The sequence below is a fragment of the Symsagittifera roscoffensis genome, chromosome 9 (assembly GCF_963678635.1).
Source record: "Symsagittifera roscoffensis chromosome 9, txSymRosc1.1, whole genome shotgun sequence".
NCBI lineage: Eukaryota > Metazoa > Xenacoelomorpha > Acoela > Convolutidae > Symsagittifera > Symsagittifera roscoffensis.
The window spans coordinates 53,834,114-53,978,292 of NC_087070.1; the positions used below are offsets into that span (position 1 = coordinate 53,834,114).

Genomic DNA, 144,179 nt, shown 5'->3' on the forward strand with positions numbered 1-144,179 from the left:
GATAACTCAACTAATGGAAACATTGATTGGAACGAAATGTAATTAAAATTTTGAACCTTTGAAAAAAAAGATTTCGTGAATATGGTCGGAACCTTATGTGCTACTGCACAGCAACCTGCTATCCTTGTTTTCCTTTCCTTCTGTTTGGTTAACTGCGTCATTAAATTTTTCAAAATAGTTTGATGTGAAAAAATGTATTTTGAATTTATCTTAATTTTTTTTCAGAAGACCTTGTGAGAACTATCAGTTAAATTGAAGTTAAAAAAAAATAATTTTTTTCTTGCGCAATTAAAATTCTATGTTTTTTGGTGGTTGTGTCAAACAAACCTTGAAGAAATGTATTGTTTTTCAAAAATTTCAAAAACCAGCAATTAAATTAAAGTAATTATGTTTTTGATCAATTTAAACGACATCAAGCTTAATTGAATATTATCAATCATAGGAGCGTCTTAACTAAAATAATAATTGACCATAGCAATTTTTGTGGCAGTAGTTATCCTGTATTTAATTTTGCTAGAATTTTTAACCGGCGTCATATTCCTATGACAATATTTAAACCTAAAAACAGAAAACTTGTCAGGAATCCGCAGTTTATCAAGGGGATCTTTTTACCGAATACAAGCACTCGTCAATTGCCCTTTACTGAATAAAAGCGCTTGAGGATTTCGTCCACAGTTTTGCAACTTATTTTTCAATTCGACTATAAAAGTTTCGGTGAGTTCCAGGTCTTGGTTTTTTCTAGACAAAGATCTGAATTTTAGCGCTGCTTCGCGTTTCTTTACAAGGGAATTGGTTTTGCAACGATGTTTTTGGTTAAGCTTTCTTTGTGTTCAAGATTCCTCGTCATTTTGCCTTTTCTCATGCAGATTCTCGATTAAAAACTCTGCTATTATAGATTCCTGCGTCACGTTTCTGGAACGTACCTCTTTTTTCACGGATTTCGATAATGAAAAATCTAAGAGTCCTTCAATGTTAGCCAGTACTTATTAGCAAGAACCCCGGGAAGCTTTTTTGAATCGTCAGAACCCACGGTAAACGACTTTAATGATGCAACCGTAGCTGAATAAATCCTGTATTTTATGTTAGTCATTTTTATTATAGTTTTCTAGGCGCATTCTGTGTATGGTTCTGTGCAGCATAATTCTAAAATTAAAAAGTTATGAGCTATCAAAAAACTTGGTTCGAAAAGTCTGTGTTGCTCATTGTTGTTTTTTATCATCTTTGAAGCGAAAGCTAACAAAAATTTGTTTAAAATTTTTTTCCGACCAGCAGGGCATGGAAACTGAACACTAAATTTTTTGACATGAAATTGCACTCACAGATCAGTCAAATGGCGGAAGAATGGTAGATGGAAAATGCTTGCCAATCAAAACTCAATTTGATGAATATGCAGTGCGTATATGGCGTGGATAAATCTTAAAACCAGTCTTCCGAATTGACTTTTCGCCAGTTATCTTCTTGGTTTATGTTGAACAGAAGTTTTTCAAGCTAGTTTTCGATAATTCAAAGCAAAAAAATAAGGGTAATATCATAAGAACCTAATTTTTGTCAAATTATTTTGTTTTGAATTATCAAAAAAAGGTTTGGCAACATGCTGTACAGTATGTGCTTGAAGATATTTTGCGAAAAGTCAAGCCGGGGTTCAAACTGATTTTTGACTACCCTTGAGATAAGCAAGGTTATTGCAATCGGGTACTAGACTTTTTCCAGTAAATAACTTTGCTTACTGGACTCATGTTGTACCTTGGTTCATAACGAATTCAATTTTTTCAATTTTTTTCTTTCTCCTGTCCACTTAGCCTGGAGGCAACGAACACGCCTGGGAAGCCAAATGTCCTGGGATCGAATCTGACCAGAACCTTTTTTTTTTAAACTAGAAAACATTTACGGCTCCAAAATTATTTGTCTGCTACTGTTTTGTCGACTTTTTTTGCCAGATCTAAGAATCGTTTGTTTTTGGTGCAAAAAAATTTCAGCGTAGTTTATCAATGTCTCAGCATTTCAAAAATTTAGCCGGATGGAAACTTGTTTTTTACATTGGTTGTAATTTTACCAACTCGGTTTGTTAAAATTTCATTTTTTTTCCATTTTTTATCTTCTTTTTTCAATTTAGTCGGTTTCGGCTTATTTCATATCTACTTAGTGGCCCCTTGTTGCACCATTTGATGACCGAGAAAAGTTTTTTTTTGTGTTCTGAGGAGAAAGGGGACTCATATTTTTTTTGTTAAAAAATTTTTTGAAATTTTTTTGGCATGAAGAGCTTCTGCTGAAGTTTTTTTCTCTTTTGATATCAAATTTTGCATTCTATGGTCTTGGCAGGTTTTTTTTCAAAACTATCTTCATTCATTTTGATAGATTGGTTGTATGAATAGTTGTAAAACATCGATCTTACTTTTTTGCTGATGATTTTTTGGATTTCGATTTAGCTCTCGCTTTTTTCCCGAATTATGTATACCACCTTCGTTCAGTACTTATATGGTTTTAGTGGATAGTGTTTGGGCAGTAACTGTGTATTTTACAAAAAAATGTCTGACGAACATTTTTGGTTGAATTTCAGCTATTTTGTTTCTTAGAAGTTTCCGATTTTATATGAGATCGTTAACATTTTGTCCCGAGATCGTTAAAATTTCAACTCCGCTTGGACCTAAAAATCATTTTTATTTTTTTTTGTTTTTTGTTGTTTCCTCTACGCTAACAACTTCGTAGTCCTCTTTAATAGTTCTTGGTGCCTTGATGTTTTAATCCTATACTTGTTGTGTGGAAGGTAATGCAAAGCTCAGCTTCGCTTTTGTGTTTAACTTCAAGCCATACACTGCAGATTCATCAAATTGAGATTCACTACAAAACAGTTTCAATCTACTAAGGCTTTTGATAATAAACAAGATTTTGTTATGTTGAATAAAAACATTATTAAAAGAAAACTCGTTCAAGGAAACATCTTGAAGAAAACATTATTAAAATAAAAATTAGTTTGATTATCAATGTTTGAATCAACATATTCTTCATGAGCAAAAAACTTTTATTTTTATTGTATCGACTAGATTGAATAAGGCAATTTTTATGTTTACTCAAAAATTTTTATGTTTGCTCACGAACAGTATGTTTACTCAAAAATAGATCAGAAAAAAATTATCTCTGAATGATCATTCCCTCACCTCAAAAAAGTTTTGTTCACGTTGTTTATTAGTCAATAACTCATTGCTTCTGAATTGATTTATTTCAACAGTTTTTTTTTTGTGAAAGCAAAAAATTTCCTGTCCCCAATTTTTCGAATTAAAGCATTTTCAGCTTGTTTTATTATCTGTGGGTTTGATATCTTTTTCTTGATATTGATTTTTTTGTGCTCTGTTATTCATATGGATGTGATAGGAAAGATAGAGAATTATTTTCATTTTAAGAATCCACAAATCTTCGTACGACATTTGTATCAGCTTTACTCCTTGTTTTTACTACGTGCCACACTTTTTAATGTTACTTACAAATGAGGTCGTGTTTGTTTAAAAACAGTGTAGTGCTTACTTGAGGGGGGAAATTGTGAAAGTTTTTTATTAAGTAAATGTTTGATGAGATTTTTTTCTTCACTTTATTATTGTTCCGACTTTCGATACGAAAGTGACGGAATATTTGTGATCGGGGTGGGTTTTTTTTCTTCAGACAAATTTCGACTTTTTAACTAGCCATTTTTGACGGAATTTTTTTATATCATTCGAAAGGTGTTGTTGTCCTGAGCTTAAATTTGAAAAGATTATTTACCTGTGATCATTTTTGGTAAAGTTATGGGGGTTTAAAGATTGCCATTTTGGTCAATTTGGGGAATTAACGCGCGATATATTTCGCGCTATTAACGCGTAAGCGGAGAGTTAATCCGTCTTAGAAATCGTTCCAAATTGGTTAAAAGAAGCTTGTTTGCCATAATTGGTTTGTTACAAGGAGCGAAATCTATCCTTTTTGTACTTTATATGGCGTGTGGGGTGATGATTTTCATAAAAAATTTTAAATTTTAGAAAATTTTTTTTTTTCATTTTGTTTTATTTCATTGAATTTTTTAATGTTATTACTGCTCCTTAAACCTTAAAGGGCAGTCGGAACATTCAGGGCTTCACCCTGGTACGAGCAGTTTTGTTTCAATTTCAACTCGATTTAGTTTTCAGCTAATGTTTTCAATATTATTTATAGGTTTTCAAACGTTGAAACTTGTCGTCTAAAATTTATGCAAGATTTGTTTGAATGTATTGTTTTAGTTTTATTGAACGGTTTATCTGACTAATACTTTGAAACATGGTTCCACAAACAAAAGACTTTCAACATGAAGGCTGATTCTTATCTTTTTGATTTGGTTTGGCTAAAGGCAGTGCTGGCGTAAATGACTTGAGCAAAACGAACAAAAAAATATGTGTTAAGTTTCCATTTTACTTCGTGTTGTTCAAAACATTTTTTTTTCAGATTGAGTTGGTATGAGACAAAAGTCGTGGAAAAAAAATTTATTCAGAATCTTCACAGAAATATTTCTGTGCAACTTGTTTTTGCAAAACTCAGCCCCAAAAACTTATTATGTTAAGGTGTCATCTTTGGCTCATAGCAGCCAATCAAAAACAACATCAACATCCACGGGTCAACTGATGAGCAAGATGGAACAAAGTGAAACGCTTCTATAGCCTAAAAACGTTTGAGGTCATAATCTTCTCAGTTTGCTGAGTTTGTAGTTCCACTAATTGATTCGGGAACTGCAGGATCGAATTGTAAAATCTAATAATAATTAGACTGTTCGTAACAGGGAAAGTACTGAAAGCTCTGACTAAGCTTCGATCATTTGTATTTTTTCAATCGAATTTCTTTCAAAATTTCATCCTCAAGTACGAAAGATGAATTTCGCGTCTAACAACACATTTTCCGAATAAATAAGCCTGCCACACTTAAAATGAATTTGCGTTAAGCGTTGGAAAAAAAATTCATATGAGCTTTTTATCCCAATTTGCTATATTTAATAACCTTCAAACTACCCTTGTTGAACAAAAAATGTTTATTGAAAGTTATAATTTTTGAATTTGGGGTTCGGATTATTAATATCTTTCTGCAAAGTACTCTCAAAAATCGCCTTTTAAAAATTTGATACTTCATTGAGAGAAAAAGAATTGCTTGCTCGTGTCTGGGCAAGGTTCTGAAGACTGCGTCGTGCTTTTTAGCTTAGATAAGCGCTCCAAAAACATCAATGAAAAGTCAACACAGTGGGTATTGGAACCTGATCTAAACTACATTTTATGATTGGATAATTTAGATATTTTACCAATGTAAAGTATTTAATATTAACCAATCATGATCCATCTAACTAACAACCCACTTATTTGTAAGTGCTGAAGTTACTTGTAATTTCAGCACCAGAGAGATTTGAATTTAACTTAGAAATTAGTTGGACTCTCCCGAGCACTTCAGCAGCCGCAATAAACCAGTATACCCTAGATCTATTGAGCCTAGCAGAGACTAGTTAAACAACCTGAGACTAGATAGTATAAGAGTAAGATTAGGATCGGTATTAGACTAAGAAGTTGCACGAATCTATCCGGCCGAAAATAAGATAGCGTGACGAGCAGACGGTGTACCCTATCCGAAATTACTCTATGAGTTAACCAACTCGGTCCTAACTCATCTGGTGCGACCATAAGTCTCGAACAAGACCTTAATAGATTAGAATTAACAAAAATAGATTAGAAATTAGACAAAAACATTTAAAAAATGTTATACGACAATAATTTAATCGAAATGTCTCTACGACTCAATAGATCAGAGCCAATATTCCGAACCATAGCAGAACTACCCGGAATTGGAAGAAGACCTCGAACCAGAGACGACATACGACAAAGTAGAAACTTGCCATATAGCTATATGATAGTTAGGCAAAAACCAGAACAAACTTTTATATTTAGAATATTACTGGCAATGAATTTAGATTTTCATTTGCAAACATAAACCTTGAAGTTAATCTTCAAAATCATTTCAGGCGCTAAACAAAATTATTAATATACAATAACGATTGATAAAAAGATCTAAGATCGTTTTCCTAAAACTCTGCAGTAATATACAAAACATGTTTGAAAAATATTTATTGAAAAAAAAAAAATAAAAATTAGTAGCATGACAATAAATGGTTAGTAATCATAAATCATCCTGTTGTTCCAGCTCCATCACCTAAAACATAACAGCAATTATAAACCAACTAACATCATCAAAACACTAAATCTTTCCTTTACACACATTTAAAATTTTATTAAAACTTAAATTCACTTAATTTTAAAACCAGATCATCAAGGCTTATCCTTGGATCTTAAATCATTTTCTACTTAATTAAATTTCAAATTTGATCATCAAGGCTTATCCTTGGATCAAACAGAACAACTTTGTTCTCCCCCACCCACTTAATTAGTGTCTAACGACCTCAAACGTCGATTCACTACCCAACCCTTTCTAAAGACCCAAGACTAATAGAAATTTTTAAACAAAACTAATCATTCAAATTAAGATAAACAGTGAAGAACTTCGGTTATTCATCCTTCACTTGACCCCCCCTCTTACCAGACCCAGGATAAATCTTAGACTTAGTAAGTTTAAAATAGTATCTAACGAACTACTCGCGTTCTAATTATACCTGAACCTTGTGGATCGATTTACTATTCTCCAACCCTTGAACACAATCACTACCCCTAAGTAAGATTAAGTAAGTTAACACCTTAACTTATACTAGCCACGAGAAAGTAAAAAATCATTCTTCGGAATCGATATACTTTTCTCTCCAACCCTGAACAAATAGACCCAGGTTAAGCTAACCAAAAAATCGTAAGAACTAACAGTTTAGGAAAATAGAAATCATTTAACAACCTTTTGCATCCGTCATCCTAAACCTTATGTCATTTAAAAACCTAGGAAATAAACAAACAATCGTTTTACACAATTGTGAAATAGAAAACAAAAAATACGACCTTGTAATCACACCTCATACACAAACAGTTGGATACATTCGAACAAAACGACAAACACTAAAAAGAAAAATAATAACGAAACAAAGACAAATAACACGAAAAAGATTTTCAAAAAATCGAAACGCATTTTCAGAATCAGAAACCAACAGTTTAGACGAACTTTACAAACTAAAAGAATCAATAGATAAAAATTGCCCAATTCACGATCAATTATATTTCTCTGACTCAGAAACAACTTCAAATTCATCACAAAGAGGAAAAAGAAGAATAAAAAAGCAGTACAAACACAAACCAGTACATTTATACAATTGGAATCAACCAATTCGACACATTAATAATTATATATTAACAGTCATCGAACGAAAAAATGAGCTCAACGCACACCCCAGGTGAAGAAAGTCCAGATGATGATGAAATCTTTCCTTTTATAGTAGACGCAGATACTGATAGAGGACAACACATATTTTGTCAAAATTTACTCGTAAATTTATTTGAACCCGGAATCAGTCCATGTAAAACAGAGTTCCCCGATGTAAAAATCAAAAGACAAATCATAGATCACTATCTAAAAGATATATGCAACATAACACAACAGTATGGAATCTACTCCATAGAATTTACCTCACCAAACCATAATAATAGAAAATATACAATTCAAACAGACGATCTTGATTTAGAATTTTCAAAAGTTTTTTCAGAATATATAAAAAGCATCCAATATCATAACTCACAAAGAGCAAACTCCATATTCACCAATGAAGTTTTCGCAATAATATATAGTTATATTTCGATATTAGAAAACGAAATCCCAATAACAAATGTCTCACCGACAGAAACATCTAAACATTTAAGAGTACGACATGAAATCACACTACTCTCTAGTTATTTAAACATCATTAAAGAAAATTTCACGAAAGACGACGTTTCACAACATACAAAACACGATCTACAAAAAATTTTGGCATGGTTCATAATAGATTATTTCACACACAATATTGATTTAATTGCACAAGCAAGAAAAAATTTTAGACCCCAAAACTCGAACGATGATACCGCTATCACAGAACAATCAGATTATGTTTGGGACCCCGAATGGTCTCATCCAGCATTTATAAGCTTCCCACAATCAATCTCAAGTCAAGCAATAAGTACGATATCTTACATAAGAGATTATGTAAGAGTAATACCATTAACCATTGATGCAACACCATTAAACTATAATACATTTTTACCCGATACACAAAATAATAGTTTAAACTCTACAGTTATACACAATGAAAACCTCAATGGAACTAGGAATCTTACTCAACAAGATATCCAGACACCATCACACTTCATAAATGAAGAAATTGTACACACAACAACTACACAACAAAGTATTTCACCAATACGCCCAAATTTAACAACACCAAGAAATACAAATCCTTCACAAACACAAGTAACCTTACAATCAACCGTTAAACCTTCGGTTGCCCCTAAATATTCACATATGGATTACCAAACATACAGACCCATGACAATACCATCAAAAACACGCAAAACATTCACTAGAAACAACTTTGCAGACCATAATTATAATTATACACATCCATCAAAAACATATAATCAACCACAAAGAAATTTTAACCAATATACAAGATCTCGAAATTGGGATAACCCAATGGCCCAACCTAATTCAACAAATTTCCAAACAAATCCTCCACGGGATCACAGTGAAAATTACCCATTTTTTCAACAAAATAAAAATAAAAACAGACATCTTATCAAATGGATTATTTATCCTCAGATGATGATTTCTTACAACCAGATATATTTGCACAAAATACTCAAGAATATCGTAGACAAGGAATACAGAGAACACGTACAAATCATAGAAATTTTTCTCCACAACCAATAGATGCACAAAATCAACAACCAATTCAACAACAAAATCCAATTAATACACAATCTTTTCAACCAATTCAACAACAAAATCCAATGACTGCACACTCGTATCAACCATCACAAATGCAAAATGAAATACCACTCCCATATTATCTCCAACAACATGAAATAACAAGAAACCAACTTTCAAATTTTTCTCAAATGCCAAATGCAGCAGAATCATTACAAATGACAATGAATCCATACCTTATGGGTGGATCATCAATAACATCAAACAAACCTTTAATGGTTTTCACAGGAACAGACCCTGAATACTCTGTAGAAGATTATTTAAATGCAGTAACAGCAAACCTGATTTTAAATATTGGACCTGAACCAATTAATACGCCACTACATCAAAATTGGATACATCGACGCACAGCGTTAATACAAACAACCTTAGATGGCGCAGCCCAAAAATGGTTTTCAGTACTACCTCTAGAAATAAAATCAAACTGGAAAAGGTTTACACAGGAATTTTCAAAAATGTTTGACTCCGAAAGAAACAAACAACAACAAAGAGTTTTATGTAATGAAATTCGCAGATTACCAAACGAAACCATCAAGCAAATAGCAGTACGAATCGAAACACTAGTTCGAAAAGCATATTCATTAAATACACATGACTATAAAAACACAAAGATGACAGAAATCTTAATGATGACCTTAACACCACAATTAAGGAAAATAGCAATAAAAAAGAGAGCATCCCATCCTTCTTCAATTCGAGAACCCGATTTAGATTTTCGAAAACTAGTAGACAAATTAGAACAAGCAGAAATCACGATGAAACTAGAAGAAACGGAAAATCTGAAACTACAATACGTTAACAGAATTGAAACGACTCCCACTAATATTAATAATATACAGGAATCAGAGACAGACCTCGTTGAAAAAATCACTGAAATACTCAATATTTATGAAAAGAACCCAAACTTTAAAGGCAAACCATCTTTCAAAAAATGGTGTAATTATTGCCGACGATACGGACATAGTATTTCCGAATGTAGACAAAAACAGCAAGACAATCAAAATAAACCTCAAAAATATAAAGAACCAAATAAATCATTCTATCAATACATGAAAAAAGATCAAAATCTACCGAACAAAACAGTCCACAGCAACAACAGTTCAGGAAAACCACTCCCGAACAACACAAATTATACAAGAAATCAATCACCATATAACTCAAGTTATAGAGGAAGATCACCAGAACGAAGAAACACGAACAATTCATCACAAAATCACTACAATAGACCAAATAGTCGAAATAACTACTCCAGATCAAATTCAAATACACAACGATTTGTTTCTAGATCTAATTCCCAATCAAGAAATAACTACTATCCAAACAACCAATCACGAAATTCATCATACAATAGGAATAGAAACTACTCCTATAATCGAAATAGAAGTTATTCAAACAACCGAAACCAGAATTACCCGAACAGTCAATCAAGGAATAACTCATATAATAGATCGAACTATAACAGACCAAACAATAATTACCAAAACAGATCGCGAAATAATCCACAAAATCGACACTCAAGTTATAATAATCGTTATAGAAATTATTCCCAATCACCACACCGGAATAATAATAACTATAATAATTCTAATAATCGCCACAGAAGTAGTACACCTAAACATCAAAGACAAATCAATCAAGTACAGTCTAACCCAGAAACAACATCAGACCCTCCAGGTATTGATGACACAGTAACTGATACGTTACAACTCAATCAAATAAACTGTACATCATCAGATTCAGAAAGTGATACTGAAAACACTCTTTCTATCAATATGAGAAAAGTCGAAAATGACTATGAATCTGTCATATATGAACAACCCTTTCCATCACACATATATGAAAATCAATCAGAATTTCTTCAAAATTATTACACTACACCCATAAATTCCACACCAACGACGCAAGAAACAAACGAGATTAACACTACAGATCAAACCAATAAAAATACCAAAACAAAATGCTTGAATACAAACCATATTTATCAAAATATACAAAAAGAACAACCCAAAGAAAAAATTTGGACAATACCATTTCTCTTAGAAAGCCCAAGAAATAAAGAATTTCAACCACCAGACCTTGAAATAGATTTTTTAATTGATTCAGGAGCAGAATCAAACATAATAAACATCCCCACATGGAATGAAATAAAAACTTTACACCCAAAGCTAACACCTCTTGAAACCTCCAGTAAGTTAGCAACAGCACAAGGATCAACATTGATAAACTACGGAAAAATCCAATTATTTCTCCTCCCCACCAGAACAATGGAACAAAGCAAAATTTTAAATAAGCCATTTAAACAAATATTCCATATCACTGACATTAAATATAATATCATTGGAATACCATTTATTTCGAAGTATATACCAACAATTAACATACTAAATAGTAAAATATTAATCAAAGATAAATATACAAAAACAAAAGAAACATCCTTAACATTTTTTCAAAGATTAAATAAACAACCACCATTCTTTTCAAAATTCTACCCGATATTTAACCAACAAAGAAAACACCTAAAACCACTATCAGGAAATATCTATAATTTTTCAATCAAACAAGTTCACCAATATGATAAAGAACAAAACAAACAAAAATTTTATATGTCAGAATTTGAATTCAAACCTATTCACAAATTTTTCAAAATCACAATCTCATTCATAAAATATTTGAAAAATTCGAATTCCGATATCATTTCCTTACATGTCTATAACAACACACCTTACCAAGTAACATTACCTTTAGGACTTTTAGGATACTGTGAAACCAACGCTACAATATCACCAATACACGAAAAAGCCTATCGCGTAAATAATATACTCCAATTACTAGATATTTGCCAATCTACAATTCTTAATGAAGAATTATCTATAAATAATATAATAAGTAACGAAAACAGAAATACGGATTATTTCACAAAAACTCCATATTTCAAACCTACATTCAACATAAGTAACTACACAGAGGACCAACAGAAATTTTTAACAATGTTTAATTTCCAACATTCACAAATAACACAAGACGAATTCGAAAAGTTAGCCAAACAGCTAATTGAATATTCATCAGTTTATGCAACATCAAAATTCGACGTTGGAAAAATCAGTTCATCACTACATCTCCCGTTAAAACCAGACGCAGTTTTCAAAAAACAGAGAGCAAGTAAAGTACCAATTCACTTACATGATAAAGTGAACAGATTACTCGATATTTTAGAACAATACAACATTATATCACCAGTTAATAAAGAAAAACAACCAAAAGGCAACACATTTATCAACCCCGTTATCATTCTAGCTAAAGGAGAATCATTAAAAATCGTTCTCGACGCTAGATACCTCAATTCACTCATAGATGAATCAAAATGTAATTGGCCCATTGAACCAATACAAGTTATTTTAACAAAAATAAACGGCAAATACTTTACAACCGCCGATATGAATAGTGCATACAATCAAATGCCACTAGATGAACAATCACGACGTTTAACACAATTTGTTATCGGAAACCAACAATATGAATTCAACCGCTTATTCTATGGAATATCCATAGGACCAGCAGCATTTTCAGCTTTTATGAGCAAAATTTTTAGACCACTAATACTCAAGAAAAACGCAATCACCTATTTAGACGATGTTTTTATGCAATCACAAACAAAAGACGAGATGTTCAATGTTTTAGAAAAATATCACCAAATACTTCAGAACGAAAATCTGAAGGCCGCCCCCGATAAATCACACTTCTTTTTGACAAGAGTTAAATTCTTAGGACATAATATAGAAAGAAAAACAATCACTCCATTGAAATCACGCATTGACGCTATTCAAAAACTTCAACCACCAACAAATAAAAAGAAAATCCAAGAATTTCTTGGAATGTTAAACTTTTTAAGTAAATATGTTTATAAAATGCAATTATATCTACGACCATTTTATAACATCCTTAGACAACAAAATAATTTTGAATGGAACACAGAACATCAAACACGATTTGAAGAAATAAAGAAACTTTTAACTGAACAAATTTCAAACACAATTCCAGATTCAAATCAACCATTTTATGCAATGTGCGATGCTTCGAACTTTGGCATCGGTGCAGCACTATTACAATCACATAATGGTACAAATAAGATGAACCTCATATCAGCAAATTCTCGATTATTCACTCAAGCAGAGCTACGACTCTCCACTCTAATGAGAGAATGTACAGCCATAATATATACACTGACAGAATATGAATTTCTGATACTTGGATCAAAACATCCAACAGTTCTATTCACAGACCATAAACCAATCATCTTTCTCTTTACACAAAAATCTAACCCAAACCACCGAGTTTACAGATTTCAAATAATTCTAATGAAATTTCCAAACTTACATATAGTTTGGACTGCAGGAAAAAATCTTGCATTACCAGACACCTTAAGTCGAAATACACCACCTGAATTACTTACACGAAAAACAACAGTTGAAATACCCAAAAACATAAAATTCTACCTTGCAGAAAACGAAACATCACCCCGATTGGAATGCAAATATGCAGTAAAAACTGATATTGAACAATCACAAATAAATAGTTTACAACATTTCCCACTTTATTTAGATTGTCAAAATAATCATTATGAAGTTGATCTACTTGGAACATCAACTTTCAAACCAATCCCATATTCTCAATGGATAAAAAATAACACCCAACAAAAACGAACAAAACAACACCCACATAAAAAAGACCATTTTCCACTAATTGAAAAAGAAGATTTAACTGATAAAATAAATTTATCAGGACCACAAACAAATGATTCAAAATACACAATAAATCAAGTTTTTGACCTTCATGACCCACTTGACACAATACCCTTATCTAAATTAGAAATCGAAAACATTTTTCTCCCCCCAACAGAAATAATTACAATTTCAACACTGAAACAATATCAAAACCTTGACCCAGTAATTCGACAACTGAAATCATGGCACAAATATAAAACTAAACCTATCAAAGCAGATTCAACCATTCTAGGAAACAAAACACTCCTCCGATACTTTCGCAAATTTAACAACACAACAATTAACGAAAATACAGACCTTTTAGAGTATAACCTAAATGAATCTACAGTTCCATGTCTCCCTTTAAGTATGATTCTTATAGCTTTTAATATTTCACATACACAAAATATTAAAGGACACTCTGGATCAGAAAAAACATATTCAAATTTTATACAAAAACTTTATTTCCCAAATGCACCAATTTGGATAAAAGTACTATGCAATGACTGTATAGTATGTCAACTAAATAAACCTTACCCAAATCAAAAACAAATAGCACAAAAACAAGATTTTAAAGGACAAAGTTTGTACTTTAATCATCGTATCTCATTTGATACTAAAGGACCAATTTCACCCTCATCAGAAGGAAACTCCTACATTATGGTAATTGTTGACGCATTTACACATTATGTAGCACTTAACCCAGTACCACATTGTAACGCTTATTACGCTTACACAACACTCTATGAACACTGGATAGCAAAATTCGGACTACCAGAAATTTTAGTTACAGACAACGGTACAGAATTCATAAATAATGAAATTATCACACTATGTCATTTATATAACATTAAACACAAACCACGTACATCTCATGCACCTTGGACAAACGGCTTAGTCGAAGGTATGAACCGTTCATTACAAGAATATCTTAGATGTATCATCAACGGAAATGATACAAAATATACCGAATGGTCAGCAGATGTAAAATTATTTCCCTTAGCGTATAATTCACAAATTACGACAACTTTAGGAATGTCACCATACGAAATGGTTTTTAACCAAAAGCCACGCAAACCAATAATGTTTACAGCAAATTCTCATAAAAACGCACAAGGTTATTGTCAACCAAATAAAGACTCAATTTGTTATAACCTACCTTTACATACACACGATGAAGATCATTTTCATCACCCACAAATTCTTAAACTAGCCTCCGGTACACACACCGAATGGATTCTAAATAGAGATAAAAAACACAATGAAATTTATCAAAAAATAACAAAAAAGTTATTACAAAGACAAAACATTAATGAACAAATCAATTCACGTTTTACACCAGCCTCCGAATTAAAAATTGGAACATTTGTTTTAATACCTAATTTTAATACTCAAAAAGGAATTTCTAAAAAATTACAACCCCTTCGAAAAGGACCATACCAAATAATTGCAAAACCCACTGATGTCACATATAAAATTACCGACTCAAACAAAAAAGAAATCGTTCAACATCGAAACAACCTATTACCTTATTACCCAAAAGAATACGCACTCCGCGAATTAACTCAATTATATTCTTTCACAGGATTAAAAATCATTCAAAATGAACCACATCTGAAAAACACAGAACAAAATGATAACCCCACCGAAAATCAAAACACAAAACCAACCGCCACCAAAAACAATACACCAAACCATAAAGAATCTCCAAAACAAAGAAAAAATAGAAAAATGACCGAACAAATAATACCCCAAGAACAAATCGACAAATCAGAAAATAGAAAAACAACAAGACTCCGAAATCAACCACGTAAAAACTATAAAATATTCATCCCCCAATCTAAAATTTTAAAGAAAGTGGAATTTCAAAAGTAATTTTAACATTATACTTCACTATCTTGAAACCTTCGAAACATTTTTCATTTACATTTTTCAAAATAACATGCTGACAAGTACGTAATAATTCTAGTTCAAAATAAACCAATAGGATTCATCCAATCCGTCACTTTCTCTAACTCAAACTAAGACCAATTAGACGAATCATATAGAACTCCAGGCACATCTATAACTATAACTTTACGACCTCCAGGTCAAAAATAAGCAAACCACTCCAACTTGACAACTAAAATAAATATCACCATAATACCGTACCCCTCCCTTATCTAATAACCCAAAGATCAACAATATTTCCCCAACTCAGACCACGAATACCCCCAAAGCAAATTTGTTAACTTAGCCTAAAGTAACAAAATGAACATTTTAATTAGCCTAAAGTATAAAAATCTCACCATACCCCGGATCATTTGACAAACAAAAATAAAGAAAAAGACGACCTCCCAGTCACAATGAAAATTGCCCCCAACAATTTTTTACAAAACTCAACCCACTTGTCAAAAAACTAATAAATAATCCGACCACACTAGAAAATCGCCTCAAACAGCAAAAAATATTCGACCAAGAGATCATTTCTTAAATGCTCTTCTCTCAATCAGTTACTCAAATACTCATAAATCTTAAACATTTTTTTACAATACTTGAAACCTTTATAATATTTCTTTTTGATATACTTGAATCTTTTCTAATAATCCTAATCATTTTTTGTAACATTTTTTTAATTTTCTACACTATTCTCGAACTATTCCTCCAACTTTCCAAAACCCTTGATTATATCCACAGGTACGATTTATACAACTTGTCTAAATGATACGAACAATTTTCAGTAGAACCGATATTTTTTTATTGTTTGTAATTTTCATAACATTTTTATCATCCCTCATTTTGACCATCTGTAAATGTATAAAGAAAGCAATCCTCACATTTGCCCTAGCAACAGTCCTTCTAATTCTTTTTTTGGAAGAATATTATAATAAACACAAAATTTCTCACTAAAGTAATAATTCAAAAAACCATCAAAAATTGCTACCCAACAGTCACAGAATCAGTCTTCACCGACATCATCCCAAGATAACCAAACACCACCTTCAACTACTCAAAATCCTCAAACATCTACACGAATTTCTTTTCAAGACAATCCATACACTTTTGAAAAACGACATACTCGTTTATCAGAACCACTAGAACCAGTTCAACAACAAGCACCTTTAAGCGAACCAACATATAACCTATATCCAACACTACCACAAGAACTAAGTAGAATAAAAAATTCTAGTCAAAACCAAAATACAGTCGAAATAAATAGACAAATTATACATCCTCGACGAAACAGAAATTTTCAAACTCCCCGAGTTCATTTTGATATACCTCAATCCCCATCACAAAACACTCCAGAAAACCCCATTGGTATATTACCAGAAACCCCTACGCTTCTTTCACAACGTAGCACCTCAAGCCTACCATCAGATTACTTAGGTTCAACACCAACATCTGAGCAAATACGTGAAAATCCTTTCAACCCCACAAACCAAACATCACGATTCCCATATTGGACTACACATTCATTTACACAAGGTGAACCAAATTTAGTCAATGACCCCATAGATATTTCTACGGATATAACAACATCCTCATCACTACCAGAAACATTATCACTACCATCAACACCATCAATAAGCCAGTTTTCACCACCACCTTTTAACTTAAATTTTCCAAATAATCTCGACGCCAGATATCGAGAACAATCATCAATAAATATTCCTTTAAGACTAGATTGGAATACATTTACAGCACCTCCACCACTATTTGGACAACATCAAGAAAGTAACCGCCTTCATAACTGGGCACTTAATAGATTACAATATCGCCAAGATATTCACAACGATATCCGTGATCACAATATTCAAATACTCCAACAAAACAGTTTACAATTAAAGTTTGAAATCACAGTTAAGTTAAATAATATTACCCAACATCCCTACCCATTAAATCCACCTAACATAACAGCTCAATCACTACCACCACCGTTTATAACTACTGAAGTAATATACAAATACGACAGATATACCAAAAACACAATTGGCTACATTACATTTTATAATCCATACTCAGGATTATCATACACATGTATATTCTAAAATTATTAATTTTTCTCCAACTCCTTTTTCTAGTAATCTCAAATCAAAACATAAACCCTTCCCCTCGTACAGGACCACAAGATTTATTAGTAACACATTACGATTGTGAAGAAAATGAACAAAAAACACTACATAAATATGCAATAAATCAAGTATCACAATGTGAAACAGAACCACAAGCTATAGAAACCACAGATGTAATAGCAACACTCTATTCAAAAGCCCGAGCAACAACAGTTACAGGTTATAAATTCACAGCAACATTTTCCGAAAAGAAAGTACATTGTTCACAAGTCTCGAACGGAAACAAAAACCGACTTGACCATGAATCATTCTATCAAAGTAATATAGAACGTCTTTTACATCTCAATCCCGACGATTGTAAAAATGAATTACTTAGACTAAACATCACACGAAATAAAAACTCCCAAAGAAAGTTAGTTAATTTTCAAGTTTTTCCAGACTCTGTACATCAATCACAACTTGAAAGACACCAAGGACATATAAAACTAGACGAAAAATACCCGTATAACGGCGCACACGGACGATTAACCTATGACCTACACGATAAACATTGGATACCACACATTGGTATAAATAACCCATCAAACTGCAAAGCAGACACAAAAAATAAAGGATACCAAGAAATAATGTTTTTTGATTGGAAAATACAACTCGAAAAAATACAACTAACACGAGATTTATCAGATAATACAATGATCTATCAAGGAATCCGATTACCTTGTAAAAATGATCAAGGTTATTGCGACCCTACAACGAGAACACAAGCAACAATTGTTTGGTTCCCCGAAGATACATGTACAACATTTCAAGTAGCAAAAATACACGCTCGTATGATAAAATTTCACGAAAAATATTTTATACAATCAATTCCATATGAACAAGTCCATCCATCACGAAAACTAAGTTCTAATTTTAGAAACATAGACAATATAGAAAACAAATTGACACGTTTTCAAATATATCAAGAAACAGAACTTGCATGTAAATACAGGAATCCACTTCACAGAACACAATACTCTGAAATATTAGTTGAATACGAAAAAGGATTCGACATGACCACTGGAAAAATAAAAATCGACCCATATGCCACAGGTCATCCTTTAAACGAAGGAACATCCTATATACCAGTTAATTTTGAAAAAAGCAACGGACAACCTGGTGGACATCTAAAACCCCATGACACCAGAAGCACACGCTTACAAGAATTATCACTAATGAATACTACATATTTCGGTAATATCCACTATGATATTCATTTAGATATGAAACTAGATTATACAATTAGCCGAATTTTTCAAGAAATGTCACTCTCCGAATTAGAAACACTACACCACCTATGCGAATTAGAACGAACACAAATATTACAATCACTTGCACTAGCAGTATTAAAAATACCCTATGCAGGATACTTATTATCTGGAAATAGATCAAATTTTTTAGACTATGAAGGAAACATCTTATGGTTTTATACTTGTACTAAAAAAGTATCACCACTATACGTTTTTGAAGATAAACGATGTTATAAAAGAATCCCTATCTTTTATAAGAATAAAGTACATTTCGTGGATACACTTTCACGAAGAACCTATTTCTGGGATACCGCAGTCCCATGTGGATCAGAAAACAGCCACAATGTAGTACAACTAAACCCTGATGAAAATAAATATTATCTTCTCACTCCATATCCCACATTAATGCAATCACTCAAAAAATTTTCACCAGAAAGCATTCGCGCTATTGCTCGAAACCCAAATATAGACTTACAATTAATAGGAATCTATTCAAAATCAGATATTCAACATCACATTAGAACACAACAATTCCAAGAATTATTAACACAAATGGACACTATACAAAGACAATCAATAGACCAAAATTTACGCAAACTTGCAGAAACCGCAGGATTTGCCGATATCTACACGCAAGACTATAGCGGATATTTCAAAGACATTAAAGATTATATATATCTAAACGGTGAAAAATACCGTCCCCAAGATATATCACCAATTAACATTTTTAGCTTTGTTACACTCAAAAATGAGATCCTCGATTTTCTAGGATGGCCCTACTACATCTTAGAAAAATTGACTATTTTATACGCAATGTTTAACTTTATTGGATTTCTTTTCTCACTTTTAAAAGGAATCTACAACACATGTGCTATACACACACAAGTAAACAGACAAGCAAGCGTAGCACGCATACTCTTTGCAGGATTTTTTGGAATCTTTTCTACATCTATAAACAAAATTCTTTTAGACGCACAAATAAAAGAATATAACACAAAAATAGCAACACGACAAAATACATACGACGAAGAACATAACAATGTAGACATAACGCCAACGGCACCACAATTACCACCACTACCAAATAACCATCCACTATCCCTAGTCCCACGAAATTTTCGAAATTTAGCCATCACACATAATCCAAATTTTCGACTCACCACATCACAAAGTCCCATTCAACATATAATGACACACCAGTCACAAGATGATAATACTTATGAACAAATTATTGAACAACCCCATACCACCGCTTTTCAGTCTCAAAATAATCATTTTTTTAGCCCACGATGAGCCGCCAACTTGGATCACTACACCGATCAAATTCCCACCCAACCAATCTTACCTCCCCAATCCCAATAATACCACTTTTTGCTTTTCCGCCACCCGATTTTCCATCTAGTAATGTAACATCAGGCATGAATTCCGACACTAATTCACACATCTCAGTTTTATATTCCATCTCACAACTCAATAACCCGAATATTGAAACCCCCGATGAATTTGCCGACTCAGAACCATCCCCATCCAATAATTTTCATTACTCTTCTAACTTTTCTCAACCCCCTTTTCAACCCATATTATCCAATAACCCTGACCCAATCACCCCCACACCCTCTTATGCTTCCCAAGTTACCCCAACCTACTCCTCATACCATTCTGACCAATCATCTCATTCTCCAGACACCCCCCGAATCTCCCCAGAGCTAGATAATTTTATTACCCTTCAACAACAACCCTACCACCTTAATACCCCAACCATAAACCAAATCTCCTCCACAATAAATTCATCCAACCCCCCTACCCCTACACCCTCTTCAAATTATACTGAATCATTAGCACCATCATCCACATCAACTGAATCTTCACTCAACACTAATAGAGCTTACCGCACTTTTAAAAGAAAGTTCCCCAACCATCCTTTCCCAGCAAAACCAGGAACAGCCCGTGAATACATCAACCACCCCAAGCATACTAACACAAAAGAATTTTTAGCCATCACTTTACCCTCATTCCCACAATACACCTTAAATACCCCCCACGACACTAACGAAACACGCAACTTCGTAGATGAATACGTTTTAATGCCCACTCTCTCTTGGACCTCATATTATCATTTTACTAACCCTCTTTGCTTACCATTATCTAACACTCACATCGATATAGAACGAAATACGGACATGCTATATCGACTCACTACACCACTAACACCTAGACAATTTACTTACGTTGGATATAAAAAATCACTAAAAACACACACTGCACCTAGAGCTAACGAATATACACTCGAATACTATGATCACAACATCATCAGAGCTAACCAAGATCAATTCTTAGACGACGATCGCTTCGCTAATCCACAAATTACCGAGAAATTTTTCATCAAGACACCATATACATTCACACTAAACATCTTCGACCGAAAGTTTGATCACATTATTTCAGAAGCACTAACAGACACACAAGCATACGAAAGTTTTAAAGAACGCTTCCAAATATTTTCACTAACCTTTCATTTCCTTGCACCACACGAAAGAGATTTACACTGCTCACACGATATTATGTTGCGCACTAAACAAACCCACACATATAGTTATTATCGCTTCATCCAAAATCACTTTGACCTACACACACCCTCTAGACAACCACACCATCGTTTTCAATTCATTAATTCCAAATACACTTCACCATTTTTTCTAAATTTCACATATTGTATTAAAGACACTAACCTTCATGGTATTCTTCGAAATTATGACCCCATAACCCAAATGTACATCTTCTGTCCCATTACCAAGACCTTCAACGCCGAAGAATCCCGACCCTTCCTTATCCCGCACGAGTTTGTACAACCTATAGAAATCCCAATTTTAGAATTCATCCACAACACTAAATTCAATCACAAATTATATAATCTAATCCAAAACACACCTTATGAGTTTGCAGTTGGCACTGAAGAACTAACCACTATCAAGGCACTCCAATTGCTTTGGCCACTGCTTCAGACTAAAAATATCATCCGCATCTTAGCTAAACTACTAACAACTTCAGAACTAATTCACGACATCTTCCCCCACGGTTTTTTCCCCGACGACTAACAGGTAAGTATGAATTAAATGAATATTACTAACTAATTGAAATATTAAAAAAACTCACCATACTTTATCCATGTTTTCCTTAGATTTTTAGCCTTCATCCGACGATCACCTACAAAAACCACAAAAGACAAATAAAAATCGCAAATTTCATCAAACAAGATTTCAACAATTCTATTAATCTCTTACACTTATAAATTTATAAATTTAATACCAATGCAGTAAATTCATTTCTAAAATTTTCCCCACAAGCAGTAAATTTAATTATGATGAAAATTTGTAACTTAAAATTCCCCCATAACTAGCAGTAAATTTCCAAATTCTATGCAGTAAATTAATAAAATGCAATTGCAGTACTAACCTTTTGATATTTTCATTCATTCGCACAGAAATTCTATCCACACTCGCACAGCTCGCCCACGAAGAATTGTTTAAAATAATGAATTTCAGTTTCAAGTTTTCACACTCAACAACTCTAACATATAATAACATGTTTCAAACCTTCCTTTAACCCGGTTGGAAAGGAATCATATACTAAACAAAACTAACCAACGCAGCTTACTAAATACCACAAATCATAGAATAACAGCATGACTAAGAAAAGGAAATCAACGGTACCCAAACCGGATTAACCCAGTTTAAAACTGGATAATTTATTCTTTTGAAGACTATTATAAAGTCTAAGAAAGAAAAAATAAAACACAAAAAAGTCGAAAGACAAACCCATACCACAAACAATTTGATTTTTGAAAAAAGGACACAACCAACAAAACATAAGAAAAACCACAACAAACCCAACATAAAACGTTGTCACATAACAGGACCCCTCACAAAAAACCGCATGAAATCATACTCCCACTCCTGGCCTAACCCACCAGGAAGGACGTCCTGAGCATGCTCTATAGCCGGCCTAACCCACCGTGCTACATCCACGCTTTGTGACCACACCTCTATTTTTAATAAGAGCTACTCAAGTGTGAGTAACTCTTCAAAATAACCGAACTAAAACAAAAAGCTTTTGTGAAAACAACTAACTAAAATCATTATTAAAAAATATTAAACTAATAAAAGTTTTATAAAATGTAAATTACATTATGCAATACATAGATCAGAATACAACACCAAGGACGAACATCCAAAGACAAAACGACCCCACTACACTCGAGAGAGAATGACCAACCACAATCGATATGCCACTCACAATCACAACTCAAAGGATTTAGAGTACGACTTGACTTCGCAGAAAAGGACTTCATTGAACTAGACCAATGACCACCTCGATGTTCAAGTATACGTACAGATCCGAGTAACCAGGCATCCCCTCCACGCACAATCTCCACGCCATTCCCAAACTAGATCAGACACAAAAGAAGTTCTCCACGCAGAACAGAAAAACCTGACATAGCCAACCATTCTGAAATCAGATTTGAGTTTGTTGCAAAGACTTAGTCGTTGTCACTAGAAGACACAACGTCTTATGTCTCTAACTCCAGCTTCCTGGAACTTCTTTAACAAAAAGAAAACAGAAGAAATAAGATGTTCGCCAAACACCAACGTCCATCATCCATCCTTCGAATTGCAGAAGAACTATTCTAAAAAACTCTGTAAAACCCGGATGGGTGGAACCTGATCTAAACTACATTTTATGATTGGATAATTTAGATATTTTACCAATGTAAAGTATTTAATATTAACCAATCATGATCCATCTAACTAACAACCCACTTATTTGTAAGTGCTGAAGTTACTTGTAATTTCAGCACCAGAGAGATTTGAATTTAACTTAGAAATTAGTTGGACTCTCCCGAGCACTTCAGCAGCCGCAATAAACCAGTATACCCTAGATCTATTGAGCCTAGCAGAGACTAGTTAAACAACCTGAGACTAGATAGTATAAGAGTAAGATTAGGATCGGTATTAGACTAAGAAGTTGCACGAATCTATCCGGCCGAAAATAAGATAGCGTGACGAGCAGACGGTGTACCCTATCCGAAATTACTCTATGAGTTAACCAACTCGGTCCTAACTCAGTATGAGTTTCTAGGAGTTTGTTAACAATGAGCTGTTTCTTGAGTAAAGACTCAAAAAGTGCCCTTAAAAATCTTTTAAAATAATTTTAAAAATCATTTAATTTTTCGACGTTTATTTGTTAGCTTTTGGACATCTAAAATTTATCCATTTCTCTTAAAAAATGGTTTCAATCATTATTTTACAAAAAGGTCATTTTATCACTTTTATCATCTTCAATTCAATTTTTACCCAATGCTACATTTTCACAACTAAACTTCGTCCATTCTTAAGCGAATTGAAAACCAAATGAAAACGAACTAAAAAGAACAACCGGCATTTTAAAGCGCAGGGAGGCACTAACAGAAGCTCGAACTACTGGTTAAATACATCGTAATGAATGTCAGTAGCACAAGGAGGACGAAGTTTTTTGAATTTTTTTTCCAGAAATCAACAAGAAAAAATTCTCGTGGAACACATTTTCGTTTCAATACTTGTGCCAGGTTATCGATGTGAGTGTTTACAACCGTCAGTTGTATGGAAATTTCGCTTTGGTTCACTTTAATACCTTTCGTGTCATCCAAGCACAACAGAGCACCCGCATTGGCAAAAATAAGATTGCAATCGATTTTAATAGATTTTTATACAGATTTTCTACTAATTAAAAATCGATTGTGTGTAACCCAATTAGACACTAAAATGGATAATATAGGAATTTTATACAGTTCAGAAAAAATCGATTTTATAGTCTAGAAAATGGATTTTTTGAGGTATAAATTCTGTACAAAATCTGTATAAAATCTGTATAAAATCGATTATAATTCAACAAAACAAGTCACGTAACAAAAGTTTTTTTTGAATTCGAAATTTTTTCTATAAAAATTGAAACGAAATTACAATTGATTTTATAGGATATATAATCTGTATATAATGTGTATATGATCTGCAGAAAATCTGTATAAAATCTGTATATAATCTGTACCAAAAAATTAACTTAAAAATGGATTTTGGTAACTATCGAATCGATTAAACTAAGTACAAATTGCAATCGATTGTAATCGATTTGATAGTAAAACAAGACTGCTCGTATCAGGGCGAAGCCCTGAATGTTCCGACCGCCTTTTAAGGTTTTATGGAGCAGTAATAACATTAAAAAATTAAATGTAATTAATTATTAAATTTTTTTTTCTAAAATTTGAAATTTTTAAGAAAAGCATCCCCCCACACGCCATTTAAAGTACAAAAAGATAGATTTAGCTCCTTGTAACAAATCAATTATGGCAAATAAGCTTCTTTCAACCAATTTGGAACGATTTTAAGACGGATTAACTCTCCGCTTACGCGTTAATAGCGCGAGATTATCGCGCGTTAATTGTCCCTAATTGGCCAAAATGGCAATCTTTAAACCCCCATAACTTTACCAAAAATGATCACAGGTAAATAATCTTTTCAAATTTAAGCTCAGGACAACAATACCTTTCGAATGATATAAAAAAATTCCGTCAAAAATGGCTAGTTAAAAAGTCGAAATTTGTCTGAAGAAAAAAAAACCCACCCCGAGCACAAATATTCCGTTACTTTCGTATCGAAAGTCGGAACAAAAAAACATTATTTAGTGCATAAAATTAAACTAGCTGGCTGAACTGTAGATTTTACTTGCGATAAACGATTGCAATCTTAGTTTTGCCAAAGCGGGCAGGCCTTTCATGCAAGGAAAATTTTGGCTTTTGACCATAGCATAATCTGAAATAAAGTTTTCTGCCACCTGTACTCTCAATTTTTCTTTGAGTTGGAGTTGTCACAAATTCTCACAATATTCTTCAGTGAAACGAAAAAAGTTCACAGCATTTTTATCTATTTCAGCTTGGATTATGCCCATAAAAAACTTTTCTTTTAAAATTGAATTTCAAATACGAAGAAAAAATCATAATACTGCATGCCAACAAAATTTATTATGTTTTTGAAAACAAGTAACTTTACAAAAGATTCATTTGAAAAATTTGACTTCAGCATGGTGTGAGCGGAGTGTGCAAAGTGAGCAAATTGAGCGGAGTGAGCAAAACAAGCGAAATATAAACCGGCCAAAATTTGAAGAGTAAACTATAACAGTCAAAAGTTACGTCATGTACATTGAGTTTTGCCTTAGATTATTTAGTGCTCGATAACTAAAACGACAAACCATTAAAGCGATAAGACAACTAAAATCTAAGCTTGGACAATAAATTCATGAAGTCTTAACATTGGAAGTTTACGCAATTAAAGCCAGCTAAATTTTAAATGTCTTCCTAATTTTCCGAGAAAAGTTTTGTCCTAACAGCTGTCGCCTGATTTGCCGGACACTGCATTACAAATGTAACATAAATAATCGGTAACTGCTCACTTTTTTTGCTTGGTTTATCATTTAATTGGTTTATAATACGACTAATTAATTATTTTTTAAGAGTTCGGACCAAGTTAACATCCCCCAAATCCGAATTTTCAGCATATCACAAGCTGGCATTTTACACTCAGCGCTCAGCTCAGCACATTCAATCCAAAATAAACACTGGGGTGGAGGATCATAACTTGGTTTATCTGCTGGGTAGAATGTTAACTTGATCCAAAAATTCAAATCTAATTAAATTATAACCATATTTTGGAGGCAGAAAAAAAACCAATTTCATATAAGATGGATTATGGGAGGTGGATTGTTCAAACAGTTTTATCTATTTTGCCATTTCTGCAGGTTTTAAGCATCAGAATAAGCACCATATATATAGTTTGGTTTGTAGTCATACCACAGTCAGTTTAAAAAAACTAGCAAAATTTAATGATAAAGGACGCTGTGCAATGGTTAAAATTGTCAGCTGATTCGTAACTGTTACTTTTTTCTCAAAATAAATTTTCATATAGTCAGCGTTCAAGTCTTATTTACAATGATCACTAATTTTGTGACAAACTGTTTGTTTTTTATTGATATGTCGGTTTTAAAATAGTCCGGAAGAGAAAACAGTCAGAAGACACATCGGAATGACCACTGATAGGAAGTTCTGCAGCCTTGAAGCTCCGTCTATGTACATTTCGTTGAAAATCGTTTCTCCTGAAGCAAAAACTCCTAATGATGATTCTGCATGATAATTGGACAAAATCAGATTTCCATAACGAGTTTTCTAAACTACTTACTTACAGTTTTGATTATGATATATTGGTATTTTGTAAAATTACCTGTTAAGTAAGCCTACATAGTTCGCTGACTAACAATTCTTAAAGTCGGTTCTAGTGTCTAATTCAACTAAAACGTCTCAAGCTATAAATTCTTTGCTTTTGAGGTTTCTTGCTTTTTGAGGACGTTGATAGGGCTTTGACCCCCCGGGAATTCGTGATGCGGTACGAATAACCATCTCAACCGCAGTCCAATTTTTCAATATCGATGATATTATATATAATGTGATTACTCACGCATTAAGAATGGGTATGCTTCGCTCCTGGGTCCGAATCCGCCGTCACTGAAGGGCTGCACTATGATGTAATACCTCTGTCCAGGCAAGAGGTCTGTGAGGAACAACTCCTCGTCATTTTGGGATTCCCTGAACCAGTCCATGTAAGCACTCTCATTGTCTTTTTGTCCCACCTCCCAGTAGAACACCTGAACAGAGAAAACAAACAAGGGCGTCTAACGAATGTAACTAAATTAACAAAAAGTTTCAGTTACAGTGAAACTTTTTTCTGTTCAATGCAGGGGCGCATCTAAGATTTTCTCGAGGGGGGGGGGGGGGGGGGGGGGTTGGAATTTTAAAAAATTTTCAAAACTTTTATTGATCTTCTTTAAGGTCGACAAAATATATTTTTCGTTTTCGAGTGCTCCCAGAACACTATAAAGACTTTAAAAAAAAATCATAAAAAATGCCATTTTGGGTACTCTTTGGACGGTGTTCATCAAAAATCGCGTCGGTTTTTCCGGCGCACGCTTTTCAAATTTAGTATATATTGGTGGCGAATACGCCTCTGGAAAAATGTTGAGTTGTTCGATCGCAAATGGGTGCCATAAAATAGTACCAAAGGGGCCCTTTAAAACCGCCCCTGATTCAATGTCTAATAAACAGCAGAAAGTTCATAATTAGAGAGAAAACCTTATATGTGTAAAAAGTATTACTGGAGTAAAACGGAAGTGTCCTTCAAAATAAGTTTTCGATTCCTTGAAAAGACAAACAGCAGCTTCAATTAATTACTTCAATGGTGCAAGAAGGAACTTATTTGAAATAGGTGCGTTTTAGCTCTTTCAAGCTTGAAAGTTTGGTCTTTTTTTATCTTTGTCGTCTATTTGTCGAACCGATTCTTTTGCCACACTAGGAAATCAAATTTGCAAGGCAAATCAGCTGTCTTAGTTAGCCAAGAATGGTAATCTTGCAAGATATTCGATGTATAATCTGGTAAGATCTTGCGAGATACGCATCCTTGATCAACTAGGGTACTCTTCTTACCCTGTAGCCATCGAGCTGTGCCTCGCGATCGGACACCTCTATTGGAGACCACTGGACCCTCACTGAGTTTTCGCCATCGAATGAATAGACTCGTACGTCTTGTGGTTGCTGACTCGGCTCTGCCATGTATGTTTCACCGAACGTTTGCTTCGACGGAGGTCCCAAACCCCCCGCGTTCACAGCTCGCACTTTGAACTTGTAGTTCATCGCTGGTTCCAACTCGAACACATTCACTTCCTGCATTCGAGTCGAGTTTCCCGTCGAAAACTCGAATTCATAATTCAACACATCGAAATCTTCGTCGCTGTGCTTGAAGTATTCAACTTGGTAGCCGACAAATGTCGGTTCCTTCGAAGTATCGATTCCCTCAAAGGTGACCAACACCGAAGAACCAGAGGTTGGAGTAACTTTCACGTTTGTAACTACCTGGTTAGGAGCTGAAACAAAGAATTCGTTTTGCATGATAAGATTGAAATCTTGCCAAAAATGCCAGCCGAGCTGAGAAGCTACTGTTCAATTTGCAGTTAATTCTTGTTATATATTTTGCTGTCGTTAATTTTTAAAGAATATTTAGAAACCAATTATGTAATCCACAAATTAGCTTCTACTTACGCAACGGTACTTCTTTCACTTTCACGATGGGCGACTTCGGACCTTTGCCGACCTTATTTGCTATCTCAATCTGAACATCGAACTCCTGCAGATTGTTTCGACTCCCGATGGTACTGCCCCCCACAGTGAAAAAGTCAGTTCTAAGTTGGATTGTAATCTGGGTCTGGAAGGGGGACCTCATCGTCTGCACCTGGAAGTTGGAGTTCGATCCAGTCTCTCGATAGTACACGTTGCAGTAGCAGTTGTCTGCTCCAAACTGGTCCACGGGCACCGGCTAAACACAAAGTAGTCCATCTTATATATTTTGGTTCATCAGCTGATACAGGTTGTAATTCTAGTCAATTGACAATACCAATAGAATCCAAATATTTTTCAAGACTCCTGGTACAGGGTCCCGTTTACTTATTTGATACTTCCCCTCGCAGCTAAGAGTAAGTTCATTGCTTGAAAAATATATTTCTTATGACGGTTCCTCAAATGTTAGTTATAAAAATACTAGATAAAACATCTTCCCCTTTTAAATTAGATAAAACAGCTTAGCACTGTGAAAACCCTTAATTTTAATTGGCTGAAAACTCCGACTGAGAAACAAATTAGTATCCACTTCCCTTCCCTAGAAAGATTTGGGAGAAGGGGGTGTTAACTATGGTCGAAACACTATGTACACTTTGTGCTCACATCAAAGGCCACAGCTAACAGCCGTTTGCTCTCCGCCCTCAATGCATGCCCCCCTCGGATATTCTTCACTACCATCTTCGGTTGGGACTGGGGTATGACCAAATCTGCTGTGGGGGGACTGGGTGAACTTGCTCCGATCGCATTTACTGCGACTACTTTGAAACGCATGGTGTTGTAGCCGACAATGACATTTGACAAGTCTATTTTGGATGCTTCTGGTCTCGCTTCTAAACAAAAAATCAAGCGTTCGTGATAACATTTTCTGATTTTATTTTGGGCCGCTTTGACCAATATGGCCCCGAAAGCTCGCTCTCTGTGTGTTTCCGAATTTTTTTTCAAGTTTTAGCAACCTATTGATTTTGAAGTAGCAGGCTCCAAAAAATGAAACCAATAAGAAAAAATTCGAACTGACGGAATAAATTATAGAAAAAGTGTACCTACCAGCTATCCTAACAAATCCCTTTGGTGGCCAGAGCCCTAGAGCCCCTTCGATTGGAAAAAAGGGGTCCGGGAACTGGAATGTTTTTTCCATAGGCAACGGCTGCATCAGATCCGGGATGGGGTACAGGGGGAGCGTTTCGGCCATGATCAAGAACTTCTCAATCTTGAGCACTTTGTTGTCTCTCGGTCGACCCGGATGTCCCCACGTTAGCACCAGTGATTTCGTGTCCAATTGCACATTGAGCGGCTCAGGGGGTGTGTCTAAAACAATTGTAATCTGAAAGTCATCAAAAAGCGTGATTAAAAATTATAATTCACACACAAAGATGACCGCAAGACTAAAAAACTCATAGACAAAAATATCATTAGACGTTTGTGTCCCAAAACTGTATGCATGATAAACTCCGATTACTTTTCTCGTGTACCGGAATTGAAAAACGAGAAAAAAATGTTACAAATAAAAAGCCAACATTACTCAAGTATTAATTCGACCATGGAAGGAACTTTGTATTCAAGTTTTTTCGTTTTTTTTGTTCCGACAATTGAAAATGGGCAGAAACTTTGTATTCAGGTGTGTTTTGGTTTTTTCCTTGCAAAATCAGGTACCACAATTAAAGTCCTTTCAGTCGTAATTCGAATGACAATAAAAAATTTGAAACAATTTACTCGGTGTTGAGAAAATTTCGATTTGTGGTCTAAAATTGGGCGACTAAGGTGAGCGAGCAGGGTTGAAATAGCTTAGTTATGCTACATTTAAGTCGTGAAAACTTAGTTTTACTCAAGCAAAATACGTTTTTGGAGTTTGTTTGCGCCATTTTGGCAATCAAAACATTTCGAAAATGAATTTTATAAAAAACTTTTCACGGTTTTTTTTCGTTTTCCGATTCTTTTTTCTATAAAAATCATTTTACAATTAGCATATTTTACATTGAGTGATGTCTAAGCCTTAATTCTAGAAAAAAAATCTTTTTTGTTTTTTTAATCGGAACATTCTGCGCTACTTGCAGAGTAACCGGCTATCCTTGTTTTCTTTTTTTTTGTTTTCCTCGCAGAATCAAGAACCACAAATAATCATCGGAATGGGTCAAGTGATACCCGCACTCAGTAAAAAGAGAAAACAATCAATTATTTTAAAATTATAATCCTACTTTTAGCAAAATTATAATTAATTATAAGCGCCAATTTTAGACACTTAAACGATTTATATTCCATTATAATTATAGCATTTTTGGTGACATTCAAATAAAATATAATCAATTATAATTGATTTTAATTTTTCCGAAAATCTCTTATAATTTTTTATAATCTATCATAAAAGATTATAATCCCTTTTTCTATCAAAATATTATCTGACAAAAAAATCAATTATAATTGATTGTAATTTAGCTATTCTGCATGAAACAGATTAAAAATCAAATTTAATTTAAGTTTAAGCTTATAAGTACCAAACAACAGTTTTTTTCCGGTAACCATATTAAAAGCACACAAAACAAAACAAAAATAAAATGAAATGAAGCATTGAAGTTTGTTGAATAATCACGGATTATAATCCATTATAATTTATTATAATTCAATAAAATTTGAAATAAAAAATTCGAAAAACAAACGATTACAATCGAATATAATCGATTATAATGATTTTTATTGTTTCGAAAAATAGTAACATTATGATCCAATTTTAATCGATTATAATCAATTCACTTTTTTAAAAAATTTTGTAGAGACCGACAAAAAAACCCGAAATAATCTAGTACTTTCTGATTTTACCGAGTGCGGGTATATCAAAGTGAAGCCATTTTAGTCGCAATTCCAATGACATTAGACAAATTTCAAAAAAAATTCCAATGTTGAGAAAAATTAGTTTACAATTTTTAATTCATAGTTCAACTTTTAGCGAGTAAAGCGATCGAAGTAAAGCATTTTAGACTTGAAGGGCCTAAATTTACTGTAAAAAACCTGTTTTGGATGTTCAAATTAGTACTTATTTGGCCATAAAGGTTTTCTTAAAACTAAAAACATATTGTGCAACAATTTAAAAATAATTCTTGAAGTTTGTTTTTATTAGTTGTGTGTCATTCATTTTTTGAAGACAAAATTTGTCGATTATTTCTAACTCAAAACGTTTGTTTCTACGCGTTTGTAACTAAGCTTCTACGCGTTTGTATAGTTCTCGAATCACGCCACGCACTAAAAACGACATTGAAGAAAAGAACTAAAAATCCTTCTTTTAAGTTTTTTTTAATCGTCGAAATATCGTCGGAGCATTATGTGCTACTTGCACAGCACCCGGCTATCTTTGTTGATTAGTTGCTTTTAGAAACTTTCAAATTTTTGATTTAGCGGCTAAACTTGATCTGGGACGCCCATTGCAGTTCACAATTTATGGGTCAAAACTGTCAAGAGATACAAGGAATCTTCGGCAAAATAAAGTCTTTCTGTTGTATCGACTTCAATCTCAAATTGCAAAACTTGTGCAATCAGAGTCATCTTATGTCTTGTGACTAACCTATGACGGATACTTGGACCTCCTTGCATGTCTGTCCGTAAAGAGTGACGTAGCAGCACCTGTATGTTCCCTCCTGCCACTTCTGGGGTCTGTAAAGTCTCAGAGTCCCATTCTTCACCCCGTCCTTCACCTGGAAAATTAGACAGAAATCGAAGCCATGCGTGCCGCTCCAATAGATACTAAATTTGAAGAATTACGCGCCGAAAAAGAAACACATTTAATGGGAAAAGCCCACTAGAAAGGGCCTAAAAACAGCAACTTTGGCCTGTTTTTTTTATAAGATTCGCATGCGCGTGAAAAGTTCTAATGCAATAGAAAAAACTTTTCTGCTGTTAGAGATCTTAAAAATCATTTTTGCCGATATGAACTTTTTTTGGAAAATCCGCCCCACGATTTGAGAAAATCTTAAATCTGCCCCACCATTCGAGAAAATCTTAAACAAAAAAAAACTCGCTGTTTCGCGAAGAAGTTCGGTCACATTAGATTTACTTCAAGGACCCATGTATGTTTTAAGGACGCAACAATCATACTTTCTACGATTTATTTTACTGAAACGGAAAGGGTTCTCCTTTCTTCACTTTTATTGTCAAATAAACTTACCATTATGTAATGAAGAGCTTCCCTGTGCCGGAACTGGGACTGGATGTACCAGGGAATGTCTGTCTCGTAGTACCTCAAGATGGTATCATTCTCCGCCTTCAACTCCTGCTGGAACTGCTCGCTGCTCTTGTATGGGTTGTAGGGGTCCCATTTACGCAACTCAAGCCACTCCGCTTCGCTCTCTACACTTTGGACGACATTGGCGTCATTCCGGGTGAACTTACCCGGCCCCGACGAGGGGTAGAAAGGATTGCTATCACGGGAAGATGAAGGATAAAAGTAAGGAAACTTCTCGGTCATTGCGAATGTCATGTTGTTTTGGATTTGCATCGCAAAGTCGTCCGATCCGAAGATGGAATCCAGTCGTCTATAGTGTCTGGAAAGAATTATAAATTCGCCTTATAATATATTTATTTCTAAGTGACTCTAAAAAATTCAACATTTAACAGTATCCAGATTCTTATGCGCAAAAACCGAAAACAAACACATCCTATCATTTATGAAAGACATTCAGGAATCTCACCAAGTAAGAATTCTTACCAAGGAATCTCACCAAAAAATCAATAGAGACAAAACATTAGTTTTAACGTTTCGAAAGTAAAAAATTCTTAAATAAAACCTCAGAAAAAAAGACTTACTTCTCGATGGGAATGATGGATTCATTTCCACTGGGGCTGAGTTCGAGGCCATTGAGAAACCAGAGGAACATGCCCTCGTTCGGGTTCTCGGAGGCCAGCTCACACTTGAGGTCCAAACTTCGGTTGACTCGAGTGGTCAGTGGATTAGTGTCCATCTGCACGTCCACACGCGCTACACAAAACATGGGCGAAGATGAAACCCTAATTAATATGGGTTAGAATTGCTTTGCACTGCAATTAAACATGAAACTGATTGGCTGATCCAAATTAGAACCCTATTGGCATCTTTCCAAGTAAAACACTTAGAGATGTTAAACTTAGTCCTTAAATCAGATTAAATGTTTTTATGCATGCTTCAGACTATTTATGAGGTAAAGGACCAATATACAAACTGACCAGCTCATTGCATAAAAACGCCTTGCTTGGGGCGCTGATGCTCTTTTGTAACCTTTTTTTGCAAAAACTATGTTTTTCGCTTAAATTCACGACTTTAAATGAATTTTATTGTCAACAAGGATAGCCAGTTGCTGTACAAGTAGCGCAAAAAAAATGACCATACCAATTCAAAAAATTCTGCAATGACAAAAAAAGTTGGAAACGTCGAAAAAAGTTCTTTGAGATAGTCAAAACTGCCTCGCCAAATCGACCCGATATCAAATTTCGCTTCCACTCTTCGATGAAGAACAAGTTTGAATGTGAAATACACTTTCAACTGCCAGAAGTCAGGAGAATCTTTTCAAATTTCCCTTCCACTCTTCGAGGAAGAACAAGTTTGAATGTGAAATACACTTTCAACTGCCAGAAGTCAGGAGAATCTTTTCAAATTTCCCTTCCACTCTTCGAGGAAGAACAAGTTTGAATGTGAAATACACTTTCAACTGCCAGAAGTCAGGAGAATCTTTTCAAATTTCCCTTCCACTCTTCGAGGAAGAACAAGTTTGAATGTGAAATACACTTTCAACTGCCAGAAGTCAGGAGAATCTTTTCAAATTTCCCTTCCACTCTTCGAGGAAGAACAAGTTTGAATGTGAAATACACTTTCAACTGCCAGAAGTCAGGAGAATCTTTTCAAATTTCCCTTCCACTCTTCGAGGAAGAACAAGTTTGAATGTGAAATGCACTTTCAACTGCCAGAAGTCAGGAGAATTTTTTCAAATTCCCCTTCCACTCTTCGAGGAAGAACAAGTTTGAATGTGAAATACACTTTCAACTGCCAGAAGTCAGGAGAATCTTGTCAAAATTCCCTTCCACTCTTCGAGGAAGAACAAGTTTGAATGTGAAATACATTTTCAACTGCCAGAAGTCAGGAGAATCTTTTCAAATTTCCCTTCCACTGTTCGAGGAAGAACAAGTTTGAATGTGAAATACACTTTCAACTGCCAGAAGTCAGGAGAATCTTTTCAAAATTCCCTTCCACTCTTCGAGGAAGAACAAGTTTGAATGTGAAATACATTTTCAACTGCCAGAAGTCAGGAGAATTTTTTCAAATTCCCCTTCCACTCTTCGAGGAAGAACAAGTTTAAATGTGAAATACACTTTCAACTGCCAGAAGTCAGGAGAATCTTGTCAAAATTCCCTTCCACTCTTCGAGGAAGAACAAGTTTGAATGTGAAATACATTTTCAACTGCCAGAAGTCAGGAGAATCTTTTCAAATTTCCCTTCCACTGTTCGAGGAAGAACAAGTTTGAATGTGAAATACACTTTCAACTGCCAGAAGTCAGGAGAATCTTTTCAAAATTCCCTTCCACTCTTCGAGGAAGAACAAGTTTGAATGTGAAATACACTTTCAACTGCCAGAAGTCAGGAGAATCTTTTTAAATTTCCCTTCCACTCTTCGAGGAAGAACAAGTTTGAATGTGAAATACACTTTCAACTGCCAGAAGTCAGGAGAATCTTTTCAAATGTCCCTTCCACTCTTCGAGGAAGAACAAGTTTGAATGTGAAATACACTTTCAACTGCCAGAAGTCAGGAGAATCTTTTCAAAATTCCCTTCCACTCTTCGAGGAAGAACAAGTTTGAATGTGAAATACACTTTCAACTGCCAGAAGTCAGGAGAATCTTTTCAAATTTCCCTTCCACTCTTCGAGCAAGAACAAGTTTGAATGTGAAATACACTTTCAACTGCCAGAAGTCAGGAGAATCTTTTCAAAATTCCCTTCCACTCTTCGAGGAAGAACAAGTTTGAATGTGAAATACACTTTCAACTGCCAGAAGTAAGGAGAATCTTTTTAACTTTCCCTTCCACTCTTCGAGGAAGAACAAGTTTGAATGTGAAATACACTTTCAACTGCCAGAAGTCAGGAGAATCTTTTCAAATGTACCTTCCACTCTTCGAGGAAGAACAAGTTTGAATGTGAAATACACTTTCAACTGCCAGAAGTCAGGAGAATCTTTTCAAAATTCCCTTCCACTCTTCGAGGAAGAACAAGTTTGAATGTGAAATACAATTTCAACTGCCAGAAGTCAGGAGAATCTTTTCAAATTTCCCTTCCACTCTTCGAGGAAGAACAAGTTTGAATGTGAAATACACTTTCAACTGCCAGAAGTCAGGAGAATCTTTTCAAAATTCCCTTCCACTCTTCGAGGAAGAACAAGTTTGAATGTGAAATACACTTTCAACTGCCAGAAGTCAGGAGAATCTTTTTAAATTTCCCTTCCACTCTTCGAGGAAGAACAAGTTTGAATGTGAAATACACTTTCAACTGCCAGAAGTCAGGAGAATCTTTTCAAATGTCCCTTCCACTCTTCGAGGAAGAACAAGTTTGAATGTGAAATACACTTTCAACTGCCAGAAGTCAGGAGAATCTTTTCAAAATTCCCTTCCACTCTTCGAGGAAGAACAAGTTTGAATGTGAAATACACTTTCAACTGCCAGAAGTAAGGAGAATCTTTTTAACTTTCCCTTCCACTCTTCGAGGAAGAACAAGTTTGAATGTGAAATACACTTTCAACTGCCAGAAGTCAGGAGAATCTTTTCAAATGTCCCTTCCACTCTTCGAGGAAGAACAAGTTTGAATGTGAAATACACTTTCAACTGCCAGAAGTCAGGAGAATCTTTTCAAAATTCCCTTCCACTCTTCGAGGAAGAACAAGTTTGAATGTGAAATACAATTTCAACTGCCAGAAGTCAGGAGAATCTTTTCAAATTTCCCTTCCACTCTTCGAGGAAGAACAAGTTTGAATGTGAAATACACTTTCAACTGCCAGAAGTCAGGAGAATCTTTTCAAAATTCCCTTCCACTCTTCGAGGAAGAACAAGTTTGAATGTGAAATACACTTTCAACTGCCAGAAGTCAGGAGAATCTTTTTAAATTTCCCTTCCACTCTTCGAGGAAGAACAAGTTTGAATGTGAAATACACTTTCAACTGCCAGAAGTCAGGAGAATCTTTTCAAATGTCCCTTCCACTCTTCGAGGAAGAACAAGTTTGAATGTGAAATACACTTTCAACTGCCAGAAGTCAGGAGAATCTTTTCAAATTTCCCTTCCACTCTTCGAGGAAGAACAAGTTTGAATGTGAAATACACTTTCAACTGCCAGAAGTCAGGAGAATCTTTTCAAATGTCCCTTCCACTCTTCGAGGAAGAACAAGTTTGAATGTGAAATACACTTTCAACTGCCAGAAGTCAGGAGAATCTTTTCAAAATTCCCTTCCACTCTTCGAGGAAGAACAAGTTTGAATGTGAAATACACTTTCAACTGCCAGGAGTCAGGAGAATCTTTTCAAATTTCCCTTCCACTCTTCGAGCAAGAACAAGTTTGAATGTGAAATACACTTTCAACTGCCAGAAGTCAGGAGAATCTTTTCAAAATTCCCTTCCACTCTTCGAGGAAGAACAAGTTTGAATGTGAAATACACTTTCAACTGCCAGAAGTAAGGAGAATCTTTTTAACTTTCCCTTCCACTCTTCGAGGAAGAACAAGTTTGAATGTGAAATACACTTTCAACTGCCAGAAGTCAGGAGAATCTTTTCAAATGTCCCTTCCACTCTTCGAGGAAGAACAAGTTTGAATGTGAAATACACTTTCAACTGCCAGAAGTCAGGAGAATCTTTTCAAAATTCCCTTCCACTCTTCGAGGAAGAACAAGTTTGAATGTGAAATACAATTTCAACTGCCAGAAGTCAGGAGAATCTTTTCAAATTTCCCTTCCACTCTTCGAGGAAGAACAAGTTTGAATGTGAAATACACTTTCAACTGCCAGAAGTCAGGAGAATCTTTTCAAAATTCCCTTCCACTCTTCGAGGAAGAACAAGTTTGAATGTGAAATACACTTTCAACTGCCAGAAGTAAGGAGAATCTTTTTAACTTTCCCTTCCACTCTTCGAGGAAGAACAAGTTTGAATGTGAAATACACTTTCAACTGCCAGAAGTCAGGAGAATCTTTTCAAATGTCCCTTCCACTCTTCGAGGAAGAACAAGTTTGAATGTGAAATACACTTTCAACTGCCAGAAGTCAGGAGAATCTTTTCAAAATTCCCTTCCACTCTTCGAGGAAGAACAAGTTTGAATGTTCAATACAATTTCAACTGCCAGAAGTCAGGAGAATCTTTTCAAATTTCCCTTCCACTCTTCGAGGAAGAACAAGTTTGAATGTGAAATACACTTTCAACTGCCAGAAGTCAGGAGAATCTTTTCAAAATTCCCTTCCACTCTTCGAGGAAGAACAAGTTTGAATGTGAAATACACTTTCAACTGCCAGAAGTCAGGAGAATCTTTTTAAATTTCCCTTCCACTCTTCGAGGAAGAACAAGTTTGAATGTGAAATACACTTTCAACTGCCAGAAGTCAGGAGAATCTTTTCAAATGTCCCTTCCACTCTTCGAGGAAGAACAAGTTTGAATGTGAAATACACTTTCAACTGCCAGAAGTCAGGAGAATCTTTTCAAATTTCCCTTCCACTCTTCGAGCAAGAACAAGTTTGAATGTGAAATACACTTTCAACTGCCAGAAGTCAGGAGAATCTTTTCAAAATTCCCTTCCACTCTTCGAGGAAGAACAAGTTTGAATGTGAAATACACTTTCAACTGCCAGAAGTCAGGAGAATCTTTTCAAATTTCCCTTCCACTCTTCGAGCAAGAACAAGTTTGAATGTGAAATACACTTTCAACTGCCAGAAGTCAGGAGAATCTTTTCAAAATTCCCTTCCACTCTTCGAGGAAGAACAAGTTTGAATGTGAAATACACTTTCAACTGCCAGAAGTAAGGAGAATCTTTTTAACTTTCCCTTCCACTCTTCGAGGAAGAACAAGTTTGAATGTGAAATACACTTTCAACTGCCAGAAGTCAGGAGAATCTTTTCAAATGTCCCTTCCACTCTTCGAGGAAGAACAAGTTTGAATGTGAAATACACTTTCAACTGCCAGAAGTCAGGAGAATCTTTTCAAAATTCCCTTCCACTCTTCGAGGAAGAACAAGTTTGAATGTGAAATACAATTTCAACTGCCAGAAGTCAGGAGAATCTTTTCAAATTTCCCTTCCACTCTTCGAGGAAGAACAAGTTTGAATGTGAAATACACTTTCAACTGCCAGAAGTCAGGAGAATCTTTTCAAAATTCCCTTCCACTCTTCGAGGAAGAACAAGTTTGAATGTGAAATACACTTTCAACTGCCAGAAGTAAGGAGAATCTTTTTAACTTTCCCTTCCACTCTTCGAGGAAGAACAAGTTTGAATGTGAAATACACTTTCAACTGCCAGAAGTAAGGAGAATCTTTTTAACTTTCCCTTCCACTCTTCGAGGAAGAACAAGTTTGAATGTGAAATACACTTTCAACTGCCAGAAGTCAGGAGAATCTTTTCAAATGTCCCTTCCACTCTTCGAGGAAGAACAAGTTTGAATGTGAAATACACTTTCAACTGCCAGAAGTCAGGAGAATCTTTTCAAAATTCCCTTCCACTCTTCGAGGAAGAACAAGTTTGAATGTGAAATACAATTTCAACTGCCAGAAGTCAGGAGAATCTTTTCAAATTTCCCTTCCACTCTTCGAGGAAGAACAAGTTTGAATGTGAAATACACTTTCAACTGCCAGAAGTCAGGAGAATCTTTTCAAAATTCCCTTCCACTCTTCGAGGAAGAACAAGTTTGAATGTGAAATACACTTTCAACTGCCAGAAGTAAGGAGAATCTTTTTAACTTTCCCTTCCACTCTTCGAGGAAGAACAAGTTTGAATGTGAAATACACTTTCAACTGCCAGAAGTCAGGAGAATCTTTTCAAATGTCCCTTCCACTCTTCGAGGAAGAACAAGTTTGAATGTGAAATACACTTTCAACTGCCAGAAGTCAGGAGAATCTTTTCAAAATTCCCTTCCACTCTTCGAGGAAGAACAAGTTTGAATGTGAAATACAATTTCAACTGCCAGAAGTCAGGAGAATCTTTTCAAATTTCCCTTCCACTCTTCGAGGAAGAACAAGTTTGAATGTGAAATACACTTTCAACTGTCAGAAGTCAGGAGAATCTTTTCAAAATTCCCTTCCACTCTTCGAGGAAGAACAAGTTTGAATGTGAAATACACTTTCAACTGCCAGAAGTCAGGAGAATCTTTTTAAATTTCCCTTCCACTCTTCGAGGAAGAACAAGTTTGAATGTGAAATACACTTTCAACTGCCAGAAGTCAGGAGAATCTTTTCAAATGTCCCTTCCACTCTTCGAGGAAGAACAAGTTTGAATGTGAAATACACTTTCAACTGCCAGAAGTCAGGAGAATCTTTTCAAATTTCCCTTCCACTCTTCGAGGAAGAACAAGTTTGAATGTGAAATACACTTTCAACTGCCAGAAGTCAGGAGAATCTTTTCAAATGTCCCTTCCACTCTTCGAGGAAGAACAAGTTTGAATGTGAAATACACTTTCAACTGCCAGAAGTCAGGAGAATCTTTTCAAAATTCCCTTCCACTCTTCGAGCAAGAACAAGTTTGAATGTGAAATACACTTTCAACTGCCAGAAGTCAGGAGAATCTTTTCAAAATTCCCTTCCACTCTTCGAGGAAGAACAAGTTTGAATGTGAAATACACTTTCAACTGCCAGAAGTAAGGAGAATCTTTTTAACTTTCCCTTCCACTCTTCGAGGAAGAACAAGTTTGAATGTGAAATACACTTTCAACTGCCAGAAGTCAGGAGAATCTTTTCAAATGTCCCTTCCACTCTTCGAGGAAGAACAAGTTTGAATGTGAAATACACTTTCAACTGCCAGAAGTCAGGAGAATCTTTTCAAATTTCCCTTCCACTCTTCGAGGAAGAACAAGTTTGAATGTGAAATACACTTTCAACTGCCAGAAGTCAGGAGAATCTTTTCAAATGTCCCTTCCACTCTTCGAGGAAGAACAAGTTTGAATGTGAAATACACTTTCAACTGCCAGAAGTCAGGAGAATCTTTTCAAAATTCCCTTCCACTCTTCGAGCAAGAACAAGTTTGAATGTGAAATACACTTTCAACTGCCAGAAGTCAGGAGAATCTTTTCAAAATTCCCTTCCACTCTTCGAGGAAGAACAAGTTTGAATGTGAAATACAATTTCAACTGCCAGAAGTCAGGAGAATCTTTTCAAATTTCCCTTCCACTCTTCGAGGAAGAACAAGTTTGAGTGTGAAATACAATTTCAACTGCCAGAAGTCAGGAGAATCTTTTCAAATTTCCCTTCCACTCTTCGAGGAAGAACAAGTTTGAATGTGAAATACACTTTCAACTGCCAGAAGTCAGGAGAATCTTTTCAAAATTCCCTTCCACTCTTCGAGGAAGAACAAGTTTGAATGTGAAATACACTTTCAACTGCCAGAAGTCAGGAGAATCTTTTTAAATTTCCCTTCCACTCTTCGAGGAAGAACAAGTTTGAATGTGAAATACACTTTCAACTGCCAGAAGTCAGGAGAACAGAAGTCAGGAGAATCTTTTCAAATGTCCCTTCCACTCTTCGAGGAAGAACAAGTCTGAATGTGAAATACACTTTCAACTGCCAGAAGTCAGGAGAATCTTTTCAAATTTCCCTTCCACTCTTCGAGGAAGAACAAGTTTGAATGTGAAATACACTTTCAACTGCCAGAAGTCAGGAGAATCTTTTCAAATTTCCCTTCCACTCTTCGAGGAAGAACAAGTTTGAATGTGAAATACACTTTCAACTGCCAGAAGTCAGGAGAATCTTTTCAAATGTCCCTTCCACTCTTCGAGGAAGAACAAGTTTGAATGTGAAATACACTTTCAACTGCCAGAAGTCAGGAGAATCTTTTCAAAATTCCCTTCCACTCTTCGAGGAAGAACAAGTTTGAATGTGAAATACACTTTCAACTGCCAGAAGTCAGGAGAATCTTTTCAAATTTCCCTTCCACTCTTCGAGCAAGAACAAGTTTGAATGTGAAATACACTTTCAACTGCCAGAAGTCAGGAGAATCTTTTCAAAATTCCCTTCCACTCTTCGGGGAAGAACAAGTTTGAATGTGAAATACACTTTCAACTGCCAGAAGTAAGGAGAATCTTTTTAACTTTCCCTTCCACTCTTCGAGGAAGAACAAGTTTGAATGTGAAATACACTTTCAACTGCCAGAAGTCAGGAGAATCTTTTCAAATGTCCCTTCCACTCTTCGAGGAAGAACAAGTTTGAATGTGAAATACACTTTCAACTGCCAGAAGTCAGGAGAATCTTTTCAAAATTCCCTTCCACTCTTCGTGGAAGAACAAGTTTGAATGTGAAATACAATTTCAACTGCCAGAAGTCAGGAGAATCTTTTCAAATTTCCCTTCCACTCTTCGAGGAAGAACAAGTTTGAATGTGAAATACACTTTCAACTGCCAGAAGTCAGGAGAATCTTTTCAAAATTCCCTTCCACTCTTCGAGGAAGAACAAGTTTGAATGTGAAATACACTTTCAACTGCCAGAAGTCAGGAGAATCTTTTTAAATTTCCCTTCCACTCTTCGAGGAAGAACAAGTTTGAATGTGAAATACACTTTCAACTGCCAGAAGTCAGGAGAACAGAAGTCAGGAGAATCTTTTCAAATGTCCCTTCCACTCTTCGAGGAAGAACAAGTTTGAATGTGAAATACACTTTCAACTGCCAGAAGTCAGGAGAATCTTTTCAAATTTCCCTTCCACTCTTCGAGGAAGAACAAGTTTGAATGTGAAATACACTTTCAACTGCCAGAAGTCAGGAGAATCTTTTCAAATTTCCCTTCCACTCTTCGAGGAAGAACAAGTTTGAATGTGAAATACACTTTCAACTGCCAGAAGTCAGGAGAATCTTTTCAAATGTCCCTTCCACTCTTCGAGGAAGAACAAGTTTGAATGTGAAATACACTTTCAACTGCCAGAAGTCAGGAGAATCTTTTCAAAATTCCCTTCCACTCTTCGAGGAAGAACAAGTTTGAATGTGAAATACACTTTCAACTGCCAGAAGTCAGGAGAATCTTTTCAAATTTCCCTTCCACTCTTCGAGCAAGAACAAGTTTGAATGTGAAATACACTTTCAACTGCCAGAAGTCAGGAGAATCTTTTCAAAATTCCCTTCCACTCTTCGAGGAAGAACAAGTTTGAATGTGAAATACACTTTCAACTGCCAGAAGTAAGGAGAATCTTTTTAACTTTCCCTTCCACTCTTCGAGGAAGAACAAGTTTGAATGTGAAATACACTTTCAACTGCCAGAAGTCAGGAGAATCTTTTCAAATGTCCCTTCCACTCTTCGAGGAAGAACAAGTTTGAATGTGAAATACACTTTCAACTGCCAGAAGTCAGGAGAATCTTTTCAAAATTCCCTTCCACTCTTCGTGGAAGAACAAGTTTGAATGTGAAATACAATTTCAACTGCCAGAAGTCAGGAGAATCTTTTCAAATTTCCCTTCCACTCTTCGAGGAAGAACAAGTTTGAATGTGAAATACACTTTCAACTGCCAGAAGTCAGGAGAATCTTTTCAAAATTCCCTTCCACTCTTCGAGGAAGAACAAGTTTGAATGTGAAATACACTTTCAACTGCCAGAAGTAAGGAGAATCTTTTTAACTTTCCCTTCCACTCTTCGAGGAAGAACAAGTTTGAATGTGAAATACACTTTCAACTGCCAGAAGTCAGGAGAATCTTTTCAAATGTCCCTTCCACTCTTCGAGGAAGAACAAGTTTGAATGTGAAATACACTTTCAACTACCAGAAGTCAGGAGAATCTTTTCAAAATTCCCTTCCACTCTTCGAGGAAGAACAAGTTTGAATGTGAAATACACTTTCAACTGCCAGAAGTCAGGAGAATCTTTTCAAATTTCCCTTCCACTCTTCGAGCAAGAACAAGTTTGAATGTGAAATACACTTTCAACTGCCAGAAGTCAGGAGAATCTTTTCAAAATTCCCTTCCACTCTTCGAGGAAGAACAAGTTTGAATGTGAAATACACTTTCAACTGCCAGAAGTAAGGAGAATCTTTTTAACTTTCCCTTCCACTCTTCGAGGAAGAACAAGTTTGAATGTGAAATACACTTTCAACTGCCAGAAGTCAGGAGAATCTTTTCAAATGTCCCTTCCACTCTTCGAGGAAGAACAAGTTTGAATGTGAAATACACTTTCAACTGCCAGAAGTCAGGAGAATCTTTTCAAAATTCCCTTCCACTCTTCGAGGAAGAACAAGTTTGAATGTGAAATACAATTTCAACTGCCAGAAGTCAGGAGAATCTTTTCAAATTTCCCTTCCACTCTTCGAGGAAGAACAAGTTTGAATGTGAAATACACTTTCAACTGCCAGAAGTCAGGAGAATCTTTTCAAAATTCCCTTCCACTCTTCGAGGAAGAACAAGTTTGAATGTGAAATACACTTTCAACTGCCAGAAGTAAGGAGAATCTTTTTAACTTTCCCTTCCACTCTTCGAGGAAGAACAAGTTTGAATGTGAAATACACTTTCAACTGCCAGAAGTCAGGAGAATCTTTTCAAATGTCCCTTCCACTCTTCGAGGAAGAACAAGTTTGAATGTGAAATACACTTTCAACTGCCAGAAGTCAGGAGAATCTTTTCAAAATTCCCTTCCACTCTTCGAGGAAGAACAAGTTTGAATGTGAAATACAATTTCAACTGCCAGAAGTCAGGAGAATCTTTTCAAATTTCCCTTCCACTCTTCGAGGAAGAACAAGTTTGAATGTGAAATACACTTTCAACTGCCAGAAGTCAGGAGAATCTTTTCAAAATTCCCTTCCACTCTTCGAGGAAGAACAAGTTTGAATGTGAAATACACTTTCAACTGCCAGAAGTCAGGAGAATCTTTTTAAATTTCCCTTCCACTCTTCGAGGAAGAACAAGTTTGAATGTGAAATACACTTTCAACTGCCAGAAGTCAGGAGAATCTTTTCAAATGTCCCTTCCACTCTTCGAGGAAGAACAAGTTTGAATGTGAAATACACTTTCAACTGCCAGAAGTCAGGAGAATCTTTTCAAAATTCCCTTCCACTCTTCGAGGAAGAACAAGTTTGAATGTGAAATACACTTTCAACTGCCAGAAGTCAGGAGAATCTTTTTAAATTTCCCTTCCACTCTTCGAGGAAGAACAAGTTTGAATGTGAAATACACTTTCAACTGCCAGAAGTCAGGAGAATCTTTTCAAATGTCCCTTCCACTCTTCGAGGAAGAACAAGTTTGAATGTGAAACACACTTTCAACTGCCAGAAGTCAGGAGAATCTTTTCAAAATTCCCTTCCACTCTTCGAGGAAGAACAAGTTTGAATGTGAAATACACTTTCAACTGCCAGAAGTAAGGAGAATCTTTTTAACTTTCCCTTCCACTCTTCGAGGAAGAACAAGTTTGAATGTGAAATACACTTTCAACTGCCAGAAGTCAGGAGAATCTTTTCAAATGTCCCTTCCACTCTTCGAGGAAGAACAAGTTTGAATGTGAAATACACTTTCAACTGCCAGAAGTCAGGAGAATCTTTTCAAAATTCCCTTCCACTCTTCGAGGAAGAACAAGTTTGAATGTGAAATACAATTTCAACTGCCAGAAGTCAGGAGAATCTTTTCAAATTTCCCTTCCACTCTTCGAGGAAGAACAAGTTTGAATGTGAAATACACTTTCAACTACCAGAAGTCAGGAGAATCTTTTCAAAATTCCCTTCCACTCTTCGAGGAAGAACAAGTTTGAATGTGAAATACACTTTCAACTGCCAGAAGTCAGGAGAATCTTTTCAAATTTCCCTTCCACTCTTCGAGCAAGAACAAGTTTGAATGTGAAATACACTTTCAACTGCCAGAAGTCAGGAGAATCTTTTCAAAATTCCCTTCCACTCTTCGAGGAAGAACAAGTTTGAATGTGAAATACACTTTCAACTGCCAGAAGTCAGGAGAATCTTTTCAAATTTCCCTTCCACTCTTCGAGCAAGAACAAGTTTGAATGTGAAATACACTTTCAACTGCCAGAAGTCAGGAGAATCTTTTCAAAATTCCCTTCCACTCTTCGAGGAAGAACAAGTTTGAATGTGAAATACACTTTCAACTGCCAGAAGTCAGGAGAATCTTTTTAAATTTCCCTTCCACTCTTCGAGGAAGAACAAGTTTGAATGTGAAATACACTTTCAACTGCCAGAAGTCAGGAGAATCTTTTCAAATGTCCCTTCCACTCTTCGAGGAAGAACAAGTTTGAATGTGAAATACACTTTCAACTGCCAGAAGTCAGGAGAATCTTTTCAAATTTCCCTTCCACTCTTCGAGCAAGAACAAGTTTGAATGTGAAATACACTTTCAACTGCCAGAAGTCAGGAGAATCTTGTCAAAATTCCCTTCCACTCTTCGAGGAAGAACAAGTTTGAATGTGAAATACATTTTCAACTGCCAGAAGTCAGGAGAATCTTTTCAAATTTCCCTTCCACTGTTCGAGGAAGAACAAGTTTGAATGTGAAATACACTTTCAACTGCCAGAAGTCAGGAGAATCTTTTCAAAATTCCCTTCCACTCTTCGAGGAAGAACAAGTTTGAATGTGAAATACATTTTCAACTGCCAGAAGTCAGGAGAATTTTTTCAAATTCCCCTTCCACTCTTCGAGGAAGAACAAGTTTGAATGTGAAATACACTTTCAACTGCCAGAAGTCAGGAGAATCTTGTCAAAATTCCCTTCCACTCTTCGAGGAAGAACAAGTTTGAATGTGAAATACATTTTCAACTGCCAGAAGTCAGGAGAATCTTTTCAAATTTCCCTTCCACTGTTCGAGGGAGAACAAGTTTGAATGTGAAATACACTTTCAACTGCCAGAAGTCAGGAGAATCTTTTCAAAATTCCCTTGCACTCTTCGAGGAAGAACAAGTTTGAATGTGAAATACATTTTCAACTGCCAGAAGTCAGGAGAATTTTTTCAAATTCCCCTTCCACTCTTCGAGGAAGAACAAGTTTGAATGTGAAATACACTTTCAACTGCCAGAAGTCAGGAGAATCTTGTCAAAATTCCCTTCCACTCTTCGAGGAAGAACAAGTTTGAATGTGAAATACATTTTCAACTGCCAGAAGTCAGGAGAATCTTTTCAAATTTCCCTTCCACTGTTCGAGGAAGAACAAGTTTGAATGTGAAATACACTTTCAACTGCCAGAAGTCAGGAGAATCTTTTCAAAATTCCCTTCCACTCTTCGAGGAAGAACAAGTTTGAATGTGAAATACACTTTCAACTGCCAGAAGTCAGGAGAATCTTTTTAAATTTCCCTTCCACTCTTCGAGGAAGAACAAGTTTGAATGTGAAATACACTTTCAACTGCCAGAAGTCAGGAGAATCTTTTCAAATGTCCCTTCCACTCTTCGAGGAAGAACAAGTTTGAATGTGAAATACACTTTCAACTGCCAGAAGTCAGGAGAATCTTTTCAAATTTCCCTTCCACTCTTCGAGGAAGAACAAGTTTGAATGTGAAATACACTTTCAACTGCCAGAAGTCAGGAGAATCTTTTCAAATTTCCCTTCCACTCTTCGAGGAAGAACAAGTTTGAATGTGAAATACACTTTCAACTGCCAGAAGTCAGGAGAATCTTTTCAAATTTCCCTTCCACTCTTCGAGGAAGAACAAGTTTGAATGTGAAATACACTTTCAACTGCCAGAAGTCAGGAGAATCTTTTCAAATGTCCCTTCCACTCTTCGAGGAAGAACAAGTTTGAATGTGAAATACACTTTCAACTGCCAGAAGTCAGGAGAATCTTTTCAAAATTCCCTTCCACTCTTCGAGGAAGAACAAGTTTGAATGTGAAATACACTTTCAACTGCCAGAAGTCAGGAGAATCTTTTCAAAATTCCCTTCCACTCTTCGAGGAAGAACAAGTTTGAATGTGAAATACACTTTCAACTGCCAGAAGTCAGGAGAATCTTTTCAAATTTCCCTTCCACTCTTCGAGCAAGAACAAGTTTGAATGTGAAATACACTTTCAACTGCCAGAAGTCAGGAGAATCTTTTCAAAATTCCCTTCCACTCTTCGAGGAAGAACAAGTTTGAATGTGAAATACACTTTCAACTGCCAGAAGTAAGGAGAATCTTTTCAAAATTCCCTTCCACTCTTCGAGGAAGAACAAGATTGAATGTGAAATACACTTTCAACTGCCAGAAGTCAGGAGAATCTTTTTAAATTTCCCTTCCACTCTTCGAGGAAGAACAAGTTTGAATGTGAAATACACTTTCAACTGCCAGAAGTCAGGAGAATCTTTTCAAATGTCCCTTCCACTCTTCGAGGAAGAACAAGTTTGAATGTGAAATACACTTTCAACTGCCAGAAGTCAGGAGAATCTTTTCAAAATTCCCTTCCACTCTTCGAGGAAGAACAAGTTTGAATGTGAAATACACTTTCAACTGCCAGAAGTCAGGAGAATCTTTTCAAATTTCCCTTCCACTCTTCGAGCAAGAACAAGTTTGAATGTGAAATACACTTTCAACTGCCAGAAGTCAGGAGAATCTTTTCAAAATTTCCCTTCCACTCTTCGAGGAAGAACAAGTTTGAATGTGAAATACACTTTCAACTGCCAGAAGTAAGGAGAATCTTTTTAACTTTCCCTTCCACTCTTCGAGGAAGAACAAGTTTGAATGTGAAATACACTTTCAACTGCCAGAAGTCAGGAGAATCTTTTCAAAATTCCCTTCCACTCTTCGAGGAAGAACAAGTTTGAATGTGAAATACAATTTCAACTGCCAGAAGTCAGGAGAATCTTTTCAAATTTCCCTTCCACTCTTCGAGGAAGAACAAGTTTGAATGTGAAATACACTTTCAACTGCCAGAAGTCAGGAGAATCTTTTCAAATGTCCCTTCCACTCTTCGAGGAAGAACAAGTTTGAATGTGAAATACACTTTCAACTGCCAGAAGTCAGGAGAATCTTTTCAAAATTCCCTTCCACTCTTCGAGGAAGAACAAGTTTGAATGTGAAATACACTTTCAACTGCCAGAAGTCAGGAGAATCTTTTCAAATTTCCCTTCCACTCTTCGAGGAAGAACAAGTTTGAATGTGAAATACACTTTCAACTGCCAGAAGTCAGGAGAATCTTTTCAAATGTCCCTTCCACTCTTCGAGGAAGAACAAGTTTGAATGTGAAATACACTTTCAACTGCCAGAAGTCAGGAGAATCTTTTCAAAATTCCCTTCCACTCTTCGAGGAAGAACAAGTTTGAATGTGAAATACACTTTCAACTGCCAGAAGTCAGGAGAATCTTTTCAAATGTCCCTTCCACTCTTCGAGGAAGAACAAGTTTGAATGTGAAATACACTTTCAACTGCCAGAAGTCAGGAGAATCTTTTCAAATTTCCCTTCCACTCTTCGAGGAAGAACAAGTTTGAATGTGAAATACACTTTCAACTGCCAGAAGTCAGGAGAATCTTTTCAAATGTCCCTTCCACTCTTCGAGGAAGAACAAGTTTGAATGTGAAATACACTTTCAACTGCCAGAAGTCAGGAGAATCTTTTCAAAATTCCCTTCCACTCTTCGAGGAAGAACAAGTTTGAATGTGAAATACAATTTCAACTGCCAGAAGTCAGGAGAATCTTTTCAAATTTCCCTTCCACTCTTCGAGGAAGAACAAGTTTGAATGTGAAATACACTTTCAACTGCCAGAAGTCAGGAGAATCTTTTCAAATTTCCCTTCCACTCTTCGAGGAAGAACAAGTTTGAATGTGAAATACACTTTCAACTGCCAGAAGTCAGGAGAATCTTTTCAAATGTCCCTTCCACTCTTCGAGGAAGAACAAGTTTGAATGTGAAATACACTTTCAACTGCCAGAAGTCAGGAGAATCTTTTTAAATTTCCCTTCCACTCTTCGAGGAAGAACAAGTTTGAATGTGAAATACACTTTCAACTGCCAGAAGTCAGGAGAATCTTTTCAAATGTCCCTTCCACTCTTCGAGGAAGAACAAGTTTGAATGTGAAATACACTTTCAACTGCCAGAAGTCAGGAGAATCTTTTTAAATTTCCCTTCCACTCTTCGAGGAAGAACAAGTTTGAATGTGAAATACACTTTCAACTGCCAGAAGTCAGGAGAATCTTTTCAAATGTCCCTTCCACTCTTCGAGGAAGAACAAGTTTGAATGTGAAATACACTTTCAACTGCCAGAAGTCAGGAGAATCTTTTCAAAATTCCCTTGCACTCTTCGAGGAAGAACAAGTTTGAATGTGAAATACACTTTCAACTGCCAGAAGTAAGGAGAATCTTTTTAACTTTCCCTTCCACTCTTCGAGGAAGAACAAGTTTGAATGTGAAATACACTTTCAACTGCCAGAAGTCAGGAGAATCTTTTTAACTTTCCCTTCCACTCTTCGAGGAAGAACAAGTTTGAATGTGAAATACACTTTCAACTGCCAGAAGTCAGGAGAATTTTTTCAAATTCCCCTTCCACTCTTCGAGGAAGAACAAGTTTGAATGTGAAATACACTTTCAACTGCCAGAAGTCAGGAGAATCTTTTCAAAATTCCCTTCCACTCTTCGAGGAAGAACAAGTTTGAATGTGAAATACACTTTCAACTGCCAGAAGTAAGGAGAATCTTTTTAACTTTCCCTTCCAATCTTTGAGGAAGAACAAGTTTGAATGTGAAATACATTTTCAACTGCCAGAAGTCAGGAGAATTTTTTCAAATTCCCCTTCCACTCTTCGAGGAAGAACAAGTTTGAATGTGAAATACACTTTCAACTGCCAGAAGTCAGGAGAATCTTGTCAAAATTCCCTTCCACTCTTCGAGGAAGAACAAGTTTGAATGTGAAATACATTTTCAACTGCCAGAAGTCAGGAGAATCTTTTCAAATTTCCCTTCCACTGTTCGAGGAAGAACAAGTTTGAATGTGAAATACACTTTCAACTGCCAGAAGTCAGGAGAATCTTTTCAAAATTCCCTTCCACTCTTCGAGGAAGAACAAGTTTGAATGTGAAATACATTTTCAACTGCCAGAAGTCAGGAGAATTTTTTCAAATTCCCCTTCCACTCTTCGAGGAAGAACAAGTTTGAATGTGAAATACACTTTCAACTGCCAGAAGTCAGGAGAATCTTGTCAAAATTCCCTTCCACTCTTCGAGGAAGAACAAGTTTGAATGTGAAATACATTTTCAACTGCCAGAAGTCAGGAGAATCTTTTCAAATTTCCCTTCCACTGTTCGAGGAAGAACAAGTTTGAATGTGAAATACACTTTCAACTGCCAGAAGTCAGGAGAATCTTTTCAAAATTCCCTTCCACTCTTCGAGGAAGAACAAGTTTGAATGTGAAATACACTTTCAACTGCCAGAAGTCAGGAGAATCTTTTTAAATTTCCCTTCCACTCTTCGAGAAAGAACAAGTTTGAATGTGAAATACACTTTCAACTGCCAGAAGTCAGGAGAATCTTTTCAAATGTCCCTTCCACTCTTCGAGGAAGAACAAGTTTGAATGTGAAATACACTTTCAACTGCCAGAAGTCAGGAGAATCTTTTCAAATTTCCCTTCCACTCTTCGAGGAAGAACAAGTTTGAATGTGAAATACACTTTCAACTGCCAGAAGTCAGGAGAATCTTTTCAAATTTCCCTTCCACTCTTCGAGGAAGAACAAGTTTGAATGTGAAATACACTTTCAACTGCCAGAAGTCAGGAGAATCTTTTCAAATTTCCCTTCCACTCTTCGAGGAAGAACAAGTTTGAATGTGAAATACACTTTCAACTGCCAGAAGTCAGGAGAATCTTTTCAAATGTCCCTTCCACTCTTCGAGGAAGAACAAGTTTGAATGTGAAATACACTTTCAACTGCCAGAAGTCAGGAGAATCTTTTCAAAATTCCCTTCCACTCTTCGAGGAAGAACAAGTTTGAATGTGAAATACACTTTCAACTGCCAGAAGTCAGGAGAATCTTTTCAAAATTCCCTTCCACTCTTCGAGGAAGAACAAGTTTGAATGTGAAATACACTTTCAACTGCCAGAAGTCAGGAGAATCTTTTCAAATTTCCCTTCCACTCTTCGAGCAAGAACAAGTTTGAATGTGAAATACACTTTCAACTGCCAGAAGTCAGGAGAATCTTTTCAAATTTCCCTTCCACTCTTCGAGGAAGAACAAGTTTGAATGTGAAATACACTTTCAACTGCCAGAAGTCAGGAGAATCTTTTCAAATTTCCCTTCCACTCTTCGAGGAAGAACAAGTTTGAATGTGAAATACACTTTCAACTGCCAGAAGTCAGGAGAATTTTTTCAAATTCCCCTTCCACTGTTCTAGGAAGAACAAGTTTGAATGTGAAATACACTTTCAACTGCCAGAAGTCAGGAGAATCTTTTCAAAATTCCCTTCCACTCTTCGAGGAAGAACAAGTTTGAATGTGAAATACACTTTCAACTGCCAGAAGTCAGGAGAATCTTTTTAAATTTCCCTTCCACTCTTCGAGGAAGAACAAGTTTGAATGTGAAATACACTTTCAACTGCCAGAAGTCAGGAGAATCTTTTCAAATGTCCCTTCCACTCTTCGAGGAAGAACAAGTTTGAATGTGAAATACACTTTCAACTGCCAGAAGTCAGGAGAATCTTTTCAAATTTCCCTTCCACTCTTCGAGGAATAACAAGTTTGAATGTGAAATACACTTTCAACTGCCAGAAGTCAGGAGAATCTTTTCAAATTTCCCTTCCACTCTTCGAGGAAGAACAAGTTTGAATGTGAAATACACTTTCAACTGCCAGAAGTCAGGAGAATCTTTTCAAATTTCCCTTCCACTCTTCGAGGAAGAACAAGTTTGAATGTGAAATACACTTTCAACTGCCAGAAGTCAGGAGAATTTTTTCAAATTCCCCTTCCACTCTTCGAGGAAGAACAAGTTTGAATGTGAAATACACTTTCAACTGCCAGAAGTCAGGAGAATCTTGTCAAAATTCCCTTCCACTCTTCGAGGAAGAACAAGTTTGAATGTGAAATACATTTTCAACTGCCAGAAGTCAGGAGAATCTTTTCAAATTTCCCTTCCACTGTTCGAGGAAGAACAAGTTTGAATGTGAAATACACTTTCAACTGCCAGAAGTCAGGAGAATCTTTTCAAAATTCCCTTCCACTCTTCGAGGAAGAACAAGTTTGAATGTGAAATACATTTTCAACTGCCAGAAGTCAGGAGAATTTTTTCAAATTCCCCTTCCACTCTTCGAGGAAGAACAAGTTTGAATGTGAAATACACTTTAAACTGCAAGAAGTCAGGAGAATCTTGTCAAAATTCCCTTCCACTCTTCGAGGAAGAACAAGTTTGAATGTGAAATACACTTTCAACTGCCAGAAGTCAGGAGAACCTTTTTAAATTTCCCTTCCACTCTTCGAGGAAGAACAAGTTTGAATGTGAAATACACTTTCAACTGCCAGAAGTCAGGAGAATCTTTTCAAATGTCCCTTCCACTCTTCGAGGAAGAACAAGTTTGAATGTGAAATACACTTTCAACTGCCAGAAGTCAGGAGAATCTTTTTAAATTTCCCTTCCACTCTTCGAGGAAGAACAAGTTTGAATGTGAAATACACTTTCAACTGCCAGAAGTCAGGAGAATCTTTTCAAATGTCCCTTCCACTCTTCGAGGAAGAACAAGTTTGAATGTGAAATACACTTTCAACTGCCAGAAGTCAGGAGAATCTTTTCAAATTTCCCTTCCACTCTTCGAGGAAGAACAAGTTTGAATGTGAAATACACTTTCAACTGCCAGAAGTCAGGAGAATTTTTTCAAATTCCCCTTCCACTGTTCTAGGAAGAACAAGTTTGAATGTGAAATACACTTTCAACTGCCAGAAGTCAGGAGAATCTTTTCAAAATTCCCTTCCACTCTTCGAGGAAGAACAAGTTTGAATGTGAAATACACTTTCAACTGCCAGAAGTCAGGAGAATCTTTTTAAATTTCCCTTCCACTCTTCGAGGAAGAACAAGTTTGAATGTGAAATACACTTTCAACTGCCAGAAGTCAGGAGAATCTTTTCAAATGTCCCTTCCACTCTTCGAGGAAGAACAAGTTTGAATGTGAAATACACTTTCAACTGCCAGAAGTCAGGAGAATCTTTTCAAATTTCCCTTCCACTCTTCGAGGAAGAACAAGTTTGAATGTGAAATACACTTTCAACTGCCAGAAGTCAGGAGAATCTTTTCAAATTTCCCTTCCACTCTTCGAGGAAGAACAAGTTTGAATGTGAAATACACTTTCAACTGCCAGAAGTCAGGAGAATCTTTTCAAATTTCCCTTCCACTCTTCGAGGAAGAACAAGTTTGAATGTGAAATACACTTTCAACTGCCAGAAGTCAGGAGAATTTTTTCAAATTCCCCTTCCACTCTTCGAGGAAGAACAAGTTTGAATGTGAAATACACTTTCAACTGCCAGAAGTCAGGAGAATCTTGTCAAAATTCCCTTCCACTCTTCGAGGAAGAACAAGTTTGAATGTGAAATACATTTTCAACTGCCAGAAGTCAGGAGAATCTTTTCAAATTTCCCTTCCACTCTTCGAGGAAGAACAAGTTTGAATGTGAAATACACTTTAAACTGCCAGAAGTCAGGAGAATCTTGTCAAAATTCCCTTCCACTCTTCGAGGAAGAACAAGTTTGAATGTGAAATACTTTTTTCAACTGCCAGAAGTCAGGAGAACCTTTTTAAATTTCCCTTCCACTCTTCGAGGAAGAACAAGTTTGAATGTGAAATACACTTTCAACTGCCAGAAGTCAGGAGAATCTTTTCAAATGTCCCTTCCACTCTTCGAGGAAGAACAAGTTTGAATGTGAAATACACTTTCAACTGCCAGAAGTCAGGAGAATCTTTTTAAATTTCCCTTCCACTCTTCGAGGAAGAACAAGTTTGAATGTGAAATACACTTTCAACTGCCAGAAGTCAGGAGAATCTTTTCAAATGTCCCTTCCACTCTTCGAGGAAGAACAAGTTTGAATGTGAAATACACTTTCAACTGCCAGAAGTCAGGAGAATCTTTTCAAATTTCCCTTCCACTCTTCGAGGAAGAACAAGTTTGAATGTGAAATACACTTTCAACTGCCAGAAGTCAGGAGAATCTTTTCAAATGTCCCTTCCACTCTTCGAGGAAGAACAAGTTTGAATGTGAAATACACTTTCAACTGCCAGAAGTCAGGAGAATCTTTTCAAATTTCCCTTCCACTCTTCGAGGAAGAACAAGTTTGAATGTGAAATACACTTTCAACTGCCAGAAGTCAGGAGAATCTTTTCAAATTTCCCTTCCACTCTTCGAGGAAGAACAAGTTTGAATGTGAAATACACTTTCAACTGCCAGAAGTCAGGAGAATCTTTTCAAATTTCCCTTCCACTCTTCGAGGAAGAACAAGTTTGAATGTGAAATACACTTTCAACTGCCAGAAGTCAGGAGAATCTTTTCAAATTTCCCTTCCACTGTTCGAGGAAGAACAAGTTTGAATGTGAAATACACTTTCAACTGCCAGAAGTCAGGAGAATCTTTTCAAAATTCCCTTCCACTCTTCGAGGAAGAACAAGTTTGAATGTGAAATACACTTTCAACTGCCAGAAGTCAGGAGAATCTTTTTAAATTTCCCTTCCACTCTTCGAGGAAGAACAAGTTTGAATGTGAAATACACTTTCAACTGCCAGAAGTCAGGAGAATCTTTTCAAATGTCCCTTCCACTCTTCGAGGAAGAACAAGTTTGAATGTGAAATACACTTTCAACTGCCAGAAGTCAGGAGAATCTTTTCAAATTTCCCTTCCACTCTTCGAGGAAGAACAAGTTTGAATGTGAAATACACTTTCAACTGCCAGAAGTCAGGAGAATCTTTTCAAATTTCCCTTCCACTCTTCGAGGAAGAACAAGTTTGAATGTGAAATACACTTTCAACTGCCAGAAGTCAGGAGAATCTTTTCAAATTTCCCTTCCACTCTTCGAAGAAGAACAAGTTTGAATGTGAAATACAATTTCAACTGCCAGAAGTCAGGAGAATTTTTTCAAATTCCCCTTCCACTGTTCGAGGAAGAACAAGTTTGAATGTGAAATACACTTTCAACTGCCAGAAGTCAGGAGAATCTTTTCAAAATTCCCTTCCACTCTTCGAGGAAGAACAAGTTTGAATGTGAAATACACTTTCAACTGCCAGAAGTCAGGAGAATCTTTTTAAATTTCCCTTCCACTCTTCGAGGAAGAACAAGTTTGAATGTGAAATACACTTTCAACTGCCAGAAGTCAGGAGAATCTTTTCAAATGTCCCTTCCACTCTTCGAGGAAGAACAAGTTTGAATGTGAAATACACTTTCAACTGCCAGAAGTCAGGAGAATCTTTTCAAATTTCCCTTCCACTCTTCGAGGAAGAACAAGTTTGAATGTGAAATACACTTTCAACTGCCAGAAGTCAGGAGAATCTTTTCAAATTTCCCTTCCACTCTTCGAGGAAGAACAAGTTTGAATGTGAAATACACTTTCAACTGCCAGAAGTCAGGAGAATCTTTTCAAATTTCCCTTCCACTCTTCGAAGAAGAACAAGTTTGAATGTGAAATACACTTTCAACTGCCAGAAGTCAGGAGAATTTTTTCAAATTCCCCTTCCACTGTTCGAGGAAGAACAAGTTTGAATGTGAAATACACTTTCAACTGCCAGAAGTCAGGAGAATCTTTTCAAAATTCCCTTCCACTCTTCGAGGAAGAACAAGTTTGAATGTGAAATACACTTTCAACTGCCAGAAGTCAGGAGAATCTTTTTAAATTTCCCTTCCACTCTTCGAGGAAGAACAAGTTTGAATGTGAAATACACTTTCAACTGCCAGAAGTCAGGAGAATCTTTTCAAATGTCCCTTCCACTCTTCGAGGAAGAACAAGTTTGAATGTGAAATACACTTTCAACTGCCAGAAGTCAGGAGAATCTTTTCAAATTTCCCTTCCACTCTTCGAGGAAGAACAAGTTTGAATGTGAAATACACTTTCAACTGCCAGAAGTCAGGAGAATCTTTTCAAATTTCCCTTCCACTCTTCGAGGAAGAACAAGTTTGAATGTGAAATACACTTTCAACTGCCAGAAGTCAGGAGAATCTTTTCAAATTTCCCTTCCACTCTTCGAGGAAGAACAAGTTTGAATGTGAAATACACTTTCAACTGCCAGAAGTCAGGAGAATTTTTTCAAATTCCCCTTCCACTCTTCGAGGAAGAACAAGTTTGAATGTGAAATACACTTTCAACTGCCAGAAGTCAGGAGAATCTTGTCAAAATTCCCTTCCACTCTTCGAGGAAGAACAAGTTTGAATGTGAAATACATTTTCAACTGCCAGAAGTCAGGAGAATCTTTTCAAATTTCCCTTCCACTGTTCGAGGAAGAACAAGTTTGAATGTGAAATACACTTTCAACTGCCAGAAGTCAGGAGAATCTTTTCAAAATTCCCTTCCACTCTTCGAGGAAGAACAAGTTTGAATGTGAAATACATTTTCAACTGCCAGAAGTCAGGAGAATTTTTTCAAATTCCCCTTCCACTCTTCGAGGAAGAACAAGTTTGAATGTGAAATACACTTTCAACTGCCAGAAGTCAGGAGAATCTTGTCAAAATTCCCTTCCACTCTTCGAGGAAGAACAAGTTTGAATGTGAAATACATTTTCAACTGCCAGAAGTCAGGAGAATCTTTTCAAATTTCCCTTCCACTCTTCGAGCAAGAACAAGTTTGAATGTGAAATACACTTTCAACTGCCAGAAGTCAGGAGAATCTTTTCAAAATTCCCTTCCACTCTTCGAGGAAGAACAAGTTTGAATGTGAAATACACTTTCAACTGCCAGAAGTCAGGAGAATCTTTTTAAATTTCCCTTCCACTCTTCGAGGAAGAACAAGTTTGAATGTGAAATACACTTTCAACTGCCAGAAGTCAGGAGAATCTTTTCAAATGTCCCTTCCACTCTTCGAGGAAGAACAAGTTTGAATGTGAAATACACTTTCAACTGCCAGAAGTCAGGAGAATCTTTTCAAAATTCCCTTCCACTCTTCGAGGAAGAACAAGTTTGAATGTGAAATACACTTTCAACTGCCAGAAGTCAGGAGAATCTTTTCAAATTTCCCTTCCACTCTTCGAGCAAGAACAAGTTTGAATGTGAAATACACTTTCAACTGCCAGAAGTCAGGAGAATCTTTTCAAAATTCCCTTCCACTCTTCGAGGAAGAACAAGTTTGAATGTGAAATACACTTTCAACTGCCAGAAGTAAGGAGAATCTTTTTAACTTTCCCTTCCACTCTTCGAGGAAGAACAAGTTTGAATGTGAAATACACTTTCAACTGCCAGAAGTCAGGAGAATCTTTTCAAATGTCCCTTCCACTCTTCGAGGAAGAACAAGTTTGAATGTGAAATACACTTTCAACTGCCAGAAGTCAGGAGAATCTTTTCAAAATTCCCTTCCACTCTTCGAGGAAGAACAAGTTTGAATGTGAAATACAATTTCAACTGCCAGAAGTCAGGAGAATCTTTTCAAATTTCCCTTCCACTCTTCGAGGAACAACAAGTTTGAATGTGAAATACACTTTCAACTCCCAGAAGTCAGGAGAATATTTTCAAAATTCCCTTCCACTCTTCGAGGAAGAACAAGTTTGATTGTGAAATACACTTTCAACTGCCAGAAGTCAGGAGAATCTTTTTAAATTTCCCTTCCACTCTTCGAGGAAGAACAAGTTTGAATGTGAAATACACTTTCAACTGCCAGAAGTCAGGAGAATTTTTTCAAATTTCCCTTCCACTCTTCGAGGAAGAACAAGTTTGAATGTGAAATACACTTTCAACTGCCAGAAGTCAGGAGAATCTTTTCAAAATTCCCTTCCACTCTTCGAGGAAGAACAAGTTTGAATGTGAAATACACTTTCAACTGCCAGAAGTCAGGAGAATCTTTTCAAATTTCCCTTCCGCTCTTCGAGGAAGAACAAGTTTGAATGTGAAATACCTTTTCAACTGCCAGAGGTCAGGAGAATTTTTTCAAAATTCCCTTCCACTCTTCGAGGAAGAACAAGTTTTAATGTGAAATACACTTTCAACTGCCAGAAGTCGGAGAATCTTTTCAAATTTCCCTTCCACTCTTCGAGGAAGAACAAGTTTGAATGTGAAATACACTTTCAACTGCCAGAAGTCAGGAGAATCTTTTCAAATTTCCCTTCCACTCTTCGAGGAAGAACAAGTTTGAATGTGAAATACACTTTCAACTGCCAAAAGTCAGGAGAATCTTTTCAAAATTCCCTTCCACTCTTCGAGGAAGAACAAGTTTGAATGTGAAATACACTTTCAACTGCCATAAGTCAGGAGAATCTTTTCAAATTTCCCTTCCACTCTTCGAGGAAGAACAAGTTTGAATGTGAAATACAATTTCAACTGCCAGAAGTCAGGAGAATCTTTTCAAATTTCCCTTCCACTCTTCGAGGAAGAACAAGTTTGAATGTGAAATACACTTTCAACTGCCGGGAGTCAGGAGAATCTTTTCAAATTTCTCTTCCACTCTTCGAGGAAGAACAAGTTTGAATGTGAAATACACTTTCAACTGCCAGAAGTCAGGAGAATCTTTTCAAATTTCCCTTCCACTCTTCGAGGAAGAACAAGTTTGAATGTGAAATACACTTTCAACTGCCAGAAGTCAGGAGAATCTTTTCAAATTTCCCTTCCACTCTTCGAGGAAGAACAAGTTTGAATGTGAAATACACTTTCAACTGCCAGAAGTCTGGAGAATCTTTTCAAATTTCCCTTCCACTCTTCGAGGAAGAACAAGTTTGAATGTGAAATACACTTTCAACTGCCAGAATTCAGGAGAATCTTTTCAAATTTCCCTTCCACTCTTCGAGGAAGAACAAGTTTGAATGTGAAATACACTTTCAACTGCCAGAAGTCAGGAGAATCTTTTCAAATTTCCCTTCCACTCTTCGAGGAAGAACAAGTTTGAATGTGAAATACACTTTCAACTGCCAGAAGTCAGGAGAATCGTTTCAATTTTCCCTTCCACTCTTCGAGGAAGAACAAGTTTGAATGTGAAATACACTTTCAACTGCCAGAAGTCAGGAGAATCTTTTCAAAATTCCCTTCCACTCTTCGAGGAAGAACAAGTTTGAATGTGAAATACACTTTCAACTGCCAGAAGTCAGGAGAATCTTTTCAAATTTTCGTTTCTATCAACTGTGTTGTGTATTGCATCAGTTTTCACTCATAATTACTCGCAGTCAAATACAGTTTTTTCCCAAAAAATTGCGAGACGAATTCCATGATCTTAAGTAAAACAACTCTAAGTTGCTCGTTGAAAATGGGTAAAATATCATCGGTTTCCTGTTAAGCCCAGATGTTACAAATTAAAAAAGTTATAACAGTTATAAGTTATAACCTTCCATAAATCATTTTTTTTTCAAACTATGAAATAACTGCAAGTCTGTTCTATTGGATAAATAACCAATAATGAAAACGTGGACTGGAGATGATGATGATGATGAAAAAGTAGGACTCACGGATGACGGACACTTCGAAGTTCATGGCCTCACTGTTGCCCCCTCCTTGTGCCAGACACTTATAGTCTCCATTATCCTCCCCTGTCACCTATAGTCAATTTTTCACCGTCTACGAATTCATCAACTCATGATTTTTTTGCCGCTACATAAATGCCTGGGACACAAATGTCCTGACACGGGTATACATAATCAAATCAACGACAACTCTCTTGAAATCATCTAACCCCGCGACACGCAAGCCTTTAAAATGAGCGCTGTATGGCAATAGGGGGCCTTTTTTAGGGTTTTTTTTTGGGGGGGGGGGGGGCATTTTCTGCTTTCGGCTCAAAATTAAGTGCACTCATGTTTGAAGTTAAATTTTAAGATTTTCTTCCACGGTAATCACTTCGATTGAATCAGATTCGAGTTCAATGAGCCAATGTTCAAAAAAATATCCGTTCTGTTCTGGGCCTTATAACATGGCAATTCCAGCCCCCCTCCCCCTGCACACATGCACCCACCTGTTTGATATAGAGAGTACCATTCAGCCACATCTGGTACTTGGTGTTGTTCTGGATAGGGTTGGCCTCGAAGCTCCAGCTGAAAATGGGCCTGGGAATTGCAAAGGGTCTGCACTCAATCCTTCCATCATATCCCTCCTCGAACACCAGACTTCCGTCCACTCGCCACCCAAATTGAGACACAAAGATAGGCTCCACGTCTAAAGAGGCATCACCAGACAGGGTTTTAAGTTAACACTGTGTATTCACGAGGGACAGGGCGAGCAAACGAAATATTGGTTCTTTTCCACTTTCCTCCAATTTTGAACTTCGGGCGTTTTTAGGCACTTTTTGGAAAATTTCGACCAAATAATTGCGTTTTTTTTTGGCGCGCGAAATTAGTATATATTAGCACCGAAGGCGCTTTTAGAAAAATTTTAGGTCCCTCACCAAAATTGATATCTCAAATTAGACCAAAGGTGGGACCCTTTGGGTCGGCAGGGGGTCGAATCCCTGAGAGAGGGCGTCCCCGCCATAAAACCGCCCCTGCATGCAGGTCAAGGTTTTCAGCAACATATACCTAATTCCTCGATCAATTTCGTTTTTAGTAATTAAACTACCTTCACCTTCTATTTCTTGAAATAAGTGCCACAAGTTTTGTAATTTGACCGACAACCTACCAACTTGTTTTTGGTCAAACTACAAAACTATTTTCACTTTCTTCCATCTTGAAATGGTAACTTACCATCGACAGTGACTTGAGCGGTTGTGATTGCGTTGCCGTGTTCGTTGAACGCTTCACATTGGTACATGCCCGAATGTTCGTCCCGCAGGATCTCGAACTCGAGTGCATTCCCGTTCGGACTCAGACCCGACCCCTGTCTGATGGGCTGTCCGTTGAAGTACCACTGGTACGTGGGCGCTGGCTCTGCGCTTGCCTAAAATAACAAGGAAAAAAAAAGATTAACCTTCTGTTATGACATTTTTTAGTCATGAACGCAAGGATGGCCGGTTGCTGTGCAAGTAGCACATAATGTTCCGACCCAATTCTCAGAAAAAAAAAACGTTTTCTTTTTTCTTCAAATTAGTGTTTTTTCTTGTACGTCGTGTGATGATAGAAAAATACGAACGCGTAGAAATTTAATTAATTAAACACAAACGACTACAATTTTTTTAAAAATAAATAAACAAAAAAGTGAAAAAACACATTTTGCCAAACAAGTGAAAAAACACATTGAAGTGAAAAACCACATTTTACCAAACACATTTTTTCGCCAAAAAAGCGCTAAATTAAACATCTAAAACTAGTTTTATTAATAGAAAAATCAAATTTTTTATCCAAAAAGTCTGAAAAAAAAAACAGTTAAGTTCCACATAAATCGAAAAAAAATCGGTCAACAAAAACTTTTTTGATGTTTTGAAAATCGTCCAGCCCCATCCTCATTCGATAAAAACCTACATCCACCCCTGAGTGTGTATACAAAAATGTGATACTCGCCTCACAACTTAATGTGTGTTGCTCTCCCGCTCTCGCTTCCAGGTTCTGCAGTGGCTTCGTGATCCTAGGTCGCTCTAAACACAAACTCAATCGATTTAATTTTCCTTCTACGGCATGAAAAACAAACTTTTCCTCATCCTTCTTAATTTAATTAATTTATTTATCAAGCCCTGTTTTTGGCCGCTTGTTAGAAAAGCTTATTACAAAAACTGCGTTCTTTCAGAGCGCGCTTCAACCTCAAAATCGAGCAAAACTGAGTGTCATAAAATATAACTGAAGATGGTCTCTTTGTCGGTGAAAGAGTTGAGCTCAGACCAGCCACCCTAAATCCGCCCAGGTCTCTATCAGCAATGTTTTTTATACCTCGCAATGGTTTGTATACATCGAACCCCCCAGGAAGGCCTTTGTGTTCTCGCTAGAATTCTTAGCAAGAAAAAAACAAGGTCGTAACTAATGAGTTTTCTGGTGAGCGAAGAAAAGACAGTGTGTCAAAAAAGACGAAAACTGAAAGATTGAAACAAAGTTCACAAACAGTTACGGCGCCATTTTAAAGTTGACTTTTTAATGTTTTCATTTTGCGTATTTTATGACATTGAATTCTGCTTTTAAATACCGAAATTTATGGCAGTTCGTTATTCTTTGTTGACTTGTAATTTCCGATAATTAAGTTTAATTTACGTATGAATTGAAATGTTGTCAATCGGCCAGCTACCCGAAACCGATCTACCTCAGTACCGAAACGAGGCAGAAAAACTTTGATCTTCCACTTTAAGTCTTCCACTTTAAGTTTTACCTTTATAAAATCTTCCACCCCAGCTTATAATTTGAAAGGGGGTTGAGAAATTAGACGATAAGCAAATTAGACGGAAGTACTTAAAAGGAAATTAGACGGTTTTGCAAAACTGCAATTGTGAGAAAATAACTTTGTTTGCACCCAAATTGTGTTAGAAAAATAAAATGGTTTGTAGACAACAGTTCAATTTCGGTGGCCAAAAACTTTACAAGTCAATCATGCATAATTTATTCAATTCAAAACTCTCCTGTAATATTCAGATTTGACATTTTATGTTCATTTAAACTAATTGTTTTGATAGATATTGACATTTTATGTTCTTTTTGTATTTGTGAAACTTGACTCTTAAGAAAAAATTTTGTTGGCCCTTTCCTTTTCATAGCTTTTTCGTCTAAAATGCCAGATCTGTAAAAAATATATTCCGTCTAAATTCGTTTTTGTAGTATCCGTCTAATTTGCTCATCGTCTAATTTCCTAGGCCCCAATTTAAACTAAAAGGCTAAGCGCTGCGCATGAAATGTCCGATTCTTTTTGACAACCAATTCCAACTTAGACCCAAGTTAACAAACATCCCCCACTCCAAACTGCTTTGGGGGAGGGGATGTAAACTGGGGCGCTAGTCTATTTACCATAGACGTATAAGTTCATCTTGATAGAGGTCTCTCTCTCCCTGTTCCTCACAGAGCACTCGTACTCCCCGTTGTTGTCCAGAGTGGCTCCTATGATTTCCAACTTGGCACCCTGGAACCGGTAAAAGTAGTTGCCTGTCTCCGCATTTGGAACTGTCCAAGTGTACGTCAGCAGGTCGTAGCTGAACAAAAAACGGAAACAATGAGCAATGGTGAAAAGGATACGTCCCCGTCTCTAAGTCGAATGGTCCGTTGTACGAGGCCCATCTTGATTCGTGCCCGTTGATTGAGGGCGAGGCAACATTACCCAGACCCGAAAAATACCCAAAAGTTGCAAGCAGTTCTTAAGCAGTAGCATTAACTTTGCTAAGTTTCAACAGCAAACTAATGATAATTTTTGCATGTTTGTTGCTTCCTGTTAAGTTAAATAGTTGAAGTTATTTGTTTCGATGCTGCTCTATAGAATGATTTCAATCTGACCAACTGGCCAAAATCATAAACATTTTTATTCCGACCCTTGATAATGGGAAGGAACTTTGTATTCGGGTGTGTTCTGTTTTTTCTTATTTTCCACGCAAAATCAGGTGCCACAAATCAGGGGCGGATCTAGGATTTTTTCGAGGGGGGGGGGGGCGTCCGCCCCCCCCCCCCCCGCTCCCCCCCTAAATCCGCCCCTGCCACAAATAATCATCAGACTGGGTTGAGCGATATAGCATATCAAAACCCTTTCAGTCGTGATTCCAACGACATCAAAAAACTCCCCAAAAAAATCGCAGTCTCGAGAAAAAATCGGTTTGAAATTTTAGATTTTTCGTTTGACCGAATTAAGTGACGATAACTTGTTAGATTGCTCATTTGGGTTAAGAAATTTTAATTTTTCCTAACGGAAGTTAGTTTTGAAGGCTATATTCATACTTACCTGGCAAAAAAAGTTTTTGGAAAAAATACTAGGAATAATATTTGGATTAAAAAATATTGGTAAAAATAGAAAAAAAAATCGATTTTTTTTTCTTTTTTTTTGTTTGTTATTCTTTTTTTAAGACAACTGTTGTCGATCATGCCTAAATTACTATTTTTGCCTGTGTATATTTTTCTTATCACACCACGTACAAAAACTACACTAATTTAAAGAACTTAACAATTTGAATAACTTTATTTGTAGTTTTTATGAATATGGTCTGAACATTCTGTGCTACTTGCACAGCAACCGGCTGTTTTGGTTTTTGTATGGATAGGTAATCCAGCAAGTTTAAAATTGCATTGAGCTATACTTGTGCGAGCGCGCTAGCGCGTCATCGATGCGCCAAACTGCCAGATCACTTAATGCCAGATTGAACTGTCCGCATGATTTTATATACCACGCAGCTTGATATTTAAACCAAAAATTGATTTAAAACCAAATGACAAAACTGTTACTAAAAAAATGATCTAGTAGAAAAACCAGTTCATTCTCCTCCTAGTTGTATTGCTTAACTAAAGGTTAGTTGAGATCTGAACGCTTGCTTAGTTTATTAACCTTTAAATAAGCTCAATCTAATCAACTTGTTTTAATAATGTTTGAAAACTAGAGATAAAAGTTTTACTACTGTTTACGGCTCTTACCCTCCATCTGCAATACAACACATAGTGATGTTTCTCGATGCTCGAATACTATACTCCAAATTCTCGTTGGTCGGGAACTTGAACGAGAGATCGTTCATCGTCGGCAGATCCCGGCTCCTCCGGATTGTCACCGGCGGTCCGTAGACGAAGTCGTAGCTCCCTGTCTCCTGCTCATACTCTTTCTCGTTCCGCACGACACACTTGTATACTCGGTTCAAGTCGCTCGGGTTCGGCTTAATCATATAGAGGTTGCCGTTATTCTCGTCAATAATGAAGCGGTCGTTTTCCTCGATAAATTCCTGCTCGTCAAGCAGAGTTCCGTTCGGAAGAAGGCGTTGTCGTGTCCAAAAGAAATCCAGATCTAAAAATATTTAAAATTTTTTTTTACGGGTAGTTCTATTTTGGGAAGTTAACTAAATGAATTTACAAACCCCGCCAACAATTTTACTGCCTGGGAGAGCACCATTGGACCTAGAGGTCATTCAAAGGTGGTGCGTGAAATTTAAGTTGTATCTTTTTGATGCTCTGTATTTGATACAATGTTTGAACTTAGAATTATTTGATTCTTTAGAATTCATTATTACGTGGATTTCGCCTAAAACGCAAAAAGGAACATTTACCAATAAAAAATTAGAAAAAAATTTGGATCTTACAAAAATAAAAAAGAAAATATTTCTTAAGAGATCTTCGTTTTCCAGAAAATAGCAGTCTAAAAAGTTATGGTTGAATCTATCAGCTTGCTGGGAGGAAAGTTTTCTGATACTTTCCAGAAAATTAGGATTATCAGAAATAATTAATTGCTCGTCAAATTAATAATTAAGAGCTCGTCAAATTAATAGCTTGGAAGATCGCCATGAAACCTTTTGGTCTGTTTTCAGACATCTCTGGCTATTTAGAGGGCCTTTTTGTTCCAACTTGGTTTGAAATAGCTTCCACGAACAATTCAAACGGTTTCGTAATATGTCCAATCTAAACCAATTCATTCTTACTTTTGAAGAATTCGGGTCTGTTACAAGCAATCACTGCTACTCCATTTGAGGACACGACTTCGATTCTTGCGCCTCCTGTGAACTCATCGACGTCTAAAACAGAAAACAGCTTGGTGTTCGAAGTCTCGAGAACATTACTGAGTGAAAGCCTATTGACGAGGATTATGATTTCTATTTATTCATTGAGGACTTCTAATTACTAGTGCTCGATTTCTGTATGGATAGGTTTGATGCGTGTGTGCTGTTACTTCTTTCAACCTTATAACCAAGACACACCAGACTAGGAGTGGCCGTTTGCTGTGCAAATAGTAAACAAATCCAATCACAAACAAAAAAATGATTTGCTTAAAAATCTATTTTTGGGGTTTTCCAAGTTTTCAAAAATCCCAATAATTTTCTGGACTCACGTGCTGTGTATAGATTTCTGGTCCTGCTGATGCTGGTTCCGGCGATGTTGGTTGCAGAACAGTAGTAAGCACCGGCGTCCTCCTCCGTGGGGGTGTTGATCGACAGCAGACCCCCAGCTATAGCGATGTGCTTGTTCTCCGGGCTTGTGACCTGAATCTCCTGTCCGTCTTTGAACCAACTACACAACAAAAATTACCATAAAAAAGAACTACATGACGAAATTTTTTACGCCGCCCGAAATTTCAACACCGCATCATATACTAATTCTAGTTATATGAGTTGTTCTAACTGAGGTTTAGGAAAGCCTTTAATTTCAGTCATTCATACTGCAGCAATATCGTTTCAGGTTTCCAGATTTTGCTATTTTAAATAAGGGCGGAATAAGTAAAAAAGCTTTACAAAGTCTAAATTCGATCATACAACCTGTCCTATTTTCTAGACAAATACTCATCCGTTCAAAATTTGTTTTTGAAATTAATAAACAATAATTCAGCGATGTTTAAAATTACATTAAAAAGAGAGTAAAACTTTCCAACTCTCATCAATATACTATTTCCCGCTTATCGTTATAAGCCATAGTGTATCTCCCGGTCTGCGGGGGGGGGGGTTCATAGGGATTGGTACATATGTGTAGCCAAGTGGCGCTTCAAAATTAATCATTTGCTTACGTAAACCTCTCTTGAACACATTTTAGTTTGCTTAGTTTGCGAATCGTTTGGCTCTTTTAGGTGACTTTCTTCGCAGTTCTTGTTTTACGGTTCAAAGCTCGTGCAATTTCCGAAACAGTCTCTCCATTCCCCGGAAATACTGTGATCTTGTTTTTTCTTCGTTTGTCAAATCACAATTTGGCCCATTTTGATAATTCAAGCAACAAAAACAAGAGTAATGTAAAATAAACAGTAGTCCTAAAACGATGCGGCAGTTGGAAAACACGAGCTCAGCTGGTGAAATCCCATTTGTAGCACGGTTCATTTATACAAAAAAAAATCGGTCCCATTTGTACCAAAATTATTCAACTCGATTTCTGATTGCTCAAATTGTGATAGGACGAATCATAAAATTAGTTTTCTCCTGTTCAAATAGCAGAAAACTAAACAGCAGAATAGTGACCGCCGCAGTTCCACCAACGTGTTGCGAGCTTGCCAGCAGAGGGTAGGACTATATACGGAAATTAGATCCGGTTATCGCCGACAAAGAGCGACGCGCGTATAGCGCGCTCACCGGCGACCTTAAACCAAGAGCTTAAAATAGTCGGTTTAGTACTCTTTTGCCACCTGAATTCTTTTTGGTACTAACGCGATTGATTTTTTATTTTGGTACAAAAGGGACTGATTTTTCTATTTGGTACTTGTGAATACCCATCTCTCAGCTTCGGCTATGCACGAACAAATAAGTAAAAAAAAATCAGCGGAAATTTTTTATATAAAAAAATTCACCAGAAGCTCAGCTTCAAGATGGATTTTGCCCTTAGCAACATTTGTCTTGAAGAATGGAGCGGAGAAAAAAGGCGGCGACAAAAATAAAAATTTTTTAAAACTTTTTAACTATGCGAAACTTGTAGAATTATGCGACAACCAGTGGTTCAATTGCTCAAAACAAGTTCGGCCAAAAAATGCAGCGGAGCACTTGTTTGCTTCTTGTAAATGATACTTTAGAAGTTAAAACCCATTCTATGTCCTCCATTATGACTTGAGCCTGTTTGAATAAGTCGTCGAATTATATTATGGCGAAAGTGATGACACGATTAAATTGATATTTTTTTTGTTGAGTTTTTACTCAAAATTAAATTGAGTTTTTCAGTTGCATAGCCAAAAAGTGATATCAAGTTAAAGCGTTGGAACAACGAAAAAAAAACACAATTTCACTCTGTTTTTCGTCAGTTTTGTTAAATAGTTTGATACAACAGTCAACGAAATGAAGCTGCAGCTTAAATTTGCGAACCATATATTTGATCGAGAGGTAAAAAAAGTATTATAAAACAAATTAATGTTTGAATTTTTTTGAACCAATTATTTGATTAGTAAGTTCCCGATTGATTTGAGCAAAAAAACAATAGTATTTACTTGCTTTCATAAGATGAAACTAACTGTAAGAGATTATTATGTCTTGTGACTTGTTTCTAATTCCCTTAAAGAGAGCAATAATTCATCGAGCCATATAATAAGCGAAGACATGCTAGAAAATGGTGCAAGCATTGTAGACATTTAAAAAAAGTAAAAAACAACCATTGGGTTACACGAGATTAGCACTTATGCTATATATTTTCGCCAGTACTTTTGACTAGAACTTTTGTAGTACTTTCGCTAAAAATTTATCAGCTGTTTCAGTTAAAACTGTTTTTTTTTAATGTTAGTAATTTTCGCTCACAATAAGCCTCAAATAAGCCTCACTGTCAATGTTTCTAAGACTCAAGCATAGTCTCCATAAAAGCGCTAGTTTTTCTCCAAGTCATCATTAACAGGTTTTTGGTAGTTCCGTATATTGTCCGTATACTTCCGTATATTATCGAATACAAAGCTATCATAGGTGTTGTAAATTTCAAATGATTCTTTCCTGGTTAAATCTTGTCTCAATGTATACAGATCCGCAGCGTTTTTTCTTGATTTGCAATAACTTTTTCTTTATATGTACAGCGTGTTCTTTCAAAATAAGTTGCAATCAAAAACATAGCCAACAAAAGTGTAAGATCCGATTTTTTTTCGTCGAAGTTGGCGATGCTAATTTTATTTTTGTTAGTTTCAAAAATCACAACTTTTGTCATACCGCTAGTTTTTGTCAATTTTTAGAGCAAATCAATCATCTAATCTATTTGAATTAAGACCGTTACTTGAGTGCAATTCTTGTTTAAGGTTTGCTGTTATAACAGTATCATCAGCAAATAAATATTTTACGAGAATTTGATTTTATCAAAAACACCGTTTAAAAATGATTTTATCAAAAACACCGGACCGAGGACAGAACCTGGTGGCACTTCTTATGATACGAATGTCAGATTTGGTTGAGTGTGTGTTGGTTTCATTTAATTATGACTTAAACAAACTATACCTTGGTCCGCAATATCCATAAAGAAATTTTTTAGTGAAAACAACTTATATGAAATGAGTCAAAATTTTTTGTAAAATCAATCAAGGTACTCTAAATCTGCTTTTTTTTGCAAATTTATTTGTTTTTTTTCCACCAGACTAATGAACGAAAACATTTTTTTTGTTTTTTTTTCGATAAGCTTTATGCATAACTGACATAATTTTGTTGTTTTACAGGAAAACAATCAATTGATTTTGAATACATTTTTTTCAGTACATTGCTGAAAATTGGAAACAGTGAGTTGGGGCGATAATTAGAGCAATCAATTTCGACGGCTCATTCTTGTTCAAATGAAATTTTTAGGCACTTTTTTCATAGCCCGTTTGAGTAACAGCGTCAAAAAAATGCAATTACAGCCCTCATGGATTTAAGGAATGAATAAAAAAGCCAAATTATTTTACCAAGAGTTTGTTTTTTTGTTCCGAATTTTGCAACGAAAGTAACGGAATACTTGTGCTCGGGGTGTGTTTTTTTCTTCAGACAAATTTCGAATTTTTCACTAACCATTTTTGTTATGTAAAATGGTTTTGCTGTCCGGAGCTTAAATTTCAAAAAATATTTCACCTGTGTTAATTTTTTGTAAAATAATAGGGGTTTAATGATTGCCAGTTTTGGCGGACTTGGTACAATTAACGCGCGTTACCTTTCCCGTTAATCTGCCTTAGAAATCGTTCGAAGTTGGTGAATAAAGTTTATTTGCCATATTTGATTTGTTACTAGGAGCAAACTCTATCATTTTGTAGTTTATATAGTGTGTGGGGGTGATGATGTTCACAAAAAGCCTTAAATTAAAAAAATTTCTGTTTATTTTATTAGTTTTTTTTTTCATGTTATTACTGCTCCATAGAACTTGAAATCAGCCGGAACAATCAGGGTTTCACCCTGAAACGAGGAGTCCTGTTCATTTATGTATTTACTTGTATATGCAAAAAAAAGTGTAGATAGTGAATGTCCTGCTATCCACACCTCTTGTGGCTTTTTGACGTAGATGGTCGAGATTTTTCGTGACTTAGGCGACAAAAAAGCTTCAGAAGAAGAAAAATCGAATATATTGAAAAAAAAAACTGGAGAAATCAAAGAGAAAGAATACGATAATGACTTTGCCAATGACGTTTCTTGACAAATTTTGGAATTTGATTTTTTGGGCGAACAGTTTCTTCAGTTGCTATGACATTTTCTGTTGCTAAATAATTGAAGTTTTTGAAAAATTTAACTTTTAAAATTTTAGAACGTCCCAATTTAACACTTGATTGATTTATTGATTTGAGATTTTTGTCGGCTCTTCTACTGTTTGACAGAATTATTGGTCTGTTCAAATGACTAATTTGGAGTTTCGTTTACTAATATTTTCATCAGTTTGCGAATATTGTTTTTGCACTTGGTTTGTTTGTTTGTTTTTTTAAAACGCACATTTTGGTGATGCAATTAAGGATTGTACATGTTGCCGTTGTTTTCTATTAGCTCGCCAAATTTTTTGATTTGGTTAATGTTTTAAGATCCATTTGTTTTGTTTTGCATTTTTTCTGGATTTCCCGGTTTATTCATGGTTTACAGTCCCTTTCTTTTATGGATTTATCCGCTTTTTGTTTACCTTGATTCAGCTTCAAATGTTTGAGCCATTTTCGTTCATCTGAAATTCTTTTAACACAGCCAAATAAGCGAGTTTGAATTTTTGCCCAGTTGATATATACTTTTCCAGTTTTACCTAAACTGGGTACTGGGTTCCTGTACTCAACAAATATGTTTCTTTCATAATTTCTTTTCATAACTAGTAACTATTGTGATAAGGTCACTGGTTTCAGATTTGTAACTTGATGCTGTTATTTGTTAGTTTTCAAAGATTAAACCAATTCAAGTAACGGCATTATGGTTTCATGGGTCATTGTAAGCTCGCCGGGGTACAAAAAACAAACATTTTTTGGGTCACATAAAAAACTGTCATTATCAAAGTTGGTGTGGAAATCTCTACAAATAAAAAAGTATCTTTTGACTTCGAGTTCTAGAGCTAGAAAATGCTTAGCTAAATTTTCAAAAATGTCTATTTGGCCTTTTGGGCTCCTGCACAAAACCGTCGAAATTCCTATTCTTTTTAAGAGTTTTTTTTCATCTGGATTTAACGATTAAAAACTGAAATCGATCGAGTTCGATTTTTCTGATGAAGCTGTTTTAATAAATCCTGTTTGGACAAAAAACTCTATTCTTCCTCCCTTCTTTTCTCTACTGCATGTAATTAAATCGTGATACCTTTCTAATCTAAAATTATTGTTTGGTGAGTTTTTATTCAGCAAGGTTTCTGATAGCGCTTAAAATCAATTTGTGCTACTTTTTCGAGCTGTGATTTAAACATATAGGAAGTTTTGTGTGATCTCATTTTTTTTACAAGAAATTTGGTTGCCTTTCTTTGTTCTTCAATGAAACTTCATTTTCTTTTCGCTGTAGTATTTTTCATACTATAATCTCTTTGATCGTTTTTACTTCTTCAAATACTTAAATATTGTTCCAGACCAGTTGTTTTTTTCTTTTTTCTGAAAGAAAAGTTGTTACTCTAACTGTGTCATCATGTTATATGTATGCCCGGTTAGCCGAAGAAAATCTCAAACCAATCAAGTGCAACAAAAAATTTCATACCAACTGAGGAATTTGTTCGCCCAAAACTTGGTAAGGAAAGTCACGAATGAATTCATTATTGTAGTTTTTCTCTTTGATTTCTCCAGTTATTGTTGATAGATTTGATTTTTGTTCTTCTGAAGCTTTGTCAAGGAAAATCTCGACCCTCTGAGTCAAAAAGTTACGAAAGGTGTGCATCGCAGGACATTCGCAACCTACACTTTTTATTATGTTGTACAAAATGATTTATAAGTGAACAAAACTGCTCGTATCAGGATGAAACCCTGAATGTTCCAGCTACCTTGTAAGGTTTATGGAGCAGTAATAACATGGAAAAACTATTTGTAATAAAATAAATCGTAACTTTTTTTTAATTTAAGTTTTTTTTTGTGAAAATCATTCGCCCACACACCCTAGAAACTACAAAATCATAGACTTTGCTCCTTGTAACGAAATACTTATGGCAAATAAGCTTCCTTTAACCAATTTGGAAGAATCTAAGACTGATTAAATCTCCGCTTGCGCGTTAATAACGCGAAATATATCGCGCGGTAATTGTCCCAAATTGGCCAAAAAGGTAACCTTTGAACCCCCATAACTGTACTAAAGATGATCACAGGTGAAATATATATTTTTTCAAATTTAAGCTCAAGACAAAAATAACTTTCGAAGGAATTTAAGAAAATTTGTCAAAAATGGCTGGTTAAAAAGTCGAAACTTATCTGATGAAAAAAAAACAATCCGAGCACAAATATTCCGTTAGTTCCGTGACGAAAGTCGGAACAGGAAACCTTAATTTTCAAAAGCTCCATTGGGAATTTCAAGCTCAAAAGCTCTCTCTAGAACTTCTTTTCATTATACAAATGAGCATATCAATAACTCCGACCTTTACCTATGGAACACAATGTTTTTCAATGATCGAGTTTTACCAAAGCTTAAAATAGTCCTGAAAAGTTGTACTTCATCTTTGAGATGTGGAAATCAACAAGGAACGTGATTTTGTTCCGACTTTCGATACGAAAGTAACGGAATATTTGTGCTCGGGGTGGGTTTTTTTTCATTCAGACAAATTTCGACTTTTTAACTAGCCATATCTGATGTAGTTTTTTATATCATTCAAAAGGTATTGTTGTCCTGAGCTTAAATTTGAGAAAATATTTCACCCGTGATTCTTTTTCGTAAAGTTATGCGGGTTTAAAGATTGCAATTTCGGCCAATTAGGGACAATTAACGCGCGATATATTTCGCGCTAATAACGCGTAAGCGGAGATACAATCCGTCTTAGAAAGCGTTCCAAGTTGGTTGAAATAAGCTCATTTGCCATAATTGATTTGGTACAAGGAGCGAAATTTATCCTTTTGTACTTTATATGGCGTGTGGGGGATAATTTTTATATAAAAAAATTTCGAATTTTTTTTTTTTTAATTTTATTTAATTTTTTTAAAGTTATTACTGCTCCATAAACCTTAAAAGGCAGTCGGAACATTCAGGGCTTCGCCCTGATACGAGCAGTTTTGTTTGTTTCTTAGCGTATAATTAAGAAAGCCTATGGTTTTCTAAGCTTAATTACAAGGAAATATGAACTACCGTATATCGTGAATCATCATTTTCAAACTTGCTAGACGCTTGAAAACGGACTAAAATGTCAAATGGCGAATTGTACCAAGCTTAGATTTGAAAGCTAAAGTTATTGATTCTATAGTTTATATAGCTTAGAAACAGTGTATATTTCTTCTGCAAGAATGAATACGCACTTTTCTGGTCGTTACTGTAGAGGTAGAAGTGAACATGGTTTTAAATAACCAGCAAACGGCATAACCGAGTAGTTACTTACTGAAGCTTAACTTAGCTATGCTATTACTTACTTAAAGAGGTCGCGTTGCAGTTTGTGGCACACCAGAGCAAGTTTCGAACCGGCAATCAGATGATTGCTAATGCTAATACAACAAATTCGGCCACAGATTTTCACTTCGAATTTTTATTTTCAAAATTTTTTTTCCGAATTTGCGAATGGACTGTTTTTCCTGTTCTTCTTTGAATTTTGATAATTTGCTTGCTCTGCCCATAAAAGTTCATTCAGAAAAACTTTTATATGTGGGCCTCCAAATGCAAAACAAAGCGAAAAAAAAGTTGGGAGACACTTCTCACTATTATATTTCTCATTTTGGTACCATTGCATCAGCGGTCCACTTTTCGACACGTTCTGCTCTTGGACCACTCTGCTTAGTACTCAGCCTCCAAAAATATACGCTACAATGTCTATTAATGACATCTGGTTTTGCTAACAAAAAACACTCGAATCAAAAACTGCTTCCAAGATCAGTTGTCGACAGGGCTTTTGCGACAGACACGTGAACTTGCGAAAATTTTACATAATTGTTTTTTAGAGTGTACGTTCGAAAACTGATCTTTTTCATATTTTGAAATTTGAATCACCATGCTCAAATCTGATTGGTCGAAAACACTTCCAGAGAAAAAAATTATTATATGCATTTTTTTGAAAATAAAAACAAAGCTCAATTAATAATTTTGTTAATTTCTGGCCATAAAACAGTAAATTATTGGCCGTAAATTAATAATTGAGCTTATGTTTTGTTTGCATAAAACAACTTCATAATTCATGTAAATTCTTTCTCTGGAAAATTATTTGCGACCAATCATATTTGAGCAGAAAAGACCCTGAGTTGTTCACCTGTAGAAAGCGACGTCATCAAAGTCCTGTGTGGCGGCACACATGAAGTGGGAAATGTGGACGGGGTCTTTGTTGTCCCTGTCGTAGTACCAGTTGCCAGGCTGTATGTAGATAGTGGGTCCAATGTACTGGTCATCCATGTCATTTGTCAAATCTTTCACATAGTCCCACTCGCTCATCATGCAGCGGGTGCGGTCCTGACATCGACTGTTGAGGAACACATTGTCTAAACAAAACCCAGTTGTTCCCACAAGTTAATACTAAATTGTTTTCATACCACAGACTATTCAATAGACATTTTGTCAATTTACATAATTCTGATATGCAAGGACATCCGGTTTAGTGGCATCTACTTAACAATATCTCCCCCACCCCTCCCAGGACATATCCCCTCTACTTCTAGCTGTTCCTTGTTCCCACAAGTTAGTGGGATCTACTTAACTATATCTCCCCCACCCCTCCCAGGACATATCCCCTCTACTTCTAGCTGTTCCTTGTTCCCACAAGTTAGTGGGATCTACTTAACTATATCTCCCCCCATCCTATGGCATCAATTACATAATCTCAAAAAGTTTTAATTTTTCTTGCCCTTTTGGCCGTGAAAATTGGATTTTCGACGAGGAAAGCAGCAATAGAAAAAAATATACGAATACGAAAAAAAAACATTTCGGCTTTCCTGGAATCATGGAATGCGGCTCTTTGGGGGTACAAACCCTCAAATCTCAACCAAAAATGGCCATGAGAAAAATTCAGGTTTTAAGGAAAAATTCCCATTAATTAGATTTTTCCTTGAAAAAAACTTCGGCCAAATTTCGGCCTGAGTTGTCCGTTTTTTTTAAAAACTTTTCTTGCCTTTCATTTCATTTGAATCAATATTCTGAGCATTTGAAAATAAGAATATTTTGAGCAGCAACTATTTTTGCATAGGAAAATAGTCTAAGCATTTACTGAAAGGAATTTTTACTTGAGCACTTACCGAATATCGTCTGGAAGTCGTTCTTGACATCTTGGGTAAACTGAGTGTTCACAGAGGTAAAAAGAAGAAAGAAAAATAAAATTGCAAGCAAAGACACCAAATTAAAATTCATGGCTAATGATATTTTTTGAAGTTAATTCCTTTTAATTGCCCAAAATATGCGCAGCAACAATTACTTTGTTTGGCTCAGATAGTTAGGCCATGCATTGAAAAAGCACGCTCATGAAAATTGTTGGATGAAAAAGAGTGGTCAGTTTTTGCTAAACTGGTGTGTTTACAGAAAGTGACCAGCGTCAAAACGATTGGCCAAAACACGCAGTGTTTAATTGACAAGGTGAATATAACAAAGTATAGTTAATGCCAAATTGATGACAAATTTGACCACCTTGACAGTTTCAACCAAATATAGTACATGCAACTATATCAGCGCAGTTGATTAATGGTATAAAATTGTTGTTGAATCAGCCGCGACGAAAATGAACGCGACGACCATGTTTTTGCGTGTCATCGATTTTTCTAATTCTAATTTTTAGAATCCAATTTCTTAAACAACGCGTCGGATTTCGCAGATCATCTACCTATTAGTAATAAGTTTTTTGAGCAGCGAAGAGTTAATAAAGTCAGAAGCGCAGCAATTCGACATCTTAAACACAAAACACGTCACAAAACAGCAAAAAATTTAAGCTGAATAAACCCACACTTTTTTGTCAAAGTCTTCCAGGAAAATATAAATAACGAGATAGTTGATTAGTTTTCCATATTTCCCCCCTCAACTCTGGTTGCCAAAGTTTTTCGAAGGGTCTCCCTTTGGTATAATTTTACGAGATCCATTTTTGGCTGGCCAACATCAAAAGTTTTCAAAATGCGCCTTTGGCGCCAATATAACTAGATTCGAGGAGGAAACTTTTGGCTAAACTTTCCTTATAGTACTTTCGGAGAGCTCAGAAACTCAAATTGGTCGACCGAAAAACAAAGTAGACAAAATTTTCATTTTTTTCTCGAAACAACAATCCGCGGTATATTTGAAAAACAACAATCAATCAAATGACAAAATATTTCGAGAGATTTTTTTTCATTGATGACATTTTTGTTATAATAAATTGCGTGGCAACATCTAAAAGATTAAAACATCAAACCTTCGAATAGGTTATTATAAAATGGGTAAGTTTTTGCTCGAAATGGGCAAAAACTGAAAAAAACTAAAAGAGCCTATAAAAATTTAGAACTATAATCCCGACATGCAATGGTCTATGGTTTGGTTTCATGGGTTTGCTTTTGCATCACGGGTTTGGTTTTTGGTTTTCCAGTCATGTTTGGAGTTCCCGTTAATTTCGGTTGGAACCCGAAAAAATTTTAATTTTCTTAATCTTATTTCAGCATTGTCTTCAGCTATAATAAGCTAACTCTGGAAGTAGTGCGATTATCGATAAAAATTTCCAAAAAGCATCCTGCAGCGTCTAGAGCCCGCACAATATTACGCCAAAAATGAAGAGCCTAACCTGTTTATACCTGATAGCAAAGAGGGAGCGTCCGCCACCGTCATTCCTTGGCGAGAGGTTCCATCACAAGGTGTGTTAATTGAAAAAAAGAGCCGTCAAAAGAATGTTATCACACTCAAACGCAGTTCCAAAGAAGAAAAGGAGAAGCTACCGTGGCAAGGGGGCTTAAGACAATCAATTGTATCCGGACTGAAAAGAAAGTCCTAACTAGCGCTACGCCCCAACAGAGAATGTCAACAAAGTTTCTAATACCGAAAAAACGAGGTCTGTCCATTTAAACCATGAGATGTATCGTTTCTAATGGGATTTTGGCTATACACAGATAAATATAGAGGTTCTAGATGAGAATACCTATCTGAGCATTTTGTCGATACGTTGAAAAAGTTGAGACAGATCACATGAAACTTAAAGGGACCAGCGATCAATGTTGACCAAGCAGGAGAAAAGGTTGATGGCTTTACTTGGACTTTAAACTTTTAAAAGATGTTTAGAAGCACAAATCACAGCGACATAGAGGAACCAATCTTAGGTAAACTAGCCGACATTGTTCTGGACGAAAGCATCCTTTGGCTGTTAGGTTAGAATTTAGACAAAAACGACAAAAATGCAGATGCGGCCACCCAAGTTTGCATCAAGTCAAAGATGATATGGATCGAGGCACAATTCAAGTGGATCTAGTGGCCTAGGGAAACTGTTCAGCGTTCGAACTTGTTCAAAAACAGACCAGGCGGAAATTTCAAATTAAGAAAGAACCCCCAAAACAGGTCAACACAAAAGTCCTACGAAACTTCAAATGCAATTATGGACAAAAAGTTGGACATCAAGAGGTTGGACAATTGAAAGATAAGAAAAAGAAGAAGAAGAAGAAGAAGAATTAATTTTTTGATGTTAGTTATTTTTTAACCAGATGAATGATCTAAAATACATCAGTGACGAAGAGTGGACGGCTAACGAATCCATAAGGGTTGCCAAGTGCTACCCTGAAGTTGTTTGAAATCAATTTAGAAACAACAAATAAAAAATTTAAATACCCAAACAATCAAGCCTAAATGCAATAGCTGAAGAAAACGATCTTGCAAATACCACAAAAATGCATAAAAACGGTGTGTGGCACCATCTCAACAAGTTGTGCATCTACTGAACTAAAAGGGTCCGATTTGAATGACATTAGTTTTGCTGTAATATGAAAACGGAGTTGAAACGTAAAAAACTACTTCTTTTGCTGAAAAAAATTGAAAACTCGCTAGTCGTAGGCATCTTTAACCGGTTTCATTTCACAATTTGAACTTGTTCACTTAGCGATTACTGCTTCTACTAGCTGTGTCTCCTCTACTAGAGCCCACGTAACATCAAAAACTGTGAATGGGGGCTTGAGAGCCAGAAGACATCTAACTGAACCCATGTGGCAGTAACCAGTGAACAAGTTATTTTAGGGGCTTTCAAAGGCCAAAAAGATTTGAAAATCCACGTCAAAATTGTATTAATTTCGGAAATAGGGTTGTTCTATTGAAACATCAGTTTAGTTAAAATACAAATCTTTAACAAAAAAAACTGATCAGATCTTCCTTGCTCAATATGAAAAGTTCACGCTTTTGGTGAGCAATTTGTTGAATATTGGCTTGAGAAAACCAGCAAAAATTGTGGGCAGAAATAAGTATTTTCGGAGTAAATCAAAAACATTTGTTCCCCTGTAACTAAGTGACGCTCGTTGAAATTTGTTTTTCAGATTTGGTGTTTTCACCAAATCTAAAATTGCCCTTCTAGTATTGTACGAAAGCGCACAGAATTTAAAAAATTCATTTACAAATTTTTTCCGAAGGTAGCCCTGAGACTAATCGCAGAGCGACTTTTAAAATTTCATATATATGGAGTTTGTGAACTGTCAGATTCTTTTCATCACGGATTTTATTTTGTATGCTTTCAAAGTTTCTTGAAATGTAAATCAACCGAAATTTTTTTGGATCATCAAAATGGGCAAAATATTTGTATAACTAGAACAAGACGCAAGTTTGAAAATCATGAGACAACGAGTATTTAGATGAGTCTTAGCTCAGCAGAGACAATTGTCTTAGTTATCAGAAAAGTGTAGATTGAGAAGTCCGAGTTTGAGATTGAGGAAGCCGAATTTGAGATTCAGGAGATCGAAATTGAGATTGAGGAGTCCGAGGTTGAGATTGAGGATCCGAGGTTGAGATTGAGGATCCGAAATTGAGATTGAGGATTTGGAGGTTGAGATTGAGGAGTCCGAGGTTCAGATTGAGGAGTCCGAAATTGAGATGGAGGAGTTCGAGGTTGAGATTGAGGAATCCGAGGTTCAGATTCAGGAGATCGAAATTGAGATTGAGGAGTCCGAGGTTGAGATTGAGGAGTCCGAAGTTGAGATTGAGGATCCGAAATTGAGATTGAGGATCCGAAATTGAGATTGAGGAGTTCGAGGTTGAGATTGAGGAGTCCGAGGTTGAGATTGAGGAGTCCGAGGTTGAGATTGAGGAGTTCGAGGTTGAGATTGAGGAGTCCGAGGTTGAGATTGAGGAATCCGAAATTGAGATTGTGGAGTTCGAGGTTGAGATTGAGGAGTCCGAGGTTGAGATTCAGGAGATCGAAATTGAGATTGAGGAGTCCGAGGTTGAGATTCAGGGGATCGAAATTGAGATTGAGGAGTTCGAGGTTGAGATTGAGAGAAACCGAGGTTGAGATTGAGAAGTCCGAGTTTGAGATTGAGGAAGCCGAATTTGAGATTCAGGAGATCGAAATTGAGATTGAGGAGTCCGAAATTGAGATTGAGGAGTCCGAGGTTGAGATTGAGGAGTTCGAGGTTGAGATTGAGGATCCGAGGTTGAGATTGAGGAGTCCGAGGTTGAGATTGAGGAGTCCGAAATTGAGATTGAGGAGTTCGAGGTTGAGATTGAGAGAAACCGAGGTTGAGATTGAGAAGTCCGAGTTTGAGATTGAGGAGTTCGAGGTTGAGATTGAGAAGTCCGAGGTTGAGATTGAGGAGTCCGGGGCTTAGATTGAGGAATCCGAGATTGATAAAGTGAGAAAATTGATTCGATTGTCAGAGATAGTCAGAAAAATTTTATTTTCAATTTGATCGGGAGAAAGAGTAAAATATACGCCTATTTTTCTTACTATAATACTTTTATTAAAATTTACTTAAACGATAAACGATCATTGTTTCTTCTAATGGAACCGTTTGCTCAATCATGGCTATCTGCCAATTGGGTTACATAAGATTTTTATCGCCATATTTTTTTTATATAAATAAAAAGTCTTCATGTTTCCTTCTTTATAAAAACCAAAACTCAAAACGCGAAAAAAAAGCTCCTGCCATTGCTATGTTGCTGCTTATGGCCTGCATACAGAAAGTGAGTAGACTCGAGCAAAGCTTTACTGGCTAGCAAAAACTATTTTTTATTGTGAGATGCAATGTGAAATGGCCTGAGTATATCTATACATACTTTCAAGACTACTTTTATTTAGGCTGAGCAAACCGGATAATTTGGTTTCTTTTGATTAATAATGAAACAGGAGTTGCTATAGGACAGGTGGCAAACTTATTTACATATATGACTCAAGATCAATTAGCCCTGAGGAGAAAATAATGGACTTAAGTAGGCATAACGGGCATAATTATGATCTTATGACAAACGAGTTTCTGAGTAACTTGACTGAATGCTTAGATATATAGGACAGATAACACAATTAATTTCCTGCTTTTTCTCTTCGTCCTACTTGTGGTTTTTCTCCAATAGTATTCTGTGGTTTTGACTACAGAGAACTTTTCAATTGTGTCCTACCAATCCGGTTTTTAGTATCCGATAAAGATTGTATCCTGCCCACGTTGTTTTTACTGGTCGTATCAGAAATCAGAAGGGCAAGAGGTCCTCCGCAGCCATGGTATGGGTTTGTCTCAGGAATTCGATGCCTTTTGGACTGTTTCTGGTTTTTCAAAATCCGCCCCCCCCCTCGCCCTCGAAAAATCCTAGATCCGCCCCTGGTTGTCCTACTGTTTTTTGACCCAACAACAAGAACCTGTCTCAGTACTCGATTCCCTTAAACTCACTTATTTGCGCCAAATTTTGCATGGCAACAAAGTAAAAAGTTGCTTAGGTTTTCGCTTAGGTTTTCAAAGTAGCTAACGAAAAACTTATGCTCGCAAATTTATCTCCAGACAAGTTCATCTGAAGCATATTATAGTGACTCATGCTCAAATTCGAAAAAAAAAGAATAATTTACCTGTTACTATTGTTTACAATGTTTAAAGGGCTTGAAATTTACCTGGGTGTTTTTAGTGCGCGATTAAATTTCGTGCTTTCAACGCGTAAGCGGTTATTAAATTCGTCTCAAAACCACTCAAAACTAATTTGAAGCGTTTTATTTGATTGAAATAATTTGTTATTTCCGGCTAATTATATCACTTTTAAATATAGTGTAAGGAAATGTTTTTATCATAATTTTTTTTTCAATTTTCAAAACTTTATGAAATGTGTCAAATCGAACTCTACTCTATGGATGATAAAATACAGTCTTAACGTTGCGGTCGCTGCCTTGATGCAAGCAGTTTTGTTTATCTCTAGCTTATTGTTCCGACTTTCGATACGAAAGTAACGGAATAATTGTGCTCGGGATGGGTTTTTTTTCTTCAGACAAATTTCGACTTTTTAACTAGCCATTTTTGACGGAATTTTTTATATCATTCGAAAGGTATTGTTGTCTTGAGCTTAAATTTGAAAAGATATTTCACCTGTGATTATTTTTCGTAAAGTTATGGAGGTTTACAGGTTGCCATTTTGGCCAATTTGGAACAATTCACGCGTGATATATTTCGCGCTATAAACGCGTAAATGAGATTTAATCCGTCTTAGAAATCCTTCCAATGTGGTTGAAAGAAGCTTATTTGCCATAATTGATTTGCTACAAGATGCGAATTCTATCCTTTTGTACTTTATATGGCATGTGGGGGGATGATTTTCATAAAAAAATTTCAAAGTTTAGAAAAAAAATTTTCATTTAATTTTATTACATTTAATTTTTTATACGTTATTACTGCTCCATAAACATTAAAAGGCAGTCGGGGCATTCAGGGTTTCGCCCTGATACAAGCAGTCTTGTTGTTTTTTCTCTTTGAAATCGTTCCAAATTGGTTCAAGGAAGCTTAAATGCCATAATTGATTTGTTATTAGGAGCAAAGTCTATCAGCAAGTACTTATTATGACGTGTGCGGGGATGATTAAAGAAAATTCAAACTTTAGAAAAAAAAATTCATTTTTTTACTACATTAAATTTTTTATGTTATTAATGCTCCATAAACTTTAAAAGGCAGTCGGAACATTCAGGGCTTCGCCCTGATACGAGCAGTCTTGTTGTTTTTTCTCTTTGAAATTGTTCCAAATTGGTTCAAGGAAGCTTATATGACACAATTGATTTGTTATTAGGAGCAAAGTCTATCACATAGTACTTATTATGACGTGTGGGGAGATGATTTTAAAAAATTCAAACTTTAGAAAAAAATAATTCATTTTTGTACTAAATTTAATTTTTTATGTTATTACTGCTCCATAAAAGGCAATCGGAACATTCAGAGCTTCGCCCTGATTCCAACAGTCTTGTTTTTTGTAGATTTGTTTGTTATCCGAATTTGTTCTCTCTTCAAATACAATCATTAATATCTTTCTAAATCGTTTGATGATATCAATGTTTTTTTTTCAACTTTCATGTTAAAAATTAGAAAAACTAATATGAAAGAAAATTTGAAAAAGTTGGCAAAAAAAACATTTTGTTTCTTGATTATTGTTCCGCCTTTTGCAGAAACGGTCGGAATATTTGTGCCCGGGTTGGCTTTTACTCCAGACAAAAATCTGATAAGTAATAGCAGTTTTTGACGGAATAGAGTCTGATAGATATTAATGCTCAAAATTCAAAGAAATTTCGCTTTTGATCATTTATTACATAGTTAAAATGGTCTGGACTTGGGACTACTTTGACGACTATAGTTTAAAATTGGGATAATATTTTTGTCCTTTTGAAGCGTGGGCGGCAAATTATATCATTGAAAATTGAATGAAGGAAATTATTTTGATGTAATTATAACGATCCGATTAGCTTCAATTTATATCAGTTGAATCTACAGAGCGAGGAGGATTAAATAATAGAAAAAATGAAAAATAAAAATCAATATTTTTAAACTTTTTAAAATTTTTTCTATCAATCTTTAACAAATTTTTTTAGTCGGATTCAAGCGGCAATCGGAAAAATCAGGGCGCTGCCTAATTGCGATCAATTTTCTTCATTTGTTAGTTGCTTTTGAAAAAGAAAAGTAGTACTTGAAGTTTAATTCAATTTATAGAAAACAAAGTTACTAATCAGTTTGGTTGAAGAAAGAAACAATTAATAATTTAATTGCTTTGAACTTAAGCTTAGAAACACGGCCATTTAAAGAATGATAATTGTGCTAACTTGTAAAGCAAGAAAAGTGTCTTTGATCGTAATGGCAAATTTCCTCGCTAGTGATAAGTGTTTGTTGACCATTTCCCCTTGCATATTGTAGTATTGCGAAATACTACACACACACAAAAGACCATTGTCTTAATTGTTTATTTAACGACCCAATTCTAAATTGGAGCGTGCCATTTAAATTAAAGCCTCTTTTCACTAAATCAGATATTGACTGATTTACTCTTATTAGGACTATAAAATCTTGTTGTGAAAATCCACTCCTTTTTAAATACTTGTCCAATTTTTCTCATTTTTTCATGCTCAATATTTTAAAAGGGCGGCGATTATTAATACGTCCCTTTTAACTTAACTTGAAACAAACTGGATAAATATTTAGCAGTCTTGCCGGCTGCACTGAAATTCTCCTTACTTTGATTAAGCAGAGGTGCACCTGCAATATGATGCATCAGAGAGAGTAATATGAATTTTTAATAAGACAAACTGAAGGCTGCGGTTTTTATCAAAGGGGACTAATAAGTTAAAGATATTTGATTTGACAAAATCAAATAAAAACTAGTTGAAAATTCCCTTATAAGAAAGGGAGAACAAAGGAGCAGGTGAAACCTGAATAATTAAAGATTGAATCAGCCGCCGGTTTATGCTTACGAGCAAAAGGACTGGCCTGAAATCTTCAGTGTTTCATTTTGCTCAGTAAGCAACAAGTTAGATATCTTCAGTTAGACATTTTCAAAAAATAAATAATTTTTCTTTTCTGCCTATACACTAAAATTAAACTAGTCTTTTTTCACAAATAAAATAGAGAATAAATTCTCATTTCAAGTTCGATAAAATTATAAATCGAGATACTCGAGATAACCCCATCTGAGGAAGTCTGGACTACAAGTACCCAAAGGACTACGGCAAGACGATTCAGACGACCCAACCAGAAATGCTGACTTGGACAAACATCAAGGGCAACCATACATGATAATCAGCCACCGACCTTAGTAAGAAGATAAAATATTGATGAACAAAATAAGATTAGCTCAACCTCCCCTCATAGGTATATTTCTTTAAGCTGTTCGATTCGTTTATATAATCTAATAACCCAGTGCTTTGTATCTAACCAACTAATTAATTCATACCTTTTCTAACTATTGTTTCTACTCTACTTTTTGTCAAGACAATTTGACGATCTAAGGTGAGACTTATAAATTAGGATAAAAGTACTAAGCATTCAACCAGCAATGAGCGCTTAGTATTCTTTTTCCAACAAACTCGAAACAGCTTTTAAAATTCAAAAAAATATATCAATATTAGGATCTAAGAGTATTTGTCAGATTAGTTTCCAACCTCAAAAAGCCAGAGACAATGGGTATCTTTCGATAGAAACACAATTTCGTTGTCTTCTTCTTGACAGATATTCCTAGTAGGGTTCTTGCGAAAGCATCCCCTGCGCTAGCAGTCGCCCACGATATCCCTCCATCTCGAGGTCTATTAGACGGCTTTCTAACTGACATTAGCTCATGAACTTAACTATTATCTATTATTATAATAATATATAAAATTTCTGAAAGAATCGTTCTCTGCCTAAGTCTGCTAGTAAGATGTACCCGTTTTGTCCAGTAATCCACTAAACTTTTGCCGAAACTTCAGTTTGAAGTTATCATCACTAAAATTAACGAAATTCTGTATTAAACTAAAGTGCTCAAAAAACTTATTAAATATCTTCAATTATTTTTTCGAGGGGGTTAAGTGGTCATATGTGCGATCTAAGAGTACTCTAAATTGTATGATAAATTGAATTCTTCATCACATTATCTCAAACCAACCACGCTTGTTGCTATTTATTCTAATCCTTCATCAATTCTCGAGGCTTATCCTCAACTTTTCTTAAACTCATTTTAATTCTATCCACCTTAACGTAACTTAAACCTAAATCATCCATCAGTAAAGCTACCAATTACTGAAACTAAGGAAGAAAATAACAAAAACCAAAAAGGAAGGAACGGGTTTGAGTGTTTTTTGATAAATCATTAGTTTTTTTTGACACAGTTTAAATATACACCTAATAAATAAAAAGATTACACACTAAAACCAATCTTAAACGTTAACCACATAACACCAAACACCAACTTTTAGTTTCAGCACAAAAATATCAGGTTTCACAAAAAAACTAAGTTTAAAACACTGACACTTCCACTTTATATTGATAGAACAGGTTACATATGATAGCATAAGCACTAAAAAATTTATTTTTACCAGCAAAAATTTTTGGTTTCAGTCTTGGTTTCAGTTATAGGGTCAAACGTTTCAGTTAAAATAAGTACAGTTTCCGATCAAAATTTTAAGTTTCTGTAAACGGATTCGGGTAAAACAGCAAAAGTTGAACTAGTCAAACCCAAATTTGGATGCCATAAGTCAAAAACCTGGTCTTAAATGGTACGTTTTTGTTAGTTTCAGGTTTCAGAACACAAAAATTGAGTTTTTGGTCTCAAAATTGAGCTTCGAACGCCGAATTTTGACTTTCTAAAGAAAACTAACGGTGTTAAAACCCACCAAACCAATTTTAAATTTTGGTTCCTAAGGCTGAAACGTACGTTTCAGAATTGGTGTTTTTGGTTTCAGAACCAAAAAATCTTGCTTCCCGAGAAAACTTTTTGTGAAATATTGAAAGATAAAAAGAATCTTTAATGCACTAACAAATTTTTAAACTCAAAAAACTTCTAGAAGGTGTTAGTTTGAGCCCTCAAACTTATAGTTTCAGAAAACTAAAATCGTCGTTTTAAGCTAAAATTTTCATCTTTTTGGCAATTTTATTTCTGGAATAGAAATATATTAGAGAGACCAACCTAAATTTTCAATCTCAAAACTCTAAAACCAAGTGGTCAAACCATAGTTTCAGTTCTAGAAATCATAGTTTCAGCCGCAAAAACTTAGGTTTCCGCAAACAAATTTTTGATTTTGAAGTTACAAACCTGTTCAAAATTCCAATTTACACTAGACCAGCTATCAAAAACCAACTTTTTATTTTCATGCACCGAGTTTGAGAGAGTTTAAGAGTTTCAGGTTTGAGTTTTCAAAAACTAAGTTTAAGATATCAAAAGATTCGGTTTTCTCGAATTTTTTTGCAAGATAAAGCGAAATCCAGATATAATAAAGCGTATAGAAAATTTTAAGATTAAAAAAAAAAACTCAACTTCAGCTACCATAGTTTCAGGTTTCAGATTATCGTTTCAGTCAAAAAATTTTCTATAAATTTTTAACAAAAAAATTAAGTTTTGAACCAATAATAACCAATAAAGGCATATAGTTATATTGTTAACCATACCATAGCATCAACAAAACTTCACTTGAACAAAGTTTTAGGTTTCAGTTAAGGAATCAGCAAATAAAAAACTTGAAAAACTTAGAAAAAATTTTAGAAAAATTTTTTTTTTCCAAAGAAAATTTTTATTTCCTTATCTTATTATTAATAACCTTTGTTAATATTCAAAAATTCCTAGGAGGTTTTCATTACTCTAAAACAAACTAATCAAATAGTACAACTTGGCTTAAGAAATGAAAACAAACATCGTGAAATTAATGTCAACACTTTTTAAAATTGACGTCAGTACAATAAATTTAAAGCTCAAATTAGGAAATAAAGTCTCTAACATCATATGGTATATCACTAACACTGAAAAAAATCATTTAGTATATTAGCAAAACACCCTAACGAAGATAAACACGAATTATACGTCTTCTTTCGTCGACATACTCCAGAAATTGACACAACTCTTCAGCAAATAAAAATACCAAATAACATAATTTGTATACCGGAAGAGCGATTAATTGCTTCACTCCCGATTGCTTTTTGATATCATAATATACCAAAGCACAAAACTACTTGCATTTTAATCATTTTTTATTAAAAACACAAAATTTTCCTAAACAAAAATTAAAAATCATAACAAGTTCATAAGAAAAATTTAAATATTTTTTATATTGTTTATCATTCCCTAGATAATTATTTATGTCCCTAAAAGGATGTAAAATGCTATGACCAACTTTTATTAAGTAAATACAACACCATTTAATTTAAAACTAAAATTAAAAAATAAATCCACAAAAAATATTTGGTATATCACCAATATCCAAAAAGATCAAATCACAATTTTGTCCGAACACCCACACAAAAATATTCACGAATTAACCATTCTTTCCAGCAGCAATACCCCAGAGATAACTTCTATCTTAAAAAAGCTTAAACAGCCCCATAGCACTATTGATCTATCTAACAAAAACTCGTATTCATTGAAACCAGCAAACTTCCTTGTAACTTAAATACAAATATTTTAGTCCGTACAATTGATCAGTACAGAACACATCCAAACCCTTTATATATTGTTAAGAAAACATTGAGTGAATTAAACAAAAATGGTAAACGTAGTAGCATACCCAGATTTAGCTCTCGAAAAGTTTACCGGCTTAGATCCGAATGAAGATGCAAGAGATTTTCTTGATATAGTAGAGAAAAAGATAGCATTTTCCCTAGGCACTAGACCAGGAGATGCAGGTGACGAACAAGACGCATATGATAACAGACAAAGAGCCTTATTTGGTTCAATATTAAGAGGTCCAGCCGCTCAATGGTATCAGGGATTAGCAGCAAACTTACCTTGGAATGATATAAGAGATCAATTCATAGATAGATTCACTGATGATAAAGATAAGTATAGGAGACGAATAGAAGCAGAAAACATAAAAAGACAACCTGATGAATTCATTAAAAGCTACATACATAGATTAAGCACCGCAGTAGACCGTGGATGGCCTAATCTAACTTTTAATGATGATCAAAGAACAGCAAAGAAAATGGAATTCTTTGTACGCGGCTTAAGCCCGCCAGGCTTGAAACAAAAGGCTCATCAATTCCTAATTGAGAATCCACCCGCAACTTGGCAACAATTAAAAGATCATATTGCTACAAAAGACTTAAGTTTTGCAATAAGTAGTGAATTTATCGGAACAGCATCCAGTAGCATAGAAAATAAATTGGAAATAGAGGGAATAAAGAATCAACATAAAGAGTTAACAGGACTAATGAAGGATCATAAAATAAACGCAGCCTATAATCCACATGAGCATAGAAACAAACAAAACAACCCAATGTTTTGCAACTGGTGTTGCATGTCAGGCCACACGATAAGCCATTGCTTTAAATATAACAATCAACAGGAGCAAAATTATAAATCGCTTCAATTAAGAGAGAATTCAAACAGAAGTCACCATAACTATAGCAAGAGTAGGTCAAGAGCAGACAACAATTTCAATGACATAAACTCTCAGCAAGAGTTCAGGCACTTGTCAAACTTCAATGAAAGTTCTCAATGGCGTGACAGGTCGAACAGTAAGAAACACTTCAACGAAAATAACGATTATCATTCACCTTACCAGATCCACAACTTTAGTGATGATGACATTCCAGGAGACTATACCGATAATGAGTGTGAACTTGTTAATTTAAACTAGATCAGTCTCCGTCTGAACCAAAATTACAATTATATATTAACTTATACCAACATCCCGTCGGAGACAAAAATAAAAATAACGGTCTGGAAACCCAATTTCTACTAGACACTGGAGCAACATGTTCGCTTATTAATTTTGACAGTTATGAACAAAATATTCTTTCAGCTATAAGAAAAATATTCTTTCAGGTATATTTCTTTAAGCTGTTCGATTCGTTTATATAATCTAATAACCCAGTGCTTTGTATCTAACCAACTAATTAATTCATACCTTTTCTAACTATTGTTTCTACTCTACTTTTTGTCAAGACAATTTGACGATCTAAGGTGAGACTTATAAATTAGGATAAAAGTACTAAGCATTCAACCAGCAATGAGCGCTTAGTAAAACTGGTGCGACCGCAGCAGAGAACTACTCCTTAAGAAATTCTTTTTCCAACAAACTCGAAACAGCTTTTAAAATTCAAAAAAATATATCAATATTAGGATCTAAGAGTATTTGTCAGATTAGTTTCCAACCTCAAAAAGCCAGAGACAATGGGTATCTTTCGATAGAAACACAATTTCGTTGTCTTCTTCTTGACAGATATTCCTAGTAGGGTTCTTGCGAAAGCATCCCCTGCGCTAGCAGTCGCCCACGATATCCCTCCATCTCGAGGTCTATTAGACGGCTTTCTAACTGACATTAGCTCATGAACTTAACTATTATCTATTATTATAATAATATATAAAATTTCTGAAAGAATCGTTCTCTGCCTAAGTCTGCTAGTAAGATGTACCCGTTTTGTCCAGTAATCCACTAAACTTTTGCCGAAACTTCAGTTTGAAGTTATCATCACTAAAATTAACGAAATTCTGTATTAAACTAAAGTGCTCAAAAAACTTATTAAATATCTTCAATTATTTTTTCGAGGGGGTTAAGTGGTCATATGTGCGATCTAAGAGTACTCTAAATTGTATGATAAATTGAATTCTTCATCACATTATCTCAAACCAACCACGCTTGTTGCTATTTATTCTAATCCTTCATCAATTCTCGAGGCTTATCCTCAACTTTTCTTAAACTCATTTTAATTCTATCCACCTTAACGTAACTTAAACCTAAATCATCCATCAGTAAAGCTACCAATTACTGAAACTAAGGAAGAAAATAACAAAAACCAAAAAGGAAGGAACGGGTTTGAGTGTTTTTTGATAAATCATTAGTTTTTTTTGACACAGTTTAAATATACACCTAATAAATAAAAAGATTACACACTAAAACCAATCTTAAACGTTAACCACATAACACCAAACACCAACTTTTAGTTTCAGCACAAAAATATCAGGTTTCACAAAAAAACTAAGTTTAAAACACTGACACTTCCACTTTATATTGATAGAACAGGTTACATATGATAGCATAAGCACTAAAAAATTTATTTTTACCAGCAAAAATTTTTGGTTTCAGTCTTGGTTTCAGTTATAGGGTCAAACGTTTCAGTTAAAATAAGTACAGTTTCCGATCAAAATTTTAAGTTTCTGTAAACGGATTCGGGTAAAACAGCAAAAGTTGAACTAGTCAAACCCAAATTTGGATGCCATAAGTCAAAAACCTGGTCTTAAATGGTACGTTTTTGTTAGTTTCAGGTTTCAGAACACAAAAATTGAGTTTTTGGTCTCAAAATTGAGCTCCGAACGCCGAATTTTGACTTTCTAAAGAAAACTAACGGTGTTAAAACCCACCAAACCAATTTTAAATTTTGGTTCCTAAGGCTGAAACGTACGTTTCAGAATTGGTGTTTTTGGTTTCAGAACCAAAAATTTTGCTTCCCGAGAAAACTTTTTGTGAAATATTGAAAGATAAAAAGAATCTTTAATGCACTAACAAATTTTTAAACTCAAAAAACTTCTAGAAGGTGTTAGTTTGAGCCCTCAAACTTATAGTTTCAGAAAACTAAAATCGTCGTTTTAAGCTAAAATTTTCATCTTTTTGGCAATTTTATTTCTGGAATAGAAATATATTAGAGAGACCAACCTAAATTTTCAATCTCAAAACTCTAAAACCAAGTGGTCAAACCATAGTTTCAGTTCTAGAAATCATAGTTTCAGCCGCAAAAACTTAGGTTTCCGCAAACAAATTTTTGATTTTGAAGTTACAAACCTGTTCAAAATTCCAATTTACACTAGACCAGCTATCAAAAACCAACTTTTTATTTTCATGCACCGAGTTTGAGAGAGTTTAAGAGTTTCAGGTTTGAGTTTTCAAAAACTAAGTTTAAGATATCAAAAGATTCGGTTTTCTCGAATTGTTTTGCAAGATAAAGCGAAATCCAGATATAATAAAGCGTATAAAAAATTTTAAGATTAAAAAAAAAAAACTCAACTTCAGCTACCATAGTTTCAGGTTTCAGATTATCGTTTCAGTCAAAAAATTTTCTATAAATTTTTAACAAAAAAATTAAGTTTTGAACCAATAATAACCAATAAAGGCATATAGTTATATTCTTAACCATACCATAGCATCAACAAAACTTCACTTGAACAAAGTTTTAGGTTTCAGTTAAGGAATCAGCAAATAAAAAACTTGAAAAACTTAGAAAAAATTTTTGAAAATTTTTTTTTTTCCAAAGAAAATTTTTATTTCCTTATCTTATTATTAATAACCTTTGTTAATATTCAAAAATTCCTAGGAGGTTTTCATTACTCTAAAACAAACTAATCAAATAGTACAATTTGGCTTAAGAAAAAGAAAACAAACATCGTGAAATTAATGTCAACACTTTTTAAAATTGACTTCAGTACAATAAATTTAAAGCTCAAATTAGGAAATAAAGTCTCTAACATCATATGGTATATCACTAACACTGAAAAAAATCATATTAGTATATTAGCAAAACACCCTAACGAAGATAAACACGAATTATACGTCTTCTTTCGTCGACATACTCCAGAAATTGACACAACTCTTCAGCAAATAAAAATACCAAATAACATAATTTGTACACCGGAAGAGCGATTAATTGCTTCACTCCTGATTGCTTTTTGATATCATAATATACCAAAGCATAAAACTACTTGCATTTTAATCATTTTTTATTAAAAACACAAAATTTTCCTAAACAAAAATTAAAAATCATAGCAAGTTCATAAGAAAAATTTAAATATTTTTTATATTGTTTATCATTCCCTAGATAATTATTTATGTCCCTAAAAGGATGTAAAATGCTATGACCAACTTTTATTAAGTAAATACAACACCATTTAATTTAAAACTAAAATTAAAAAATAAATCCACAAAAAATATTTGGTATATCACCAATATCCAAAAAGATCAAATCACAATTTTGTCCAAACACCCACACAAAAATATTCACGAATTAACCATTCTTTCCAGCAGCAATACCCCAGAGATAACTTCTATCTTAAAAAAGCTTAAACAGCCCCATAGCACTATTGATCTATCTAACAAAAACTCGTATTCATTGAAACCAGCAAACTTCCTTGTAACTTAAATACAAATATTTTAGTCCGTACAATTGATCAGTACAGAACACATCCAAACCCTTTATATATTGTTAAGAAAACATTGAGTGAATTAAACAAAAATGGTAAACGTAGTAGCATACCCAGATTTAGCTCTCGAAAAGTTTACCGGCTTAGATCCGAATGAAGATGCAAGAGATTTTCTTGATATAGTAGAGGAAAAGATAGCATTTTCCCTAGGCACTAGACCAGGAGATGCAGGTGACGAACAAGACGCATATGATAACAGACAAAGAGCCTTATTTGGTTCAATATTAAGAGGTCCAGCCGCTCAATGGTATCAGGGATTAGCAGCAAACTTACCTTGGAATGATATAAGAGATCAATTCATAGATAGATTCACTGATGATAAAGATAAGTATAGGAGACGAATAGAAGCAGAAAACATAAAAAGACAACCTGATGAATTCATTAAAAGCTACATACATAGATTAAGCACCGCAGTAGACCGTGGATGGCCTAATCTAACTTTTAATGATGATCAAAGAACAGCAAAGAAAATGGAATTCTTTGTACGCGGCTTAAGCCCGCCAGGCTTGAAACAAAAGGCTCATCAATTCCTAATTGAGAATCCACCCGCAACTTGGCAACAATTAAAAGATCATATTGCTACAAAAGACTTAAGTTTTGCAATAAGTAGTGAATTTATCGGAACAGCATCCAGTAGCATAGAAAATAAATTGGAAATAGAGGGAATAAAGAATCAACATAAAGAGTTAACAGGACTAATGAAGGATCATAAAATAAACGCAGCCTATAATCCACATGAGCATAGAAACAAACAAAACAACCCAATGTTTTGCAACTGGTGTTGCATGTCAGGCCACACGATAAGCCATTGCTTTAAATATAACGATCAACAGGAGCAAAATTATAAATCGCTTCAATTAAGAGAGAATTCAAACAGAAGTCACCATAACTATAGCAAGAGTAGGTCAAGAGTAGACAACAATTTCAATGACATAAACTCTCAGCAAGAGTTCAGGCACTTGTCAAACTTCAATGAAAGTTCTCAATGGCGTGACAGGTTGAACAGTAAGAAACACTTCAACGAAAATAACGATTATCATTCACCTTACCAGATCCACAACTTTAGTGATGATGACATTCCAGGAGACTATACCGATAATGAGTGTGAACTTGTTAATTTAAACTAGATCAGTCTCCGTCTGAACCAAAATTACAATTATATATTAACTTATACCAACATCCCGTCGGAGACAAAAATAAAAATAACGGTCTGGAAACCCAATTTCTACTAGACACTGGAGCAACATGTTCGCTTATTAATTTTGACAGTTATGAACAATATTGTAAAATACAGCCTCTACAGCTGAATAAATGTAGATCAAATACAGTTGCTGTTAATGGAGAAAAACTTAAACTTATAGGTTATACTAATTTTGACTCAACTTTTGGGACAAACACTGATAATCCGGTAAAAATTAAAGCATGGATTTCAGCCAAGAATGGCTGCGATCTAAATATATTAGGAATGGATTTCATTTCTCACAACATTAAATCAATAAACTTTCCAAATTTGCACTTAGAATTAAAAAAATACCCAGATATAACAGTTCCTATCATTATTATAAGAAGCAAAAGTTATCCATATCTAAGTTTTTATCAAAATGTACTTCTTGATAAAAATTTAACTATTGCACCAAAATCATCCCGCGTAATTTCAATTTCTCCAGCAGGCATAGTTTTCAAAGCAGGAACATCGCTTAGAATTGATAAGTCCTTAGAACAAAAAGGCATTAATGCAAAAAGCACTTATTGTAGGAATGAAATTAAGTCAATGCCTATCGTACTTAAAAATTCCAGATTATCAAAAGTAGATATAAACAAAGGTGTAATAGGCCAAACGTTTGAAAACATAGAAATAAAACAAACCCATTTCTTCCTGCTTTAAATTATTTATAAATGTGAAGTTTTCGTCAAAGCTTTTATAACGCTTTAACTTTGTTATTTTACCTAACGTTTTGTATACTGAGCAGTAAATCTAATTTAATCTTACTAAAAAATAAGATTACGAGTATTATCCAACAAATATACTACAATGAATAGCGGTTCTGTATGACACCTAAGGGGATATGCCAAAATGCATGAACACGGATTTAATTCTTAACCGAGATCGAAAACAGTCAAGTACGCTTACAATTTTGGACCATCCTCAGAATCAAATAAAGATAGAGGGATCGGAAGCCAATGGCTCAGACAAAAAAAAGTTTTTCGACTGCAATATATTTGCAAAAAAAACTGCAAAAGGCCAGGAGTTTCAAATATTACAGTGTTACGAGTCTATAATGAATTCATTTTCAGGCGGTTTTATTAACTGAAAATTCAGTATTACACTTAAGTGAATGTCAAATTACCCTACGTACATAACGAGAATTAAAAAAGTGAAACCTTTGATGAAAGAACTAGCCAATGTAAAATTGTAACAAACTCATTCTGCGAAGTTAATTTGCACCATCGGATTCCTCTTAGGGCCCAAGTAGGGACCGATGACAATAATTATTATCTTTGTAGTTTTCAAGTTACAAAATGCAAACTAGAAGAAATTCATCAAAAAGGGGAATATCACCTCCTTTCTTCTCAACACATTGATAAAAATTTTCATCAATATTCTTTATCAAAAAATGGGCGAACAACGTTTTTCGACCCGACCCGCCGCAGATTTATGCCAGCATTTGTTGGTGGCTTCATGTAGCCTTTTTAAAATTATGGTACCATATTCTTTCAACAACGCAAGTGCTTGTTGGTGGCTGTATGCAGCCTTTGAGACTCTTATGATTCACTCCTCACAATTTGGCCAAAATATCAATTCGGTAGTTCAATATCCACAACATGCAGGCATTTAAACCCTTAAAAACAACAAATTTTCAGAAGCTCCTTTGAAAATTGGAGCGCATCATCCTTAAGATTGCTTACGTTAAATTTTTGCATCATAAAATTCAGGATGACTTTCTGTACAAAAGATGTGAACATGGATTGGTGCAGGTGATTAAAACCGAAGAAGAATTATTACACTTATCTTATCGAATATTATACCGTTTGTAATTAGTCTTCAACTTTTCTTACCCTTGATATTTCAGTTTTTTTTTCTTCCTTAATCAAAATTTTTCATTATCTTATCAGAAAACGAAACTAAGATTCCTGGTTATAACAAAAATGCTGTCAAATGAAATATTGTATGTGTTTATACATGCCTTACAATTTTACAATTTTCTATTCGCTAATATTTGCACCTAGTAAATCCTAACCCAAGTTTATAGCTGTATAACTTGTTAGGGACCCCATGGTAAGCCTGTGGATGACCCCAGGTGGACATAAATTTAAGATTAGGGGTTAATTAATGCCCAAATTTCCATTTTTTTTAAAAGTACATTTGCATTTTTGCTTTAAGTTTCATATCTGAGCTTAACTCAGTGTTGTAAAGTGCTTTATTCCTGTGGTTAATAATCACCATGATCGTCTTTCTTGATTTGTATTCCTGTGGTTAATAAACACCATGATTGTCTTTCTTCATTTGTTTTCCGTGGTGGGTTTGTGTGAAACCACAAGATTATATTTTCCACCTTTTATATATATATATATACAATTTTACACTTTGTCCTTCATCGTTCAAACATTTGATAATTAGCCTTAATATCCGAATGTTATTCGGGATTTTGAATATTTGGTCATTTTATATTGATGTTTAGCAAAATGGAATACGACCCAATTTTAAACTGGAATTGCAGAAACGCAGACCCAGCACCAGAGGAGTTCGAAAGAAAGCTGCTTCTCAGGAAGAAACAACGGAAACCTCTATCAGTTCAATCTTTGTCAATAGACGACGGGTTAAATAAGAACCCTCGCAACTTTCCCAGTTTAACCCAAAGATTGGAGCTGCAGAAGTGCAGAAAAACCAAATTGGATACGGAAAATCCAAAATATATAACGAGTTTAAAGTACTCAATAAAGGAAAATTTTAACAGATAGAAACTGCCATCGTTCATTGAAGTCGTTAACTCAACGACAATGGAAAAGGCGATGATGCCTATCGACTTCATAACCCAGCCAGAAGGGGTTATAAAGAACGAAAACAACTTCTGGAAATTAAAGAAGAGGGAGGAACACGGCTACATCCTCAAGGCAGGAGGCACGCATGTCACCATTCCGTTCGAGGGAATAACTGCTTTTCCGAACCATGTAAAAACAGACAGGAAGAACAGGACGACATTCAACAACTTACGGACGGAATGAGCAGACTACGAATAAAAAACAAAATTAAAAAGAAGAAAATCGTGAAGTTGCAACAAAAACTTGAGGCTTCACAGAGGAAGATAGCGATCCTCAGATCATACAATGTGGAGCTTGAATCCGGAAGGAAGCTCTAGATAAAACCTAACTTATCCTTATAACTTTTTCGTTTGATGTTCTCTTTAAATTTTATAACTATAGTATTTAACCAGTAAAGTGTTTAGATTTTCACCATGGTAACTGTAAGAATCGAACAGCTTAATTTTCTAAAAAAAGGGGTGAGTTGTAGTATTGCGAAATACTATACACACACAAAAGACCATTGTCTTAATTGTTTATTTAACGACCCAATTCTAAATTGGAGCGTGCCATTTAAATTAAAGCCTCTTTTCACTAAATCAGATATTGACTGATTTACTCTTATTAGGACTATAAAATCTTGTTGTGAAAATCCACTCCTTTTTAAATACTTGTCCAATTTTTCTCATTTTTTCATGCTCAATATTTTAAAAGGGCGGCGATTATTAATACGTCCCTTTTAACTTAACTTGAAACAAACTGGATAAATATTTAGCAGTCTTGCCGGCTGCACTGAAATTCTCCTTACTTTGATTAAGCAGAGGTGCACCTGCAATATGATGCATCAGAGAGAGTAATATGAATTTTTAATAAGACAAACTGAAGGCTGCGGTTTTTATCAAAGGGGACTAATAAGTTAAAGATATTTGATTTGACAAAATCAAATAAAAACTAGTTGAAAATTCCCTTATAAGAAAGGGAGAACAAAGGAGCAGGTGAAACCTGAATAATTAAAGATTGAATCAGCCGCGGGTTTATGCTTACGAGCAAAAGGACTGGCCTGAAATCTTCAGTGTTTCATTTTGCTCAGTAAGCAGCAAGTTAGATATCTTCAGTTAGACCTTTTCAAAAAATAAATAATTTTTCTTTTCTGCCTATACACTAAAATTAAACTAGTGTTTTTTCACAAATAAAATAGAGAATAAATTCTCATTTCAAGTTCGATAAAAATATAAATTGAGATACTCGAGATAACCCCATCTGAGGAAGTCTGGACTACAAGTACCCAAAGGACTACGGCAAGACGATTCAGACGACCCAACCAGAAGTGCTGACTTGGACAAACATCAAGGGCAACCATACATACTAATCAGCCACCGACCTTAGTAAGAAGATAAAATATTGATGAACAAAATAAGATTAGCTCAACCTCCCCTCATAGGTATATTTCTTTAAGCTGTTCGATTCGTTTATATAATCTAATAACCCAGTGCTTTGTATCTAACCAACTAATTAATTCATACCTTTTCTAACTATTGTTTCTACTCTACTTTTTGTCAAGACAATTTGACGATCTAAGGTGAGACTTATAAATTAGGATAAAATTACTAAGCATTCAACCAGCAATGAGCGCTTAGTAAAATATCCGTGTCTGAATCTAAAGATGTCGCTATCTCTAAATATTTGAAGTTTTAAGATTTTCCATAAATTTCAGACAAAATGTTCGAGAAAAAATGAAAATGAGAGCTAGATTGTAAAGATTGTCAAGAATTGATATCTCCCACAGGCAATATTGAGTAACAAAAGACACATTTTGAAATTCGTAAAAAAAACCTGCGTCAATAATGGCAAAAATGTGTCTGCTTCATTTCAGTTTGGAATGATTAAGATTGAATTAATATTATGACATTTAATGCGTTGCTCGTTGAATATCAAGCAATGCAAACTGCACATAAGTCAGTGAAACAAATGACCCGGTTTGCTTCTTTCAAATTCCTATTATTTTACCAAAAAGATTGGAAGATGAATAATTTGAATAATTGTTCCGACCACTCAAAGAGTGGGAGGAGCTTTGGGTTTGGGTTGATTGTTTCCCTTGTTTTTTTTGACTACTTTAAAGAAAGATTGTAGGGGGTCTCGTATCATACTGAAAACTTTTGGTCGTGATTTGGATTCATAAAAACCAAAAAATTCTCTGTATCGAAAAAGACTGGTCTGAAATTTTTTCGTTTTTCAGACTAAACTACACCAGTTTTAATTAGAGGCTGACCTCCCAACTGTTAACTTGATTTAACTGTTGTCAGTGTTAATGATTAGTCCAAATTCCTTTGCGGTCTCTAAAAAAAGAAAATCGCAGAAAGTTTATATATATATATATATTTCAGTTTCAAAAAAAATATATCTGTTTATTGGAGCATACTGTGCTAATTATGTCTGTTATCTTTGTTTTAGTATTCTATTCAGATTGTTATCAAATAAACTAAGTATATATTTCATATGCTAAATATTTCGTTCTGTCTGAGACTGTCTTTGTTGTGCCCTATATTTTGCAAATCGAAAAACTCCAAATTTTTCCAGGGCTCAAAAGCATTATCAAATACTTTCTTGTAGATTTAACATCCATTGAGACCAAAAGTTTTGCCTCAGCCTAAACCAGCAAAGGGCTGAATTGGTCGTTTTGATAAAAAAACTTGGTCTACAGCTTTTTCAAGCAAAAACTTTGAGCTCAGAGATTTTACATGCATTTTAAGGGGATTGATGCTTCAAAATTACTCATTTAATCGTTTTTCAACCACCAACCTAGAAATGCAGACTGAAAAATGGCCCATTATTTAAAATTTTTAATTACGTAAGAGTACTGCTGTGAACTAAGTTTTTTTTATATCGGCAAAATTATTTAATAATGCGTATTGCAGCGCGTTCAAAACTTATAAATTAGAAAGATAAGTTCCTAAACGTTTTCTCAGGCAAGCCTGTTATTCCGTGCTGGGGTGTCAAGTTTTCCGACATTGAAAACACTCTCTCTAGAAATACTAGTCAATGACACATTTAGCATCTCGAAGTTTGTGACAGTTTAAGGAAATTAGTTTCGTTTTTTTTCTGCCGAAAACATTTCTATCGAAATCTCCTCGGTCTTAGTGTTGCAAGTTCTACTCCCCTTATGAAGATAATCTCCATAGCACAGATAAGAACTCTCAAGCGCAGATAAGGACTACCCTTCATATAGAAAAGACTCGTGAAGATGCGCATTGGAACCAGTTCAAAACTAGTATTATAACCAATTATATTCTTGATAAAATTATCCCTAAAAAATATTCCTTACTAACCAATCATGATCCATAAATAACACTTACAATTATTGGAAGTGCTGAATCTACTAGTAGTTTCAGCACCAGAATAGTTTGAATAAATCTCAGAAGACAGTTGTTCTCCTTTGGAACAAGTTCCAAAAACCTAATTCGCGAACACCAGCATACACTAGATCTATTGAGACTAGGAGATATAAGAGTAAGCTTAAGATTGGTATTAGACTAAGAAGTTGCACGATTTTATCCGGGCGAAACTAAGATAGCGTGACGAACAGACAGTTTATCTTATCTAAAATTACACTATGAGTATGCTACCTCTGTATAAACTCATCTGGTGAAACCAAAAGTCTCGAACAAGATCCACTAAGAAACTTAGATTTAGCAAATTAAAATAGAAACAAGATCAAAATAAAAAAATTGCCTAGTTGCAAAATTTTAGATTGCATAGAAAATATAATAGATATGTCTCTAGGTCACAATAAATCTACTCCGATTTATCAAACGATACGACAAATACCAGGTCAAAAACTGAACAACAGTTCAAGCTGCTACATTGTGACAAGACGCGAACCGCAAAGAGTGTATGTCTTCAGAGTCCTCTATGCAGTAGATTTTCATTCTCTGACATGAAAATAAATGTAATGGAAAAATGAATCTAATTTTCAAACAATAAACTTCTTGATGCTTTATAGCTATACTATATAAAACAAGAACGATTGATAAAAAGACACACAACTCCTTCCTTTTATCCAATTTGCAGTAAATAATTTTCGATAAACTTTGTAAAGTTAAAATTTACTGATAAAAATACAAAAATTAGTTAGTAATAAAATAGAAGTAAGTTTTATTAAATTTATAAAGAGTTTCTTGCTTCTCAAGAACTCGTTTTGCATTTCATCATCCTTGCTTTATCACCTAAAACATAACTATATTTATTCAAGAACAAATATCATTGAAAAGCATAACCCTTAAATCAAACCTTTCTTTAACTTAAAATTTATATCTAAGAAATTATCAAAGCCTATCCTTGCTTTCCGATTATCCAAATTTTCCCCTGAAACCAGATCATCAAGGTTTACCTTGGATCATTAAACTTTAACTTAAATTAAAGTTTTATTTCGTTTAAATTATTTGATCATCAAGGCTTCGCTTGGATCCTTCAGAACAACTATGTTCTCCCCACCACATAGCTAAAATGTTTATTGACCTCAAACGTCGAATCCCTCTCCAGCCCTTAATCAAGAACCAAAACTAATAAAAGTTTTTGAAAAACTAACCATTATAATTAGGATAAACAGTGAAGAACTTCGGCTACTCATTCTTCAATTGAGCCCTTCCTCTTAACTGACCCCGGCTAAAACACAATATAAAAATTAGTACGTTTTATAATAGTATACATTGATCTATTTCTGATCTGTTCTAATTATACCTGAACCTTGTGGATTGATTTACTATTCTCCATTCCTCGATCACAAATCAAAACTCTAAGTAGGATTAAGTAAGTTTTCTTAAAATAAGTATTAGCCACTGAGAAAGTAAACATCATTCTAACGAATTGATATACTCTCTCTCCAACCCGTCAACCTGGACAATCTATGCCGCATGATTAGGATAACCCACAAAAAACGTAAAAACTAACAGTTTAGGAAATAAAATTCTGACCCATGATTTTGCAACCATCATCCTAAACCTTATGTCAGGAGACACTTTAGGCAATAAACAAATAATAAAATTTCATGAATATTTAATTCAAACAAAAAATACGACCTTGTAGCTACACCACATACACAAACAAAAGGATATATCAGATCAAAAAACAATCAAGGAGGAAGACAATAATAGCAAACAAAAACTAAATATTAAGCAAAGATTTTCAAAAACACAAAACGCAGTCTCTGATTCAGATACAACTGCATTACAAAAACTTCAGGACCTAAAAGACTTAATAGAAAATGTTAACACAATAAACAATCAAAAGTATTTTTCCGATTCAAAATCCACAACGCCATCATCAATAAAAGATAAAAGCTGAATAAAAAATCATGTGTTTGTAAGCCAGTACGACTCTATAATTGGAACTAACCAATAAAACATATTGAAAGCTGCACAAAAAAATGATATATAAAAAGATGATTCGAAAGGACGAAAAATTTTTACTTCTTCTTGTCGTCCATCCACAAAGTGATCCCCCTAGAGGAAAAGTACAATTTTCTCATAACTTAATTGCAAATTTTTTGGAAAAAGCAAAATGCAAATGCAAGCAGGAATCCCTAGAAATAAGAATCAGAAAACAGTTACTTGATCACTATCTAAGAGACATCTTTAATATCAATTCATATTACGGAATATTCACATTTGAAAATTTACCATCATAAATAGATACAAACGAATGACGTAGATCTAGGACTTCTCAAAATTTTTTTCCAGAATATATCAAAAATATCCAGCATCGAAATTCACAAAGAGCAAATTCAATATGCACAAATGAAATTTTCTCTATTGCTTATAGTTATAGATCCATACTATAGCCAAAAGAACTTTTAAATGAATCACCACCTCATACACCTCGACATGCAATTGTAGGACAAGAAATCAACCTTTTCTCGTAATTTTTAGATACAATTCATGAAACACTCACCAATAATGAAATACGGTAAAACTAACACAATGAACAACCAAAAAATTTTTTCCGAAACGGAATCCATATTGCCATTATCAATAAAAGGTAAGCGCAGAGTTACAAAATCATACATTTGTAATTCAGTACGACTCTATAATTGGAACCTATAATTGGAACCTGCTTTTGGTGCAACGTATTTCATCTCAGTGTCGCTCAATACCTTACTGCCGTATGCAACGGGACGGAGAACTGTTCTCCCATTCCATTCTTGCTCCTGATGCAGTATTCCGGAAATGGCTACCACTGAAGCTTCAGTGTCGAGAATGCCTTCGTCGTATACGCTTTTCTCCGTGGGCTTGCCTAGCATTGGCGCTTCGCACAGCTCCCGTTTTATATTCTCGAAGGCTTCCTGAGCTCTTTCATTACAATCGAACTTCTTTCCTTTGTTACGCATCAGCTGCTGCATCGGGTAGACTTTGCCTGCGCATCCTTTTAAGATCTCTCTATAATATTTCGCGATACCCCGGAAGCTCATCAACTGTGTGTCCGTATTAGAAGCCTTGCATGTCAACACGGCCTCTACCGCATTCGGATCCGACCTCACTGCCGTGCTTATCTACCATTCTCCCCAGGTTCTTTGTTAAGTCCCTAAGGATCTCACATTTCAAGGGTTTGCATTTCAAGCCAGCTCTCTTCACGCAGTCAAAGACTTCGTCAAATCTGTCAATGTAGTCTGTAAAGGTGGGTGTCGCTATCACTACATCATTCACATAGCAAATAACGAGGTTCCCATACTTCTTTGTTATGCTGGTCAAAGCCTGAGCCATCAGTCTTTTAAAGATCGCCGTCGCATTGCACAAGCCGAAGGGCATCCTCTTCTTCTGGTACGGGCTCAACTCACATGCAAATCCGGTCTCTTATCTATCCTATTTTCGCAGAGAAAACCTGCAAGAAGGCAGAACTCAGCCCAGTGTGATGAAAAACTTGGAATCGCCAAGTTTCGAGAGGTTCTCGTCTATGCGTGGTATTGGGTAAGCGTCCTTTATAGTCACCGGTTTAGGTAGCGAAAGCGGCAATTAGTCTTAGCTGTTCTCCTTTCTTTTTTTGGCCATAACAAACCCACAAGCCCAAGGAGACTTCGAGGGTTCTATCATGTCATTTTCGAGCAGCATTTCTGTTTCCGCTCGGCACGCCTCCGATTTTTGAGGTATCATGCGCCTCGGTCTCCTCCTGCCGGGAACGGCGCCTTCTTCTAGTTCGATTCGTGCTCGTTGAAAATACAATAACCACTATCCGCTTTATATTTGGAAAAAACGTCTGCGTTCCGATTTAAAACTGCTCTTAGCAATTCAAAATTTTACCTCTTAGATGCTCTCTTTCCGGCAAAACCGGTTTGTCGAACTCTAACTTATATGAAGAGGGAAGTTCCGGAAAACTTGAGCAGCTCAATTAGCCGTCATTTGTCTCAGATTTCTTTGAAAACATTTTATATAAAGATTTCAATTCGTTCATATTTTTCAAAATCAGGTCTTTAATCAAGTGAGTTGGACAGCTCTTCAATCGATACTTCCTCAGGTTCGGCGTTTGTTCATTATTGGCAAAAAGTAGCCAAGTTTCCTTCCACGATGCTTAAAACCGTTATATCCAGTGCATTCAACAAAACATTTGCAGACAGCCCGTTTCGTGAGGACGGAAAAGCACAGGCCTAGCACCACTGAACATTGACTGTTTGGGTTCGGTACCACGCAAACCTGCTGTCTATCACGCCATTGTTTTAACTTTTTCATCCTAAGAATTGCTACTACTGCCTGCCTGGGATTTATTTTTACTTTTCTGTCTAAAAAAGTTTGGTATCTTTTTGTCTTCAGTTTTTATCCTATCTACTGGTCGCTAAACTGTTTGGGTTCCTAATCCTTATCAGTCTATTATTGAGGTCTGTCATAACGTCGAAGTTCCTGAAGAAGTCAAGCCCCAGAATGAACTGATTTAAATCATCTAGGTTCTTCACCACGTAAAGCTCATCCAGGGAATACGTCATCCTATCCGGAGGACTTTTACTGGAGTTCTCCCGGCTACATATATGCGGCTCCGCGATTGGCTGGTGCGACTCCAAGGTTCGTGGGTATCAGGTCCTTCCTGGCGAAACCCATCCTTTACTTTGTTTTTATCGGTATTACACAGACTACTGCTACTGTGTCTAGGAATCTTGTCACCCCGATCTTCTTTCCACCGGTGTCTAGCAGATGTGCAGTCACATCTGCTTCGTATCTAATGTGTGCCGCATTTTGTTCCATCATGGTGTCATGACCAATTCTACAGATCTTCAGCTCTTCTCGACCCAAATATATCTGTCCTGTTTGGTCATTGTCTGTCGTGACGTAGGTATTGGTATAAATACTAATCCCATCCTCATTTACCATCACTTGATATGGTCCGTAGACTTCCGAGTACCGTCTGTGGAGTTTCCTTGTTCGAGTGCCACCCGTCGTTAAAAAAACTCGCACAGCCCTCAATTCACTGCGTGGCTCTGCTTGTTTCAGATAATGTGCTTAAAGACCTAGATGCATCAGGGTGAACTCTTAAGGTTCACTTAGATTCCTGATAACCTGATGCCGTAAAATCGAGATGATCGACTGTGGCACCATTCTGAATGTCTGTCCGGAGATCACAATCAACTTCATGCTCAAATTGCTCGGTGTCTTCGTTTTTTTCACTTCAGGTGCTTCAAAGGCATTCAGTTGATCCTGAGTTCTGTCGTTCTCCAGCTTGAGCTTGACCTTCTGATCAATTTCCCTTGTCGCCAGCTCCTGTTGAACTCTATTCAGGTTATCTCTTGCCGCTGCTTCATAGTTAACCTAAAAGTTATAAACTGTGGTCTCAGGCTCTGTTCCACTCGTTGCTTCAAGCACGACTTGCAATTTCTTTCTAGCCAGCTCCTCTGATTTCTCCTTCCTCCGTGCTACCCACTCGCTCATCAGGCGTGCTTTGCTGGCTTTAAAGCCTGGCAGAATCTCGTCATGCCTTGGATGCTTGATGTCCGCCACAGCATCCCAAAACTGTGTGCAGTCTGATTTAAATTGTCCCACCAGGTTGCAAAAGAAACACCTGGGACCAAATTTTGCAATCACTCCTCTCATAAAATTGTCATGATCAAAATCCGACGCGTCTTTATCTTCGAGGTTGGAATCAATCGCTTTCATGCCTTGTTTGTATGATGGGCATACCGATAACAGATGGTCTGTGGATTTGCACTTTGCACCAGAGCGTCTGTTGTCCCTGTCATCCCTGGGCTCGTACCAAGTAATACTTTGGTTTGCAGGTCCAGTGTTAAAATTGCCATAATTGTTTTTATAATGACTTGATCTCATCGGAGGCTTCAGTAATAGATATTCTTTGGACTTCAGTCGCAGATCTTCTGGTGTAGGCGCGTTGGTTGAAAGAGGTGTGTAGTGCGTCGCTAACATTGTTCTGAGCTCATCGGTCTTCACACCATCAATGAGCTTTGAAGCTACTGCCGAGTTCATCCCGCTGTTTTACTCGTCCGGTTGGCTATTCTTAGCAAATCTAAGTCATCCAAGATTTTATCTATGTTTTCAACTTCACGTTGCCTTCGTTTCTCGCACCGCATCATTGCTGGGTGTCCTTGAACTCCCGAGCCAAAGCGATTCAACAGGATTTCGAAGATTTTCTCAGCAGTGTCCCGCTGGTATTGCTTTTTGGCCATCTCGCAACTCAGGGCTGTCCTATCCAAGTTGCTGATGAGCGCACTGCACTCTTGTCTTTCTTTCAAGTCTTCTTCTTCAAAATCCAGCTTCATGACTTCTATCCAGGAATCTATACAACCGTCAGATAACATCTCGGTTTCTTGAACACCTTATTGGATTTCTCACTGCACTTACTAGTGACAAAATTGTGAGAAAATTATTCAAGGACCTGTTCAAGTTTCCAAACCCTGTGGCAATTGCTGTTGCATCCCGTGAATATCCCACATGATCATTCATCTCTGTTGTTTGAGTCTCTGGAACTTCTCTACTGTCCGAGTCGCTGGGATAAGCTCTTCCGTGGTCCCAACGATTCCTATTTGTGGAATCACCTCTTCCACTAACTTTTGCGTCTCTCGATGGTCGTTCGTTTGAAATTGGCCTACTGTGGGATTTCTAGGCGGCTGACTCCCACTGACGTTGCTGTATGAGTTGTCCCATCCTCTTATGGACCCATAGGTTCTTCCTCTGCTTGTAGGCTCGCTGACGTTCACTCTCGGCTCTCTGCTAGCTTCTCTCGAGTGTGATTCTCTATTCATATATCCTCGTCATTCGCGAAAAATTTCTGGCCAAATGGCAATCTGTCCTCTCCTTTTAGGCTTTTTCGCTTTTACTAACTTCCTGTCTATTGCTATTTGTTTCTCACCGCAGGCTTTCTCTCTCAACATGAACTGCTTTTTCTAATTCACTAAATTTCATCAACATCTGTTCATTCGGCTAATCCATCTATGCTCCTATCCCTAGTCTTGGCCATGGCCCCTTCCATTGATGCTCCGTTGTCTACCAATGGAGTCACTGGTGGTGGCATCACCTTGTTCGTGCCAGGCAGTTTAGTATTGATTGAAACTCGCGCTGTTCCTCTCTGTCGCGAAGGTTCTTCATATTACGCTTCTAGTTCTCGTTGTGTGGTCCCTGACCCGGTTACCTTAGTCGTTGCTGATTGCATGTCCGATTTGGTCAATGTCGTGAGCTGTCTTGACTGTTGTATTCCATCAATAATCTTGTTTATGGTTCTGATTGCACCAAATTGATCTGAATAGCCATTTTCCGTGTTTTCGGGTGCCTCGTTTTCTTGAGTCGAACTGTTGAAGCTCACATGAGACACAGAGTCATCAATTTCTCTATTATCTTCATCCTCTTCTTTGTTGTCGACTTCATCGCCAGTTCCAGTTCCCAAGAAATTTCCCAAAGTGTTCTTTACTTGCTCCAAAAACGAAGAAGACGTTGCCGCTTTTTTTGTCTCCCCATGCATCATGGTACTGTCTGTAGGTGAGCCTCCTACTGCTGGGTTTTCAATTGAAATGTCGGACAGTTCCGACATTGCCTCTCGATTATGAGTTCCAGTCGAAGTGGTGAAATCCTGTTCTTGTTCTACTGGAGTAGATTCACTCTTTTGTGAATTGTTTCAACCACTCCGCCTGACATTTTCTTCCCCTTTTTGCTCCGAGTCTTCTTGGCCCTTTCCACACAAGGATCATTCATTGATTTCTTTTGTTTCTTCGGTATAAACTGTCCAGAGATATCACTTAACTTAGGTATCCTCGACTTTCATAGAATCAACCTAATCTATTGCCCTCTACGGTTCACTCACTTGATTCACTTGCTACCTTATTTGATGTCTGCCAACTGATAATATTAACACAACACGATAATGTACAAAACTTTTAAATAACAAGTGACCACGAACCTTATCAAAAAATCACAGTGCAGCGTATACCTAATTTATGCACGGCAATTGTTTACTAGTCATTGTATAAAATTCTAGCACAATCTGACGATTTCACTATCTTCAAAATATAGTGCAGCCTCTCCCCGATCGAGAAAAATTTTAAGAAATGAAAATAAGTTTTACTTAACTTGGATGAAAAAGATTCAAAAAATTGTATATAGATTTAGATTGGTCTGTGGGAATTGAACAGTCGGACTGGTTTCTAAAGTAAAAGCTGTCTTTGTTTAGCGCCGCACTAAACAGACAAAACTAGAAGGCAGTCTTTCTCTTTTGCACTCACCGAGTTCTGTGTTACCTATTTGCCTTCGGATTGCCCGAGCTAGACCTACCAAAATTCTCAAGGCAACCACTCTTCCAAAAAACAATTTTGGATTCTAATCCGAATAAATCAGTGTCGAAATTTGTTTTCGGTTAGACCGACAGTCGCGAATCTCCGGGGCTTAGATCTGTCTTGGTTATACTTTTCAGTTATTATCTAAAGGCAAGTTACCAATGCAGTCACTGGTTTTCTGTCTCGTTTGGTCTGCATGTTTGTCTTAAATCTGAATACTATTCACTAAATGTCTTGTTTTTGCTTACGTACGTTTTACGATCCCTACGATTGCAATCGTCTTATTTTTTTTTAGACCGCTCCGGAACCTTCCGAATTGACAAAACAGGATCCATCCGATTTTTAAAAAAAAAAACAGCACCCCTCCGAATTGGGACCCCCTCGAAATGGGACCTCTCCAGATTGGCAAAACATTAGGGCCCCTCCGTTCTAGGACCCCTCTGGATAGGCAAAATCAGACCCTTCTAGGTTGGCAAAATAGGGTATTCCGAGACCCTTCCGGATCCAGTCTCAGAACCTATTATGCAGAATAAACTAATTAGGAAGGGTTTGAGCTGTCTTCAGACCCCTCCGGATTGAAGCTAAGCTGCTTATTTAACAATTTCCCTTAACTGTGAGGGGTCTTTCAAGGAGTCTAATTCCCAGTTGACCGTCGTTTTCTAGGCTCATTAAACTTTCCTTATTGTCGAAGGAAGTGCTTTATTCAACCGTTGCTACCGTTTAGTAGAATTATAAAGGCTTTCCAATTTTTTTAAATAAAATTTGAAGTGTCTACCTTCAAAAACCAGTGGTTTCGCTGAAAACAATTTAAAAGCTTTTCTCTAGTTAATTTCTTCAAAATTAATTAGCTTACGTTTAAGCCAACTTAATTCCGGTTCTAACGGTACCAAGATGAACTGGATTTTTCTTTGCAATTCTTGTTATTAATCGAGGTCAAAAGGCTATAATAATCTAGTTTAATGAAAAAAAAACGATCTAAAACGTTTCATCTAAAAAATTTGTCAAATGCAATGCTACTTGGACCCCTCCGGATTGATGAATCCACTAAATCAAACACGTTAAGTTCGATTCCACTGGGGCTAGGAAGGTTGTTAGAAAACAGGTTTTGAAACCTGTCATTTCACTAGTGTATGTTCTCCGAACAACAATTTTTTTTGCTTTAACTCAAAAACTTCTGAAAATTTTTTCTAATTTGCGGCGTTTCGTTTTTCAAGAATCGCGAAAAATCGGATTCCTGTACGCAATTATTTCCAACTACGTCCGAACTTAAGTAAACCGGTTCCTTCAGTTATATAAATTGAGTTACGATGTAACTCAATAACTTAGCGCATTTTTTCCGTTTCAAAAAATATCGAGGTCTCAAAAATTGTGATATGTGGGGGTCAAAATATCACTATTTACCCTAAAAACCGGTCTGTTTAACAGCTTTTTTGACTAAAAAACAGTATAGGAATCACAATACGAGTAGTCAAAATAGTACCAACAATGGTATTATACCCCTACGGGTCCGTTGAACATCCGAATTAAGGTGCTTTACTCGGAAATTCGCAGTTCCGTGGAGGGTCACTACGGTGGAGTCACTGTTGAACTCCCTACAGATTGATATCTTATTTTCAGTATTGTCGCAAGTATTGTCGCAAATATCTGATAATTGTCGCAAAATTTGAGTGTCGTGACATGTCTTTTTTTGAACGAAATCTTAAAAATTATTCCGTCCTTCTTAATCAACCTCTCCGAGTTCGTTCAATTGAACAATCAACACCACTTTTTGCCGAAAACAGCCAATTTTCTCACAAGACTACTCCAGATAAAAAATTGTTTCTGAGATGCATTTTAGGCCATTCTTGTCGAATGTCACAAAGCGCATGCCTGCTTTGTCACCCCGGAACGGCTGCGGCCGAGGCAGAAGATAGAAAGTCTGACAAATAAAGAGATTTAATTAATGATGGATATATTTTTCAACCAATAGCTTTTGAAGTTCAGGGTTGTAACATTCGTCTACTACAGTCACACATGAGGCTTAAGAAAAATAGGCCCTATAACTATTGGCTCGGGAGTCAGGGACACTATCTCTTGTGTTTTTCCACCTCAAATCAGTCGGAGCCAATTCGGTTCGCTTGTGACATGAGACTACGACCCGCTACTGCTTAAGGCTACTACCAAAATATCCCCCCACTCTAGAATTAGAAACGTCCCCATACTTAGGTCTCTAGATACCCAAAATACATGAACGCCGTTAAAAACCGGGTTGGAACAATCCGTTAAGTTACTTTTTATTAGACAGTGTAACTTTGATCCATTTCAGATGGATCAACCTAAAACTCGCCTTACCTCAACATAACAATCATAAAACACACTCTAGAAATTTAAATTAAGGACTCACATGTTGATGCGCTCAAGCACAGGAAGTAATTAAATGGGTGAGCAACTCTAGAATTAACTAAAGTAACTAGATAAGTTCAATGTTTATCAGTTTGAATGGTAAGGGTAAGTTTGAACTCAAGAACGAAGTCTTATGTGGACCATTGGGACACTCAAGCTGTCCACCTTTCCGTCGAAGGTTCACTCTGGTCCAGTTCGAATAATTACTCTCTCGGGAATACTCTGTCTTCTATTTCAGATAGGACAGCTCTACTCTTGTTCACTATGATGGAAATTGCGAATTGCAATTTCCCACTTGTTTTTATCTGACAACTTTCCCGCAATTGTTCTAAAATTGTTCTCTTTTCTTTTTCTGATTTTCAGTTCTCGCGAGAAAATCGTGCATGACATGTTCCATTCGAAATTTTAAAAATTTAAATTTCACTCCAAAATCAAGTGTTTTCTGCTCTTCTCAAGGTCAAACTTCCAAATATGACCGACTGGCACATACTCCCCGGACTCGAGATCGATGTCCTCATCGCGCGCTGTCTTCTGCCAGTGAGTCCCAGAAAAACCGAGTGTTGCTCAAGATACAGTGCCAGTGGTCATTTACAGAAGTTTGCAGCAGATTTAAGATTATCTACACCCCAAAATTCACGACCATTTAAAATTTTCACACTATTGCTAAACAGCAACCAAAATCTGCATTTACCTGCACCTTTGAATTTTCGCTTTTCAAGCCAATCATTTTAAAATCTCTTTTGTCCTATTCAATCAGGAAATTGTCATGCAGCATTTCGATTTATATAATAGATATAGTATATTAGTAACAATATTTGCTTTGTTAAAATTTCTTTTTCGTGAATCCAAGTTTCACTCGGATTCACACTCAAGCCCCCTTTCCCTCTCAAGACTCAAGATCCATCCGATTTGCCCATTCATCTCGTACTCTTCGCCTTGGAGGTACTGCATCCTGAAGTGCTAGATGCGGCAAACTGTCTCAACAATTCCTCTTCATCATCGGAACTAATCACAATCTCCTCCCAAGCCTTCAGCTGTTCATAGGATCGCATCCATTCTCTCTGCTCCTGCAATCTCTTTGCTTGGTTGGGTAGTGCCTTCACCCTAGCTTCTCGGTTCAAGCAAAAGGAGTTGTGCAGGCTCAAGCTCACGTTCTTCGCCAGGTCTTCCTCTAGTATCGACTCCCTCGCTTTGGTATTGTCTCTAGACATCTTACCCACTCTCTTCCATCCCGTCGTGATCGCATTACGATGGGTTAGCAGGGGTCTCTTGAAAGCTTCCGGCCCAATCTCGGCCTGGAACTGTCGATACTCCTTTTGATGTTTTCTCATGTGATCTTTCGTTGCCCTATACAACCAAGACGTCAGTGTCGCCCGAAACCATGGAAAGTACCTCAAGCGACTCCATACGTGCCTGACTTCCGTCGGTATGGCGAATACTTTGCACGCAGTCTCAAACAACTCAAGTCTCCTGCTGTAGTCTATCGCGTATATTGACTCAGCCGTTGGCGTCGTCGCCTCCCGATACTTCGTTATATTCTCTTCTATCCATCTCAGAGCTAACATCGTACTCACTACTAAGAGCGTCACCTTCTGCCGGTGATCCGGTAGTCCGATCGACCGAATCTCTTCCACATCCCACACCAGGCAAAGGTTCTTGTGATCTGGATACCACACCGTTTGTGCCAAACAGTGGCATGGGCATTCCCCATGAGAGATCTCAATGCTCCTGAGATTACGCTCCCCTGAGGCTTCCAAGAGAGGCTCAAGCTCCATCATTTTCTCGTGCATCGTGTCGTTGTCTTCCAGGTTTGGAGTACTTCCCACAGGTTTCCCGATCACGTTTTGTCTCTCGTGATCGCTTGTGTTTTCTCTTTCCAACTTCAGAAGATCTTCTCCCCAGATTTCGCTTAAGTCATCTCTCAATTCTTTTGGTACTGTTCCTTTGATTTTTCTCAACAACTTGTGCGAGTGATGCGACATCCGAGCCAACCTCACGCACTTGGGCACTGAGAAGGCCTTGTCCACCAGTATTCTCTGGCTGGACACTTCCACCATCGCCATGTGTAGCGGGTAGTGACTTCCGCACAAGTTGGCCATCATTGACCCTATCAGCGATTTCGCGTTCAATGGCAAGCCATAAGCTTCGCTCAGGGGAAATCCCATTTCCGCCTCAAGACCAACTTTCCAGCTCCGGATGTGTTTTTGAGTCACCTGCAACACCCCGGGCCATGATTCTACGCTCAACGCCGTCACTAAATGATGTTCAGACTCCAGTCTCTCCAGTGCCTGCAGACCACACATTCTCGAGAAGAATCCGAGAGCTGTCGCTATATTCACCGTGGTTCTCGCGTAACATTCCGCTATTATTTGCACTTCACTTTTCTCCCTTTCTGTGATGTCTTCGAACCAAGTGACCAGGTCTTCTTTTTGAAACGACAGTATTCTGACGCATGACCGTCCATCGCAGATGTGCTCTCCGTTCCCACACGTCGAATCCAGACAGCTACCCGGCTCCAATTTCTTCGCTGACCCGGGGTCGCTCGTCCTTTCGCTTGGCTCTTGCATCTGGGGTGTGATTAGCTTATGTAGCACACTCAACTTCGCCAGATCTTCATCTTCCGTTGGTGCTAACCTCACTCGCTCGGTGGTTTCCTCGATTAGACTCGCATGGGGATGTGGACACCAGGAGGGTCTTAGTAGCTTCCATATCACTCCCAAGTTCGTGGTTAACAAGCCATCTCCACCGCCCATGTTCACTTCAACTCTCTTGTTTGAGCGCGGTATGCTTATCACCTCTGGTGTTTTCTCAAGAATCAGGCCCAAGCTCGGCCCCTCTTTCTCCACCGCGTCTATCTCCATTATTCTTTCTGTCCAAAACTTCAGTAGCTCCGCTGCCTCATGGTTTCTGTGGGCTCCTCCAGCTTCCGAGTCTAAGAAGGGATTGTAGGCTATTCCCATCACTCCAGACACATATTGGTATTCCCCCTTCTCACTGAGTCTCGAGTACTGTTCTGACGAGGCCAGGTTACGGTGAACATCATGTTCTTCCTCGAACTTCTTATTAGAGAACCTCCGTACCTCGTCCAGCTTTCGATGGTTCTCTAAGGATAGTCTGGAACCATCTTCTTTCTCTATTCCTGTACTCTGATATACGTTCAAGATGATCGTTGAGACTCTTCTCTCCATGGTTTTACTTCCACTTGCTCTCTGGTGGCATGCCAGGATGGTGCTATCAGACATCATTGACATTGTCCATCTCAAGAAACATGTGGCATCTTTTCTTCTAGCCAGGCTCAAGCCTGAATTGTCTCTGGCCACGTGTTGCATCAGTGCCTGATACACCTCTAGCTTCTTGCTTCCCAACTTCAGCCTGTCATACGAGGTCAATGTCTCCAACTCTATTCCCACCAGACTCCAGGTGAACATTAATTGTCCCGCAGTTCTAACGAAGGGATTCGCCATTAGTGGCGGTGCTGATGAGGATGTTCTCATCGCCTCTTCAAAATGATCCTTCAACAAACTCTGCCAGGACCTCTTCAGATGACTTGCCATCTCTATCTTATTAACCTCGGCTTTTTGCTGGGTGGCCCAATTGCGTCGCCTGCGAGCTATTCCACTGTCCAACTTCTTCAAGCAGTCCTCCATTTCCTTCAATGTTTCGAGGGCCACCCACCACGTCCGGGAAGTGTTCCTCGTCTTGCTCCTCTCCAATGGATCACTCGTCACTTGTTTGCCCATGTCCTGATGTGCCTTCGAGATCCATTCTTTGCCGATCTCCACTTCCCCTACCTGTCCGTTCGTTGAACCTCTCTTCACGTTTACCTTCTGAGGCTTGAAGTCTTCTTCTGACGTCGAACTGGTGGAAACCTCTATTTCCTTTTCTACTTCAAGTGGTTTCCTGAGCTCCGAGCTGTTCTTGTATGCCGCCGTCTTGCATCGGGCCAAAACGATGGGCGCCGTCTCTCTCAAGTTCCCTTCCGAAACAGCATCCACTGAAGGACTACCCCATCCTTCCACTTCTCTCTTCCTCTTGCGAGTCTTCACATCTCTGCTCGAGGGTGTTGTGGCTATCATCATTGATTCGACCTCTCCATCCACTCCTTCCAACTCTTGCCTCCCCCCTGCTCGAGCCTTAAGGATATTAGTACTTTTAATCATATTACTAGTCCCAACCTTATCCCTTTTTATATCATCAACCATTTTATCCACAGTTTTTTGTTTCAGAGTAGAGCTGTCCTCACATTTCTCTTTTCTAGTCTTCGATCGTGCGTTCCTCAGCTCCACTAGCTTGTTCAGCAGCTCTTTTCTTGCTTTCTCATCCAGGCCCGTTCCTATCAGGAGCGGTTCCCCGAATCTCACTACTGCGTCCCACAGTTCCTTCTTGAACTTGTCCAGCGTCGTCTCGCTGCCCACTTCTCGATTGAATTCCTCCAGGAACTCCTGCCAAGCGTCATCCTCGAGAGATCCCAAGAATATGTCCCTGTTCCCTTCGAACGTGTTCTTCCCCCTTTCCTCCGAGCTCAAGAGTAACATCCCCATATTGAAGGTCTCACCTGCCAATGGCAACTCTAGGTTCTTCCGCGGGGACGGGTTCAGAGGTGGTGTGGCAGTATCTGCCCAATTCTCTTCGCTCAAGTCTTTCAACAGCTCTTGAGTGGTGAGTTCCTCCCCTGATGGCCCTGGTTCAGGTGTATTCCCCACCTCCATGTCTTCTCCAGCTTCACTGAGAGTTTCATCCATACTCTCTTCCTCTGATTCATTTCTTCTTCTCTCGAGAATTCTTTTGAATCGATCCTCAACGGGTCCACTCCTCTTGTCTCCAGGCGTGTCTACAGACAGTGGTGACGGTGTCGTAGGATCCAGCTTTTTATATTCCGTCAGGGCTACATGCAGTTGACCTGCTGCATCTAGTTCTGTTCCCTCCTGTGTCACTTCTACTTGTTCCAAGCCATAGGGTGCCTTGTATTTTCTCGTGGCAAATTTCATGTCGTCCACCAGTGCGACGTGCCCCTCCATCACGATCATCCTGCCATCATCCCATATGGGCAACATGTTCTCAAGTCCCTCCTTCTCAAGAGTTCTCAAGACCTTCCTCACCTCATACCCTGGGGGCTGCCAACCTCTACTCTTTTTCGCTTGCGTCGTCCACGAGTTTACCTTCATCTCGCTGGTATGGAAGTAGACCGCCGCCGTGTAGCCAATGAACAGGGGGTCCCAGCCATCAGTGAAATCCTTCTGCATTTCCTCCGCCGTCATCCTCGCCATTATGGAGGGAACCACCAAGGGACTATTCATTCCCAAGGTCATCCTCCTGACTGTCGGGAACTCAGGCATGGTGGCTGGTAGGATCTCTTTCTCCATTATGGCCTCCAGCTCCCTCTTGACTAGTGCAAAGCACTCCTTCCAGGCGGGGATTCTCAAGACTTCTCGTCCGTTGGCCGTCAATGGGTTTAGGTTCCAAAACTTTGGATACATTTCAATGGGGCCCTCTCGCTTGCCTCCCATTCTGCATTGCATTTGTCCCCTGAAGTTGCACACCATCATCTCAGCATCTTTCACTTTTCCGAAGAGTACCGTGTTGCTCATACGCGCCCTGAGCACCTCCTGCTGACACCAATTCAGCGCTGTACCATCCAGTACGCTGATGAGACTCAAGTGCGTCACCGAGTGACGATACGTTATCACCAGGGGATCCGGAAACGCGTACGTCACTGCTGGACCATAGATGCAGGTCACCACCTCCTCTAGACCCCGGATTATCCCCATTGGGTCCGACCTCATTGCCAGGCACAGGTCCGTCAACAGAGGCATCCCTCTGTTCGCCTTCTCCCATTCTTCTCTCGAGGTTGGGTTCTCATCTTCACCCGTCATGTATCGATTCTGCATCATGAGGTATTGCACCAGCAGTGTCTTCAACCCTGCGGCACACTTGTAGGAGCTGGTTTCAGTGCTCGTGTGGACTCTCCCCATAGACAGAGGTTCTCCATATTCCATTAACCGATGAAACGACACCAATTCCCCATGGGTCAAGAGTATTAGTGCCAGATACCCATCAACTCGAAGTGTCTCCACTCCTCGACTAAACATGTATGCTGGGCCCATGTTGAACAAGTACCTGGGGTAGACCAAATACAGGGCCAAGAGCAGGCTGATGGGCATGCCCAGTATCTCCTGCACGAAGGCTCCGAAGATAGTCGCCGTGGTGCCGAACACTCCCGCCAAGAATTCTCTCTCCCAGCAAGGACTCAAGAACTTGAGAATCTCGTAATCTCTCCTAGTCTTCAATTCGCCGTTGGCGTGCTCTCTCCAAAATCCTCCAATCGTCACTTCATTGGCGGCCGAGACAAATCTAGCCACCGTCATGTCTCTCGTTTCAGCTAGCTCCAGTTGCTTCTCTAGAAAACTCCAGATTTGTTTCACGAGGAGTGGTGCTTCCTCCCTCGTTTTATTCGTGACGTTCTCCAGCCTTGGTGTCAGGAATGGCCACCAGCCATTCTCTTGAGTCAAGCGATATTTCATCGAATCTAACTGTTTCTCCGTCTCGACCACATTTCTTCTCTCGTTGCTGGGACCTCTAGTCCTGCTGGTGGAATTTGCGACTTTCACATCCATACTCCGGAACCACAGGCTGGCCGTCAACTGGTTTATCGCCGTGTGGTCGTCCCCGATGACTGGGATGAACTTGAGTTGTCTAGCAAAGTTCGATATCTCTAGCAAGAGTACCTCATCCAATACAATCAGGACGTCGGCCAGTCCGTAAAAGCCCCTCAGTGCATGAGATATGTCAGCCCATGCCGCCGGCAATTCTGATTTGTAAAGCCTCAAGTTCAATGGCTCCAGCTCTCGATTGGGGGCTGCCATCAGAATCCGCCATTCACTCCCTTCTGCTATCAGGATCAAGACCGCGTACACGAATTGTAGGGCGGGTGGCATACTTGCGTATCCCGGGGATGTGGTAAACACCACCTTCGTCTTGGACCCAAATCTCGAGGCTACGTTCTCTTGTACCTCATTCATCGCCGCAAATAACGCCTGAATAGCCTCCCATATCTTCTTTGATGTCGGAATTTCATCCCCCTTTAGTTGCTCAAGAAGTCCCATCGCGTGCAGGTGATCATTCATCCCTGCAAACAATAGCAGTTCAGGTTCACAGGGCATCTCCGACTTTATTGCTACCACTAGAGTCAACATCTGATTCAATTCGGCTCCTGGCAAGGAGTATACCAGAGTCTCCGGCCAGAACAACTTGGGAGACGTTCCTTCGAAGTCCGATCCCGCCACAATGACTACTCTTGCCGCAGCTGGATCTGTTCTATCGTAAACTGCCAGAGTTTTGGCCAGTTGGGTGCCACCACAGGGCTTCCCGTACCTGGGATCTTCCGCCAATTTCGAGCCTTCGTAAGCGGCGTCTGGCAATCCCGTTCCTCCCGGATTGAGTAGCTTGTCTACCACCTTCAACTGTGCCGGGGTTGCCAACCTGATTCTGGCGATGCTGGTTCGGTGCTTGGGAGGTTCTGCTATAAGTCCCGGACTCCCCAGCAGCTTGAGAGGTCTGTAATTAATGGGTCCCATGATCGTTTTTGTGGGAATTCCCGTCAGGTCTGTGGTCTCCATCAACTTCGCCCTCGAGAAGTGCGCCTCATGAGCCTTCAACCAGTCTATGCAATGATGTCTATTCAAATCCTCGTGCGACACTCGTTCGATCCCCAGGGTTTCCGCCAACTCTCGTCTGCATTCCAAGGTCTCCAGATCCAGTTCCTTCACCTTCTCAGGATATCTCAAGCGGGTAGTCTCCCTAGACTTCTTTTCTCTCCTGCCATCTGCCACCACCACGGAGGACATCGCCGAGGCCGGAGGTGTTGATGACTCTACCTCCTCCGACTCCATTGGTGTGGCACTCTGCAATCGGGTCTGATTGCTCCTCGAGCTATCTCTAGTATCAACTCTCGCTCCCAATCGACCAGCCAAGGCCCTCGAGGCAAGGAATGGTGGGTTGGGAGGTGGCCCTAAAGTGAATTGGGCTGTCTCCAGCAGGTCCGCTTCTAGCGTGTTTATGTGTTCCTGGAAGACGTCGTTCAGCCACTCAGCTCCCCTTGGCCTATCGAAATGGATTCCATCTTTCGAGGTGTCTTCAGGGAATCCCTTGTTCTCCATGCGTTCTGCAACGTCCAACAGCCTGAGAGGAAGCACACTGTTTCGGTGTATTTCTCGGATCGCCTTGTTCAGGCTCCGCACCCTCTGGTTCATCTCTAGGGAGTGTTGATCAAACATCATGTTATAGGGGACCGTGCATATCGTCAGCAGGATGGGATCCATTTGGATCCTCAGCTCCTCAAGAAGGCAACTCATCTTGTCGCACAGCCTCGTCACTTTCCTTGCTTCTCCTCTCGACACGTCGTTGGTCCCAACCATCAAGGTGACTGTGTAAACTTTGGTCATTCCTAGCATGTCCAGAGTTGCCAACATCTGTGGCGTAGCAGCTCCAGCGAAACTCAAGACTCCCGTCTGCCAATGTGACCGGATCTGGGTCAACACCCGCACCAGGCTGTCCCCTATAATCAGGTGAACCGCACCCTCTGGCACACGAGGTGGCGCTAGATACTGCACCCAGGCTGCGTCGTGGAAGCAGTCCCTCCTGGCTTGCTGTTCCGCATTCCAGTCCAGCCGACTATGCTTGTGGTAGTTCCCCTCTGTGTTCTTCTTGTAGCTCGCGATCACGACGTTTCTGACCGGCTGTTCCCCCCAAGTCAGGGGAAGCTCTGGCCTTGTCGTTCTTTCACGACTCTGCTGCTGCAACTTCTCACCCAACTCCTTCAGGCGCGATGAGGCGCCACTCACCTGACTGCCGCTCGAGGTCGAGGTTGGTGTATATCCTGGTAACACCACATCCATCAGAGGACGTACAGGTTGGGTCTCTAGATTGCGCAAGGAGGGCGTCGCGTCATTCGGTATCCAGACCTCCAACCCTTCACTCATGTGTTCCCTGGCCTCGCGGTCAAGGTTGAACCGTCCTCTAGCCCTGGGAGCTTCATCCACCTCCATGCGCGACTCTGGCCTTGAGCTTGTCACCACTCGTTCGTTTGACCTGGCTCCCTTTTGTGCGTCAAGCTCGCGTTGTCGTTGTTCTATCCTTTCCAACTCCGACTTTAGTTGATCGCGATTCGCGGCGTTCTCCCGCACCTTTAGCTCCTGCTGATGTTCCGCCCTTAGCATCTCAAGTAACTTCAACGTCTGATCTCGCTCGTCGACTGCCTGGTCTCTCTCCAGCTGAAGCTTCTCCCTATCCAACTTCGCCTGATCCCGATCGAGATTCGCCTTATTCCTTTCCTTCAGCGCCTTCTCAAGCTCTCTCTTTAGGACTCCCAGCTCCGGATATGCCTCGGTCGTCTGTTGCGCTCGCGACATCGATGGCACCTTACTCGAGCTCTGGCCCGTGGATCTGGCTGTTGGCCTCGTCGGTAGCGGGAACTCTCCTGCGCCGTGTTCGGTGTTGTTACTCAGGCCAGGATTTCTTGCCAAGTCAAAGCCCCTTACTCCTCCATCCGCATTCCAAGACAACCATCTGGTCTGTGCTCGATTTGATATGCCCTCGGTGGTGTAGCCGACGATCAAGACAGCCTCCGTCGCAGACTCCCTGCACTCGCCCTGGTCCTCCAACTGGAGGATCGCATTCAACATCACCGCCATTCTCTCGTCGATCTGGGTGTGGTCCAGGTCCCTCAAGCGTCTGTACAGCTCGTCAAGAGTGGGCCTCTGCAGAGCCGTGGGCATAGAGTTCCAGAATCGGTCTGCCATTCTTTATAACTTCGGGATGTGTGTAGATAGGTGTCAACCAGCTCAAGAATTACCTTACCAACTCAAGAATTACCTTACCAACTCAAGTATTACCCAATTCAAGAAATCTCTAGAAATCTTCTCTTCAAGCACTTGCTGTAGATCCGGATTGTCGCGTGTTCAATCAAGATTCTCTTTTTCTGTTTCTCGCTTGAGTGTAGTTGGATATTCAACTTTGTTTTTCAAACTTGATCTGAAAACATAAAGCTCATTAAAACTTAGTATGTCACGTTCCTGACCTAGAGACCCCCCTTTTACCCATATGATTAAAATCCTATCATTCACATATCACTTAAAACAATTCGATTGGATTTCCCTTAAGAACATGCAGATTCATTTTATGTTTTAGCACCATCAATTCTTTCTTTTAAAATTCAATTGTCATGCCAATCACATCTTAAGATCCCTTTACCTGCGCCGCACCCCAGTACCTAACTCAAGACTCCTCCCTCACACCCGACTCGATACCTCCATGTACCCGACTCAGGCGATGCTCAAGTAGTACTTCTTGTGAAGATGCACCATTATCTCGGTTTCTGCAAAGACCACATGTAGGATAGCATACAATTCCCTCGAGCTCAGTTTGCCCCTGTTTGGGTCGTACACCGGCATCGAGACCTCCACTATTCCTCTTTCAATCATGAAGTCACGTAGTCTTGTCAGTGCCAATATCACGTGTTCGGGATCAATTATGTTTCTGTCGTTGACTCTCGTTACTAGGAAGCAGAGGTATTTGCCCGGGACTTGTGCCACTGACGGTGGAAGCGCCGCTATGCCTCCCAGTCCTGGCCTCTGTCTGAACAGAAACTCTACGTTCTGGTACTCTCTTTTGAAGTCAGCCTCCAATCTTGATTTGAAACTCATGTCCGCCGTGATGCAGATCGCGCTGGTCCTGTTTGACAGGATGAAGTCGCTATCCGTTATCATGATGTTCTCTGAGTATTCATTGGGTATTTCGAATTTCGTTTTGAAATTCCTTCCTATGGTAGGCTCTTGTTCTTCTTCCTCCAGTTCCAATCCGCTTGTTTCCCTCACTTCCTTGAGCTTCTTTATCATCAAATTTTCGGTGTGGGTAAGTCCTACCCCCACTCCCCGGACAAAAATATTTATCGACGTCCCCGTCGATGTAGTCGGGTCTGAATTGTCCTTGGGGATGTCCAGTGGCCTGTCTGTTGCTGTCCATCCGAAAAGAGGGTCCTCTGTCTTCATGTAATTTGCTGCTGATACATCGATTTGCTGAATGCTTTGTCCTTCGCGGCTCTCGTCTTTGACCTCACGCATCCACTCTAGAATCCTCAAGTTCGTGTTCTCCCTCCTCTCTATTTCACTCTGCTCGAGATCCGTCTCCAATTCTGGCGTCGAGTAATCATCCTGCGGATAATGTCCACCATCGTCAATGACCTGCCATTCCTCTTCGGCTTCCAGTTCGCCTGCGCTTAGTAATTCATCGCCCAACTTGTCTGGCTGTATCTTATCGATCAAGAAGTCATCCCCGTACCTATTGTACCTCATACCTGTTCGTTTACGATTGCCAGTCCTGGTTTCCGGTGGTGTTGGTCGATCCGGCTCCATCCACTTCGGTACCTCGTTTTGCTCTGGGTCGTTCCAGTCTTCTTCTACAAATGAACCTGCATCCGACTCCACTTCTATCTTTTCGTTGTCGTCCAAACTCAAGTTCTCATTACCATCATTTTTCTCTCTAGTGCCTTTCTCATTCACTTCGCACGCTGGTTCCACCACCAGGTACTCAAGACCTTCCATGTCTTTTGGCAGGCACCAGTCCTCCGGAGACGGAATGTGAGGCTTCAGATTTTCGTAATGTGCTGCTCGCCCTGTACTCAAGCGATAGAACCTTCCTTGTTGATGTACTTCCGTAATCATGAACGGTCCTCTCCATTTCTTGAGTAGTTTCTTTGTTCCCTTGGGCGGTATGACATTTTGGAAAACCCACACGTATTGGCCCACTTCGTATGGCTTTGCTCTTAGTATCTTTTCGTCATATTTCTTGCGTTGCCTCATTTGCGCTTGCGCCGTGTTTCTCCGACATAGCTCGTTTAGCTCTTGTTGTCTTTTGATCGCTTCCTTCACGTATGCTTGAGGTGACGTCCTCTTCCCCTCGTACTCCGGGTAGAAGAATGTTAGAGGCATTGCCCTTTCCCTGCCTGTCAACATCATGAAAGGACTGATACCCGTCGTTGAGTGCTGAGTACTATTATAGGCTCCTACTACTTGTGGCAGGTATTTGTCCCAGTCCGTCATGTATCTCGAGCAGTACACCCTGAGCATGTTGACCAGTGTCCTGTTCTGTCTCTCTACCAACCCATTGGTCTGTGGATGATAGGTCGTCGAGTGTGCTTGAGCAATGTGTGATCTCTTCATCAATTCTTTTGTCAAGTCCCCCACAAAAGCCTTGCCGTTGTCTGACTGGAAAGTCATTGGACAACCATATCGCGATATCCAATGCGTTATCAGGTGATCACATGTCTCCTCTGCTGAGGCTGTCTGGCACGGAACCGCTTCCGCCAACTTGGTGAAGTGATCTATTATAACTAGTATTTGGTTATAACCCGACTCCGTCATGCAGATTTTCTGATGGTCTATCTGCACCACTTCATTGAATTCCGAACTCTCGACAGACTTGAGGGGAAACTTCATCTTCCTTGGGTCTTTTACTTGAAGGCATGCTAGGCAGGCATTCACCCACCTCTCGCAAGCTTTTCTCATTCCCGGCCAGTCAAACCTGTGAAGTATCCTTTGTTGTACTTTATCTATCCCCTGATGGCCCATCTGGTCGTGTGATCTGAAAAGCACTTCCGTTTGGTACAGTTGTGGTAGTATGATGAGGTTGTGTTTTTGTAATATTTTTTCCTCATCTCTTCTCTTGCACGCTACCACCCCTTCAGCTGTGTGATACAGTAAATCTCTCTTTTCTTTGTAGAACTGGCTCAAGATCTTGTAGCTGTCTTCCTCAAGTTCCCCCTTCTCCTTGACTCCCGAATGGATCCATTTGGAGAGGTTACTTGTCATTTTGTCATTCCTCTGGGCCCTTATTAGGTCAGACAGCCTGTATCTCGCCTTAACGTGCTCCTTTAGCGCCATGATCTGTCCATTCATCTCACCAGGGTTGTGGATGTCATCGCTCAGTTTCACACATATCATCCTTTTCACGATTTTCATGTCGTCTTCTGGTACCAGATTCGTTCTGACGTTTGAGTTGCACGATAGTTCCCTTAGTGGTTTTCTTGAAACTGCTATTTTCTCGAGCTCTTCACCACCTCGTACCTCTTGTGTTTCCAGGTTGTACGTCCCTGAAGATGGATCCGTCTGTAATTCCCTGTCGTGCTGTCTTATCTTCTCTTCCGCCAGTATCATGCATAGACTGTCTTGGTCTTCGCTGCTCTCATCCGAGTCTTCATCCCATTCTTCACGCTCCCCGGACAATTTCCCTTCTCCGGTTTCGTCTTCTTCCATGAATCTGGACCACTCCCCGGACTCTTGATCTAGTCCCAGGTGTTCAACTTCTTCTCTGAATGTTACTTTCTTATCCCTGACTTTTGTCTGCTCCAGAATTTTGTCGGGGATTTTTTCAACTAGTGATCGCACAACTTCCTTGCTATCAGTGATGCTTCCTTTTGAGACGTCAGTATTGTTCACTGTTTCTTCTCTCCGAAGTATGGTTAGTTCCGGTGCCTCCTGACCTTTCCCTTGGATCACGGGCTTGTCATCTGATAGTTTCTCAAGCAACCTCATTAAGTCTTCATCTATTCGGACCGTTCCCTCCTCTACCTGGGTGAGATCATAACCTTTTGCCTTGAGTGTCTCCCTCACGATTTTGGACTTGAGCATTATTCCTATCGGAATCCCACTGCTTTTCTTCAAGATGGTCTTTTCAAGAGTTTCTTTCGGCAATTCGGGATGATCTTCAATCGGTTTGCCTGATTTGTCCAGCCATCTCGTGAGTGGAAGACTGTCGTACGTTTCTTTGTCCATGAAGGAGAAGCCATCTTTGATCTCAGGTCTGTCCGCCTCTCTTTGTTCTTGCCTCTCGTAGAACTCCGTCTTCTTACTCAAGCTGTCAGCATTTTGATGTTTATCTCGTGTTCTGTGCTCAATTATCATGTTGTATCCATCCAAGCGAACTATCCACCTCCCAATATAGCTCTGGTCCATTGAGTACGTTTTCAGCCAGCTTAGTGCTCGGTTGTCGACTCGCAGCTTGAAGGGCTCACTGCCTAGGTATGCTCTGTATTTTTCGACAAAGGTGACCACCGCGAACATCTCTGCTTTCGGTGCTCCGTACTTCATTTCTGTGTCACTTAGGACCTTGCTCCCGTATGCTATTGGTCTCAAGACTGTCTTCCCATTCCATTCTTGTTCTTGATGGAGAATCCCAGAAATAGCGACTACTGACGCGTCCGTGTCTAGCACGTACATCCCCTTCTCTGTCGGCATACCCAGTACTGGTGCCTCACATAGCTCTTTCTTTATTCTCTGGAATGACTCTTCTGCCGCGTTGTTCCACGTGAACTTCTTGCCCTTATGTCTCATTAGTTGTTGCATCGGGTATACCTTGTCCGCATAGCCCTTGATGAATTCTCTATAATATTTGGCGAAACCCAGGAAGCTCATCAGCTGGTGCTCCGTCTTCGGTGATTTCCAGGTTAGGACTGCTTCCACGGCGTCTGGATCAGGTCTGATGCCGTGCTTATCTACCATCCTTCCCAAGTATTTAATCGAGTCCTTGAGTATCTCGCACTTTGATGGTTTACACTTCAGCCCCGATCTTTTCATGCACGCGAACACCTCGTCAAGCCTCTCGATGTGGTCTTCTAGTGTCGGCGTTGCTATTACCACGTCGTCCACGTAGCACATTACCAGGTTGCCGTACTTCTTCGTCACGCCTATCAACGCGTGTGCCATCAGCCGCTGAAACGTGGCTGTTGCATTGCAGAGTCCAAACGGCATCCGTTTCCATTGAAACAGACCCAACTCGCAGGCTAACCCTGTCTTGTCCCTGTCTTGCTTCCTTAATGGTACCTGCCAAAAGGCCGAGCCTAAATCAAGAGTCGTAAAAAATTTCGCATCACCTAACTTCGAGAGGCTCTCATCAATTCTAGGTATGGGATAGGCATCCTTCACCGTGACGGAGTTCAGGTATCGAAAGTCACAACAAAACCTTAACTGGTCGCCTTTCTTTTTGGCCATCACTACTCCACACGCCCACGGTGACTTGGATGGTTCTATCATGTCATACTCTAGTAACGTTTCGATTTCTTTTCTACACGCGTCCGATTTGTGTGGGGTCATGCGCCTCGCCCCCTCCCTGTGTGGTACCGCGTTTTCCTCAAGTTCAATTTCATGTTCAACAAAATTACAACACCCGATATCCGCCTTATGCCTTGAAAAGACCTCCTCGTTTCGCTCTAGTACGTCCTTGATAGCTTCGAGCTGTTCATCTTTCAGTTTGCCCCTTAAATGTTCAATCTCCGGCAGAACCGGTTTATCAGTTTGCATTTCATCTAGTGTGGGTCGCTCTGGAAAGTTCGAACAGCTCGAAAGCCCATCGTCCGTTTCTGACTTAAGTGATTTGATAAGACCTGAAGAATCTTTTATTCTCTGCAATCGTCTCAAGATACAAATTTTGTCCCTGTGGTTGGGACAATCAACAACTTCATTTTGTTTTGAGTTTTCAATTGTTTCATATCGAGTTTTAACCGGTAAAGCATATCCCAGCTTCCTCCCTCTCTGTATCGTGATCGGTATATCAAGGGTATTCAACAAGACACTGACGCAGAGGCCGCTCTTCGTTATCGAAAATGATCTTCCTAAAACAGCAGCGCTTTGACTATTGGGATTCGGAACTATACACACTTGCTTGTTGTCACTTAGTTCATTATAATTTTTCATCCTCAAGCTTACGATTGCCGCTTCATTAGCTTTTAACCTCACTCTCCTACTCAAGAATACCGGTGCTTTGTTTTCATTCGCCATTATTAAATTTACCGGTTTGATTGCGTACCTCCTATCCGGATTCCGTATCCTGAACATTGCATTATTTAGATCAATCGTTACGTCGAAATTCCTGATGAAGTCTCTGCCCAAAATGAATTGGTCAGATTCATCTAGGTTTTCTACCACGATGAAGCTCATCCACAGGTTACGTTCCCCCAAATTGAGGGCTATTATCGGCGTCCTGCCCAGCACCCGTAGGGCCCCTTTGTTTGCAGCTGACAGCCGTATTCTCGAGTCTATCAAGTCACCTTTGTCAAAGCCCATCTTTTCCCATGTTTCGATTGGTATGACGCTCAAGACTGCTCCCGTGTCAAGTAATCCACGCAACTGAGTCTTTTTGCCATTTATGTCTAGCACGTGCCCTGTCACGTCTGCTTCCGTCCCGATGTGCATTGCATCTTCTTCAAGCATGGCACAGTGTCCGATCGATCTTACTTTCAACTCTTCTTTCCCTACATAGATTTGTCCAATTAGGTCTTCGTCGCATGTTATCATCGTCTTGGTATAGATGTTGATTCCATCTATATTTAGCATGACCTCGTGTGGACCATAAGCTTCAGTGTACCTATTATCAACACGTACCGATTTGCTGCCCCCTCTCGTGAGTAGTGCCCTGAGCGCTCTAGAAGTCGTTTGTGGACTTATTCCACTCAAGTAGTCTGCATACACGTCAATGTGCATTATCGTCTGGTCGCTCGGCTCGCTCAAGTTTCTGGTTACCTCGTGTCCGCCCACTGTGATTATCGACATTATTCTTGCTCCGATTTTCGATATTCCAAAAGGTTTACCTGTCACCATTTTCACGGTGTTACAATTCCCGGTCTTCATTGAGCCCGTTCTAGCCTCTGGTATTGAGTTCGATCCGGTTAATGCTCCGTTAAAATTCTGTCTTTCGATCTCCAACTTTAGTCGTTGCTCTATTTTTTTCGCAGCCAGATCTTGTTTCACTTTGGCAATTGCTTCCGTCGCCGCTTTCTCATAATTTATCTCTAGAGAGCTTCCGGCCGCGGACTCTAACGCACCACTAACATGTGTAACAGCTTTCACTGTCTTCGTCGGCAATTCGGTGTTTGGTGCCCCCAAGTTCCTAGATTCAAACTCGTTTTGCCTGTTCCGCTGATTCTGCACCGCCGCTAATGCCAACTTATGTTTGGGGTGATTCTGGTCCTTGACCGCTTCCCAGAACAAGGGACAATCCATTCTGAAGTGCCCCTCCTGGTTACAGAAGAAGCATCTGGCGCCTATCTTGATGATCAAGCCATTATAGTACTCGTGTTCCTCCATCTGGCTCATATCCTCTTCATCCGGTGCATAACCTAGGCTCTTCATGCCTTGTTTGTACGTTGTGCAGTCAGCCACATGATGATCCGCTGACCCGCAGTTCGCGCATGATCTGCGCTTGTCCATATCATCTCTAGGTTTGTACCATGATGACCTCTGGGGTTGGCTTCCCCCTTGCGTGTTCCTGTTTTCGGAATATGAGTACTTCTTAGGTTTCATCAGCATGTATTCTCTTGATTTCTGTCTCATTTCTTCTGGGGTGGGTGCGCCGTCCTTCGACAATGTGTAGTATGTTGCTAACATTGTCCTTAAGTCATCACTTTTCACCCCATCGATGAACTTCGAGGCAATGCTAAAGTTCCGTCTATTTGTCGACTCCTCTGGGTCACTCCTCCTTCTCAAGCTCTCGAGGTCATCTAGGAACCGATCTATTGACTCGTCGTCCCTCTGCCTTCTCTTTTCAAATCGCATCATCGCTTGGTGACCCTTCATGCCTGACCCGAATCGATTCAGCAATATCTCGAAGATCTTGTCCGCGGTGTCACGTTCTTCCTCCTTCTTTGCGACCACGCATTTTAATGCCGTTCCTTCCAAGTTGCTCAGTATGGCTGTACATGCTTGTCTTTCGTCACTCAAGTTGTCTTGTTCTAGATGTAATCTCATCACTTCCACCCAAGTGTCAATGCATCCATCGGAGTCGTCCTTGAATTCTTTTGGCTTCTTGAATGTCTTTCTTGATTTTCCCTCTCTCCTGTCGCTCGAGTCAGTGTTCCTCGTGGCGAAGGCCTCTAGAGTCCTGTTCATCATCTCCCAAGTGCTGGCCCATGTCATAGCATCCGGTCCTGTGTTGCTGTTAGCTGTTGAATCTCCCGGAGCAGTCGTTGTATTCGACGTTCCATTCTTCATTATTGTTTTCGCAGCTGTTGGTGCTATGCTTATCGCATCCCTGGTTAAGGGCAACGGTGTCGATTGCCGTTTGTTCCTTTGTGGTTCTACAAAATCAACTCTGGTGCTTTGCGTACGATCCGCTGCCGGTCTTTCTTGTGGAGTAGAACCTCTCAAGATTGCATCCAACTTCGCCTGTATTGCACACGAACTCTCGGCTTGACTCTTGCTCATTGTGTCCATTCTCCTTTCCAGGCTCCCTAATTGGCTGTTGACATCATCATATCGGTTCTTCAACTGTTGCATGTCTGTTTTGATGTTCTTTTCTCGTTCTTCATTGGTGGCTTCTACCTTATCTGACATTTCCTTGAGTCTCTCATCTGTTGCCTTAGCTAGGTTAAAATAACTGTCTAGATACTCGTGCTTGTTGTATCTTATCTCCTTTTTTATCACCTCTCTGTCTTCTTCACTGTGCTTAAGTCTTTTGTCAATCTGATTTAATTTCGCCAACAAGTCACCCAGCTCAATGTTAGTCTCTTCATGGTCTGCTGTCGGTCTCTCTTCGGCCGTAGCCTCTGCTTTAGCTTGTTCCTCTCTTGGATTGGCTTCTGAGGTCTTCGTGCTCACTGTCCCAAACGTTCGTGCTCTTTCTGCTTTTGGTTCTTCAGTCACGTTTTCTTTTGTTTTTATTCCGAACATTATTCCCAATTTTTCCGTAAAAGATGTCCTCTTTACTTGAGAGTCTTCTTTCACCGTTTCTTCGGTGTTGCCTATTGCATCTTCCGCGTCATCTATCGGTGAGAACTCTATGGGTTTCTGGTTCGGTTCCTCTGCATTGGGCATTGGAGTTGACTCTGTCGCCATCTTCCTTGTTTCATCCACACTTTGATCGGGTGTCTCTAGATCAATCTCGATGGTGGGTTCTACTCGCTCCCCTTCCGTGCCCTCTTTCGCCCTGTTCTCCGCTGTACTCCTTGTGCTGACCATGTTAACTGAAAAGTTCGTCTTCGTTATCTTTGGGCCCGTTGATGTCGTTCCGCGCAGCGATGAATTATATTTCGTGTTTGATCCACTTGACCTTTTTTCGAGCACCGGTACCCTACTCCGCCTCATTATTTCTATTTACAACTGCTTCTATTTACAATTTTATTATATACACGATTCTATTCTAAGGGTAAAAAAAAATATTTTTTGTGGTAACAAATTCTGTACAACGTGTTAAAAACCTTATCCAATTCTCTTTCTAAAACCTCCGAAAAATTTTCCTTAATTTGGTCTTAACCCTACCTATTTCGATTTGTCTTATTCTGTCTTAAAACGCACTTGTTGTAATTTGACTTCAATTTCTATACCGTCCCAAGACTATTCGTCACTATCACAGTACTCTCCGTTAGTGTACCAAGACCCTTGTACCAAGACCACTGTTCCAAGACTAGTGTCCCAAGACTACTGTCCCAAGACCAGTGTCCCAAGGCTAGTGTCCCAAGACTACTGTCCCAAGGCTAGTGTCCCAAGGCTAGTGTCCCAAGACTACTGTCCCAAGGGTAGTGTCCCAAGACCAGTGTCCCAAGACTACTGTCCCAAGACTAGTGTCCCAAGGCTAGTGTCCCAAGACTACTGTCCCAAGACTAGTGTCCCAAGGGTAGTGTCCCAAGACCAGTGTCCCAAGGCTGGTGTCCCAAGACTAGTGTCCCAAGACTAGTGTCCCAAGGGTAGTGTCCCAAGACCAGTGTCCCAAGGCTGGTGTCCCAAGACTAGTGTCCCAAGACTAGTGTCCCAAGACCACTGTCCCAAGACTGTCCCAAGACCACTGTCCCAAGACCCTGTCCCAAGACCACTGTCCCAAGACCCCTGTCCCAAGACCCTGTCCCAAGACCACTGTCCCAAGACCCTGTCCCAAGACCCTGTCCCAAGACCCTGTCCCAAGACCACTGTCCCAAGACCACTGTCCCAAGACCCTGTCCCAAGACCACTGTCCCAAGACCCTGTCCCAAGACCCTGTCCCAAGACCACTGTCCCAAGACCACTGTCCCAAGACCCTGTCCCAAGACCACTGTCCCAAGACTGCTCTGTCCCAAGACTTCTTCGGTCTTGTCCCAATACTCGTCACGGAGTGTCTCCCTCGTTGTAGGGTCTTCTTGAACCACCGTACCTTGTACCACCACTCAAGCTCTAGTAAAATTTTCCCAAAAACCCTCTCTTAAAAGCCAAATGCTGACCCCCCTCTTCTTTTTGGTTGTTTCTATTTCAATGTAGGTGCGCAGGTATCTTGTGATCACCTGTTCGTATAAAACCAAACACAAATCCTCAATAAAATGCAACAAAAATTTTAAGTAAGAAAAATAATAAAAACAGAAAAATGAGCCCACCTAAAATTTAAAGGTGACCAATGTCTACCTTTCGTCTAAAAAAAATGTCTGGTACCTAATTGCCACGCGTTTTCCTCCCCCCACTAGTGATCTTATGGGGTATCACAAAAGCTGTCTATATCCGGTCCCCCCTACCAAACCAACCAGCGTACCAGTCTTAACTCGAGTTGAATTTTGGATCTCCACCTAATATTACCAACGCGTGTTAATTTCTAATGTAACTAAGTCAACGATGTCGACTAATTAGTTACTCTAATTTCCCCCTTTTTACAATTTACAACCGCCAACCTCTAACTTAACCAGTCCCCCTTCTAACCTCCCCCCTTTCTAGCCCCCCTTCTTAAGCCTAAAAATTACTTTAAGCGCCGGGTGCTAAACCTCTCAAGAGAAAACCGTAGACCTGTTTCCAGGCCTGCTCAAGTAAAAACGTTCCTCAAAACTGGGGGATTTCGCTTATCCAATTTTACACTTATCTCCTATAATGTAATGTGGATTCTAACGATACCCGTTCTGCCCAACTTGAGAACTCGAGAATTGCCAAATCCCTCTTGGCTGCTTTCCCACTCGACTGGTCACCTGTTCCAGTCCAGTCTCCTATTGGTTCAGCTAAGTGTCCCTGAACCACTTTCCCACTCGGCTGGTCACCTCTTCCAATCAAGTCTCCTATTGGTTCAGCTCAAGTGTCCCTGAACCACTTTCCCACTCGGCTGGTCACCTCTTCCAGTCAAGTCTCCTATTGGTCCAGCTAAGTTCCAAGCTATCTGAAAACCCTTGACAACGCCCCACTTCGGGCACTTTATTCAGTTTACTGGTTTAAATTGCTAGGTTGATCGAAACGATCGAACTTGTAAAACAGTATGGGTATACTATTTAATTAATATAAAGGTTTGATCCAACTAATCTGGTGTCAAAGTCACTGTCTTTTTTCGTTTTATGGTTTTTGTTCCTTTTTCTATTCTTTTTTGGTTTTTGTTTTGCTTTTTGTCTTTTTGCTCGTGTTTTTGTCCCCCTAGTTGCCCCCCTTTACTCGGTTAGCTAAGCCTCGTTCGGAGAGCGTACCAGGAAATTTTCTCGAGTTTTCTTAAAAAGCTATCACGGTACAACCGGAAGGTTTGCACGTTCCTGTCGAACCGTACCGCCGGTACTCTAGAATGGGCATTCAGCCCGAAGCTGTCTCAAGTGGGTTCGACTCCGTAGTCTTGATGTCGTAAACACCCAGGAGCGCCATAAAAACACTATGTAACATTCGTCTACTACAGTCACACATGAGGCTTAAGAAAAATAGGCCCTATAACTATTGGCTCGGGAGTCAGGGACACTATCTCTTGTGTTTTTCCACCTCAAATCAGTCGGAGCCAATTCGGTTCGCTTGTGACATGAGACTACGACCCGCTACTGCTTAAGGCTACTACCAAAATATCCCCCCACTCTAGAATTAGAAACGTCCCCATACTTAGGTCTCTAGATACCCAAAATACATGAACGCCGTTAAAAACCGGGTTGGAACAATCCGTTAAGTTACTTTTTATTAGACAGTGTAACTTTGATCCATTTCAGATGGATCAACCTAAAACTCGCCTTACCTCAACATAACAATCATAAAACACACTCTAGAAATTTAAATTAAGGACTCACATGTTGATGCGCTCAAGCACAGGAAGTAATTAAATGGGTGAGCAACTCTAGAATTAACTAAAGTAACTAGATAAGTTCAATGTTTATCAGTTTGAATGGTAAGGGTAAGTTTGAACTCAAGAACGAAGTCTTATGTGGACCATTGGGACACTCAAGCTGTCCACCTTTCCGTCGAAGGTTCACTCTGGTCCAGTTCGAATAATTACTCTCTCGGGAATACTCTGTCTTCTATTTCAGATAGGACAGCTCTACTCTTGTTCACTATGATGGAAATTGCGAATTGCAATTTCCCACTTGTTTTTATCTGACAACTTTCCCGCAATTGTTCTAAAATTGTTCTCTTTTCTTTTTCTGATTTTCAGTTCTCGCGAGAAAATCGTGCATGACATGTTCCATTCGAAATTTTAAAAATTTAAATTTCACTCCAAAATCAAGTGTTTTCTGCTCTTCTCAAGGTCAAACTTCCAAATATGACCGACTGGCACAGGTGCCGCCGGTCCAAGCGTTGAGATTTTTCTGAATAATTTTTCAGAGAATTTGTGCAAGTGTACCGAGGTAACTAGGTCTTGTAGTTTTTCCTTAAGCAGAGAATCTACCTCGCAATACAGGTTGCGAATGCTGCCTGTGTACTCGGCACTAATAATGATAAAAACTACTTTCGAAAAAATGTTTTAATTATAGAGCCAAGGGAACAAAAGTGCAGCCTCATTGTTCCGACTTTCGATACGAAAGTAACGGAATATTTGTGCTCGGGTTGGATTTTTTTTTCTTCAGACAAATTTCGACTTTTTAACTAGCCATTTTGACGGAATTTTTGACGGAATATATCGTTCGAAAGGTTTTTATGTCCTGAGCTCAATTTTGAAAAGATATTTTACCTGTGATCATCTTTCGTAAAGTTATGGGGGTTTAAAGATTGCCATTTTGGCCAATTTGGGACAATTAATGCGCGATGTATTTCGCGCTTTTAACGCGTAAGCGAGATTAAATCCGTCTTAGAAATCGTTCCAAATTGGTTTAACGAAGCTTGTTTGCCATAATTGATTTGTTACAGGAGCTAAATCTATCCTTTTGTACTTTATATGGCGTGTGGGGGGATGATTTTCATAAAAAATCTCAAATTTTAGAGAAAAAAATTTTTCTTTTTGTTTTATTTTCAAAATTTTTTAAATGTTATTACTGCTCCATAAACCTTAATAGCCAGTCGGAACATTCAGGTCTTCTCCCTGATACGAGCAGTCTTGTTTAATTATATGATAGACCCGTAGCCTCAGATCAGATCAGTCTTTTTGAGTCACTTTCAACTAGGGTTTGTTCTGTGCACGTGTAAGTTTTCTCAATCTGGTTGGCTTGATTCCCAACCATCTGACTCTCTTGACTTCTAGCCACATTATACTTTACTCTTCCATATCTAGAAAATTCCGAGGATTTTGACTGGATAATGTCATGAAGGGACTCCTGACTGTAACCTCGGTTACTGTGATACTTTCGACTTGATTGTTTGAACAAAATTAAAAATAAAAAAATTAAAATAAAAATGGCTTTTTTGTTTTCTCAAATAATTCTATGGAACGTCAACAATTTCTCTAAAACCATTCGCGACTTAAATGACAGCCAAAAGCCTTTCGTGCATTATCAGGTCCTCAAGGATTGGTTTTGAACCAGATGGAAATGCGATTTTGCTCTGACTCAATCCTTGTAAATTGAGCAACTTGGAAGAAAAAATAATATAATGTGTGAACTATGTCTATCGTCAGGTTAATAAAATTTTTGTCAAGTGAGCGTGTTGGCTTGCTGAGCTCAACAACACCTTTTCATTATTCTGTTTGCCTTTTTTAGTCATTCCAATGCTTTGATGAGCTGAGTTTCAATCTTTGTTGATATGAGCTGTAGGGCTTGAAAATAAAAATGGGCGAAAATTCATTATCTTTTGTTAGCAAAACTTCCGCTCTAGACCTCTCATGCAAACCGGTTCCCCATTTGAGAGAACAGAAAATCTCTGAAAACTCAGACTTCACTTCCAATGAAGACTTGAGCAATGGAACTGAACGTGATTCATCCAGCGTACAAGAAGTGACTGGTAACTATGCCAACATAATTGTTTCTAACAGCAGCAAACCCATTAGTGTGCTAGAACATGCTCTAACTTGTGAAGTCCAAATTGAGAGTTTGCCGTGTTCTGATGACGAAACAAATCTTGGAGTAGAAGGCGATCTGAAGCAAGAATTTATTGTCGAAGAACCCGATTCCGGAGACGATATTGACCCAAACCAGTCTTCTATTAAGAATTCTTTCCAATTAGCGTCAGGCAACGCTGACAAGAATTTAAATTATACGTTGTCATCGAGAGCTTCAAACCTGGTTAACTGCTCCTATGATGAATCATCTAAAGAAATTGTACCATCCCAAGATGAAATTAGTAAGTGGAATAATGAAATTAAATTTCTAGCGAGCGACGTTAACTTCAAAGGTTTTAAAATAAGTGGAGTGGAAAGACTATTATCTAGCATAAATAACTCTTCCACGTGAGGTAGGTAAAATGTCTGAAATTTGCAATGCAAAGTGTCTGCTCAGAACATTGTCGAATGTTATTCAAATAAAGTGAATATCAATTCTGATCAATCTGCTTCTTAACTGACGACCATATTGGGTTTACATTATCATTATTTATCACAGGCATGCCACGATAATACAGGTACTTTTTTCAACTCTGAGAATGTTTGTTTGCATAGATTTTTTGAAAATTTATCGACTTAATCACAATCGATTTCAAAAAACAATTGAAAACCAACAAAACTTGAAAAATTTTAAACCTGCGATTAGCAAATTGCAGTATAGACTTTTTCCAGGTTAACAACTTGTTGTACAAAATCTGTTGAATGATTTCATAGCTTGTTTCATAATTAAGTCCAAGTTCTTAGTTTAACCGGCACGCTTGTTCGAGAAGTGACATCCACGCTTGGGAAAGGCCCTAGGTTCGAGTCTGGCCAGATTATTTTCATTTTTCAAACGGAAATATTCCGTTACGAAAAAAAAATGCATCCTTTTATTTTGCTTTTTGTCGGCTTAGTTGCCACGTCAGGGAGTTTTTTTCGTGCTGTAAGCGGTTTTCTTGGAAAATTTCTTTTTTTTTGTCGTTTGTCTTTGTCGTTTTTTCGCTGAAAAATCTTTCTTTCTTTGAATTCAATTATTGTGGTTTATTTTATTGTAGTAGTGACCCTATCTTCCGTGTTTGAAGGTAAAAATAGATTTTATCCATTTGTGTGGTTCCGAAGGGGGGAGGGAGTAAAAGTTTAACATCTTAAATTGAACATTATTTTAAACCTTGTGGTTCTTCTTTTATTTTCTGTCGGCTAGCTTGTTATTCTCTATTCTTTGTTCGTGGTATCGTTATATGAATGTGTATTCTAAAATTTCTAATTTTGTGGGATTTTTTTTTCTAAACTGATATATTCCCAGAGAACGCTAAATGAAGATTCAAAATGATTCAAATAGACTTTTTGCCTGTAACCCCGGGCTGCATTCTTTACACTAGCGAACAGCGTAGTGTATTAGTACGTAGAGATTTTTTTTGTTTTTTTTCTCGAAAGTCTGAAATTGTGTTCACGCTCAATTTTGATCTTTCCTGGTTTGAGTTGGATTATTTCCAAGTTCCTTACTTGTTTCAAGGAATGTAAACTCCACTATCGAACAGCAAAACTGTTAAAGTCACAAAAAATCCGATCGACTGTTCTAGTTTCGAAAATGGATTTCAAGTTTCTGATTCGCAGCGGAATAAAAACTTTACCTAATGATCCAGTTATCTCAAATTGAGTTGTTTTTATTAAATAATTGTCAATGATAAAATGTTTTTGAAACTTAGAGATTTTAGGTCGTGTATGTTTTATTTTGAAGTTCGAAATTTGAAGATTTTTTTGCCGATCAGAATGTTTGTTCGAATAGTAGTTTCAATTCTGTGAGTGCGTTTTTGTGTGAAAATTGTAAAGTTCATCATAAAAAATGTTCATGGAATTTCACTTTTTCCCGGTTTAGATTATTGGACTGGTTTTTCGGCTTATAGGTCGTCGGATTAAGTTCTCCGCATTTGTCATGTTTTTATTTTTCTTATACTTCCCTCATGTATTTTTGCCTTTGTCACGTTTTTGTTTTTCTTTTATCGTGGTTGTATGTAACATATAAGCAGTTTGACATTCATCAGTTAAAACATTGAGTTTTCATAAGCGGTGTGATATCAAAATAACTATATGTTTAATTGAGTTAGATATTTTTTTGCCATGTTTGAGCCACATTTAAACCTTCAAGAATTATACACTATCTCTTGTTGTTTAGGCATCAACGCGTATAGATCCATAGTTGTCTAATCGTTTGCTTGCCAGAATATAAGGTTTTCTCTATGAATATAGCTCTTTAAGCATCAACGCGTATAGAACTATAGATTTTTGAACTATCGGACTTTAGAGTTTAAGTTTTTTCTCTCTATTTCTTATCTTGTCTACAATTTTATTTGGAGGTACATGTATAATGCCATGCTTAAGCATCTTTTATACGCTTCGAAATTATCAGTTAAGTAGATGTTTAACCACATATCTGCATATCTATGCAGCGGATGTAGCTTTAAGTTTCTAATTTTTTGAGATTTTATTAATTTTTTTCTTAACTGATATATTCCCAAGGAACGCTAAATGAAGCCTCAAAATAGCTCAAACAAAATTGTTTCCTTATTTAGCCTCCTGCCTGCTCTCTTTACACTCGAGAGCAGCGTAGTCTAGAAGTACGAACCTTCTTTATTTTTAATCTAACTCGCAAATAAAAATGTTCACTTGTTTGGAGGTACTTTTGCTATAATCACTATTGGTAGTTGGAAGTTTCATAGATCTGTTCTCTACCTTATTAGCTACTAGTGTTTGTAGAACATTTAGTGTCCGTTGCTGAGTGGTTAGTGCGTGAGACTCATAATATCCTGGTCGCAGATCGAATCTGAAACGTTGCCGCATTTTACTAATTCGAGGCTTATTTCACTTTTTCTTATTGCACTTTATAGAGCTACTTTTTTGTCGTATTGTATTTGCTTTCCCAAATGCGGAAAAGCTTAATCTTGTCGGTTTTCTAGTTAGCTTACAGATTGGATCTTTATTTTGCTCAACTGCGCTTGCTCCATGAGTAAGTTTGACTAAGCTGCTATATGGTTATGTTTAAGTTTATCTAGCAAATTTGTTTACCGGGTTTACTCAGCGTTTTACATCACACTCTCAACTATCTTATCACTTTGAGCTGTTTTTCGCGCTTCACTGAAACGTTTCGGAAAAGATGGACAAGTTAATTAGGCGATTGAATATCGCGTGCTTTAAAAAGTGCATAACTAGGCTGCGCAAGTTTTACGGAGATATATGTGAAGTTTACTATATAATTCGTAAAACGTCAGTGGCTGAGTATTCGAGAAGACTGTCTGGCGCAATATCTTTTGTCTTCCGGTTCCTCCCTTTTTTAATTTTTTGTTGGTTTTCAGTGCTTTTTTGCCGTTGTTGCTTCCACTTGCAAGTGTTGCTTTGCCTCTCTATTGAAAACTTAGCTTTTCAAATCAATTTAGTGGCCCGATTAATTCTTTGTGACCCTTTTCAATTGTTCACTAAGTGAAGATTAGATTTGTTCTATTTCAGCTACTGCTGATGTTTATAGCTGTAAGTGATTTCTGAAAACTGGATTTAAATGCCTCGTTTCGCCGCAAAGCAAAGGAAGATTTTCGAAAGATTTCATTATTTTCGCTGTTAGTGTTTATGTGAAAGTTAATTTTAATCCTCGACCCTCCATTACAAAAAACCCCATAACAGCTAAAATACCTTTTTTGTTTTTTATTCTAAATGGGAATAAACATAGTGAAGATAATTATATAGATCGTGTTGACTTTTTTTCATCAAAAAGTCTCAGTCACGCTCAAAGTTAATTTTTCTAATTTTGACTTATTTTTTATTGCATTCAATCCAAGTTCATTTGCGCAAGGGAAAAAAGTAAAATTCTAAGTAACAAAAGTAAAATTGGCGCAAAAAATGGGAACGACTAATATTTCGAATGGATTTTTTTTCAGAACTTGAATGAATTTAAAAAATTACCTATTGATCCTGTTCTTTAATTGGGCTAATTTTATGAAGTGTTGATTGGTGAATTTTTTGTAATTGAGTTAGGCAGCGACAACTTTTGCTTAGCAGGCAACCTGGCTGTTTTGAAATTCAGAATACAATACACAAATTGTTCAAAAGAGTACATCCAAGTTCAGAGTTTATTACTTTCTGCACCCTTGGGCAATGATGCGAATAAATTCCGGTGGTGTATGTATGTCAGTCGCTGTATTAGCTCTAAATCCCGGCTTATACCCTGCGCTCTTAATCTGTCCTTGATTATTGGATGACTCATTAAAGGAATCATTTTCATGGCAGACGTTTCAAATGGAAGAAGGTTTCTAAGCAATCAATGTCATTTAAATTTTCGGGTTTTCGCGCTTATTTTCATAAGATTTTTAACTTTAAATTTGGTTGGCTTTCAACCAGGGAAGCACACACATAGAGACAGACTCAATGCGTTGGTGCGTTTTTTCTCTAGTCAATTAGTAATTTTTTGTTTAGAGTTTTCAACCAGTGACGATAGAAACCACAGCAAAGAAGCTGAAATCGACCAGTATCAAGGCAAACAGGCTTGCTATTGTGTAGAAACGAACCAACAAGTTCCTCATTTAGCAACCCGGCAGCGACTTGGAAATTACATACGACCTACTGGCCCCGCATTAAACCAGGCCACCGTATCTGCATCATATGTTGCAAATGCTGCAATGCACACCACCGAAGATGCATCGTGTGGTAATGTAAACGGAAAAAGAGAAGAAAGTGTTTATGACGGCCCTTGTAATGTACTAGCAACCACCTTCACTAAATGCAATACAATCCATCACAGTGTGTTACTTGAAAACTCTATTCCCACTTCCAATCAATTTCCCACTTGTTCTGTACCTTTGTCCAACTGTCACAATTTAAACTACAATACAGATGAAAAACCGAGTATTACTCCTGCGGCTAATCATAAAGTATGTGGTGGTACATCTGCTAATTTAGTCTCCTCAGTACACAATACACGTAATTATGAGACCTGTCAAAGAGAGCCGCCGTCATTTTCTAACTATGCAGACACGGCAACAAATATTACCCACTTAGAAAATGCCACTGGTAGACTATACCATGGTGTCAATTCTGACTATCAAGTGAATCAATTTTCGCCTTCCTTCAAAAATCTCGATCACGTAGTTCCGTGCAATTGTCACGGGCAAAATTATAGAGCTGAAAATAATGTGTCCCAATTTGTGCCTAGAGGGGGGCCCTTCTCAAATCTGTCTCAAGTTGCCCCTAGTTGTCCGACCCACCCTTCTTCAAACAGAAATCAAGAAGCAGCGCCCAAATACCATCACGCATTAACCTCAAACAATTCCATTTACGAGGCGTCTAATAGTCACGCTTTTAACCCTGAAATAGACACGATGATACCATATAGTAGTAATAATGGCACCCCGAATTCAACCTCTAACCCTGGTCGCAGCTCACAGCAAAATTTGATATATTACCAAGCCCACATTCCAAACCAGCACAGAGAACTTGTACATTCTTTCCAAGTGAATCCAAACAACCTGACACGGGCTAATGAGCACATTAGTGGACAGATAAATACCTCTAATTTATGTTCACAACAACAGCAACACTACCAGGCTAATAATAGATCTGCAATAGAGAAAACAAATCCAGACGGTAGTATAGCAGCGTCAAGAGTACCAGAATTAGTTTGTCATAACGGAATGTCCACTTCTAATCAGCCTGTTTATTACGAAGCACCGTTGAAAGCAGCAGTGAATAACGGCAGCAGTTCATCGACGTCTTGTAATTCTTGTCACTCGGTGAGAAACGCTGAAGTAGATGGCTTAGATAATTTAGCGAGTAAACAACGATTAGCTGGGAGTTTAAGTACAGCGTCGGATCCAAGTGACGGTTCAGGAGGGTCGGTTGGTTCAAATCCGGTGAGCGGAGGTTCGAGTCCCGATGACGATGCCTCGACATACTCGAGTGGGAGTAAAGCGAGCTCGGCTGTTGATACATCGTGTGCAGTGAGGCCTAAGAGTGGAGTAGGCAAGGTGAAGGGATCGGCAAATAAGGATAGCAAAGGAGCAGCGAGCGACGAAGAAGGTAAGCCTCCTTAGAAACTACCTTTTAGGGCATCTAATCTTCTCGTTTGCAGAATGTTAGGATTTGTTAAACTTTTTTCAAGGTTTATTTTCTTTCAAGGCATGTTGGTATTTTTGCCTTTCTTAACTTGTGTATGCGAAGTACACCTTCGCTTCTGTTTCAAAAAATAGACCACTACTGTTTTAAGATGGCGTTAAAAGTAATGACACGTCTTCCAAAGGATAAAGCAATAAAAGTTTATGGCAATAGGAGAGTTTGATTATACAATGGGCCAAATCTGGCTGAAGAAGCGAAGTCTTTGAGTCTGAAGCTATAAGTGTGTGCGATTCGTCATTGAGTCATTAACGATCAATTTAAAGGATCAATTAGGATTATTCGGTAGAATAACCGTATTTTTTGGTTTAAGTTAGGCTATATTAACATGCAGGAAGATTTTAAACTGTAACTTGCTCTGTTTCGAATGAGGTGACTTTTGTCAACAAAATGCTGTTTCTTTCTTCGTAAAATTTGTCCGTAAATGCTGCAAAGTTTTTTCTTTTTGTGGGAAATTATCTTGATCTCTCTTATGAGAGCAAGTGCTCGTAATCAGGAACTAGACTTTTTTTCCTGTAAACAACTCTCTGACAAATCTGTGAGTGAATGAACTTTCTTTATCACTGAACCGTCGCTTCCAGAATCCTTCCGCTTCGGTCTACAGGTAACGCGGTTAGCTGTGTACCCAAAAGTCTGGAGTTTGAATCTCAGTCAGGCCTTGTTTTTTTCAGTATGTATGAAATAGATTTTTTTCTGGGAGAAATTGTTTTGTCGGACTTTCGTTTGCCTGCTAATGTTTTCTCGGCTTAGTTGCCACATCAATTATTTTTCTTGCATTTTTTATTGTAGTTACAAGTATTGTTGATGATTTGCTCCTGTAGTTTGAAAATTTACCAGCCCCGACTTAGTATAGTTTCCTTTACTTTTTTTAGCTTAAAAGTTTCATTCTACCTAAATAATTTCGGCTTAAACTTTATTGGATTATTCAACTAATTTTTGTCTCTTGATGGGCGAAATTGATCTATTTTAACCACCATTCTGGTCGATTGTGTTTTGAAGTCTCAAAGTCGCTCAAAAAGTTTTCATGGCAATTTATTTTCGTCTTAATGGGCGTCTGCTTATGTATTGTCGGCTTAGTGGCCCCTCGGTAAACACAAAAAGCATATTTAATGCTAGCGGTTATGTTTCTCGACTTTTTTCGACGGTCACTTCGGTGTCGTTTTTTATTCGCCAGCTTGCAATACTACGCTTGCGTTCTACGCACATGATGCTGAGCTCTGCTTCGTCTCTATGTTGAGGTAAGTTTTTGGGAGGCTTAATTTTTCAATATGAATTTGTCTGTTTTGGAGGGCTTTTCGAGTTCGGGTTTTTGGCGGGCGTGTTACAAATTGTACATTAGACTTTGTTCCTGGGAACAATTCGTTGAACGAAATCCCTCGCTGATTAATTTAATTGGTTCCGTTTTTTTTCTGGATCTGGCAGTGGTTATACTGCTGATCTTGATGCTACTGCCTTGTACTTGTCTAAACCATTTTCTTATTTTAATTTGATCTTTTTACCACCTTTTTGAAGGGCCTTTGACTGACTTTGTTGTTTTGTTTCCTATGCATGGGATTTCTCTTTGCCCAGAAATTCAGGACGAACTGATGTTCTTATTTTGTAATGTGTTGGAGAAATTTGTCGCCCAATCATTTTGATTATAGCGCGGTGCATATAACTTTATGTAATACTTGAATACATTCATATTAATTTATATCTAAATTCGTTTTTGAAATTATTATAGTAATGAGTTCATTATAATTACTATTCCGATTTTCTCTGGATTTTGTGAATTTAGATTGCCTGGATTTTTTCATTTCGCAATTTCATATGAAGGTAGAGAAAATTAAAAAGAACTTTGTTATGCCTTGAACTATTTCCTAATGAATTTGCAGTTTGTGATAAATATTCCTCTTCGCGTATCGCAAATGATGCGAAGCTTCGCAATGCCGTCGTGTCTACATATCTTTCCGCGTCATAAGTTCACTTTCAGTTATCAGGTGTTCAGCATCCTGCCTTATTTCCCTTTGTCAAGTTATTTCTTGAGACAAGTGTTTTT

At 37.6% G+C, this 144,179-nt stretch overlaps 4 protein-coding genes across 5 annotated transcripts in view; 3 read left to right on the forward strand and 1 right to left on the reverse strand.

Moving 5' to 3' along the window:
• Nucleotides 1–26,026: 26,026 nt before the first annotated feature.
• LOC134853935 (contactin-5-like) lies at nt 26,027–77,069 on the reverse strand. Its single transcript, XM_063869923.1, has 19 exons — nt 76,662–77,069; nt 75,686–75,911; nt 67,302–67,480; nt 66,895–66,987; nt 65,906–66,266; nt 64,304–64,485; nt 62,882–62,955; nt 62,129–62,321; nt 61,405–61,604; nt 60,905–60,992; nt 34,064–34,235; nt 33,426–33,801; nt 32,826–32,955; nt 30,320–30,580; nt 29,879–30,105; nt 29,201–29,474; nt 28,589–29,025; nt 27,567–27,753; nt 26,027–27,207 (listed from the first exon to the last, which is right to left on the reverse strand). The coding sequence occupies exons 1-19, from the start codon at nt 76,771–76,773 to the stop codon at nt 27,095–27,097; spliced, it is 3,885 nt and encodes a 1,294-aa protein (XP_063725993.1). The 5' UTR covers nt 76,774–77,069; the 3' UTR covers nt 26,027–27,094.
• A 1,574-nt stretch (nt 77,070–78,643) lies between these two features.
• On the forward strand, nt 78,644–81,170 carry LOC134854889 (myb/SANT-like DNA-binding domain-containing protein 4). The gene is made up of 4 exons (XM_063871248.1): nt 78,644–78,737; nt 80,360–80,535; nt 80,582–80,827; nt 80,904–81,170. Exons 1-4 carry the CDS (start codon nt 78,644–78,646, stop codon nt 81,168–81,170), a joined length of 783 nt encoding a protein of 260 aa, XP_063727318.1.
• A 9,817-nt stretch (nt 81,171–90,987) lies between these two features.
• LOC134853851 (E3 ubiquitin ligase Rnf121-like) overlaps nt 90,988–144,179 on the forward strand; it is a 355,568-nt gene continuing 302,376 nt past the window's right edge. Inside the window, exon 1 of the mRNA XM_063869795.1 lies at nt 90,988–91,000. The gene's annotated coding sequence lies outside the window, so the exon portion shown is untranslated. The remainder of the gene's footprint in view (nt 91,001–144,179) is intronic.
• LOC134853861 (amyloid-beta A4 precursor protein-binding family A member 1-like) overlaps nt 135,674–144,179 on the forward strand; it is a 29,795-nt gene continuing 21,289 nt past the window's right edge. For both annotated transcript variants that reach the window (XR_010164376.1, XM_063869807.1), the window contains exons 1-2: nt 135,674–136,251; nt 140,450–142,048. Coding sequence is in view for 1 of the 2 variants with exons in the window: in XM_063869807.1 (XP_063725877.1) it covers nt 135,741–136,251; nt 140,450–142,048 (2,110 nt within the window). In the remaining variant the exon portion in view is untranslated. The remainder of the gene's footprint in view (nt 136,252–140,449; nt 142,049–144,179) is intronic.

What these genes read in the sequence shown, in the direction of transcription:
- LOC134854889 (XM_063871248.1), top strand. Translation starts at nt 78,644, where the DNA reads ATGTTTAGAAGCACAAATCACAGCGACATAGAGGAACCAATCTTAGGT. An exon ending in AAGCATCCTTTGGCTGTTAG is followed by an intron (nt 78,738 to 80,359) that starts GTTAGAATTTAG and finishes GTTGAGATTGAG; the next exon opens with GATCCGAAATTGAGATTGAG. An exon ending in TTGAGATTGAGGAGTCCGAA is followed by an intron (nt 80,536 to 80,581) that starts GTTGAGATTGAG and finishes TCCGAAATTGAG; the next exon opens with ATTGAGGAGTTCGAGGTTGA.
- LOC134853935 (XM_063869923.1), bottom strand. Translation starts at nt 76,773, where the DNA reads ATGAATTTTAATTTGGTGTCTTTGCTTGCAATTTTATTTTTCTTTCTT. An exon ending in TGTTAGCTGTGGCCTTTGAT is followed by an intron (nt 29,475 to 29,878) that starts GTGAGCACAAAG and finishes CTTTGTGTTTAG; the next exon opens with CCGGTGCCCGTGGACCAGTT. An exon ending in CACAGCTCGATGGCTACAGG is followed by an intron (nt 27,754 to 28,588) that starts GTAAGAAGAGTA and finishes TTCTCTGTTCAG; the next exon opens with GTGTTCTACTGGGAGGTGGG.